Raw genomic sequence first — 144,179 nt, forward strand, 5'->3', positions numbered from 1 at the left:
GAGTGGAACTACTCTGGCCTTACCCATGATAAAGGAACAATGAACTGCGTTTGCTTTGTTCATCAGGCGAAGGTAAGATACTGTTCCGTAACCACTTTCACTAGCATCTCCAAAGTGGTGAAGCTGAGCTGAGACTGGATCTCCAAAGTTGAGTGGTGTGATGCATCTTTTGACTTTGAAGTCTCTCAGTAATTGCAAGTGGTGTAGCCAGCTCAACCACTGTTCCTTACATTCTTCAGGAATATTTTCGTCCCATCCTAGCCTTATTCCTGTTAATGTTTGCAAGATTTGCTTTGCAGGGAGGATCACAGGGGACAACATACCCAGCGGATCAAATATAGAGCTCACTACTGACAGAATACCTCTCCTGGTAAGTGGTTTATCCTGAGGAGTAAATTTGAAATGGAATGAGTCAGTTTCCGTGCACCACTGAACTCCGAGAGCTCTTTCAACAGGTAGGGTACTTTTATCCAGATCCAGATCCTTGATTTCCTTTGATCTACTTTCCTCAGGTATTGTTTGTAGTAGAGCTCTGCTGTTGCTTACCCATTTGTTTAACTTGAAACCACCCTTACTGCACAGGGTTTTAAGTTCGTGAGCGATTATCACTGCCTTCCTCTCGTCTTCCATTGATTTTAGGCAATCGTCCACATACAACTTTCTTAGCATCGAAGAGACAGCCTCTGGGCTAAAGTCATCCACATTGTCTCTTGCACACTGTTGTAGGGCAAAGTTGGCACAACTAGGCGAGGATGTTGCTCCAAAGATGTGTACAACCATTTGGTACTCTTCTAGCTCACTACTGAGATCTCCATCGGGCCACCACAAGAATGTGAGAAGATCTGAGTCTTCCTCTGGCACCTTGACCTGATGGAACATGGCTTCAATATCTGCCATGAATGCAATGTTCTTCTGCCGGAATCTTGTAAGGACACCAATAAGACTGTTGGTTAAATCTGGGCCTTGGAGAAGACGTGCATTCAGAGATGTGCCCTGGTAAGTTGCACCGCAATCAAAAACCACCCTCAGTTTACGCTTTTTTGGATGGTACACGCCGTGGTGTGGAATATACCAGCTCCTTTTGCTTTGATTTGCCTTGTCTTTTTGTTCAGGTGTCATTCTGATGGCAAAACCTTTATCAACAACATCCGCCATGAACTCTTTGTACTCCTTGTAGAATTTGTTGTTTTGTTGGAATTTTCTTTTTAGGTTCAAAGTTCTTTGTTCAGCAACACGTCTATTATTGGAAAATCAAGTCCTTTTTCCTTTAATGGCAGTCCAATACTGTAGTGTCCGTCTACTAACTTGACAGAATTAGAGACACTTTCCATGAACTTGTGATCCTCTCTTGACATTTCCAGACGCTCCTTGTGTTGATGTTCTGGAAAGTCCAGCTTCACTTGCTGCTTCAACAATTCCTCGATTTCCACAACAGAAATTCTGTTTGCTGTAACGACTGGCTTAATCCAACGAGTCGTATCTGACCTTCCTAGAGGTCCATTTATTGTCCAACCTAAAATGGTCTTAACAGCGTACGGGCCATTCCCTTGGCTGTTTATGACTTTGCATGGCTCTAGAGCTTTGGCACGTTGCAACCCAATTAGCAAGCCAACCTCTGCATCAATTTGTGGTATATTGACCTCTTTCAGGTATTCCCATTGTCCCACATCCTCCTGAGAGGGAATATTTGCCTTTCGTACTGGTATTTTGTTTTGTGAATAAACAGGTGGAAGTGCTACATACTGGTTACTTTCTAGACCACATATTTCAAGGTCACATGCAACAGATGTTTTAACTGACTCCTCTTTATTCATTGTTCGTAAGAGTATCTTCGTGTTGCGTCCAGTCACTTGAAGCTGCTGTAGAATGGACTCTGTGCAAAAGGTAGCCGTACTACCTGGGTCCAGAAAGGCGTATGTTGTTATGATGGTATTACCCTGTTTTGTTTTCACCTTCACAGGAACGATAGCCAGGGTGCCTTCAGGCTCACCGGCCCCAATATCCTCCTCCCGTGAATCATCTTTATCCATATCCACTAAAGCATTTGCAACAGTCTTTACCTTTCCTTTGCCCGACTCGATATTACTGAAATGCAACAGAGTGGGGTGTGTGAGATTGCACTCTTTGCAGGTATGTCTTTGTTTGCATCCTTTACTCATGTGGCCCTTTTCTAAACATCCAAAGCAAAGTCCTTTGCTTCTGAGGAATTCCAACTTCTCTTTGTGGGTGTTTTTGAGAATCTGATTGCAAGCAGAAAGATGGTGTTCTCCTTTACAGTAGATGCATCGGTTTGATTGGGATGCGTCACTGTGTCGGTTACAGTTTTCTTTCTGAGGTAATGGGGATACACTAGTGGCAAAACCACTTTTATATAACTCTGGAGATCTCGGTTTGAACCTTGCGCTGGGAGTAGCAGGAACGAATGTGTAGCTTGTCTTTGCTGATGTATTTGGAATTTCCTTTAAGTTTCCGAACACTGGATGAGAAAGGATTCTAGCATGATGGTCGACAAACTTCACTAGATCTTCAAACTTAACTCTTCTGTTGTTTCCATCTTGTATGTTACAAGCTTTAGCTCTCCAGTTTTCTCTAAGCTTATATGGGAGTTTAGAAAGAACAGCTCGCATGTTGATTGGGTGATCCATTTCCTCCATGTATTCCACACTATCCATTGTATTGAGACATCCATTCAGAAACACAGCAAAGGTTTTTAAAGCTTGTGGATCCTCAGGTTTAATAGATGGCCAATTGAGAGCCTTGTCGATGTAGGCTGTCGTGATAAGATATTCATCTCCATAATGATGCTTCAACAACCTTTTTGCTTCCGTGTATCCTTTGTCAGATTGCATATATTGGCAACTGCGCACAAGCTCTCTTGGTTGGCTAATAGTGCATTGCTCCAAGAAGTAAAGCCTGTCCTTACTGATTTCTGTTTTCTCTTCAATACCATGCTCAAATGCTCTTATGAAGGACCGATAGTCCAAAGGGTTTCCGTTGAAGGTAGGAATGCTGAGCGGGGGTAATGAAGAAAGTTTCTGCTGCTTTACCATTGTTTCTGTTATTATGGTCTGTTTTTCCATGATGCTTATTAAGCCGTTCATATTGCCCTCTCCCTTGCTAGAAGACGTGCTGGATGAAGTTGAACTTTCAGGACGTTGTGGTATGAATTGTGTTTCACTATTAACGGCATTTGCAGTTTTATTGATGTTTGGTGTATGCTTGTTAGCATTCAAATGAGCATTTTCTTGCTCTAATGCTGTACTCACAAACAGTGAGTGATCCAAATATTCATTCATTCTGTCTCCTGCTTGGTACATGCCTTCATGAGAATCCTCCATTCCTTTGATTACACTTAATTTTGCAGTGTTTGCTGCAATATCTGTTTCAAGTTCCAGCTGTTCCTTTCTTTCCTTCAAACCGGCTTCCTCCCTTTCCAGTGCTTGCTTCTGAGTCAGCCTAGCAGCTCGTGCTAACAATTCTGCATTTCTATTTTCCAACTTTATTTTAGCAGATGTGATAGAAGACCGAGAGGATCTCCTTGAACTTTGTGAATGAACACTCTTTACGTTTGAAATACTGTCCCGAGGTGCAACACTCGTATGTCCTTTTATTTGTGTCTGGACAACATTGGACACAGGAGCATCAGCGATCCAGTTTAAGACCTCCTGATTAAACTCTTCCAAGGCAGCTGCTTTGGGGTTATACCACTCATCCTGATCCATTTCTTTCTCCTCCTCAGTGGACATTAAAGCTTGAACAGAATCATTTAACTGTTCCATTTCTTTGTGTAGTTGTGTAAACTCACTTTCCCTTTTCGACTTAACCAGTTCCACATTGCAGACATTTTCCATTAATTGTCTGATTTCATTTATTTTCCTTGTCAATGCACCCAATTTTGCACTCCTTGATGATTTCAGTCGTTTGAGCCTTTCCATATACACACGTCACTTTCCAAGCTTTCCAAGTCTGCCATTTTTGTTCAAGACAACACGTTTATTCCTTTTGAATTTTACTTCATTGTTTGTGGACTTTCATTGTCTTGCCTTGAGTTGAGACGTTTCCAACAGTCTTTGAACGCTCCACAGCAGTGACGCGTTACAGATGTAGTTGGGGGAGGAGTGATTGTTGCCTTCAGTCATTCACGTTTCACAACACCGTCGTTCTAGGAAGTAGAATCCGTAGTAAAACGAAGGCGAGTATTTGACACGCTGTTATGAGTTCTTGTTTTCAAAACATACGTTTCCACGGACCAGCGCTCATCAAGCTGGGTTTTTTGACGAATAAAAGAGCCTTCTTTCCACCTTTCTTAAGCTCCTTTTGTTCTTTGGTTTTCGCGCCTGGCCGACGCGCTCACACATCACTCAGAGTCACCTTTCTTTTGGTATATTTATTTCCAAGTTATCCTTCTCTGCAGTGCAATGCAGCGGTCAAAAAACCGTGTGGCTTCACAACCAAACTAGAACACAGAGTATCATCAGCAGGACTCTTTTAACCAGCTGAGGCAATCGCAGCACCAATCAGCCGCTCCGCCCAGCCGTGGCTGCGGATCATGATCACTTGACACCAATCAATTATACTCCATTACATACATTAAATGATTAAATAATACAAATAATAAATCAACGTTTTGGCTCCTACACCTATCATGCTATATTTAAATGATATAGTGTATGACCATACCTATATAAGGTATATTTATACATTTTATTTTTCAAAATACCAAACAGATCATTTTGTAGCCATGCCGGTGAGAGTCACGTTAACATGCATGCTTGCTGTGATTACGAGTGTGGAATAAACATGTCATCTCAGAGCAATGCATGTGTTCAAGCGTATTATCAATTTGATCCAGAGACTGACCCTGAAGCAGCGGAGGTTTTGGTGGAGGTGCAAAGATCTCGGTTGCAGCAGGACGTTTCTGAATGGTTAGTTGACAAGCTGTTGTTCCTATTTATTTTACTCTGTTACGATGCTTGCTACTTATTCCGTTCATATTTTGGCTAATTAGCAAGAATGCTATGTGTACAGTTTATAACTTAGAGCTTGTAACGCAAAAACAGCGATACATATATATATTTATAAAGGGAGACATTCATATTTTCAGCATATATACAATGGCCTCATTGCGTTTATTAATAGTTTACAGCCCTTTTCTTCCAACATCGTGCAACAACCGTTGGAAAGTTCAATAACTTAAGGTGATAAAAAGTATAACTCCAACAACACCTCAGTTGTCAGCAGTGTGTGTAGTTTCATGTGTTTTTAAAAGCTCAGATATTGACTTCTTTCTACAGGTGTACATGTGCAAATTGCGCCACGATGCCTTCTGAACCGGAGAATGTGTGCTGCATGGCGATACCACAGGTAACATTTTTGATAGCTTCACTAAGTTGTCAGTTTAGAGAATGCATTTTTCACATGTCATTCAATATGTTTATCACACTAGGTGTCAAGACGGATGCAGGAACTTGAGGACTCTGTAACCTGTATGGTGGACCATCCTGGATTGGAGCCTGTGTGCCTGAATGTGTTCTCCCTGCAGAATGCATTGAATATTTACAGAGCTGAACATGGTGGACTACAGTTGAGGCAAATAGAGCAGTGAGTGGTTTGTTTCTTTTGACTGAAATTGTAAAACGAATGCTAATATTGTTCATGGAAATAAATACTGGTGTATATGGCTTTATGCAATCTTTCATTGTACATGTACTATTATATATATATATATATATATATATTATTACACAGCAATGGCATAACACACCCATGTGTACGACAAAAAAAGTCCACACACAACCTTATGCTTTTGAAATCAGAATATTCTTTACCCATCCAAACATGAATAATCACGACACATTTGATATCAACTCGGAACTTTATTGTCAAAATCAACGGTTCTTTGAACCCATAACAAAAACGAAATGTACTTGTATTTTGTATAAATGACACAATATATTTTTTTAATGATTGCAGGCGTCACAGGTATCTAGCCTACAGAAGCTTTGTGAGCTGGTGCTGGGGCTTCCTTGGACGCAGGATCAGAGTGGTGATTCCGGCCTGCGTTGTCCTCAGGATTCGCAGGGAGTTTCCTGATCCGCGAAATGTGTATGTTGGGTTCAGACGGCAGCCAAATTGAACCGTGTAGCATACCCGGAGATGACCTCCTCCCTGTCAGGTCGCTCATATTGGGAACACAGGTCCTCTGGGATGGGTATCTTCAGAAGCTCCTGTGTGAATGGTGCAGGGTCCACAAAGACTTGGTCGAATATGAGGTCCATCAAGTTGGCCACGTAGCCTGTGCAATATTAATAAAAGCACAACAAAAAATGTGGTTTAGATATGCATGTAAAAAACTGAAAGTTCTTTCTAATTTTTTTATTTTATATTTGTAAATAGTTGTATAATAAATATTTTAAACACTTACGGAATGTGGGGTCAGTCTTTACTGGTTTTGCTCTGCATTCTCCCTTCCTGGCCTTTGGGAACTGCAGTTTATATAGAGGGTTTCCAGTGGATGTAGTGGCTTGTGCACGCTCAGAGTTTTCATTGTAGTGCAGGGCTGCCAGGTACAGTCTTTCATTTCCGCCATGAGGGGAAAAAAAGTAAATAATAGCAAAGAATGTACAAATTGTCACTAATTAGTAAGTAACTATGGTTTATTTTACCTGCACAACATTCCAAGAAATGGAAACACAACATTCTTTGGAGCAAAGCGCAGGATGACGGCATGGAATGACTCCAAAGATTAAGTCTGGTGGTGTGGGCTGAGTTTGGCCACAGCTTTCAAAATCCTCTTGGTTGAGAGAATTGTCTCCAGCTTGTGAAAGGCCGGCGTTCCTAAGAATTTGAAAATCAAAGTCATATTTGAATTGTCATGCTTTATAGATTGTGTCTGACAACATCCTGTATTCAATAGTTGTCCCTTACAAATATTTATAGAGGAGTAATGTAATATGGTTTATGAACAACATACCTGCAGCCATCCATTGGTATTGCACAATGCGCAGTGGATGAAGGCACTTAGGGAACCATTTGGCCACTCTCTCAGGCCCGGTGGTGGAGGTTGCTACAGTCCAGTATATGTGGTTTATTATACTCTTCACCCACCCTCGAAGTTTTTTGCAGTCCTTCTTTTTTGCAGCCTTCTCCAGTTGATTAGAAATCCCTAATAAATACATTTAACATGTAGTTAATATACATACAAGTTTACTCAAAATATTATTATATTATTATTATAGAAATTAACATAAATAAAAATACCTTTTTCTATGTGCCACACATCAAAGAATTGGGTGATGCTGCTTTCCCTTAGGAATTTCTGAATTTGCAGATGTCTGTCCGTGACAATACAGTCCAGAGTCACACCACGTTCCTTTAACAACTCCAGACTCCTTTTCAGGCCCTCTAACTTCATGTGGTAGCTTCCACCAACCTCATTGCTCTGTTATGACACATACAAATAACCATTGATACACACATTTTAAATATAACGTGCAAACAGTGTTAAAGAAAAAAACATTGATATTTCATTTCACCCCACTTACCTGAACCAACTGGAGGTCAACGACTTTGTTGTTCTTCAGGTCCATCATAGTGTAGCTTCCGAACTTTGCATAGTGGCCTGTGAAAATATGTTTTACAGTAATTACTTTTCTCTGCGGATGGTGAATTTGTATTTTTGCTTGTAGTGTTTAGCATATGTTTTTCAGGAACCATTAATTGAATAAATCACACATAGTGAAACCCCTTTCTGAAATGTAAAATGTGAATTATATAAAAAATACATACCTGGAGAGTCAGCCCTCATATCACCACCAACTATCACTTTCTCCTCTGCATGGAGCTTCTGTAGCATGCCTTCCTGTGATTTTTGCCAGTAAGAAACAATCGCTGGCTCAATGAACATCCTGGCATGCCTTCGGAAGGTGTTGTATTTGCATAGCTGCATATTCATTGTTTGAAGACCTAATGGTTGAAAGAAAACCGCAAGAACACATTTTAATCTCAAAGATCACCTGTAGATTTGTTGACGAGTCGATGAGGAGAACCTGGAAAGTGCAAATGAAAGAAAGATGCTCTGTTGACATATGTTGCAACTGATAGCTGCAGGTTTCCAACTGGAGTACTCCCAAGAACAGGCTGGCTATTCCAGTTTCTTGTAAACTGACAATGGGGGCACAGCTGCTGCACTGATATGAATGTACCGATCCTTCTGGTTTGTACATTACACACACGCTTGCACACAGGACATGATTCAAAAAGCTCCATGAGGCAGGTCTCATACACGATGTATGTGTTGATCGTCTGGGGGGGGTTTTGTTCTTGACCACTAAAACAAAAAAATAGAAGTTAATATCCATCACACAGATTGTTGCTTTAGAGATCTTTGGTGTTTCCCTATTATCAATGTTTGAATTATATACAGCAAAAAATACAATACATAGACAAACTCACACATAGTGATATTTCAGTAACTTACGACATGGCTGTTGTTTCTGTAGCATTTGTTATGGATTCTGCTGGATCATAAGTTGCATCCTGGTCTTCGGAAAACACCAAAGAAGAGCTTCCCTCAAATGGATCTTCGTATTCCTCTTCAAGATCCACACGGGGCCTCTTTGGTGGTCTCTTTAAGGGGGTGGATGTTAAAAAGGGCACTGGCACTTCCAACGGAAGTGTTTCGACACCAACGCTTCTGCAGGGAATTTTAGCCTGGACAGCTGTAACATAATTGTATTTGACATTAAAAACAAAACAAAAGATAAAACAAAAATATTTTTACAACAATTAGAAGCACACAAATTAAAGGCTACAACATCAGAATGTCAAGATGTATCCAAAGAACATTTGAAAAACGTGCTTCTAACCTGTACTTCGATGTGAACCAAGAGTCCTCGAGGATAGCTGTGTACGAACAGTACGGTACTTGGGTGGGTCAGTCTGACATGCAGAATCTGTCATCACAGGTAATCTGCTGGTAGCATGTGAGGTGCTGGCCTGTAAAGAAGAAAACAAAATCATCTCAATTTAGTATTCAGGATGAGAAAATACTATTTGGATAAATATCGTCTGAAATCCCAAAAGATGGGGGCTAAAACTCTCTATTTAGCAAAGCTCTTTGCTTAGCCTTTTCCAATCTGAGTTAGTTTTGAACCGTAACGTGCATGCTGTGTTTCTGACTCAATACAGATGATGTGTTGGAGAGGGGCTGAGCTCAGTAGACTGACTGTAATGAGTGCTAGCCACTAATTAGCCTGTTGCTAGGTAAGGCCTCGTCAACAACAACAGACCAACGAGGCTTTAGTTTTGTTTTACTCATGGTGTGTGTCCCCCCTCACATACATACACACAGTGTTGTATCCTAACACATCCCCATTTATATTCATGTGCGTAAACAAGTAAACATACAAAAGCTTTTACATATAACGCTGGAAAAAACGGCATGTCTCATTAGCGTAGCGTAGCTTAGCTTACAGATCTGATCGTTCTTACAGACTACAATCACAAAAGCTTTTACATATAACGCTGGAAAAAACGGCACTTACCTACAGAAGTCTAGCCACAGATTATTTTCTTTTTCCACTGATGGCATTGCGTCCCCTGTCCCGAGTCTTGCAGCCAACAACAGCACAAAGTTTAACTCGCTTAGACATCCTGACAAGAGCAGACAAAAACACAGATGTGACTGGAGTTGATTTAGCCTGCCGATAGCCTATATGCGAATGAGAGGTTTGGCAATGCACGTGGCCGTGGCTCATTCCCCTGATAGGTGGAGAGTTGACCAATAAGCGGAGCACGTCTCTTTGTGACGTAGGAAAGTGTTGAAATCTGGATCCGTTTTTTTCAGATCCGTTTCAGCCACTTTTTTAGAGATTTGGCGAAGGAGGAAAATAGAGAGGGTTGTGTTTTCTGACACTTGGTGAGTTCCCTGGAACACCGGGGACACATATTCATGTATAAAAGACGTCCAAAGGTGCATTTTGCATGATAGGTCCCCTTTAACAATTGTATGTTTTGAGCTGTACTGTACTGTACCCAATATACAAGCTGTTAATAAACTTTTCAATCAATCAATCAATCAACCGCAATTACGGCAGAATAAAAAAAAGCCCAAAATATATAATTTTCACTCCGAGTGGGAGGATGATTATTTGTGTATCTATTACAATTCAAAGTCCATCTGTCTCATCTGCAATGCGAGCGTGGCTTTATCGAAGAAGGGTAATTTAGGAGCGGCATTTCAAAACAGTGCACAAACGCTACGAGACGGAATTCCCTCCTAATTCTGCCCTACGCTCCAAAAGGGGAGGGGCCTGAAAGGACAGCTAAATGCACAGCAGTCCATTTTCACCAGGCCCAACAACAAGAGCAAGGCTGCTACCATAGCATCTTATCGTGTCAGTCACGTTCTTGAGAAACACATGAAGTCTTTCAAAGACGGCGAAGTTGTGAAATAAGCATTCCTGGAGGCTGCGACGCGCTTTTGGGGGACAGTAAAAATAACATTTCAACAGGTTTTTGATATAATAAAAACTCAAGTTAGATAACGTTATTAATCAGCTGTAAGTTTTTGTTTATTTGAACTTATTCATTATAATTATTGTACAAAATAGTATAAGAATGCAAACTTAAATTGATTATAGTCTATTATCAATTCAGGTTAAGAAACTAGTGTTGCTTGCATCCTATTAAAGGCATTTCTTTTTATACTCTACTAAAAATGCAACAAAAAAAGGGTTTGATTCTATTAATGTTGTCTTTTTTATTGCACTTTGGCAGCAGATTCCTGTGTAGCTTCAGATCTGAGTTGTCTTATTAGTAAGCCTAATTTATACTTTTGTAGCAACACTATTTGTATATAATGGCAAAGAAAGGGTTCAGAGTATTTTCTTTTGTTCCTGTGTCATATGTGGCAGCACTGTTCAATGTTTCTTGAAAACATTACCCACTGTAGTGACGTGTGAATAAACTCCAACTCTGTATCAACAACACTGTTGTGTAACTTCAGTTAAATACTTGTATGTGTGTAGATTAGAAAGAGGTAAGATAAAGGATCTGCAGTATTTTATGGAGTATTAATCGTACGAAGGTCAGTTTTATACGAAGTAGAAGTGTGTATTTACCTGGCAGTAGGCTGTCAGTAACTACGCCTCTCTATTTGGACTGGTAGATCTCGGCAGACTGGCAACTTTAAAAGTAGCTATCGGTTCAAAAAAGGTTGGGCACCCCTGCTGTAAATATTGACAAATAAATCCAGGAAAATGGCACAAAAGAAAACTGGTAGTGGCCTGGCTGGGTGTATATTTCCCGGCCTGACTTATTGTCCCAGTCCGGCCCTGGGTCACAGACATAAGACCAGCTGTTAAATAAAGCTCTTCTGATCTTAGCTGTCGTGTGGGTATATATTAATGCTGCCCATTGGGCACAAGCAATTTTCACCCATTTATTAATTATATTTTTTAAATTTGAGTGTTTCCTAGACAAGAAAGCTATCCTTACTTCAATAAAGATATTTGTTATGTAATTCTTTAAATGAATCACCTAACTCCAACCTCCTGCAGCAGAGATTGGCTCCTTGCTGACCAATGAGGAAGGCTGGACAGCAGGACAGCTCTCCTCACTGAGGATATAAACCAGGTCTGCAGGTGAAGGCTATCATCGACAGAATCACACAGCAACCATGATGTCTCTGGTCTTCATTCTGCTCATCGGAGCTGCCTGTGAGTGTGAAGCTCCTATCGAGCCGATTGCCTTCCTTTCTGTTGACAGTCTGTGGGCCTTTATCCCAAAACTTAGTGCAGAATAACCAGAGCATGTGCCTAAAGCCAAGGTTTTTAATTAGAGAACATCTGATTGATCTCTAACCACCCGAAGTTCTCAAATTAACAATGCACACTTGTTCTACATTAAAATAGATGTTTATTGTAACTTTTTTTAAATAGTAGTATCAAACAAGTAACTTGATGCTGATGTGTGTTTTCTCAGTTGCCACGGAGGAGGACAAGATCGTCGGAGGGAAGGAGTGCACTCCCCACTCCCAGCCCCATCAGGTGTCTCTGAACTCTGGCTACCACTTCTGTGGAGGCTCCCTGGTCAACGAGAACTGGGTGGTGTCTGCCGCTCACTGCTACAAGTCGTAAGCACATTCCTCATGTTTTCCAGGGTCATAGGATTGATTTACTAACCCGTGGGGCATGCACATTATTATTTGATGATCAGTTATCTGTATTTTGTTACTAATCCAGTCATTTCCATTTGCTTTTAGCCGTGTGGAGGTTCTGTTGGGAGAGCACAACCTTATAGTCACTGAGGGAAACGAGCAGTTTATCATCTCCTCCCGTGTCATCCGTCACCCCAACTATAACTCCTACTACATGGACAATGACATCATGCTGATCAAGCTGAGCACGCCTGCTACCCTTAACCGGTACGTGAAGCCAGTGCCTCTGCCCAGAAGCTGTGCCTCCGCTGACACCTGGTGCACCGTCTCCGGCTGGGGAAGCACCCAGAGTTCCAGTGAGTAACACCCGCATTTTAACAGCTGGAGTTACACTTTATTTTTGTGTCATTTGTGCTATTCTAACCCTGTTTTACTAAATTACAGCTGCTGACGGCAACAAGCTGCAGTGCCTGAACATCCCCATCCTGTCCGACAGGGACTGTGATAACTCTTACCCCGGCATGATCACTGATGCCATGTTCTGCGCTGGATACCTGGAGGGAGGCAAGGACTCCTGCCAGGTGTGTAACAAAACAACTATGCAGGATTCTTTTTCCTATAACAATGCACCTTAGTTGCATATACAGAAAATGTGCACATTCCTTCACAAATTAATTCTCTCTCAGGGAGACTCTGGTGGACCCGTCGTGTGCAACGGAGAGCTGCAGGGTGTTGTGTCCTGGGGCTACGGATGTGCTGAGAGAAACCAACCCGGTGTCTACGCCAAGGTAAACCAAACATATCTCTACAATAGAAGACATGAAACCTACATTTCACACTTTGCATGCTAGACTAAAATATTTGTTGATTGCTGACTTCCTAATAAACCTCACTGTGTCTCCATTCACAGGTCTGCCTCTTCAACTATTGGCTGGAGACCACCATGGCCAGCTATTAAGTCTGATCCTGCGGTCACCATCTCACTCTGCTGCCTTTCTTTCATCATCCTCTCCACTGTTGTTGTTGTTGTTGTTGTTGTTGAGTTTTGAATAATGTGCAATCTGAGTAAATAAAGTCCTACACCTTGACTTTCAAATAATGATTCCCTCCGTTTTTTTCCTGTGTTTGTACTCATCATATCTTCATTACATACTCATTCTTTCATGAAGGTGTGAACCTATTTCCTGCTCCTCAGTATAACATACAATCAATTGCTCCTTATTTTGCATCCATAATGTTGGTGTAGCACTTTTGTCATTACAAAGATATGTTACACAATGTGTAATAGTTTTTTTTATCAACACCAATAAATATGTGTGCAGTGCAACAAATAAACAGGAAATATGATAAAGAACACCGATCAGTTGATGTATAGAATATATAAAAAGTAAATCCCATTAGATACAACTTTTTATTAAATAATGTGACTTTTAAGATAGAGTTGAATGCAATATCTTAAGTAGTACCTGGTAATAACCCCTTCAAAATGATGTTTTCTGGGATACAGTCAGCAGTGTTGTTGGAGATTCTGCAAAATTTAACATTCATCATGTGTCATTTCCTTTTCAGTGTACCAGGCCCATTTACACCACCCATTATGACTTTCTCGCTCCCAGTGTCTGTTTCTCTGAAATGGCTTATAGCTTTATGGTTGGTTCAACCCGGTATCACGGCAAGATGATTTACCATGCTGGGGGACGTTAAGATGTCACGATTTCGTCCCTTCAAACGTGACAGTTACAGGGTATTGTTAACGTGGCCCAAATACCTGGAAATGCCAAGCAAATGCTACCACGACGGTCGGTTGTAATTCTCAATATGAATATAATAATGATTTATTTTTTAATAGTCACACTCGATTTCGCCGATTTTCTTGTTGCCCCAGCTAGTCGACATCTCTTTTAGCAGAAACAAAGGCTACATTAATGTATTAAATCGATGTTAATCCATGTGTGCGGTTGTGGAATTAACGGACGTGACGTTGTGCAATTGCGTTGCCAGGCAACAACTTGGCTTCATGTTAATTTACAAACTCTTCAACTAGAACCGTAGTTATATTTAAAAACATTTTAGAAGGCCTCATGAATTACTTTAATGTAAATTAAAATTTAAATGTGAAGGACTGTGTGTATAACAAAATACATCCGTCAAAAACAATACCCGAAACAGACGTAGGCAAGATCCTTAGCTCGGTGATTGGATGGTTTAGCCGCAATGCACGTTGGGATATGGTGTTTATGCGATGAGAAATCCGAAAACATTTAAACATTTTTAAATAATACTTTATTCCGAATGTGCTTGATTTTCTCTTTGAAAGTCATCACATAACGGCATTGTAATACACGGTTCGGCTGCATTAAATATTACATATCTGCCGTAGTTCTCTATTTATAGAGCCCTGATGAGAAGACTTCTAGACAAACAGGAAGAACTGCCGCCAACACTGAAAACATGACGAGGATCATAAATATATCAGCAATTAAACAACATCTTAGATTTATTTTCACACAATACGTCTCCTTGCAGTATCAACACTAATTCGGCTGATTTTTATATTTGATCCAATTGGTAGATAGGCTGTATTTACACCATAACAGTGCACAGCTGATAGAAAGGGACACCTGATGGTTAAAGCACATTATTGGATTTTATTATTTGTATTATTAGATATTAATAGGAGGATGTGCAAAACAGACAAACTAACAAGGCTTTATTTAAACATTAAAGAATACTTTAGGTTAAGGTCTTCTTTTGAATAAGAAGAAAGCTTTGGGGGTAGATAAATATTAAGCCTGACAAAGTACCTAACGTCTTATATCGCTCTGCTGCAATGTTAACTATGTTGAAGCACTTATTTTAACTGATATTATACATATGTATTATACTCTTATAAGATGTATGTAGATAATATAAGAAATGTGCAGAATATGACAGTTTAATGGTGGAGGCACATATTGATAGATGTCTTGTAATGCACTGTTGAGGAACCTGCGACCCAAGTTTTTCATTCATTGCATAACTACACCGTAGTTGTGTATAATATGAAATGTCAATAAACCTTAGCTTAGAAAATCTTGAAATCTTGAAAGGGATGTGCAAAATAATCATTATATACAGTCTTTAATTAACTATTAGTAGAGAATAACGAGTAATGAATATACTTTATAGGGATCCTATTAATATCTAATAATAAAATAATAAAATGCAATAACATGCTTTAACCACTAGGTGTCCCTTTCTATCAGCTGTGCACTGTTATGGTGTAAATACAGCCTATCTACCAATTGGACCAAATATAAAAGTCAGCCGAATTAGTGTTGATACTACAAGGAGACGTATTGTGTGAAAAATAAATCTAAGATGTTGTTTAATGGCTGATATATTTATGATCCACGTCACGTTTCCAGTTTTGGTGGCAGTTCTTCCTGTTTGTCTAGAAGTCTTCTCATCAGGGCTCTATAAGTAGAGAACTACGGCAGATATGTAATATTTAATGCAGCCGAACCGTGTATTACAATGCCGTTATGTGATGACTTTCAAAGAGAAAAGCAAGCACACTCGGAATAAAGTATTATTTAAAAAAAAAAATTGTTTTCGGATTTCACATTGCAAAAACACAACGTGCATTGCGGCTAAACCATCCAATCACCGAGCTGAGGATCTTGCCTACGTCTGTTTCCGGTATTGTTTTTGACGGATGTATTTTGTTATACACACAGTCCTTCAAATTTAAATTAAAATTTACATTGAAGTATATCGTGAGGCCTTCTAAAATGTTTTTAAATATAACTACGGTTCTAGTTGAAGAGTTTGTAAATTAACATGAAGCCAAGTTGTTGCCTGGCAACGCAATCGCACAACGTCACGTCCGTTAATTCCACAACCACACACATGGATTAACATCGATTTAATACATTAATGTAGCCTTTGTTTCTGCTAAAAGAGATGTCGACCAGCTGGGGCAACAAGAAAATCGGCGAAATCGAGTGTGACTATTAAAAAATAAATCATTATTATATTAATATTGAGAATAACAACCGACCGATGTGGTACAGCATTTGCTTGGCATTTCCGGGTATTTGGGCCATGTTAACAATACCGTGTAACTGTCATGTTTGAAGGGACGAAATCGTGACATCTTCACGTCTCCCAGCATGGTAAATCATCACATGTTCAAGTCTTGCCGTGATACAGGGTTGGGTTGGTTAAGTAGTGGTGCTATAGCTGCTCTTGCTCTGCAATGTGTAAAACAACGTAATCTACAGCAAACCCCTGCACCCCTCTCTGTTGTTGCATTGCTGCAGCTGCTGACGGCAACAGGCTGCAGTGTGTTGCCATCCCCATCCTCTCTTATGAAGACTGTAATAACTCCTACCCCGGCATGATCGACAACACCATGTTTTGTGCCGGATACCTGGAGGGAGGCAAGGACTCCTGTCAGGTGTGTATCTCTGATTGACGAAAAAAATTAACTCTCTAAAATGACATCAATCAGGGAGACTCTGGTGGTCCTGTGGTGTGTGACGGTGACCTGCAGGTTGTTGTGTCCTGGGGCTACGGGTGTGCAGAGAAGGACCACCCTGGTGTCCACTCCAAGGTAACTTCCCTGCATCTCCTAAAAATAGAGAAATATCACACTCCTTAAGTTCGTCATGTTTCACTGCAACGAACTGACTGATATATTTTTATTTTCAGGTGTGTGTGCAGACTGAGTGGCTGCACAACACAATGGCTACCTATTAACTCCACCATCCAACCTCCACATCAGACACACATATACTGTCTGTCCTAATGCTAACTGTCTTTGCTGGATTTATAGTGAAATAAATAAATTGATTGAAATTAATCATTGTTTTGTCTTTGCAATATTTTGTTCCTTTAATTTAAATGGTATTTCTAGTTGATGCAATTTGAACTTTGCCATAACTTGTATACGAAATTACAAATGTCATTAAATATTAAGATAATATTTTTTTTTGTTATCATATCCATTGATATAAAGGACACAGGCTGCCAAAGAAATAAAGTGAATAAAAGATTCTTCTTAATTAATAATAATTTCTTCATCCCTTGTATCATAATTTAAACGTAGCTTGCAGATGCTGAGAAACACACAGCTGTGAGATACAGTGAGCACACATCTAAATATAGAGGGGACCTGTTTACCTGTGCAATGTGACCGAGAAACACAAGCCAACTTTAAGAGGTGGATTCAAACCTTTACAAAAGTTATGAGTTGCAAACAAATATTTTTAGGCAAAATAAAAGAAGGAGCAGAAACACTCACTGTGAGAAATGACTCCATAGCAACCTAATTTAAATGATTTATGTTTTTATTCAGAGATGAGTTTGACAAAGTGGTGCTATATCAAGCATCCTGTACGGCTTCATACCAATAAATACTTTTCTAGGGCTAAATCCTTTATTTGGCATCCAAACCATAATTATATTATGTATTTATAGCTTATAGATAAGTGAAGTGGATTAAAAAACTGCATTTTACCCTCAACTTCTGTGTCATCCTGACAGTCAAGACAAAAGCGATTCCTAGCAATACATTGGTCTGTGAGTGTTGAATCTTATGTCAAATGTGGCATATAAAAATATGTGGTAATAATGTCGTTTTTTACAATAACTTTACAAGATCACTCCCTGCGTTTCAAAAACCGACGCTTGGTCAGGGTCCTTTGGCCTAACCACCCAAAACAACAAAAAACAGGTTCAACTATTACATTGTGTAGATATTAGAGATCGTATAAGAATGATTTGGACTTGTATTGTCATAAAGTAATAAATAAATAATAAAAGGACCCAATATTATCCATACTTTCCCCTTTTACTTTTCACAATTTTCTAACAAGAAAGCTATCCTTACTTCAATAAAGATATTTGTTATGTAATTCTTTAAATGAATCACCTAACTCCAACCTCCTGCAGCAGAGATTGGCTCCTTGCTGACCAATGAGGAAGGCCGGACAGCAGGGCAGCTCTCCTGACTGAGGATATAAACCAGGTCTGCAGGTGAAGGCTATCATCGACAGAATCACACAGCAACCATGAGGTCTCTGGTCTTCGTTCTGCTCATCGGAGCTGCCTGTGAGTGTGAAGCTCTTATCCAGCCGATTGCCTTCCTCTCTGCTGACAGTCTGTGGGCCTTTATCCCAAAACTTAGTTCAGAATAACCAGAGCACGTGCCTAAAGCCAAGGATTTTAATTTGAACAACTGATCGATCTTTAACCACCCAAAGTTCTCAAATGAACAATGCGCAGTTGTTCTACATTCAAATAGATGTCTGTTATATTGTAATTTTTTTTAAAGAGTAGTATCAAACAACTAACTTGATGCTGATGTGTGTTTTCTCAGTTGCCACGGAGGAGGACAAGATCGTCGGAGGGAAGGAGTGCACTCCCAACTCCCAGCCCCATCAGGTGTCTCTGAACTCTGGCTACCACTTCTGTGGAGGCTCCCTGGTCAACGAGAACTGGGTGGTGTCTGCCGCTCACTGCTACAAGTCGTAAGCACATTCCTCATGTTTTCCAGGGTCATAGGATTGATTTACTAACCCGTGGGGCATGCACATTATTATTTGATGAACAGTTGTCTGTATTTTGTTACTAATCCAGTCATTTCCATTTGCTTTTAGCCGTGTGGAGGTTCGTATGGGAGAGCACCACATCAGGGTCACCGAGGGAAACGAGCAGTTCATCAGCTCCTCCCGTGTCATCCGTCACCCCAACTACAACGCCTACAACATCGACAATGACATCATGCTGATCAAGCTGAGCAAGCCCGCTACCCTCAACAAGTACGTGAAGCCTGTGGCTCTGCCCAGCAGCTGTGCCCCCGCTGGCACCATGTGCACCGTCTCCGGCTGGGGAAGCACCCAGAGCTCCAGTGAGTAACACCTGCATTTTAACAGCTAGAGTTACACTTTATTTTTGTGTTATTTGTGCTATTCTAAACCTGTTTTACTAAATTACAGCTGCTGACGGCAACAAGCTGCAGTGCCTGAACATCCCCATCCTGTCCGACAGGGACTGTGATAACTCTTACCCCGGCATGATCACTGATGCCATGTTCTGCGCTGGATACCTGGAGGGAGGCAAGGACTCCTGCCAGGTGTGTAACAAAACAACTCTGCAGGATTCCTTTTCCTATAACAATGCACCTTAGTTGCATATACAGAAAATGTGTACATTCCTTCACAAATTAATTCTCTCTCAGGGAGACTCTGGTGGACCCGTCGTGTGCAACGGAGAGCTGCAGGGTGTTGTGTCCTGGGGCTACGGATGTGCTGAGAGGGACTACCCCGGTGTCTATGCTAAGGTAAACCAAAAATATCCCTACAATAGAAGACATGAAACCTACATTTCACACTTTGCATGCTAGACTAAAATATTTGTTGATTGCTGACTTCCTAACAAACCTCACTGTGTCTCCATTCACAGGTCTGCCTCTTCAACGATTGGCTGGAGACCACCATGGCCAGCTATTAAGTCTGATCCTGCTATCGCCATCTTACTCTGCTGCGTTTCTTCCATCATCCTCTCCACTATTGTTGTTGTTGTGGTTGAGTTTTGAATAATGTGCAATCTGAGTAAATAAAGTCCTACACCTTGACTTTCAAATAATGATTCCCTTCGTTGTTTGCCTTTGTTTGCCTCATCATATCTTCACTCATTCTTCCATGAAGGTGTGAACTATTTCCTACTCCTCAGTATAAAATACAATCAACTGCTCCTTATTTTGTACACATCCATAATGTTGGTGTAGCACTCAATTACATTACAAAGATATGCTACACAATGTGTTGAATGTAAAACATTAGAATGTAATTGTTTTTATTTATAAACACCAATACATATGTGTGCAGTGCAGCAAAGTCCCTAACAAATAAACAGGAAATATGATAAAGAACACACCGATCAGTTGATTTATAGAATGTATCAAATGTAAATCCCAAGATACAACTTTTTATTAAATAATGTGACTTTTAAGATAGAGTTGAATGCAATATCTTAAAGGTCCCCTATTATACTGTTTTTCATCAATATATTATTGTCTCAGATATTTACAAAACATGTCTCTGAAGTGTTTTGCTCCAAATACCAAACAGATCATGCATTGTAGTGTCCCATAATCCCCTCTGTTTCAGCCCTGTTTCAAAAGTGCTGATTCTCTGTCTGTTACTTTGGATGAAAATAAGGAGCAACTCCCCACGTGCCTCTGAGAGATATTTGGTTAAAAAGAACACAATGGTGAAATCCTGAATGTACTCTTCCAATATGAGAGTAACATGATAACAAAGGTATCCCAACTCTAGCTGTGTACATGACAGGAAGTATGATTACCTAGAAGAGCATCAGGACTGTTTTAGGCATATGTGTCACGATCTGTCTGCGTTGTGTTTTGTCTTGTTTAGATCAGTCTTTGGTTTCATGTCTGTAGTAGCGTCCCAATGGCCTTATTTTTGCCGGAGGACCGAGGAGCGAGGAGCGATAATGGAGGAGCTATAATCGAGGAACCACCAGACCATCCTTCGATGAAATCCTCAGATACTCGCCCCGCCCCCTTACTGTGTATCGCTCACGGATTGGACGATGCAGCGCATGCACTGATCTGATGCTTCTTGACATGAGAGCAGTTTCCCAGCGGAGTGAAGAAAACACATGAAACTTACGAGAGTCACTCCTCAGTCTATACTGTGTTTTGTTTCAATTAATGTATCATTTAGTTACAAATATGTGATATATCTGAACAACAAAGTGGTCAAAAATCATTTTATTCATCTTTTGGAAACATTTTCATGATCGCTTTTTTCGTTTTACATTTTCATGTATTGTCATTTCCATTCAGTCAGTCATTAAGTGCTATTAAAATGTTAATGTGCTACATATCCAAACAAACAAACAAAGTGTGCAATCCAATGAATGTTAATCTAACTGGGTTTTGATAGATAACATATCTCTTTTTCTTCTCTCAATTATTTTATTTCTATTGTGCACTCTAATCAATATTAATCCAACTAATGTTCGTTTATACATTTTAAGAATGGCGTTTATCTTTTTTGAGAATGAGTTCTTACTTAATTTAATTTATTTGGTCTACAACAGATGATACAAATGTTTGTGTCAGTAAATGTGTACTAACAGAGGCGGGGGTGTGTGTGGAAATAACGGGGACAGAGCTGGCTGCTGTCAGACGATCAGCTGTGCAGCGTCATCACAAACGGACGTCGCTTCACGTGACGCCCCAGAGGAAAGGACGTCCCATTGCTCTTAAAACTAATTTCCCTGCTTCTCGTGGTTTCCTTGCGTCTCTCCAAGCTTCCCTGGTGGGAGGGACTAGTCACAGGGAAACGACGCAAGTGAGGGACGCAAGGAATCCATTTAACCGAAGTGAGAAGGACCCTGTGTGTTCCCTCCTACCTGTTCCCTCCTACCTGTTTTCCTGATTGTGTTCACCTAGTGCCCCTGTGTTTTCTCCTCCCTCCTCACCTGTCTCTTGTTTCCTTGATTAGTCCTGTGTGTATTTTAGTTCTGGTTTTTCTGTCTGTCTTTGTTAGATCCTTGTTGTTGTTTGACTGTGTTCACAGGGAAGAGTTCTGTTTGTTTCATTTAGCCTTGAAATAAAGGTATTTTCGGTTAAATCTGCATTTGGGTCCTGCCTGCTTCACTCAACCCTGACAGAAGGATCTAACCAACCCAGCAGATCCATTTGAGCTGGAATTACTAAGTTTTTCCTTTTCTTTGGCTTGCTGCTCTGATAGGTGGAGGGGAGCGTCCGGTGTTCAGCAGAGAGAGGCTGCTCTGGCAGAGGCGCACCAGATGGCTATTGACAAACCATGCTTAGTTTAGTTCTTACCTGACTGGATTTTGGACTTCCTTTCGACATGTGATGCCCGGCATGCTCGCCCCCTGCCTCCCAATTTCCAACCTGACACCATATGTCTCGGTGTGTTCCGTCTGGAGTCAACCCCTGCTTTATCCCCATGTCCTGCTCCTGTCCAGGAGCCGTTCTCGGGTACTCGTCTGGCTTTTGGAGGTCCATGGAGCCTCCAAAAGGCTCCTAAGAGAAGGAGTCGCAAGTCCAGGCTAGCAGCCCGAGCCCCAGAAGCCATGCTTTGGGCTCCAGTACAGGCCCCAGCAGCCATGGTTCCAGCCCCAGTTCTGGCCCCAGCAGCCATGGTTCCAGCCCCAGTTCTGGTCCCAGCAGCCATGGTTCCGGCCCCAGTTCTGGCCCCAACAGCCATAGTTCCGGCCCCAACAGCCATTGGTTCCAGCCCCAGCAACCATGGTTCCAGCCCCAGCAGCCATGGTTCAGGCTCCAGAACCGGCCCACAAAGTCATGGATCCGTGCACCAGTACCGGCCCACACAGCCATGCTTCCGTGCTCCATTTCCTGGCTCACCAACCCAGTCTCACAAAAAAACGTGTAATAACTACGTTGGTCCACAACGTATGACGTAGTATTTCTACAAAAACGCCTCTGAAATTGTAAGATCCCTACGTTTTTTTTCACCATTCATTCCAATGGCTGGCGTCTATGTCACGTCATCTTCAAATTTCTCCCTGCAGAAAAAAAAAAACATGGCCGAACTTCGTTTTATTCTCGGTGTAAAATGCCTATTTTAAAGTTAGTTTGGCCATTAAAATGCGTTTTGATGTCATTTGATGCGAGAAATATGAGTTGTTATTTCAGATTATGTGTGCAGTGGATGCACATGATCTTTAGTTTGCTAGTTATTACGAAGATTACTTCAGGAAATGGTGTCTATACAACGTTTTCATTGTCACCAAGGTGGTTGCTAGGGATGCTGATATCGATATTATTTCTGTTATGTTGTGTAACTGTTTAATGGTGTTATCTTTATTGCTACCCCCTTCCCCGTCAATGTATAGTGTTGGTCCACAGCGCAAACGTATTAGTTTAACAAAATCCGCATCTAAAATTGTGGCATATACGTTATTTTCCCCTGTGCAATTCTCCATTTACTCAACAATAACACATAATTATCCTTGTGTTTATTTATTTGTTTGATTAATAAACACAAGTTGGAGTCCGTCAGGACCGAGGGTCGGAGCAGCTCATTTGCTTTACAGAATATTACACCCGGAAGTAAGTATTCTCTCCGCTTCGCTTGACAAACCCCGTGATAGTCGTCAAGCTCTGTGATTGGAGAGTGTGCCGAGCGTCGAACATTACTTGAAATGGGATGGAACCACGGCAGACTGTCCAAAACTGGATTTTAACGGGTCCACCCCGTACCCCCCTCCCCCACCCCGTCCCCAGAACTACACATGCTGGCTATTGTGTTTCGCAACATGCTCTATGGCACTCCTCTACTGGAAGACGTTTTCGTATTTCCCATAATAAGAAGTGGCCCGTATTAAACTGTGTAAATCCCTGGAGGTTTAGGGGATAGGAAACACTCAAATGTAAAACATATAATTAATAAATGGGTGAAAATTGCTTGTGCCCATAATGGGCAGCATCAATAAATACCCACATGACAGCTAAGGTCAGAAGGGCTTTATTTAACAGCTGGTCTTATGTCTGTGACCCCTCCTGTTGTTAATTGATGAGCCTGAAATATGCACTTGTCAAGGTTCAGAGGAACATTTTGCAAATATGGCAGTAGCCATCGATCATCTTAAGATAAGATATACTTTATTGATCCCAAGTTGGAAACATTTGCGTTACATCAGCATGTGTAACAGTTGTAAATATGCAGTGGTGTTTATTTGTACAGTAAATCATTTAGTATAATCACACAAATTCTGTGTTTTATATTTAATAATTCTGTGTTCTTTATTTTTTGATTGTTCAATACCTGACAAGGCCAGAGATGAAAAACTTTGCTCGCAGGTTCCTCAACAGTGCATTACAAGACATCTTTCAATATGTGTGTACCTCCACCATTAAACCGTCGTATTCTGCACATTTCTTATACTATCTACATACATCTTATATAAGAGTATAATACATATGTATAATATCAGTTAAAATAAGTGCTTCAACATAGTTAACATTGCTGGAGGTATACACAAAGTTTTTCGTTCATTGCATAACTACACCGTTTGTGTATATTATATGTCAATAAACCTTAGAAAATCTTGAAATCTTGAAAGGGATGTGCAAAATAGTCATTATATACAGTCTTTAATTAACTATTAGTAGAGAATAACGAGTAATGAATAATACGTTAGGGTTAAGATCTAATAATAAAAGTCCCTTTCTATCAGCTGTGCACCGTTATGGTGTAAATACAGCCTATCTACCAATTGGATCAAATATAAAAGTCAGCCGAATTAGTGTTGATACTACAAGGAGACGTATTGTGTGAAAATAAATGTAAGATGTTGTTTAATGGCTGATATATTTATGATCCACGTCACGTTTTCAGTGTTGGCGAGAGTTCCTCATGTTTGTCTAGAAGTCTTCTCATCAGGGCTCTATAAATAGAGAACTACGGCAGATATGTAATATGTAATGCAGCCGAACCGTGTATTACAATGCCGTTATGTGATGACCTCCAAAGAGAAAACAAACACACTCGGAATAAAGTGTTTTCGGTCTGTTTCCGGTATTTGTTTATGACGATGTGATGTGAGATGTGAGACTGGAATTGCACAGGGGAAAATAACGTATCTATGCCACCATTTTAGATGCGGATTTTGTTAAACTAATACGTTTGCGCTGTGGACCAACACTATACATTGACGGGGAAGGGGGTAGCAATAAAGATTACACCATTAAACTGTTACACAACGTAACAGAAATAATATCGATAGCAGCGTCCCTAGCAACCACCTTGGTAACAATGAAAACGTTGTATCGACACAATTTCCTGAAGTAATCTTCGAAATAACTAGCAAACTAAAGATCATGTACATCCACTGCACACATCATCTGAAATAACAACTCATATTTCTCGCATCAAATGACATCAAAACGCATTTTAATGGCCAAACTAACTTTAAAATAGGCATTTTACACAGAGAATAAAACGAAGTTCGGCCATGTTTTGTTTTTCTGCAGGGAGAAATGTGAAAATCACGTGACATACATGCCAGCCATTGGAATGACCCAGCAGCCATGGTTTCGGCTCCAGTACTGGCTCTCCCGCCGACTACTCTTCTGCCGGGGGTCCTGCCAACCAGTGGTGTAGGCTACGTGATACGCTGGTATACGCCGTATACCCACTAGAAAATGCCAGTGATTTCCGTATACCCTCTTAAAATGAGCGATGATACGTAACAACATCATTTTGTGACTGCGCTTTCACGCTTTCGCCTCTTCTGTGTTAATACTTTTGGATATCTGGGGCTTCCGTCGCCTGTGGCCTGTTGCTAAGCAACAGCAACATACTTTGTTCGGCTCTGACAAACCCCACGTTTCTCTAACGTTATCAGAATTGGATCCGTCCACCATTCAAGTTCGCGGAGCGCTAAACAGGAAGCAAACATGAAACGAAAACAGACAATATTTCAATGTTTTCCGAAGTTTTCCCCTATTACCACTACAGAAGAAGAGCCAGGTCAGGCGGCTGTCCTAAAGGTGACAGAGAACGAGCCCGGCGCTACCGCAAATTTACCTGGTAAGTGAAATTAGCATGGTTATCATTAACGTAACTGTAGCTAACTAGCTAACTTGATCAACGTTAGTGTGGTGGATCAATGGAAGAGAAAGGGAGCGAGATACTGCGTGTGTGTGTGTGTGTGTGTGTAGCTATGTGTGTGTGTGTGTGTGTGTGTGTGTGTGTGTGTGTGTGTGTGTGTGTGTGTGTGTGTGTATGTGCAGTCTTAAACAGAACACAATGTTTATATTATCTCCTTGTTTCGGACACAGATGAGAGCTCCTGGCCAGCCTTGTGGACTGAAAGTCAGGCTATGGAATTTAAGAACAGGCATCCTTGGTTAGAGTGGAGGGACATAAAGTTAGGTAAATGTCAGCACACATGCAAAGGAAAGCTGATCTAAACAACAGAAATTCATAAAGTCAATGACTATGCAAATGAGAGTTAATTCATGGTCATGTTAAAAGTGCATTTAAAACATTTGCACCATTACATTACTATATGTTAGTTATCAGTAGTTGTCAAATAATTAGCTATTGAAAAGTGGAAAATGTTTCTCCATGTATCTGCTTTTCATGCATTTGTTAGCCATGATGTCAATATTGTAAGCAGTTTATTAAATACTTTTGAGTAAATCTTGGCTCTTTTCTGCAGATGTAATTGGTAAAAACGTGTATTATGCTAATTAGTCATGGTTTTGTTTATTTCCAGGTTGTGCTCTTTGCAGCGCAACACAATCAACAGGTGTCCTCACAGAACAACGAGTGTCTATGTCTGAGGAGTGGGTGCACTTTAAGATCCAGTCCTCTGATTCAAGCAGATCAACATCTCTGGCCTCTTTGAGAAACAAGATTAGACGACATGAGACATCCAGAGCACACAAAATAGCCCAGGAACTCACGGAGAAGGGTGGACAGGATTTAGTTGGAAATTTGGTGAGAGCTGTGTCAGAGACTGTGTTTGCAGAGACAGATTCTGTATTCAGAACAGCATACTATCTTGCGAAGATGAACCAACATTTTACTAACCATGATAGTCTCATTGAGCTTCAGGAAACAAATGGTGCCAACATGGGCACTAGTCTGCACTCACGGTACAGTTCCACAAAAATTGTAGAACACATAGCAAAAGAGATGCAGAAAAAAGTAGTTCACAGTATTGTGACGTCTTCTAGCAAGTTGTCTGTTCTCATTGACGAGGCTACATCTATCAGCCACAAATCTGCAATGATTGTCAACTTGAAAGCCTCAGTGGATGGAGCTACTCCTGAATTTTTGTTCCTGGAGCTGGTTGAGCTGGAGAGCCAAAGGGCAAAGGATATAGAAGAAGCTCTGCTGAACTGTTTGGACACTGCAGGCTTCACTGAAGAGTGGCCTCAAAAGAACTGGGTCTCATTTGTTTCTGATGGAGCCAGTGTCATGTTAGGCAAGAACTCTGGTGTGGCAACCAGGCTGACAGCAAGGTACCCTAACCTCTTCACATGGCACTGCATGAACCACCGTTTGGAACTGGCTGTATCTGATGCTGTGGATGAGGTTCAGGCAGTCAACCACTTCAAAGTGTTCCTAGAGAAGATCCACAATCTCTACAGTCAGTCCAATAAAAATTCACGAGAGCTTCTGGAAGCAGCACAAGAAGTGGGCTCGCAAGTCCTGAAAATTGGCAGAGTTTTAAGTATGCGATGGGTGGCCAGCAGTTTCCGTTATGTAAAGGCTGTGTGGACATCATATGAAGCACTCAATAGACACTTTGAAAATGCTGCAGGCGACCAAACAAGAAGCAGCAAAGAGAGACAAACGTATAGAGGCCTGGCACGTCGAATGCAAAGCAAGGAATTCCTGTATGACCTCGGACTCATGTTTGATGCACTGTCTGAACTTGCAATCTTGTCTCAGCAACTCCAGGCCCATTCTGTCACACTCTTGAGAGCAGACCATCTTCTAAAGCGCACCATCAGAGTGCTGGCATCATTCAAAGATACCCAAGGAGAGAAATTAGAGGAGGCACTGACTGCACAAGCTTTGGGACATTTAGGATCTGTTCCCTTGGAGTCAAATGCAAAGCTCACACCAATCAATGCAAAACAATTCCTACAAAGTCTGATCAACAACTTGGAGAAGCGCCTCTCATTTGATGGTGAAATGCTTCATGATCTCAGTGTTCTGGATACAGGCAACTGGCCATCAACCCCTGGCATACGGCATGGTGAGGCACAAGTGAAACGACTCTGCAGGCGGTTCAATCTTGGTGAAGAGCAAGCAGTTAATGGTATGAGAGATTTCCTTGAGCACCCAGACAGTGAGCCTGAAAGCTTAAAGCCACTCATACAATGCATGAAGACCATCCCTTGCAGCACTGCTGAGTGTGAAAGGGGCTTCAGTCTCATGAACAATATATGCACAGACAAGAGATCGACACTGTTGTTGTCAAATGTAAGTAATTTGATGATGATCAGCATCAATGGGCCCCCTGTAACACTTTTTGAGCCAAGGAAGTACGTCACAACATGGCTGAGAAGCCATCGCTCTGCCACACAAGCAAGGAGGCAATGCACACCTCAGATGCCTGAGTACAAACATATCTGGAAAGCTCTGTAGACTACCAGACTATGTCTAGAAGTGTTCCATCCTTTTTTCAGGGCTTGTGGACTAACACAGTGAACCCAGTATGGACATGTTGAGTGCTTTTTCAACCCTCATTTATTGAGGTGAAGCTTATTTGTTAATTTGTTTCTTGTTTGAAGCTAATTTGTCTTGTAGCACTTCAAGGATGTTTGCTTGTTCATTTAAGCTGATACAGTATAGTTTGACAAGGATTTATGGAAGATAATAGGGCTGAACAAGTTTGAATAAATATCTAATGCATTGAAAAATATGTTTAAAATGATTATTGTGTGATATTTGTGCAGATCTATGCGAATGTGTGGGCCAGGACATCTGTAGCATGATCATATTTATTGTATATTACTTGAAAATTGCAGTAGGCCATATTGAGATTTTGATACAAATGTCGATTAATTGTTCAACCCTAGAAGATAAGTGGGCTTTTTCCATCATTGTTCGTTCTTTTATTTTTTATTGTTAATGTCACTGGCAGTTAAAAGTCACATAAAAATGCTTATAATACATTGACATGTTGATAACACATAACCAGTCTCAAGACGATGCATTAGTGCAGGGATCACCAACTACATTTGTCCAAGGGCCAAAATGTATCCAATAGACACTATCGCGGGCCAGCGATTTCCATATAGTCCACAATGCTAGTGGAGCACGCTCAGCTACTGCGGACCTTTAATTTATGATCTGAAACGATGTAATAACTTTTAAAACTGATTCCAGTCACTTGCCCCATGCATTCAGCAGCAGCAGGCCATTCACTTTGATTTGATCGTTATGAAATGTCATAATTTCGACAATAAAGAAATGCTACATAAACGTTATCTTGCACATTTTATCCAACCATCTCCGTTTCTAACTTTCAATATATTTTAAAAGAGATCTCTCTCTCATCTGCGTGCGGGGGCGGGGCCTCACAGACACTCTGCATCATCTCTCTCTCGCTCACAGACATGCAGCGCTGTGCAGTGTGCACAGTTCTGCCGGTAATGAATATTACATTTTGTGAGGAAACTTTTCCACCAATAATTCCAATAAGTATTCCAAAATGTATTCACTTCAGGTTTACGAAAGTAACTGTAATCAGATTACTCGTTTTTCAAATGTAACGCCAGCTGAATACAGTTAGCCTACTTGATTTTTATATTCTGCGTAACGCCGTTACATGTATTCCGTTACAACCAGTCTATGGTTACAACCCAACCCTGCTTCTAGGCTACTGTCCCGCAGCTCCTGCCTCTCTGGCCTTGTCTCAGGTCGACTATTTTCATTTCCTCGCTCCTCGGTCTTCGGTCTCACCGGAAGTTGATTTGTCTGCGCCATCTTGAGTACCGTCCCATGGCTCTTATTTCTGCCGGAGGACCAAGGATCGAGGAGCGATAATGGAGGAGCGATAATCGAGGAACCACCAGACCATCCTCCGATGAAATCCTCAGACACTCGCCCCGCCCCCTTACTGTGTATCGCTCACTGATTGGACGATGCAGTGCATGCACTGATCTCATGCTTCTTGACATGAGTCTAGAGCCGTTTCCCAGCGGAGTGAAGAAAATAAATGAAACTTACGAGAGTCACTCCTCAGTTTATACTGTGTTTTGTTTCAATTCATGTTTCATTTAGTTACAAATATGTGATATATCTGAACAACAAAGTGGTCAAAAATCATTTTATTCATTTATTGGAAACATTTTCACGATCGCTTTTTTCGTTTTATATGTTCATTTATATTCATTTCCATTCAGTCAGTCATTAAGTGCTATTAAAATGTTAATGTGCTACATATCCACATACAAACAAAGTGTGCAATCCAATGAATGTTAATCTAACTGGGTTTTGATAGATAATATATCTCTTTTTCTTCTCTCAATTATTTTATTTCTATTGTGCACTCTAATCAATATTAATCAAACTATTGTTCGTTTATACATTTTAAGAATGGCGTTTATCTTTTTTGAGAATGAGTTCTTATTTGATTTTATTTATTGGGGTCTACAACAGATGATACAAATGTTTGTGTCAGTAAATGTGTAGGCGGGGGTGTTTGTGAAAATAACGGGGACAGAGCTGCTGTCGACGAACAGCTGTGCGGCGTCATCACAAACGGACGTCGCTTCACGTGACGCTCCGGAGGAAAGGACGTCCCATTGCTCTTAAAACTCATTTCCCTGCTTCTCGTGGTTTCCTTGCGTCCCTCCATGCTTCCCTGGTGGGAGGGACTAGTCACAGGGAAACGACGCAAGTGAGGAAAGCAAGGATTTCTATGACCCAGGTCGTCGCACGCATCTCTGCTTGTCTAGCTGACATCTCTCAGTGGATGTCTGCTCATCACCTCAAGCTCAACCTTGACAAGACTGAGCTGCTCTTCCTTCCGGGAAAAGATTGTCCCACTCTTGACCTAACAATCAACATCGGCACCTCAGTTGTTTCCCCGACTCAGACTGCAAGGAATCTGGGTGTGACCCTAGATAACAACCTGTCCTTCACTGCAAACATCGCTGCTACAACCCGTTGCTGCAGATACACGCTTTACAACATCAGGAAGATACGTCCCCAGCTGACACAGAAAGCGACTCAGGTAATGGTCCAGGCTCTCGTCATCTCACGCCTAGACTACTGCAACTCCCTCCTGGCTGGTCTACCTGCATGTGCCATCCGACCTCTGCAGCTCATCCAGAATGCAGCGGCTCGTCTGGTCTTCAACCTTCCTAAATGTTCCCACACCACACCGCTCCTCCGCTCCCTTCACTGGCTTCCGATAACTGCTAGAATCCACTTCAAGACACTGGTACTTGCGTACCATGCTGCGAATGGATCTGGCCCTTCCTACATCCAGGACATGGTTAAACCGTACACCCCAGCGCGTGCACTCCGCTCTGCATCAACCAAACGGCTCGCTGCACCCTCGCTGCGAAGGGGACCCAAGTTCCCATCAGCAAAAACACGTGGGTTTGCTATCCTGGCTCCAAAATGGTGGAATGAGCTCCCCATTGACATCAGGACAGCAGATAGCTTACACACCTTCCGGCGCAGACTGAAAACTCATCTCTTTCGACTCCACTTCGAGCGATAGAACTATTAACAAAGCACTTATATACTAATAAAGGGCTAGCTTATCTAAAGCCAGTTGAGTAGCACTTGAAATGTTTTTGCTCTATGAAGCCTGATGTACCTATATGATTCTGTTTTCTTCAAGTTTGTATTTTGTTGGTCGAATGCACTTATTGTAAGTCGCTTTGGATAAAAGCGTCAGCTAAATGCAATGTAATTTCATTTAACCGACCTGAGACGGGGCCTCTGTTGGACTCCGTCGCAGCGGGGCTACTGCTGCAGAGCCAGTGTTGCCAACTCCATAGTAAGGAAAGTAGCTATTGGCTGTCCGGAAAGTCGCCATAAGTCGCTAAATGACGTCATTGCCTAATTTGCATATCATGTAATGGCGGCTGTAGGAGAGAGTACGTACAAAAAACGTTCCCAACCCTTTAAGGATCAAATTCTGGACTTCTCCAGGAAAGCATCATGATGTTTAGCTTGTCACAGAGATGTTTAGCTTGTCACAGAGAGGCACACACACAGTGGACGAGGTGATTGAGTGACTGAGGCTGTGTGAGTCAAAGCAAAGCAAAGGCAGTTATTTATTAGAGTGTGAAAGTGAGTGAAGAAACATTTACATTTTACATTTAAATCCCGCTCAAAACCAGGACGGCTTGGCAGTTGGCGCATGCGCAATTCATTTGCAGTCTCGACGCGGGGGAGTGTGGTTGTCTCCTCTCTGTTCTGACTGCAGCAGCAGCTCTGCTGCGGCCAGGCAACTGTCAGTCTGAGCGCCTGTGAGTACTATGTGAGGGAGGCGGGGCTCACGGCAGCACCCGCGGCTCGTTAACTGCAGAACAATGTGAGTCTCCAAACACCAGAAAAGTCCCTAATAACACCATTATAAATCGTTAGATTAGTCGTTAGTCGCTTTTGACACAAATAAGTAGCCGGAGGGTTTGGAAAGCCGCCAAATTTAACGAGAAAATCGCCAAGTTGGCAACACTGTGCGGAGCTCACAAATCAGACTCTTCACAACGAAGGGTCACTTCTTCTTGAAGGCAGGGAAGGTTTCGCAGTCTGCAGTCTGCTGCCTCTCTGTTGGACTCCTGTACTGCACCTTACTCACGACGTTGTAAAAAAAAAAAATGGGTGGGAGGCGAACGCAGTAACCACTCAGCCAACGCCACAGTCACCCCCGTCGTGCGGGCCGGATGAGAATGTCTGGCGGGCCGGATGTGGCCAGTTGGTGGTCACTGCATTAGTGAGTGTGATGGTGTTCATGAGGTGTTGCTTCGAGACAGGTGTCGCTCCGCGATGTGTCGCTCTAGGATGGATGAATATAATTATTACAGTATACCCACTACAAAAAAGTAGACTACACCACTGCTGCCAACGCTATGTCCTGTCCCGTTGGGGGTCCCGCCGACTTCTCTTCTGCCGGAGGTCCTGCCAACCCTGTGTCCTGTGCCGTTGGAGGCCCCGCCGACTACTCTTCTGCCGGGGGTCCTGCCAACCCTATGTCCTGTGCCGTTGGAGGTTCCACTGGGGGTCCTGCCAACCCTATGTCCCGTTGGGGGTCCCGCCGACTACTCTTCTGCCGGGGGTCCTGCCAACCCTATGTCCTGTCCCGTTGGGGTTCCCGCCGACAACTCTTCTGCCGGGGGTTCTGCCAACCCTATGTCCTGTGCCGTTGGAGGTTCTGCTGGGGTTCCTGCCAACTCCATGTCCTGTCCCGTTGGGGGTCTCGCCGACTGCTCTTCTGCCGGGGGTCCTGCCAACCCTATGCCCTGTCCCGTTGGGGGTCCCGCCGACTGCTCTTCTGCCGGGGGTCCTGCCAACCCTTGGCCTGTGCCGTTAGAGGCCCCGCCGACTACTCTTCTGCCGGGGGTCCTGCCAACTCCATGTCCTGTTCTGTTGGGGGTTCCGTTGACGCCTGCTCCGCCGGGTTTCCTGCCAACACCGTGTCCTGTCCTGTTTCGGGTCCCATCAACACCAGCCCTTGCTCCGTCGTGGGTCCCACTGACACCAGCCCAGGTTCCGTCCAGGGTCTCGTCTACGTCTGACCTGCCAGGGGTTCCACCTGCTCCTGCCCATCTTCGAGCCCGGCCCCCTGAGTGCCGCGGTCTTCGCCCTCGAGCCCGGCCCCCTGACTTTCCCGGCCGCGGTCCTCGCCCTCGGGCCCGGCCCCCTGACTCTTCCAGCCGCTGCCTTCGCCCTCATGCCCGGCCCCCTGAGTTCGCCCGCTGTAGCCTTCGCCCCTTTTTGAACTCTTCCTTGACCCTGGGCCGTCCGCCCGAGACCCCCACCATGGACTCTGCCTTGCCCCCGGGCCGTCCGCCCGAGACCCCCACCATGGACTCTGCCTTTCCCTCGGGCCGTCCGCCCGAGTCCCCCTTCTCGGCTTCTGCCTTGCCCCCGGGCCGTCCGCCTGAGACCCCCACCACGAACTCTGCCTTGCCCCCGGGCCGTTCACCCGAGTCCCCCTTCTCGGCTTCTGCTGTTCCCCCGGGCCGTCCGCCCGAGTCCCCCTTCTCGGCTTCTGTTTTGCCGCGGGATGTCCGTCTGTAACAGAAAACATCTGAACTTATATTTATTCTTTGTTTCACGTTCATTCATGTATTCATTCTTCTATTTCTATTATTCATGATGCATGTTTTTAAATATTATATTAATTATGAACATGATAATGTATACTTTTAATCATGTTGTGAATATTTAAATGTTTTATAGTCTGTCAGTAAACGGTGGCAGATTTAAATAAAAAACGCAGTTCTTAACTTGAGAACGTGATGAAATAGAGCTGTGTTGTGGCACTGCTTTTACGTTAAATAAACTATTAAAGCATTAACAGAGATTAATAGATTTTGACTATAGCTGAAGACAAATATCAGATGCATGTACAACCAGAGCTCATGGTGACTTCACACGTTCACATCCCGTTATTGTTTGTCCATCGTTGGTACTGAAGTCTCCTCTCACCTGTGCAGGGCTCCTCTGAAGGAGCGTCTGGCTCCGCCCCTCTCCACCTGAACTCTGACCTCAGTCTTCATCAGGACCGTCTTCCTCTTCTTCATCCTCTGTTTCCTGGAGACCAAAGCTACCTGAAACTACAGACACTCCAACTGACTCCAACTGACTCCATCTGACTCCAACTGACTCCACCTGACTCCACCTGACTCCATCTGACTCCACCTGACTCCATGGCCGTGTCTCAATTCAGGGGCTGCACCCTTCGGAGGCTGCATTTGTAGACCACATACGTCACTTCTACCGAAAGAAGGGTGTCCCAATTTTTAAAAAAGACGAGAGTCCTCCGAATGTGGCCCACAAATGCGGCCTACTTTTCCCCAATTTGAAGGATACATCTGATGAATCCTCCGCGGCCTAGCATATCCCAGGATATAATGTGCGCTTGTGACGAGTTACGTTTTTTCAGAAAATTGCGTCAACCGTCCCAACCGAGGCAGTAGCGTGATTTTGTTTTGAAATGTGAGTAAATTGTTTCATCCCACTCAAATACTTAACGACACACAAATTAAACCCAAAGGTATAGCTTTTCATCTGCTTACAATTGCTTTTTGTTTTAGGGAGCAAAGAACAGACGGAGCTCTTTATAAAGCTGAGGGGGGGAAATGACACCCTCTTCACAGGGGCCAAACATACGGCCATCCTTGGATGGAGGTAAGGCACAATATACCAATTGTATCATTCCTACTCTTATCAATTATCCCTCATTTTATAAAAACCCCTCCCAAGAAAACAACAACTAAATGCAGCAATACCCAATGTTTCTTCATTGTATTTTTCTCTAGTGATGTCTCAGCCTTTTGAGCATTAATTCAATGTTTTATTAATTATTTGTGTGTGTCTTGCAATGTCAGTTTTTCCAAATTTAGCATTTTTGAGTTATTGTTATTCATAATAGTTAATTTCTTCTTCTATTATTTCTGTGAGTAGGAAGATTTTGGAAGAAATGGGCCTGCAGGGGAAGGTGACTCCCTTGCAAGCGAAGAAAAAGTGGGACAACCTTAAGAAGTATAACGTATGTGTGTGTGTGTGTGTGTGTGTGTGTGTGTGTGTGTGTGTGTGTGTGTGTGTGTGTGTGTGTGTGTGTGTGTGTGTGTGTGTCAAATTAATAAACACATTTGCCGATATTAGTTTAGCTGCTGCTGTTCTTTTACTGCCATGATTGTTTTACTCTGCTTTAGGATTGCAAGTACCCAGGGTCAGGAGAGGGAGTCAGTGGGAAACCCACCGCTGCATCTAGGCCATGGTTTGTCCAAATGGATGAGGTATTAGGATAGAGGCCCTCCATCAGACCTCCTGTCTGGCCGTGTGTCCTGGTCATGAAAGAACCTGTCCAGGACAGGGACGGTCAGATTCATCCTGCAGTACAGGGGTCTTGGCTATAAGAAAAGGTGGAGGAAAAAGGGCAATAGAGAATTCTGTGTAAATTGCTTATTCGTCAGTGTATATAATATGTTATATCTAAAATAATACATATTATTTGTAAAGCGTTTTAACACACTCAACACTTTAAAGAGTCAAAATTCACAAGACATCATTAAACCAACCCACTTTAAATACATAAAACACAACTTTATTGACAATAAAGCAGTGATATGTGATTTGAACATGGTGAGATGGGACCAATCATGTATTTTAGTGGGTTAGTTCCACATTATATATAATATATTAGATACATAGCTGAGGTTATTCCACATTATGAATCTTATTAATGGCATTTTAAACATGTATTAAATGTCAAAATGAAATGGAACTACAGTTAGCATACTTGACTATAGTTTTCTGAAGCCAATATTAACAATAAATTACAGGGTTTAAGCTATATTTTTCTTACCTGGAAATGGTCTCCTCTTAATCTAAAGTACAGTACTCGCCTGTACTTTGTTCTTTGAACCACATGTTCCATGAACATAATTAATAGCAGCAAAGTCACTTCTCTGGCAAGTTCGTTCTCCATCCTTTCTGTCTTCAAAAGAACTTCAAAATAATTCTGTCTTCAAAAGAACTGGTTGCTAGGCAACAGATGCGGCAAAATATAGGGGCAGGTGACGTAAAGACGTAGACTGTCTCATTTTGCAGGCTGCTCGCTCCAGCCTACGCGGTCTACGTCGGCCGCATCCTGCGTCGACTGCGTAGGCTGGGTCCTCGGAAGGATGCAGCGCCTGAATTGAGACACGGCCATCTGACTCCAACTGACTCCATCTGATCGACCGACCAACCGATCAATCGACCAACTGACCAACTGACCAACTGACCAACTGACCAACTGACCAACCGACCAGTGGCGGTTCTGCGGGGTGGTACGGGGTGGCAGCTGCCACCTCAGAAAAATGCCTTGCCACCCTAGTTGCCACCCTAAATGTAGGCAATTTATTTATTAATAATGTTTTTTTAAATGTTGGTGACATTTCTCCATAGTTCGTGTAAAACATTTTACTCAACAGTTTTGAATTAACTCCCCCGCTTTGTTTTGAAAGAAAAGTTGTGGCTCATCGGACATTTATGAGAGAACATTTCTAATGTCCGAATGCAAGTGAATGCAGCACAAGACGCGAGTCTTGTAACCCCTCCCCTGGCCCTGGCGCGAGCGTGGAAATATGAATGGTGGCGATTTCATTTGAACGGGACGTAGGTCGACATTTCAGAAGCCTCTATGTACAGAGCATAGCCCATAACAGATGAAAGTGCTTTAGAGTATGCTCAGCAGTGTGTAGTTGGGTGGTCAGACCATCTAGTATTATGAATGAAGTGTGTTCTATTTGGTGCAAAAGTTTGCATTTGGAAAGTGTTTATGTAGTTTTGAGTGCAGTTCTTCATTTAGCAGGAGAAATGAGGAATTGTGCACTTTGGGTGTGTAGTTTTGTGAATTGTGTTTAGTGTTCTGAGAAACTGAGCAATTAAAAAAGAAATGTGTGTTAGCAATCGAGAAAAACTGTAATATACTTTTGTTAGCTTATCTTTTCAAAACCAAGGGTTGCCACTTAATTTGCCCTCAAGCTAATGCAATTTTGTGAAAGGTTTCTGTTTATTGACATTAGCTGCTCTTGTTTGACTGTGGTTTATATTTGTTTTTTGTTGGAAATGTCACCCCTGAATTGAAATCCAGTACTCATAAAACAGTATATCTACATTGGGAGCAGATAGACAATAAGAAACACACTGTTGCATCAAAAAATGTTCAATGTTTTATTGATTGAGCCTTGACATCTCACATCTCACATGTTGTTTTCTTTCTCCCTCGGCTTCTCCTTGTGTCTCACTCTCAGCCTCTCTTCCGCTGCCTCTCTCTTCGACACTTCCCACCGCCGCCTCCTGTCTCCTTCAATTTCAATCTCCCTCTGATTTCCCCACTCCTGTAGTTCTGTGATGGGAGATCACAGTCTAGGAGTATGTGGAGAGAATATCGTTGATCCAGGGCGTCAGAGAGCAGACTTTGGTGTAAACGCCCGGGTAGTTGGGTTGAGCGCAGCCCTGGCCCCAGGACACGACACCCTGCAGCTCTCCGTTACACACCAGAGGACCACCAGAGTCACCCTGAGCAGGAGAGAGACATCACTTTATTCCCTCCACCTCATTCAATATAACCTCATTGTATGTGCTGTGTAATTGTTTGAAAATACCTGACAAGAATCCTTTCCTCCCTCCAGGTATCCAGCGCACACCATGCGGTCAGTGATCATGCCGGGGTAGGAGCCATCGCAGTCCTTGTGAGAAAGGATGGGGATTTCCACACACTGGAGGTAAAATGGGTTGAACACTGCAGATAAGAGCGAGACAACATGATTAGGAGGGACACAAAAAACACCCCAATTCAGCCTTATATCATGTGTTAAAATGCACCGTGGTATTAGTGACTCCAGACTATCAGAAACATGCATTTATTGATTGTACTGTATATAGCATCACTTTTTTCCAGCTTGATTTATCAAATTACATGTTTTCTGTAAATATGTGTACCGTAATGGCCAACATCACCATCTATTAGATTTAAATAAGTGCTATCATACTACAGTAACCATAACTAGCTATGACATGTTTGGCTTTGGATTTTGAATATATAGTAATTTCATGCAGTATGTAGCCATCAAGTGCATTGCCAACATTAAACTGGCTTCACTCGCTTTTTAGGATGGTTCCTAACTGAGGGAAAGGATCCAGCAGCCATTATAAAAGCTTGTCGAATCCTTTTGAACGGTAGGGAAATGTGCTTTAATGTTTCCTCTCATCATAGGGTGAGCTACAATATTCTGTTTGCCATCAAGCAAACTGTATACATCACGTTTGCTCTCAAATACATTCTTATGAGACAATCTTAAGCATTAGATGATTGCCAACTGTTATCTTTTTTCATCGTGTCTTTGTGCCTGATATATTTTCTATTTCATAAAAGTTTGAGAGTTTTTTGTGACAGTAGATATGGTTGTTGGTTGCAGGTGAGGAAGTCCACTTTAAGTACGTTTTAGTTAATAACAGCAGTTCAGAAACTACTGTTTATTAATACTTAATGGTTTGTTAAAGGCTTTTTTCTTATAATACGTATTAAATCAATGGAAGGCCATGAGTGCAATATTTTACCCTTTTTTTTCTTCTAGTAATGTCAACCACAGCAAAGACAAACAATAGGATCACAAAAGAATGAAAATGATTGTACCATGACATATTGATGACCTTTAATGGGACGATCAGGCACACCTCACCTTGATCAGTGTAGATGTTTCCCCATCCGGACACCATGCACATGTCCCCGGCTGCAGGGCAGGCTTTGGGCAGAGCGACAGGCTTCACGTACTGGTTCACGGTGACGGGGTGCGCCAGCTTCATCAGCATGATGTCGTAGTCCAGGGTCTGGTAGTCGTAGCTCTGATGCCAGTAGATGGCGTCCACGGACATGAACTGCTCCGTGCCCTCGTTCATCCAGATGTGGTTGTCACCCAAAATGGCAATCAGTGAGTAAGGGCTTTAGCCCAGAAGACACACAGAACAACATTAGCATAGTTTCTTTAACACACAGAACATACAAACAAATGTGTATATGTTAATATAAATACTTCCTGCAACGGTCAGACTGTACAGTCACTCAATTATACGGACTCTAACACACTGCTCTGCAATAACACTTATATGCAATATTTACTATTGTACGCCACCTCACTACCTCAGACTATTTCACTACTGTTAAAGGGATGATTGTGCTATGTGCAATATACACTCTTTTTACATTTTACACACTATAAATGTTGTCCATTGCTGCTACCTATTTACTACTATTACTTTTTTATAATGCTGCTACGTATTTTTGTTCCATGGATGTTTACTCATTTGATATCCTTTTATTAACGCCTCTCTATTTAATATGTTACTCTACTAATCCTATGTTTGCCTTTTGTCTGCACAGTCCCTTTGCCCTAACACTGTACATCTCCCCGCTGTGGGACGAATAAAGGATGTCTGATTCTGACAACACCGACTTTTGCCAGCAGTGGGCAGCAGAGACGATCCACTGGTCGTTGATGAGGGAGCCGCCGCAGAAGTGGTAGCCGAGATTGATAGACACCTGCCAGGGCTGAGAGTGGGCTGTACACTGGAATCCACCCACAATCTTGTCATCCATAGGTGCTGCAGCTGTGGTGTTTAGCAATAACAATAATCCATATATTTATCAAAGTGAATAGTCTTACTTATTCTAAAATGGTTGTGCAGATGTGCTTTACCTGCAGCGCCCAGGAGTGCGAGAACAATCAGGCCAATCATCATTACTCAAGCCTTCCTGCGACCAGACTGGAGGTGAAAGATCTGTCACTCACTCAATTTATACCTAAACTCCTCTGCATCTGTCAATAATGTCCCTCCTACTCCACTCCTCCATACCTCCACCCAATTCTACCCACCTCCCCCCCTGGTTTTTCCTCCCACCCAAATCCCTGAAAAATAACCGTATCTTCTTATGTGCCACGTTCATCTGTTCAGTTAATAAGTGAGCCACATCTTGCATAGTTTTGGCCTTGCAGACTGCTGCTTTCCATACTCTATTTTTGACAGATCATTTTCTGCACCTACCTCCTATATAAATGGGGCTATTTTTGAGTAGGTGGTGTGTAACATTTATTTCATAATGGTGGAACATAAGAGCAGAGATCAGCATTGTTAAACACTTTTTTGTTCACGTGCCACATTCATCGCAATTTTATTTTGTGGCCTTGACGAGTAAAACCATTGCATGATAAATAACAACACCTCCAAATGCTTCCCCTTATTTTAGTGAAGGCCTAAAGAAGTGCATTAGCATTCTGAAAATGGTCAAAAATAAATGCCTTTGCAAAACAGATGATAAACAGCCTGAGGTTATACTGTTGGGGCAATTTCAACAATATGTGTCTGTTTTTCCATATTCAGTCTGTCCAGTTACCATCATTGCATGTGCATTACAATTTACAGCTCAACGACGTGGATCTACAAAAGCACAAAATGTTTAAGCTTAAAGGGTGTTGTTGATGCTGTCTGACACAGAAACAGAAAAACAGGTTGTTTTAGGTTTCAGCGACAACAGATGATTTATTTCTCACCTCTCTGGCTTTTACCCAAGGACATATTTGTTCCTGCTATATGGGCCAAGAGCTAAAAGACGGTTATATAACAGTTTTCACTGTTTGATATTGTAGCCTGCCAAAAATGAGTGACCCATGAGGAACCAAAAGCAGGTGTTTCATGTTTGGAGACCTTGGTCCACATTTTAAATAAGGGGCACAGATGATATAACCACAGAGTGTTGCGCTACGATTGGGCCGAAGTGGGCAAACACAAAATGAGGAGTGTGATAAGAAAGTGTATTTGGGTTCAAAGTGAGTGCCAAGACTGTGAGGACACAGATAGGGTCCAGAGAAATAGGGAGGAGAGGAAAGGAGAGGAGGAGACGGGGGGGCGGTCAGGTGAGGTGAGGGGATGGGACGAGCACAGCGGGGCTGCTGGGATATAAATTTGAGCCGAGGTGTGTGTGGAGGTGTCTTCTGAGCATTCACCTGACACCATGACACTGCTGGCTCTGCTGCTGCTGATCGGAGCTGCTGGTAAATACACAGTAATACACATATTCACAAAGATACACACACAAACAGTAAACAGTACATAGAAAACATACTGTAGTGTAAGATATTTAAGAAATAAGATGAATGGTTGTGGTTGAAGATAACTTTAAAACACAAATGTATCTCTTTCTCTGTTTGTGTGTGTGTGTGTGTGTGTGTGTGTGTGTGTGTGTGTGTGTGTGTGTGTGTGTGTGTGTGTGTGTGTGTGTGTGTGTGTGTGTGTGTGTGTGTGTGTGTGTGTGTGTGTGTGCTGCAGCTGCAGTTCCCCGTGAAGATGGCAGGATCATTGGCGGTTATGAGTGTTCGCCTCACTCTCGTCCATACATGGCCTCCCTCAACTACGGGTACCACTTCTGTGGAGGGGTGCTGATCAACAACCAGTGGGTGCTCTCTGTGGCCCACTGTTGGTACAAGTAAGTAAACATTGATGGGAAAAATATTACTTTCACATATTGTACATTTTTTGTACAGCTTATTTTGCTCGACATGTATGCATTCCTTTTCTTTATGAACAAAAATATAGTGTAGTCTTTGGAAAATTGAGAGATGAAGTTATGATATAAGTTAAGATATGAAAGAACAGAATATTGAACGCTTTCACTGCTTCCACATATTTCTATAACATTGGACCTCCTCTCTCAGTCCCTATTCCATGCAGATCATTCTGGGCGATCACAACTTGCGAGTGTTTGAGGGAACAGAGCAGCTCATGAAGACCAACACCATCATCTGGCATCCTAGGTGAGGGAAACATTTAAAAATCCCCCCCTTCTTCTCTTTGAATACCCTAAATCGCATCTGAGCCATTCATCCGGTCAGTGCAGAGGAACAGCTGGTGTCTAAAGCGTGTTTTGTATTTTCTGTATGCAGCTATGACTACCAGACTCTGGATTTCGACATCATGTTGATCAAGCTGTACCATCCAGTGGAGGTGACGGAGGCGGTCGCCCCCATCCCGTTGCCCACAGGGTGTCCCTATGGGGGGCTTTCCTGCTCTGTGTCCGGCTGGGGTAACACCAAGCTTGGAGGAGAGGGTGGGTTGATTATTATGTGTTGTATTGTACAGCTTAACAACAGACTTAAAGGTCACCTATTATGCAAAATCCACTTGTTCATGTATTTTCTATATCAACATGTCTGTGTAAAGAGATTCTGAAAGTTTCAGGAAAAAAGATTCTCTCACTTGTTGTCCTGATCCATTTATATAAAAACCTGTCTGAAAATGAGCTGATCAGATTTTGGCCACTTTATAATAATAATACATTTAATTTCAAAGCGCTTTTTCAGGTGCTCAAAGACGCTTTACAGCCGATTTGTTTGGCTTGTGTAACCATTAGCCAATCACCAACCAAGGTAACCCCACCCCCCCCCCTTATCACCTGAATCTCCTCCTAGAGCACCATTGTGTTCTTTGTAACCAAATGTCTCTCAGAGGGGCGTGGGGAGGGGCTCCTTATTTTCATCTAAAGTAACAGACAGAGAATCAGCACTTTTGAAACAGGGCTGAAACAGAGGGGATTATGGGATGCTGCAATGATCTGTTGTGTATTTCCAGCCAAAAACTTCAGAGACATGTTTTGTATATATCTGAGACCTGTAATATATTGATGGAAAACAGTATAATAGGGGAGCTTTAATGAGACCATCCCAGTGAACAGAGTGAACCATTCAAACCATTGATTTCCCCAGGTCAAAGCTGGACAGCAAGGGTTAACAGTGTTTTTCTTTCCATTCAATCCTCCACTGGGGGTGTCAAAGTTGACCTTTTAAGCTTAACTGAGTCTGGCAAGAGTCTGTATTTCTTTCTCACTGTCAAAAAGTCCATGAAAAGCTCAAACGCAGCAGTGAATTTATTGTTAAAAACAAAAAAACAAGTCAAAGTCTGATAAAGCCTTTCTTGTGCGTCATTGTTGTATCTTGTGATCAATAATTGTATTTCAACATCATAGGAGTAGGTTTAACTGGTTTTACTTTGGTAACATCTGCCGGGACTTCGTCGTGGGAACATGTACAACAGGCTCTTTTAATACCAAGAGTGAGTTTGCCCCCTGCTGGACAAATGCAATAATATGTAATAATAACAAGGTAAGATACCACAGTCATTGACCTCCGTTGTTTTCCAGAAACTTCACTGAACCACATTGTGCTTTATAGATTTTTAGATCCCTCTACATACATCATCCAACTGATACTAATAGAGCCAGATGTGTATCAATCAACAACACAAAATAGTCCCCAATAAATGTATTCTTGATTGTGTTACGTGTACAAAAAAACAAACAACTTCAGCTTCCTGATATGGTATATATTTCTGACCTGTTATATAGGTTATATTTATTGGGATCAATTACAAATATTTAAATGCGATTAATCAAATTACTTCCATAATGAACTTGCGACTAATTGCAATTTTTTAAATCTGTTTTAAAAGTACCTACAGTATAGGCCTAAGGGAAGTTTTTAATACTCTTATCAACATGGGAGTTTACAAATATGATGGTTTTATACACAACGTACAGTATTTTTATTATTATAGCAACAAACCAAAACAAATGCACATTTAATTTAAGGTAATCTGCCTGCAAGCTGTTACCTTCAAACTAAACGTGTGTAAAAGTGCATTTACTCAAGTACGTAAGTACAATCTTGAAGTACTTTTTACATTTAAATGTTATTTGAAAGGGGACCTATCATGCAAAATGCACTTTTTGATGTCTTTTATACATAAAGATGTGTCCCCGGTGTGTCAGGGAACTCACGCAGCGTCAGAAAATAAAACCCTTTCTCTTTTCCTCCGTACCCAAATCTCTAAAAACGGGCTGATTCTGGAGCTGATCCAGATTTGCGGCCGATATGACGTAATATCTGCGGCGGACGTTGCTATCAGAAAAAACGCCCGACTGTTTTGGACGTAATATGGTCGGTGTTTACATTAGCATCGCTAACACTCAGAGCTAACCTGTAATCATTTTTATTTTTTATTTTATACAGGTGAAAATCTCATCGAGACACAGGGTGTCATTCTCAAGAGAGACCTGTTTATACCCAGAATCAGCACTTTTGGAACAGGAGGAGAAATAGAGGGATATGAGGCATGGCTAGAATGTGTGATCTGTTTGGTTTTTTGACCAAAACACCTTCATAGACATGTTTTTTATATATTTGTATATATCTGAGACCTATGCTATTGCCTAAAAATAGCATGATACCTTTAAAATTCTACTTCACTACATTTAAAAATCTGACAGCCTTTTCCTTAAAAATTGTTTTTTTTAGGAGTTTTCTATGACGTCCTCTGTTGTGTGTGTTACAGTGTACATGCCCACCCTCCTGCAGTGTTTGAACGTGCCCATAGTGGACCAGCAGGTCTGTGAGAACGCCTATCCCGGCATGATCTCCTCCAGGATGGTGTGTGCCGGATACATGGAGGGAGGCAAAGACGCATGCAACGTGAGTCTTACAGTCACTTCTTCTCAGCTGTGTGTGTGTGGAAGAATCACATGCTCACACACTCTTTGTTTCATCCCCAGGGTGACTCCGGCAGCCCTCTGGTGTGTGAGGGAGAGGTGCACGGCCTGGTGTCATGGGGTCAGGGATGTGCCGAGCCAAACTACCCCGGGGTCTACGTCAAACTGTGTGAGTTCCACTCCTGGTTTGAAGAGGTCCAGGCAGCCAATCTCTAAATAAATGACCACTTTATTTTCTTCACTTCTCCAACTGGTTCACAGCCCTGGTTTTTATTGTTCTGTCTTCTCTCTGGTGCCAATCAAGACTCTTAACACACATGTGCCAGAATGTTGAAAACTAAATAAAATCACTTGCTATTCACTTGTCTGTTCATAATGTGAAAACATACACCAATCACTTATATGCTCAAGTCTGTGTTAGGTATAGGTTTATGTATTTGATTTAATACCATTTAAGACAGTCTGATGGTGCTATATTGCTTTGATATACAGTAGAGCAGTGGTTCCACTGGTGGTACGCCAGCTCCCGCTAGTGGTAAGCGGAGGAATCTGACATATACAAAATCATTTTTTATTTAATTTTTTACATTTTATTTAAGCTTTATTTAACCAGATGAAAACAATGAGACAAAATCTCATTTTCAATGCTGACCTGGCCAAGAAGGCGGCAACGTTACACGTTCTTACACATAACACAGACATATAAAATACAGAGAACACAACTAAGTAAACAAAAAGACGAAAAGCAGTCCCTACATTGTGCACATTTGGGACAGTAAGGTACAATACTTGTTTCTGCGAGAGCAGCTGGTGGTAAGGACCTCAGACAACTTCAATTTAAAACAGGCTATAGGGAAAAGTGCCATCAGTTTGAGGCTTGATTGAATAACATTAATTACAAAATAAATGAAGGAATGAAAATAAACTTGAGATAATTGAAACTGTGGTTTAAATAAGTTCTAATAGGTTATTGTTGTTTTTAGATTTTAAAAATGTATTTCTGGCGTTGCTAATAGAGTGCCACAGTGACGCGTCCTAAACCCCGGAATTTTTCGAATCATAAATCTATCCATTAGATTTATGATTAGAACATTATAAAAGTAGGGTAGAGATGTGGAGATTATCCGACTGAACAAAACGTGATCTGTGTGTCAACCACAGACCTTATTTCGAGCTATTTTCCAAAATCCTATGGAGAAATTGCATTACTTTCTTGTCGAGGGAACCGGAAGAAGCTTACTTTTTAGGATGCGTCACTGTGGCCAAGCCCACCTTAACCTGCCATCAGGCCCTGGGGCTGATAGTTTTTGTAGGCCCCCTATTTAAACAACAAATCAAAGTCATTTATAGCCTCGGCAGGCTCTGTGATCGCACTTCTCCACTCTGCTCTACGCGCGCCTGGTCCTCTCCTCCAGATGAGTGACGTACAGAACTCATCTGTCCTTCCTCCTCATCCTGGCCTACAGGTTTAAAATAACCTGTAAGCTTTGGCATGTTTTGTAATAGGAGGCGTGTGGCGCAGTGGATAGAGCCTTGGTGTTGGGATCAGAGGTTCAAACCCCACTGCAGTCAGCATGTCGTTGTGTCCCTGGGCAAGACACTTCACCCCAAATTGATCCTGTGGGTATTGTCCACAGTATTTAGTATGTAAGTCGCTTTGGATAAAAGCGTCTAACAAGTGACATGTAATGTAATAGCTGCTTGTCTCGAAACTCCTTTTCCCTCAACAATTTCCTTTTCCGAGCGCCACTCTCAAACTTTTTCTTCTCAAACTTTTTCTCCTAAACAACCTTCATCTGTCACTCAATCAGTCGCAATTTGATTACGTCACATGTGAAACATATTCTCATTCTGATTGGCTGTTAAGTGGTGCCCACTGACTGTTTCGGAGTCATCATCTTTGAGAAAAATCTCTGGAATCCATCGATCTGATTGATTAGCGGAGCAAATGATCAAAATACTACGGAGGGAAGATATTTTCGTTTGGATTACTGGTCTGGGGGAAGCTCATACTGTGTGTATAGTATACGTGTGTGTTTGTGTATTTTTGAAAAAAAAATTTTCTTGAAAATCTTGAAAACCCCGGCTGTTGTTATGCCTGCTGTGACGTCAAGTTACTCCGTTCTCCGCTTGTAATAATGCCGTTACAAGCTTCAAAGTTGTATTTATCATCTGAATTTGCCGAAACAAGTTTAATATTCTGAAAGCCAAGACTTTGTTTATTTGAAATCAGATGAAAACAAACTGTAACGGACCCTGCCGTGTTATCTATGATTACTATACGCCTTACATTCATAATTTCAGCGGAGGGAAGGGAACAGCAGAACAGCAGAGTGGCGAGGGAGAGCTGTCATCTTCCCTTTGCAAGCTTCACAAATGTATTTATCGTGTGATTTTGGAAATAAAAGTTTCATATTCTGAAAGCCAAGACTTTGTTTTATTAAATTTTTTAAAAAACATCCGAAATAAAAAACTTTTTTTTTATTGGCTCATGATAGGCCCCCGATCTCCGTAGGCCCCTGGGCTTCAGCCCAGGTCAGCCCGTGCATTAAGGCGGCCCTGACTGTGGCACTCTATAACGACTATACTACCCACGAACGATTAACAAACGTTGCAAGCAAGCTAAAGAAAGAAGAAAGCTGAATGATGTTGTGAGAGAGGTACAGAGGAGAATATTACCAGCGAAAGTGAATGAGGAGGAAGACAGTCATCAATCGAGCACAAGCGCAGGTTCCGCCAGCCACGCAACAGTGATATGCACAGCCACAACGCTGTGATGGAGGAGAGAAGTGACTGAAGTGGAAGAAGGCATTTGCTCAAAGAATGGAGAGAAGGCTGCGACCGAGGTCAAAAGCTGAAAAAGCACACACTTGTCCTTAATTGTTATCTTTTTTCTTTTCTTTTTTACTTTGCCACCACATAAATGGCAATAGTGTAGAGCCAATGAATGGGAGTCGGAGGCGGGGTGTTCAGTATAGAACTCCACACTTTATTATCTTGAAACATCAGACAGGTAATACCTTAGCTGTTACAGCCCGTCCACAGTACAGCGTCGACAGCGTCGACAGCTTCAATCTGCCCAATCACTTTGAATGGGGTGACGTCACGTTGCCTCGCTTTTTCGCCGAACTGAATTGTGGGTAGCATAGCGGTCCGTCTCCGCCTACTCCGGCGTCAGAAGTTGAATGTTCAACTTCTGACGCCGGAGTAGCCAGCGCCAGCCAATCAAATCCCGTTTCGGGAAATCTGACAGCTCAAGCCGTAGCAAATCAAACCGCGTCTAAGCTGGGAGAGATATCCCGCCGTTCATTTCTATATTTCAAAAAAAGATGGAGGAGAAACTAATTATTATTATTATATTATTTTTCTGTCTGTCTTTGTTAGATCCTTGTTGTTGTTTGACTGTGTTCACAGGGAAGAGTTCTGTTTGTTTCATTTAGCCTTGAAATAAAGGTATTTTCGGTTAAATCTGCATTTGGGTCCTGCCTGCTTCACTCAACCCTGACAGAAGGATCTAACCAAGGATGGGCCCAGCAGATCCATTTGAGCTGGAATTATTAAGTTTTTCATTTTCTTTGGCTTGCTGCTCTGATAGGTGGAGGGGAGCGTCCGGTGTTCAGCAGAGAGAGGCTGCTCTGGCAGAGGCGCACCAGATGGCTAATGAGAAACCATGCTTAGTTTAGTTCTTACCTGACTGGATTTTGGACTTCCTTTCGACATGTGATTCCCGGCATGCTCGCCCCCTGCCTCCCAATTTCCAACCTGACACCATACGTCTCGGTGTGTTCCGTCTGGAGTCAACCCCTGCTTTATCCCCATGTCCTGCTCCTGTCCAGGAGCCGTTCTCGGGTACTCGTCTGGCTTTTGGAGGTCCACGGAGCTTCCAAAAGGCTCCTAAGAGAAGGAGTCGCAAGTCCAGGCTAGCAGCCCGAGCCCCAGAAGCCATGCTTTGGGCTCCAGTACAGGCCCCAGCAGCCATGGTTCCAGCCCCAGTTCTGGCCCCAGCAGCCATGGTTCCAGCCCCAGTTCTGGTCCCAGCAGCCATGGTTCCGGCCCCAGTTCTGGCCCCAACAGCCATAGTTCCGGCCCCAACAGCCATGGTTCCAGCCCCAGCAACCATGGTTCCAGCCCCAGTTCTGGCCCCAGCAGCCATGGTTCAGGCTCCAGAACCGGCCCACAAAGTCATGGATCCGTGCACCAGTACCGGCCCACACAGCCATGCTTCCGTGCTCCATTTCCTGGCTCACCAACCCAGTCTCACAAAAAAACGTGTAATAACTACATTGGTCCACAACGTATAACGTAGTATTTCTACAAAAACGCCTCTGAAATTGTAAGATCCCTACGTTTTTTTTTCACCATTCATTCCAATGGCTGGCGTCTATGTCACGTGATCTTCAAATTTCTCCCTGCAGAAAAAAAAAACATGGCCAAACTTCGTTTTATTCTCGGTGTAAAATGCCTATTTTAAAGTTAGTTTGGCCATTAAAATGCGTTTTGATATCATTTGATGCGAGAAATATGAGTTGTTATTTCAGATTATGTGTGCAGTGGATGCACATGATCTTTAGTTTGCTAGTTATTACGAAGATTACTTCAGGAAATTGTGTCGATACAACATTTTTATTGTCACCAAGGTGGTTGCTAGGGATGCTGCTATCGATATTATTTCTGTTATGTTGTGTAACTGTTTAATGGTGTTATCTTTATTGCTACCGCCTTCCCCGTCAATGTATAGTGTTGGTCCACAGCGCAAACGTATTAGTTTAACAAAATCCGCATCTAAAATTGTGGCATATACGTTATTTTCCCCTGTTCAATTCTCCATTTACTCAACAATAACACATAATTATCCTTGTGTTTATTTATTTGTTTGATTAATAAACACAAGTTGGAGTCCGTCAGGACCGAGGGTCGGAGCAGCTCATTTGCTTTACAGAATATTACACCCGGAAGTAAGTATTCTCTCCGCTTCGCTTGACAAACCCTGTGATAGTCGTCAAGCTCTGTGATTGGAGAGTGTGCCGAGCGTCGAACAGCACTTGAAATGGGATGGAACCACGGCAGACTGTCCAAAACTGGATTTGAACGGGTCCACCCCGTACCCCCCTCCTCCACCCCGTCCCCAGAACTACACATGCTGGCTATTGTGTTTCGCAACATGCTCTATGGCACTCCTCTACTGGAAGACGTTTTCGTATTTCCCATAATAAGAAGTGGCCCGTATTAAACTGTGTACATCCCTGGAGGTTTAGGGGATAGGAAACACTCAAATGTAAAACATATAATTAATACATGGGTGAAAATTGCTTGTGCCCATAATGGGCAGCATCAATAAATACCCACATGACAGCTTAGGTCAGAAGGGCTTTATTTAACAGCTGGTCTTATGTCTGTGACCCCTCCTGTTGTTAATTGATGAGCCTGAAATATGCACTTGTCAAGGTTCAGAGGCACATTTTGCAAATATGGCAGTAGCCATCGATCATCTTAAGATAAGATATACTTTATTGATCCCAAGTTGGAAACATTTGCGTTACATCAGCATGTGTAACAGTTGTAAATATGCAGTGGTGTTTATTTGTACAGTAAATCATTTAGTATAATCACACAAATTCTGTGTTTTATATTTAATAATTCTGTGTTCTTTATTTATTGATTGTTCAATACCTGACAAGGCCGGAGATGAAAAACTTTGCTCGCAGGTTCCTCAACAGTGCATTACAAGACATCTATCAATATGTGTGTACCTCCATCATTAAACCGTCGTATTCTGCACATTTCTTATACTATCTACATACATCTTATATAAGAGTATAATACATATGTATAATATCAGTTAAAATAAGTGCTTCAACATAGTTAACATTGCTGGAGGTATACACAAAGTTTTTCATTCATTGCATAACTACACCGTTTGTGTATGATATGATATGTCAATAAACCTTAGAAAATCTTGAAATCTTGAAAGGGATGTGCAAAATAGTCATTATATACAGTCTTTAATTAACTATTAGTAGAGAATAACGAGTAATGAATAATACGTTAGGGATCCTATTAAGATCTAATAATAAAAATGATGAAATTCAATAACATGCTTTAACCACTAGGTGTCCCTTTCTATCAGCTGTGCACCTTTATGGTGTAAATACAGCCTATCTACCAATTGGATCAAATATAAAAGTCAGCCGAATTAGTGTTGATACTGCAAGGAGACGTATTGTGTGAAAAGAAATGTAAGATGTTGTTTAATGGCTGATATATTTATGATCCATGTCACGTTTTCAGTGTTGGTGAGAGTTCCTCATGTTTGTCTAGAATTCTTCTCATCAGGGCTCTATAAATAGAGAACTACGGCAGATATGTAATATTTAATGCAGCCGAACCGTGTATTACAATGCCGTTATGTGATGACCTCCAAAGAGAAAACAAACACACTCGGAATAAAGTGTTTTCGGTCTGTTTCCGGTATTTGTTTATGACGATGTGATGTGAGATGTGAGACTGGAATTGCACAGGGGAAAATAACGTAGGCCTATCTATGCCACCATTTTAGATGCGGATTTTGTTAAACTAATACGTTTGCGCTGTGGACCAACACTATACATTGACGGGGAAGGGGGTAGCAATAAAGATTACACCATTAAACTGTTACACAACATAACAGAAATAATATCGATAGCAGCGTCCCTAGCAACCACCTTGGTAACAATGAAAACGTTGTATCGACACAATTTCCTGAAGTAATCTTCGTAATAACTAGCAAACTAAAGATCATGTACATCCACTGCACACATAATCTGAAATAACAACTCATATTTCTCGTATCAAATGACATCAAAACTTATTTTAATGGCCAAACTAACTATGAAATAGGCATTTTACACCGAGAATAAAACGAAGTTCGGCCATGTTTTTTTTTTCTGCAGGGAGAAATGTGAAGATCACGTGACATACATGCCAGCCATTGGAATGACCCAGCAGCCATGGTTTCGGCTCCAGTACTGGCTCTCCCGCCGACTACTCTTCTGCCGGGGGTCCTGCCAACACTATGTCCTGTCCCGTTGGGGGTCCCGCCGACTTCTCTTCTGCCGGAGGTCCTGCCAACCCTGTGTCCTGTGCCGTTGGAGGCCCCGCCGACTACTCTTCTGCCGGGGGTCCTGCCAACCCTATGTCCTATGCCGTTGGAGGTTCCACTGGGGGTCCTGCCAACCCTATGTCCTGTCCCGTTGGGGGTCCCGCCGACTACTCTTCTGCCGGGGGTCCTGCCAACCCTATGTCCTGTCCCGTTGGGGTTCCCGCCGACAACTCTTCTGCCGGGGGTTCTGCCAACCCTATGTCCTGTGCCGTTGGAGGTTCTGCTGGGGGTCCTGCCAACCCTATGCCCTGTCCCGTTGGGGGTCCCGCCGACTGCTCTTCTGCCGGGGGTCCTGCCAACCCTTGGCCTGTGCCGTTAGAGGCCCCGCCGACTACTCTTCTGCCGGGGGTCCTGCCAACTCCATGTCCTGTTCTGTTGGGGGTTCCGTTGACGCCTGCTCCGCCGGGTTTCCTGCCAACACCGTGTCCTGTCCTGTTTCGGGTCCCATCGACACCAGCCCTTGCTCCGTCGTGGGTCCCACTGACACCAGCCCAGGTTCCGTCCAGGGTCTCGTCTACGTCTGACCCGCTAGGGGTTCCACCTGCTCCTGCCCATCCTCGAGCCCGGCCCCCTGAGTGCCGCGGTCTTCGCCCTCGAGCCGCCCCGGCCCCCTGACTCTTCCAGCCGCTGCCTTCGCTCTCATGCCCGGCCCCCTGAGTTCGCCCGCTGTGGCCTTCGCCCCTTTTTGAACTCTGCCTTGACCCCGGACTGTCCGCCCGAGACCCCCACCATGGACTCTGCCTTGCCCCCGGGCCGTCCGCCCGAGACCCCCACCATGGACTCTGCCTTTCCCTCGGGCCGTCCGCCCGAGTCCCCCTTCTCGGCTTCTGCCTTGCCCCCGGGCCGTCCGCCTGAGACCCCCACCACGAACTCTGCCTTGCCCCCGGGCCGTTCACCCGAGTCCCCCTTCTCGGCTTCTGCTGTTCCCCCGGGCCGTCCGCCCGAGTCCCCTTCTCGGCTTCTGTTTTGCCGCGGGATGTCCGTCTGTAACAGAAAAAATCTGAACTTATATTTATTCTTTGTTTCACGTTCATTCATGTATTCATTCTTCTATTTCTATTATTCATGATGCATGTTTTTAAATATTTAAATATTTATATTAATTATGAACATGATAATGTATACTTTTAATTATGTTGTGAATATTTAAATGTTTTATAGTCTGTCAGTAAACGGTGGCAGATTTAAATAAAAAACACAGTTCTTAACTTGAGAACGTGATGAAATAGAGCTGTGTTGTGGCACTGCTTTTACGTTAAATAAACTATTAAAGCATTAACAGAGATTAATAGATTTTGACTATAGCTGAAGACAAATATCAGATGCATGTACAACCAGAGCTCATGGTGACTTCACACGTTCACATCCCGTTATTGTTTGTCCATCGTTGGTACTGAAGTCTCCTCTCACCTGTGCAGGGCTCCTCTGAAGGAGCGTCTGACTCCGCCCCTCTCCACCTGAACTCTGATCTCAGTCTTCATCAGGACCGTCTTCCTCTTCTTCATCCTCTGTTTCCTGGAGACCAAAGCTACCTGAAACTACAGACACTCCAACTGACTCCAACTGACTCCATCTGACTCCATCTGACTCCAACTGACTCCACCTGACTCCACCTGACTCCATCTGACTCCATCTGACTCCACCTGACTCCATGGCCGTGTCTCAATTCAGGGCCTGCATCCTTCGGAGGCTGCATTTGTAGACCACATACGTCACTTCTGCCGAAAGAAGGGTGTCCCAATTTTAAAAAAAGACGAGAGTCCTCCGAATGTGGCCCACAAATGCGGCCTACTTTTCCCCAATTTGAAGGATACATCTGATGAATCCTCCGCGGCCTAGCATATCCCAGGATATAATGTGCGCTTGTGACGTTTTTTCAGAAAATTGCGTCAACCGTCCCAACCGAGGCAGTAGCGTGATTTTGTTTTGAAATGTGAGTAAAGTGTTTCATCCCACTCAAATACTTAACGACACAAAAATTAAACCCAAAGGTATAGCTTTTCATCTGCTTACAATTGCTTTTTGTTTTAGGGAGCAAAGAACAGACGGAGCTCTTTATAAAGCTGAGGGGGGGAAATGACACCCTCTTCACAGGGGCCAAAAATACGGCCATCCTTGGATGGAGGTAAGGCACAATATACCAATTGTATCATTCCTACTCTTATCAATTATCCCTCATTTTATAAAAACCCCTCCCAAGAAAACAACAACTAAATGCAGCAATACCCAATGTTTCTTCATTGTATTTTTCTCTAGTGATGTCTCAGCCTTTTGAGCATTAATTCAATATTTTATTAATTATTTGTGTGTGTCTTGCAATGTCAGTTTTTCCAAATTTAGCATTTTTGAGTTATTGTTATTCATAATAGTTCATTTCTTCTTCTATTATTTCTGTGAGTAGGAAGATTTTGGAAGAAATGGGCCTGCAGGGGAAGGTGACTCCCTTGCAAGCGAAGAAAAAGTGGGACAACCTTAAGAAGTATAACGTATGTGTGTGTGTGTGTGTGTGTGTGTGTGTGTGTGTGTGTGTGTGTGTGTGTGTGTGTGTGTGTGTGTGTCAAATTAATAAACACATTTGCCGATATTAGTTTAGCTGCTGCTGTTCTTTTACTGCCATGATTGTTTTACTCTGCCTTAGGATTGCAAGTACCCAGGGTCAGGAGAGGGAGTCAGTGGGAAACCCACCGCTGCATCTAGGCCATGGTTTGTCCAAATGGATGAGGTATTAGGATAGAGGCCCTCCATCAGACCTCCTGTCTGGCCGTGTGTCCTGGTCATGAAAGAACCTGTCCAGGACAGGGACGGTCAGATTCATCCTGCAGTACAGGGGTCTTGGCTATAAGAAAAGGTGGAGGAAAAAGGGCAATAGAGAATTCTGTGTAAATTGCTTATTCGTCAGTGTATATAATATGTTATATCTAAAATAATACATATTATTTGTAAAGCGTTTTAACACACTCAACACTTTAAAGAGTCAAAATTCACAAGACATCATTAAACCAACCCACTTTAAATACATAAAACACAACTTTATTGACAATAAAGCAGTGATATGTGATTTGAACATGGTGAGATGGGACCAATCATGTATTTTAGTGGATTAGTTCCACATTATATATAATATATTATATAGCTGAGGTTATTCCACATTATGAATCTTATTAATGGCATTTTAAACATGTATTAAATGTCAAAATGAAATGGAACTACAGTTAGCATACTTGACTATAGTTTTCTGAAGCCAATATTAACAATAAATTACAGGGTTTAAGCTATATTTTTCTTACCTGGAAATGGTCTCCTCTTAATCTAAAGTACAGTACTCGCCTGTACTTTGTTCTTTGAACCACATGTTCCATGAACATAATTAATAGCAGCAAAGTCACTTCTCTGGCAAGTTCATTCTCCATCCTTTCTGTCTTCAAAAGAACTTCAAAATAATTCTGTCTTCAAAATAACTGGTTGCTAGGCAACATAGGCGGCAAAATATAGGGGCTGGTGACGTAAAGACGTAGACTGTCTCATTTTGCAGGCCGCTCGCTCCAGCCTACGCGGTCTACGTCGGCCGCATCCTGCGTCGACTGCGTAGGCTGGGTCCTCGGAAGGATGCAGCGCCTGAATTGAGACACGGCCATCTGACTCCAACTGACTCCATCTGATCGACCGACCAACCGATCAACCGACCAACTGACCAACTGACCAACTGACCAACTGACCAACTGACCAACTGACCAACTGACCAACCGACCAGTGGCGGTTCTGCGGGGTGGTACGGGGTGGCAGCTGCCACCTCAGAAAAATGCCTTGCCACCCTAGTTGCCACCCTAAATGTAGGCAATTTATTTATTAATAATGTTTTTTTAAATGTTGGTGACATTTCTCCATAGTTCGTGTAAAACATTTTACTCAACAGTTTTGAATTAACTCCCCCGCTTTGTTTTGAAAGAAAAGTTGTGGCTCATCGGACATTTATGAGAGAACATTTCTAATGTCCGAATGCAAGTGAATGCAGCACAAGACGCGAGTCTTGTAACCCCTCCCCTGGCCCTGGCGCGAGCGTGGAAATATGAATGGTGGCGATTTCATTTGAACGGGACGTAGGTCGACATTTCAGAAACCTCTATGTACAGAGCATAGCCCATAACAGATGAAAGTGCTTTAGAGTATGCTCAGCAGTGTGTAGTTGGGTGGTCAGACCATCTAGTATTATGAATGAAGTGTGTTATATTTGGTGCAAAAGTTTGCATTTGGAAAGTGTTTATGTAGTTTTGAGTGCAGTTCTTCATTTAGCAGGAGAAATGAGGAATTGTGCACTTTGGGTGTGTAGTTTTGTGAATTGTGTTTAGTGTTCTGAGAAACTGAGCAATTAAAAAATAAATGTGTGTTAGCAATCGAGAAAAACTGTAATATACTTTTGTTAGCTTATCTTTTCAAAACCAAGGGTTGCCACTTCATTTGCCCTCAAGCTAATGCAATTTTGTGAAAGGTTTCTGTTTATTGACATTAGCTGCTCTTGTTTGACTGTGGTTTATATATTGTTTTTTGTTGGAAATGTCACCCCTGAATTGAAATCCAGTACTCATAAAACAGTATATCTACACTGGGAGCAGATAGACAATAAGAAACACACTGTTGCATCAAAAAATGTTCAATGTTTTATTGATTGAGCCTTGACATCTCACATCTCACATGTTGTTTTCTTTCTCCCTCGGCTTCTCCTTGTGTCTCACTCTCAGCCTCTCTTCCGCTGCCTCTCTCTTCGACACTTCCCACCGCCGCCTCCTGTCTCCTTCAATTTCAATCTCCCTCTGATTTCCCCACTCCTTTAGTTCTGTGATGGGAGATCACAGCCTAGGAGTATGTGGAGAGAATATCGTTGATCCAGGGCGTCAGAGAGCAGACTTTGGTGTAAACGCCCGGGTAGTTGGGTTGAGCGCAGCCCTGGCCCCAGGACACGACACCCTGCAGCTCTCCGTTACACACCAGAGGACCACCAGAGTCACCCTGAGCAGGAGAGAGACATCACTTTATTCCCTCCACCTCATTCAATATAACCTCATTGTATGTGCTGTGTAATTGTTTGAAAATACCTGACAAGAATCCTTTCCTCCCTCCAGGTATCCAGCGCACACCATGCGGTCAGTGATCATGCCGGGGTAGGAGCCATCGCAGTCCTTGTGAGAAAGGATGGGGATTTCCACACACTGGAGGTAAAATGGGTTGAACACTGCAGATAAGAGCGAGACAAAATGATTAGGAGGGACACAAAAAACACCCCAATTCAGCCTTATATCATGTGTTAAAATGCACCGTGGTATTAGTGACTCCAGACTATCAGAAACATGCATTTATTGATTGTACTGTATATAGCATCACTTTTTTCCAGCTTGGTTTATCAAATTACATGTTTTCTGTAAATATGTGTACCGTAATGGCCAACATCACCATCTATTAGATTTAAATAAGTGCTATCATACTACAGTAACCATAACTAGCTATGACATGTTTGGCTTTGGATTTTGAATATATAGTAATTTCATGCAGTATGTAGCCATCAAGTGCATTGCCAACATTATACTGGCTTCACTCGCTTTTTAGGATGGTTCCTAACTGAGGGAAAGGATCCAGCAGCCATTATAAAAGCTTGTCGAATCCTTTTGAACGGTAGGGAAATGTGCTTTAATGTTTCCTCTCATCATAGGGTGAGCTACAATATTCTGTTTGCCATCAAGCAAACTGTATACATCACGTTTGCTCTCAAATACATTCTTATGAGACAATCTTAAGCATTAGATGATTGCCAACTGTTATCTTTTTTCATCGTGTCTTTGTGCCTGATATATTTTCTATTTCATAAAAGTTTGAGAGTTTTTTGTGACAGTAGATATGGTTGTTGGTTGCAGGTGAGGAAGTCCACTTTAAGTACGTTTTAGTTAATAACAGCAGTTCAGAAACTACTGTTTATTAATACTTAATGGTTTGTTAAAGGCTTTTTTCTTATAATACGTATTAAATCAATGGAAGGCCATGAGTGCAATATTTTACCCTTTTTTTTTCTTCTAGTAATGTCAACCACAGCAAAGACAAACAATAGGATCACAAAAGAATGAAAATGATTGTACCATGACATATTGATGACCTTTAATGGGACGATCAGGCACACCTCACCTTGATCAGTGTAGATGTTTCCCCATCCGGACACCATGCACATGTCCCCGGCTGCAGGGCAGGCTTTGGGCAGAGCGACGGGCTTCACGTACTGGTTCACGGTGACGGGGTGCGCCAGCTTCATCAGCATGATGTCGTAGTCCAGGGTCTGGTAGTCGTAGCTCTGATGCCAGTAGATGGCGTCCACGGACATGAACTGCTCCGTGCCCTCGTTCATCCAGATGTGGTTGTCACCCAAAATGGCAATCAGTGAGTAAGGGCTTTAGCCCAGAAGACACACAGAACAACATTAGCATAGTTTCTTTAACACACAGAACATACAAACAAATGTGTATATGTTAATATAAATACTTCCTGCAACGGTCAGACTGTACAGTCACTCAATTATACGGACTCTAACACACTGCTCTGCAATAACACTTATATGCAATATTTACTATTGTACGCCACCTCACTACCTCAGACTATTTCACTACTGTTAAAGGGATGATTGTGCTATGTGCAATATACACTCTTTTTACATTTTACACACTATAAATGTTGTCCATTGCTGCTACCTATTTACTACTATTACTTTTTTATAATGCTGCTACGTATTTTTGTTCCATGGATGTTTACTCATTTGATATCCTTTTATTAACGCCTCTCTATTTAATATGTTACTCTACTAATCCTATGTTTGCCTTTTGTCTGCACAGTCCCTTTGCCCTAACACTGTACATCTCCCCGCTGTGGGACGAATAAAGGATGTCTGATTCTGACAACACCGACTTTTGCCAGCAGTGGGCAGCAGAGACGATCCACTGGTCGTTGATGAGGGAGCCGCCGCAGAAGTGGTAGCCGAGATTGATAGACACCTGCCAGGGCTGAGAGTGGGCTGTACACTGGAATCCACCCACAATCTTGTCATCCATAGGTGCTGCAGCTGTGGTGTTAAGCAATAACAATAATCCATATATTTATCAAAGTGAATAGTCTTACTTATTCTAAAATGGTTGTGCAGATGTGCTTTACCTGCAGCGCCCAGGAGTGCGAGAACAATCAGGCCAATTATCATTACTCAAGCCTTCCTGCGACCAGACTGGAGGTGAAAGATCTGTCACTCACTCAATTTATACCTAAACTCCTCTGCATCTGTCAATAATCTCCCTCCTACTCCACTCCTCCATACCTCCACCCAATTCTACCCACCTCCCCCCCTGGTTTTTCCTCCCACCCAAATCCCTGAAAAATAACCGTATCTTCTTATGTGCCACGTTCATCTGTTCAGTTAATAAGTGAGCCACATCTTGCATAGTTTTGGCCTTGCAGACTGCTGCTTTCCATACTCTATTTTTGACAGATCATTTTCTGCACCTACCTCCTATATAAATGGGGCTATTTTTGTGTAGGTGGTGTGTAATATTTATTTCATAATGGTGGAACATAAGAGCAGAGATCAGCATTGTTAAACACTTTTTTGTTCACGTGCCACATTCATCGCAATTTTATTTTGTGGCCTTGACGAGTAAAACCATTGCATGATAAATAACAACACCTCCAAATGCTTCCCCTTATTTTAGTGAAGGCCTAAAGAAGTGCATTAGCATTCTGAAAATGGTCAAAAATAAATGCCTTTGCAAAACAGATGATAAACAGCCTGAGGTTATACTGTTGGGGCAATTTCAACAATATGTGTCTGTTTTTCCATATTCAGTCTGTCCAGTTACCATCATTGCATGTGCATTACAATTTACAGCTCAACAACGTGGATCTACAAAAGCACAAAATGTTTAAGCTTAAAGGGTGTTGTTGATGCTGTCTGACACAGAAACAGAAAAACAGGTTGTTTTAGGTTTCAGCGACAACAGATGATTTATTTCTCACCTCTCTGGCTTTTACCCAAGGACATATTTGTTCCTGCTATATGGGCCAAGAGCTAAAAGACGGTTATATAACAGTTTTCACTGTTTGATATTGTAGCCTGCCAAAAATGAGTGACCCATGAGGAACTAAAAGCAGGTGTTTCATGTTTGGAGACCTTGGTCCACATTTTAAATAAGGGGCACAGATGATATAACCACAGAGTGTTGCGCTACGATTGGGCCGAAGTGGGCAAACACAAAATGAGGAGTGTGATAAGAAAGTGTATTTGGGTTGAAAGTGAGTGCCAAGACTGTGAGGAAACAGATAGGGTCCAGAGAAATAGGGAGGAGAGGAAAGGAGAGGAGGAGACGGGGGGGGCGGTCAGGTGAGGTGAGGGGATGGGACGAGCACAGCGGGGCTGCTGGGATATAAATTTGAGCCGAGGTGTGTGTGGAGGTGTCTTCTGAGCATTCACCTGACACCATGACACTGCTGGCTCTGCTGCTGCTGATCGGAGCTGCTGGTAAATACACAGTAATACACACATTCACAAAGATACACACACAAACAGTAAACAGTACATAGAAAACATACTGTAGTGTAAGATATTTAAGAAATAAGATGAATGGTTGTGGTTGAAGATAACTTTAAAACACAAATGTATCTCTTTCTCTGTTTGTGTGTGTGTGTGTGTGTGTGTGTGTGTGTGTGTGTGTGTGTGTGTGTGTGTGTGTGTGTGTGTGTGTGTGTGTGTGTGTGTGTGTGTGTGTGTGTGTGTGTGTGTGTGTGTGTGTGTGTGTGTGTGTGTGTGTGTGTAACAGCTGCAGTTCCCCGTGAAGATGGCAGGATCATTGGCGGTGATGAGTGTTCGCCTCACTCTCGTCCATACATGGCCTCCCTCAACTACGGGTACCACTTCTGTGGAGGGGTGCTGATCAACAACCAGTGGGTGCTCTCTGTGGCCCACTGTTGGTACAAGTAAGTAAACATTGATGGGAAAAATATTACTTTCACATATTGTACATGTTGATGTGAAACCAATTTTTTGTATAGCTTATTTTGCTCGACATGTATGCATTCCTTTTCTTTATGAACAAAAATATAGTGTAGTCTTTGGAAAATTGAGAGATGAAGTTATGATATAAGTTAAGATATGAAAGAACAGAATATTGAACGCTTTCACTGCTTCCACATATTTCTATAACATTGGACCTCCTCTCTCAGTCCCTATTCCATGCAGATCATTCTGGGCGATCACAACTTGCGAGTGTTTGAGGGAACAGAGCAGCTCATGAAGACCAACACCATCATCTGGCATCCTAGGTGAGGGAAACATTTAAAAATCCCCCCCTTCTTCTCTTTGAATACCCTAAATCGCATCTGAGCCATTCATCCGGTCAGTGCAGAGGAACAGCTGGTGTCTAAAGCGTGTTTTGTATTTTCTGTATGCAGCTATGACTACCAGACTCTGGATTTCGACATCATGTTGATCAAGCTGTACCATCCAGTGGAGGTGACGGAGGCGGTCGCCCCCATCCCGTTGCCCACAGGGTGTCCCTATGGGGGGCTTTCCTGCTCTGTGTCCGGCTGGGGTAACACCAAGCTTGGAGGAGAGGGTGGGTTGATTATTATGTGTTGTATTGTACAGCTTAACAACAGACTTAAAGGTCACCTATTATGCAAAATCCACTTGTTCATGTATTTTCTATATCAACATGTCTGTGTAAAGAGATTCTGAAAGTTTCAGGAAAAAATATTCTCTCACTTGTTGTCCTGATCCATTTATATAAAAACCTGTCTGAAAATGAGCTGATCAGATTTTGGCCACTTTATAATAATAATACATTTAATTTCAAAGCGCTTTTTCAGGTGCTCAAAGACGCTTTACAGCCGATTTGTTTGGCTTGTGTAACCATTAGCCAATCACCAACCAAGGTAACCCCCCCCCCCCTTATCACCTGAATCTCCTCCTAGAGCACCATTGTGTTCTTTGTAACCAAATGTCTCTCAGAGGGGCGTGGGGAGTGGCTCCTTATTTTCATCTAAAGTAACAGACAGAGAATCAGCACTTTTGAAACAGGGCTGAAACAGAGGGGATTATGGGATGCTGCAATGATCTGTTGTGTATTTCCAGCCAAAAACTTCAGAGACATGTTTTGTATATATCTGAGACCTGTAATATATTGATGGAAAACAGTATAATAGGGGAGCTTTAATGAGACCATCCCAGTGAACAGAGTGAACCATTCAAACCATTGATTTCCCCAGGTCAAAGCTGGACAGCAAGGGTTAACAGTGTTTTTCTTTCCATTCAATCCTCCACTGGGTGTCAAAGTTGACCTTTTAAGCTTAACTGAGTCTGGCAAGAGTCTGTATTTCTTTCTCACTGTCAAAAAGTCCATGAAAAGCTCAAACGCAGCAGTGAATTTATTGTTAAAAACAAAAAAACAAGTCAAAGTCTGATAAAGCCTTTCTTGTGCGTCATTGTTGTATCTTGTGATCAATAATTGTATTTCAACATCATAGGAGTAGGTTTAACTGGTTTTACTTTGGTAACATCTGCCGGGACTTCCTCGTGGGAACATGTACAACAGGCTCTTTTAATACCAAGAGTGAGTTTTCCCCCTGCTGGACAAATGCAATAACATGTAATAATAACAAGGTAAGATACCACAGTGATTGACCTCCGTTGTTTTCCAGAAACTTCACTGAACCACATTGTGCTTTATAGATTTTTAGATCCCTCTACATACATCATCCAACTGATACTAATAGAGCTAGATGTGTATCAATCAACAACACAAAATAGTCCCCAATAAATGTATTCTTGATTGTGTTACGTGTACAAAAAAACAAACAACTTCAGCTTCCTGATATGGTATATATTTCTGACCTGTTATATAGGTTATATTTATTGGGATCAATTACAAATATTTAAATGCGATTAATCAAATTACTTCCATAATTAACTTGCGACTAATTGCAATTTTTTTAATCTGTTTTAAAAGTACCTACAGTATAGGCCTAAGGGAAGTTTTTAATACTCTTATCAACGTGGGAGTTTACAAATATGATGGTTTTATACACAACGTACAGTATTTTTATTATTATAGCAACAAACCAAAACAAATGCACATTTAATTTAAGGTAATCTGCCTGCAAGCTGTTACCTTCAAACTAAACGTGTGTAAAAGTGCATTTACTCAAGTACGTAAGTACAATCTTGAAGTACTTTTTACATTTAAATGTTATTTGAAAGGGGATCTATCATGCAAAATGCACTTTTTGATGTCTTTTATACATAAAGATGTGTCCCCGGTGTGTCAGGGAACTCACGCAGCGTCAGAAAATAAAACCCTTTCTCTTTTCCTCCGTACCCAAATCTCTAAAAACGGGCTGATTCTGGAGCTGATCCAGATTTGCGGCCGATATGACGTAATATCTGCGGCGGACGTTGCTATCAGAAAAAACGCCCGACTGTTTTGGACGTAATATGGTCGGTGTTTACATTAGCATCGCTAACACTCAGAGCTAACCTGTAATCATTTTTATTTTTTATTTTATACAGGTGAAAATCTCATCGAGACACAGGGTGTCATTCTCAAGAGAGACCTGTTTATACCCAGAATCAGCACTTTTGGAACAGGAGGAGAAATAGAGGGATATGAGGCATGGCTAGAATGTGTGATCTGTTTGGTTTTTTGACCAAAACACTTCATAGACATGTTTTTTATATATTTGTATATATCTGAGACCTATGCTATTGCCTAAAAATAGCATGATACCTTTAAAATTCTACTTCACTACATTTAAAAATCTGACAGCCTTTTCCTTAAAAATTGTTTTTTTTAGGAGTTTTCTATGACGTCCTCTGTTGTGTGTGTTACAGTGTACATGCCCACCCTCCTGCAGTGTTTGAACGTGCCCATAGTGGACCAGCAGGTCTGTGAGAACGCCTATCCTGGCATGATCTCCTCCAGGATGGTGTGTGCCGGATACATGGAGGGAGGCAAAGACGCATGCAACGTGAGTCTTACAGTCACTTCTTCTCAGCTGTGTGTGTGTGGAAGAATCACATGCTCACACACTCTTTGTTTCATCCCCAGGGTGACTCCGGCAGCCCTCTGGTGTGTGAAGGAGAGGTGCACGGCCTGGTGTCATGGGGTCAGGGATGTGCCGAGCCAAACTACCCCGGGGTCTACGTCAAACTGTGTGAGTTCCACTCCTGGTTTGAAGAGGTCCAGGCAGCCAATCCCTAAATAAATGACCACTTTATTTTCTTCACTTCTCCAACTGGTTCACAGCCCTGGTTTTTATTGTTCTGTCTTCTCTCTGGTGCCAATCAAGACTCTTAACACACATGTGCCAGAATGTTGAAAACTAAATAAAATCACTTGCTATTCACTTGTCTGTTCATAATGTGAAAACATACACCAATCACTTATATGCTCAAGTCTGTGTTAGGTATAGGTTTATGTATTTGATTTAATACCATTTAAGACAGTCTGATGGTGCTATATTGCTTTGATATACAGTAGAGCAGTGGTTCCACTGGTGGTACGCCAGCTCCCGCTAGTGGTAAGCGGAGGAATCTGACATATACAAAATCATTTTTTATTTTATTTTTTACATTTTATTTAAGCTTTATTTAACCAGATGAAAACAATGAGACAAAATCTCATTTTCAATGCTGACCTGGCCAAGAAGGCGGCAACGTTACACGTTCTTACACATAACACAGACATATAAAATACAGAGAACACAACTAAGTAAACAAAAAGACGAAAAGCAGTCCCTACATTGTGCACATTTGGGACAGTAAGGTACAATACTTGTTTCTGCGAGAGCAGCTGGTGGTAAGGACCTCAGACAACTTCAATTTAAAACAGGCTATAGGGACAAGTGCCATCCGTTTGAGGCTTGATTGAATAACATTAATTACAAAATAAATGAAGGAATGAAAATAAGCTTGAGATAATTGAAACTGTGGTTTAAATAAGTTCTAATAGGTTATTGTTGTTTTTAGATTTTAAAAATGTATTTCTGGCATTGCTAATAGAGTGCCACAGTGACACGTCCTAAAACCCGGAATTTTTCGAATCATAAATCTATCGATTAGATTTATGATTAGAAAATTATAAAAGTAGGGTAGACATGTGGAGATTATCCGACTGAATAAAACGTGATCTGTCTCTTAAATGTGTGTCAACCACAGACCTTATTTCGAGCTATTTTCCAAAATCCTATGGAGAAATTGCATTGCTTTTTTGTCGAGGGAACCGGAAGAAGCTTACTTCCGGGTTTTAGGATGCGTCACTGTGGCACTCTATAACGAACGATTAACAAACGTTGCAAGCAAGCTAAAGAAAGAAGAAAGCTGAATGATGTTGTGAGAGAGGTACAGAGGAGAATATTACCAGCGAAAGTGAATGAGGAGGAGGACAGTCATCAATCGAGCACAAGCGCAGGCTCCGCAACAGTGATATGCACAGCCGCTGTGATGGAGGAGAGAAGTGACTCAGGAAGAAGGCATTTGCTCAAAGAATGGAGAGAAGGCTGCGACCGAGGTCAAAAGCTGAAAAAGCACACACTTGTCCTTAATTGTTATCTTTTTTATTTTATTTTTTACTTTGCCACCACATAAATGGCAATAGTGTATAGCCGATGAATGGGAGTCGGAGGCGGGGTGTTCAGTATAGAACTCCACACTTTATTATCTTGAAACATCAGACAGGTAATACCTTAGCTGTTACTGCATGTGAAGCTAGCATGAATGAACAACCAACCCGGTGCCCTCGCTAACGGGTCCGTGTTTTAACACACACCAAACACACAGTGAATTATGTCCTCACACGTGACACCCAAGCCCCCAGGAAGTGCGCCAGACTCAGATGAAAATATTCGTGCTGGCCAAACGGCGGTACTACACTTCCGTTTGGTTGCCAGGCCCGGAAACACTTTTCCCCATTGACTTACATGGGGAAAGAGTGGTCTGTAACTCGTTGGATAATTTTTTTTAAACTAAATAAACTACCCAGTATGAACACTTGTATAGCCCTTATTAAAAACATTCGTTCCTCAAGTTGTAAAAATTAGCTAATAACGTTATTCTGAGAGTTATTTCCCTCTGCATTATGAACGCGCATCTAACCCACGGGACCGCGCCGCCCGGCACGTTCAAGTTACGTATCCCGACCAATCAGAGCACACTGTGCTCCCAGGGAGGGTGGGGCTGGAGCTATTGGAGCTACAACGAGCCGTTAAAGGCAGAGAGTGAAATTCAGTGAAAACACGTAGTTTACAGAGATGCTGTATGAGAAACCAATGTGAGTTGCGTTTATCTTTACCCATGGATGCACAATAAGAACGGATCCATATCGTCTTACTGCCATCCTACGGAGCTGTAATAATGGATATATTGCACATGTTTGCTGTAATTCATTATCATACTACATGGGCTGTATGATTAAATCTTGTACCGTAAATGTTGTATTAAATAAAGTTAATATTACCGACATTATTAACGTCCCTGTAGCTTCGTATTGCACTAAGAAGCTTATTGCACTGTATATAAATATATATATATACAGTGCAATAATAATTGCATGCTAAATGAAGCTCTGTTGGATATCACTAGATCCTGTTACAGCGTAATATAAGTACATAACGATTGATGTGTACATTAGCATCATTACTAGCTAGCTGCTAACTGCCGCCTCGTTCATATCAAATCCATGATAACAACAATCCATTACCATGCTGTCATGAACGCACGGTGCTATTACGTGTACGCAAATTGACGTGCTTGATGTGAACGAGCATTTTGGTTAAAGTTGCGCATGCTCTATGAGTGCACATACGGGTACTTCTCAGGCATGCTGGGTAATCTGTGACGTTTCACTCTCAAAAGTTGGGCCATTTTATCATCATGCGCTAATGAGCAGCTCTCATAGGAATGAATGAGGCCCCGCCTCCCACGCTGTATCCAGTTCTTATTATACATCCATGGTGACACCACTATGGAGAGGCGAAGTCACGCCCATCTACTTCCGGACCATGGAACCCCGGAAGCGAAACATTTACATTGAATTCAATGGAGAGAGAACACGTATCTTTTGATCCCGTTTGAATTGTGCCACGAACTACACATATGATGTTTGTCAATCTTAAACAATCATTTCCATGTTCAAAAAGTCACATTTTGTCGTAAAACTGCTGAAATATAAGACTATGAAAAATACGCTACTACAAAGACAAATCCCAAATCCCATTCTGGGTCGCGTAAGTGATGGCACAGGCATGCTCGGTGATTTATAATAAGACTCGTAATTAAAGCGAAGAAGAAGAAGATCTCATAACTGATTTATTCCCTCCAATAAATGATAGATCGCTAAAAATAAATTCACTTTTACAAGATGCCTTTGTACCAGGTTGTAGTCATAAAAGTGATCATACCACTTGCTCCTTCTATCGATTCCCGTCTGATGAAAGGACCAGGAGTCGCTGGATCAGACATATCAGGTAATATCATAGGTAATATACATGTTGTGCATGGAACATAGTCAAGTTAGCTACATAGCTAGTAGCGACGAGTAGCGAGCACGTTAGTTAGCATTACATTACTTAGCCTTGTCATTTTTAGTAGCCTTACCATGAAGTTATTATTTTATTACATGAAGTAAACCAAAATGTTAAACAGTAACCAAACATGATGGAAAGTATTTCGTGAAACATTTGAAGAGTAGCCTACTGCGCCCTCCACCGGGTGCTAAGGAAGCAGTTCAGGGAGAGTCGAAGGCAGGCATGGAGCTTTGCATGTCATTCTTCTGGACGTGTTTCATTGTGATGACAATCTGTTTGTTGTAAAGACAGTCGTTGTGTGCTTATTGAGAGAAAATTGTTAGAAGAGATAATTATTCAAAGTGTTGTTACTTTAAAGTGTTGTTACTGACCTTTTTCTCTTTTATTTTCTTTACCTCACCTGTAACTGCTGAGACGTTGAGGAACATGCACACTGACCTGCTCTGGCAACCTGATTTCCACTGTACGTAATAGTATTTGGTTGTGGTATATTATTTATATACATCAAAGGCACAATGCACCCCCCAGAGACACACATGTATTGAGTGTGATATTTTGCTAGGTCATGTGAAATCATCTTTACATACTAGAAAACTGTAGGAGCGGCAACTTGTTTTGAAATTGAATTTGTAATATCCGATAATAAAGTTGATCTGTTTTCTTTATTCTTCTCTCTTCCCAGCTCCATCCATCACCATTCTCTGTTCCTGCAGGTCCTGCTTGCTAATCAATGCTCATATGTTTTTACACAATTACAAATAAAGTCATTGTATTGTATGACATGAAGTTGTGCTTCATTCGGAGTCAATAATAAATTCATTCTGCCTTCAACTGCACAATGATTGTGGACTGCACCGACATCCATGTAGCTGCCCCCCAGTAAGATGAACCAAGCAAAGAGGGTCACCATCATGCCCAAGGACATCCAGCTGGCCCGCCGCATCCGCGGAGAGAGGGCTTAGACTGACCTGAGACCAGCACACCCAAACACAACGGCTCTTTTAAGAGCCACCTACATTTTCAAAGAGTTGCAATCCTACGTTATTATAATGATTAAACTGGTTCATGTATCACTTAGTTTACTGAACCGTGATGAATGAAAGAAATGAGTGAGGTAGTGGTTTACTGAAGTTACAAAGACATTAATATATGAGTAACAGGTCAGTGTAAACACAAGCTTCTGTCAATTATGGATCATTCAAACTATTTATATAAAAATATGTAATAAAGTTCTAAAACAAGTATTCGGTATATTCCTTGATAGCTTTTGGAGAAGGTTGTTTTTAAGTTTACTAAAATCTATCGTTTCAACTGTTTCTCTTTATAAAAGGGGAACAGGTGAGTAGAGCATCATTTAGTTTCTTATTCTGTCAGTAAATTATCCAAATGAATGTTTTTCATTATTTTAGTCAACCCTAAACAAATTGATTGTACCTTTTAATAATGACCTTACATGGTCGCCAAAGTTAAATTAACTTCAGAAAATCAAATCTGTTCTGAGAAAAAACTAATAAATGTTTAAAGATAGGAACTTGCCATCCCACTGAAAAACAGTCCGTAGAGATTTTAAGGCGTAGTTGTAGTTCAGTCCAACGTTTCATTTGGATTCATTTGACAACAGTCAACTATTTTCATAAAGAATATATATATTTTTCAAAGTCAACTTTATTGTCAATCTTACTCAGTTTGAGAGATCAAAAAGACGTTTAAATAAAATTATACAATTTACAGATATGTATACAAATATATATATCCTATATACACCATCATGTATAATGATGGTGTATGATGTAGAAGGAAGTGTGGTAGATAACGAGTAAATATAGAGTTACATACAGATCCATGTTACAGCAAAAGATGGAATAACTAAGAAGCACGCAGTATAATAATAATTACATGCAACAATTAAATAACTGCTCAGCATCTCCACCACAATCCCAATCTGCTGTGTCCTGTTTTCCTCCCCTCTGCATAACACCCCATCACACATACCAAACACAACGCAGAGTCCGAGGGTGTTAAGAGTATGTTTATTTAAATGTCCTCCTCTCTACTGGCCAACACAGGGAGCATATGCTGGGTGTATAATTTTTCCAGGAGGAGGAGATTTCCATGCCATGCAGGGTCTTTGGGGATGGGGATGATGATCGCCTCCTTCATGGTCCACACAACAAAGTAGCAGAGACTCCGGTCTGTGATATGCAGCTGCCCTTGGACTGGTGCCAGTATGGGTGATTCTCCTTGAGAATATATGACCCACCCTCCTCACGAAGACAGAAGGATGGTAACTGGACTGCCTCCGCGATGGTCATGTTCCTCTGGCTGTGTGGACACTTCACCTCCAGCAGGGCAGATGGCTGCACAAGTCCATCGGGTGATGCTCCCAAAACACCCGACTCACTCACAAAGAGACCAGACTCGATTCTAACACTGTCACTTGATAGGCCTTCACCCCTTCGGCCTCGTTTACAACCCCCCAGTTGACAGTTGGCGATGTCTCTGGCCAGTGGGTTGTATGTCTCCTCTCGCTGTTGGTAAATATTGCCAATGCTGCAGCGTGGCTGCATTTGTACATCTCCTGTGCACAATCACAGACAGCGCTCTGCATCGCGCCATCGTCTCCCATGCAGATCTGTAAAAATAAAGTAAGTACCATTTGTTAGCATGCTATAATAGATTGAATGAGCAATAATACAAGGATGGTCCGGATCTGGGGGTGGGAGGGTTTATTTTTCCATAGTTTTGTCCTCTTGTCTGTTGTTATTGTTTGTTTTTTCTGTATTTTTTGTAATTTGTGTTGTATTGGTTGTGATTGTACATTGTATTTTTCTAAATGTGTATGAATACATTTTTGAAAAACATTTGATCAACAATAAAAAAGGATTTGGTCAGGATCTAGACTCAGTGTGTAGTTTATTAATTAATCAATGCTCTCTACATTAGGAAAACACATACCAGTGTACCAGAGGGAGTCACACACAGCTGTGCCTAGATAACCAAAATCCTTGAATCTACACACAGCAAATAAACTCAAATGACACAACGAGAAAAAGGAGATCACACATACAGTATAGTCGATATAAAACTGGCCGCTTCAATCTGAAGAGCAACTCAAACAAAACACGGGAGTGTACCTTGTTCTTGTGAACACTAATGTTATCCACAGCATACACAGAGACCACGAAGTTCTTAAGGAGAAAACTAGTTGCTAAAACAAAACACGTTAGTGTACCTTGTTAGCTAATGTTAGCTAGCTGACATTAACGTTACACATTGCACTCATATTACTCACCGAAACCTTGTAAAGCCGGTCCCGCATGCTGGCTCTTACAGAACCGACTAACTCCCCTTTCATATAGGTACAGCTCTCAACGTGCCCAGACTTGTAGTGATTTTCACCTCGTAAAATACTTTTATTCTCATTCTGAAAGAATGTGGTGAAATGTGCTAACGTGACGGCCATCTTTATGTTGGTGACGCGTATTGTGCGAGACGAGAGACCTGTAGTTCACTGAGCGGTTTCACACGAAAAAATGGGTAACTTCACAGTTTTACGACACATTTTTATTTTTTTGACTTGCAAAATGTTCTTTTAAATTGACAAACATCATATGTGTCATTCGTGGCACAATTCAAACGGGATCAAAAGATAACCTTTCTCTCTCCATTGACTTCAATGTATAATTTTCCGCTTCCGGGGTCCCATGGAGGCTCCCGGAAGGGGAGGGACTTCGCCTCTCTATACAAACATCAGCAGACTGAAGATGAGCTATTAGCAACCTGATCTCTAGTGATGTTACGTATTGCGCCGAGGCTTCGGAGCGTGTGTCGAGTAATCCCTGAAGCTTTTTGTGAAGCATGTATCGAGGCGTGTATCGTTTTGGGCCAGTGACGTCACCGATGACAAACGGCCGTGTCTCAATTCAGGGGTTGCATCCTTCAAAGGGTGCATTCGTAGACCGCTTATGTCACTTCCGCCGAAAGAAGGCTGTCCCAATTTTAAAAAAAGACGAGACTCCTCTGAATGCGGCCCACGAATGCAGCCTACTTTTCCCCAATTTGAAGGATACATCTGATGTACACTCCGCGGCCTACCATATCCCAGGGTGCAATGCGCGCAGGGAAGAGGGCGGTTTTTTCAAATGAAATGGCTTCCGGTGTCCCCAGCAGAATGGATTTAAAAGCAGCAGCGAGCGGAGGAATCACTAATAAATGTGAGTATTGGGTTTTAACTTACTTTAAATTAACTAACGTCACACACGTCAAACCCAAGGTGCATTAAAACGTACATTTTCGTTAAATAATATGGATACATATGTGACGCTAACTAGCTAGCTGGACGTACTGCACTGTTGTTTACACTTCTTTTTAATTAAATTCAGAAGTTTACTAAAGTCATACAGAGATCTTGGCTCTGTTATAGATAAGTTATACTTTATATTACATAAATAGACCAAAGAGAAAACATTTAGACCGGTATAGCCTACAGTACGGTGGGATTTATAAAATGCTACCCTGACGTGTAGCTGCTGTTAGCTTTATTTATTTCTCTGACATGTTCCAATGTTTTACTGTTTATTGAACTTTGGGACAAAATTACAACCTTTTTATTCAGCTCATGCTGCTTTGAGGTACGGCAAAAAAAAGCCTATTTTCAATATTTCCACCAGATTTGATCATCTTTTATTTAGGTTAAAGTGTATTTAATTTATCCTAATCCCATAATAATAAGACAATCACAAATAGACAGCAGCCTTTAGCTTAATGTTAGTTTGTGCTGTCAAAGGGGTGCACGTGTGACTGTCATGTCATCTCTTTAGTTTTTTAAAAACCAGAACAGTACATCATTTTAAATTATCCTTTAGGGATTGTTTGTCTGAAATGCTTAGTTACATTTTGCAATAATACTTTGCAACCCTGTGTTTAATATGATTAATTCACTTTTTTATTTTTCTCTGTAATTAGGACAATTCTGGAGAAATGGATCTGCTGGAGAAGGACTCCTAACCCCAGCGGATCATCAGGACAGAGCTCCATCCACCTGGACCCCCCGAGGTGCTGAAGAAAGCAAAACGGCGATCTGGAGCATCCTCCACCCAGACCTCTGCTTACTGCGGTCCTACAGACTTGTGTCTTAATTTCAGAATTTGATTTTGTGTGTGTCTTTTCTTTTAATAGATATTTAACGATTATAGCTTGAGTCTGTCTTCCCCAAACAGCTGCTTCTATATACTTGCTGCACATATAATACAAATAAACAACTTGATAAACACACTTTTGCTGATAATTGTGTTACTGCTGGTGATGTTAAAGTACATGAGTGATATCCTCTGTCTGAATGATGAACGTTATAATAATAGAAGACATGAAGCTGCAGAGAGAGAGGATGGATATATTCTTACCTCTACTTTGTGATAAGATGAAAATACAATATTACATTGTAATTGTTAAACACATTGTTTATTTCACTTACTGAGGTTTTAACCATTATTTACAACATGTGTACATAATCAGTGGAATAATAGGATATCTCTAGGTCATTAAACTGTCTTCAGTTTAATTGTATTAATACAAGAAATAGGTCATAGAAAATGTTTAGTGTATTTCAGCAGAGCGGGGGGGGCACGGTGCTGCTGGACCTGGAGGTGCTGACCTGGGGTCAGTGCATCATCTGGGCAGGTTTAGGGGAAGAAGGAGAATATAAACTGTTATAATCACAGCTATTAAGATTAGAACACTAATATTGTTAAGAATCAATCAACATGCTTTTGTTCATTTAAAAAACATATTGTTTTATTGGTACAGAAAAATTAAGACTTATTTTAAATATGAAATAATATGATTAAATTACATCAGCTATATATAATTTATTTGTTAACTTACTAATGTAACATTACTGGGGGCTAAAGGAACAGCTTCATCTTATTTACCTGGCCATGGTCCTCTTTAATTCATCGCCGACGATGATCTCCAAAAAATGTAAAAGTAAAGATTCTGGATCCTTTTCAGCTGAGTTAGCTTGTAAGCTAATTTGCTAGCAGGCTGCTGGAGCAGCGCAACCGAACAGCGCGTATCACGTGACGTAAATACGAAGCTCTCCGTAGGCTAGACCGTCTCATTTTGTAGGCCACTCGGTCCAGCCTACCCGGTCTACGTGGGCTGGGTCCTCCGTGGACCGCGTAGGCTGCGTACTGCACAGTGCTTTACTTGTCTGGTAGAGAGTAGCACATGAATGCTGGGTCCGTGTACTTTTTGTCAGTTTGATTTTTCGTTTAAACCAAAAGCCAAAAAACGGAAATACCAGCCTTTTTCCGTTTTTTATTTAAAACGAAAAAACGGGAAACCAAAGCCGTTTTCCCGTTTATGTTGTCTGAATCCAAAGACGGATAAGGAGAAAACCTAATAATAAAAAGTCTGTACGGTCAGGGTCAGTGTATATTTTGGTCATTGGATTTTCTTTTCACAAATGGATATTCAAAAACAAAAAACGACTGGATATTTGATTTTCGTTTTTTTAGAAAACAGAAACAAAAAACCCCTCGTTTTTTCATATTCTAGTACCGGAAGTTGTCTTTCAAAATAAGAGCGCAGATGAGGACGGCCAATCCGTGTATCTACGGTCCATTTGTTTTCACAACGAAAACAGCCAAGACACATATTGAGCCCAGATAATGAATGTTATTGAGGGCTGGAAATATAATAGGCCTGTGTCTAAAATGGACAACATTTCAACTATACAGCGATTCTGCACTGCGGTCACTCAGCCGTCTCTCGAGTTTGTTATTATTTTTTGTGCCAATTCGTGAGATCGATCCTGTTGGACTCATTAGCCTACTAGTGAAACTACTCCCACAACAAGTACTATGAAGTACTTACTGTGTACTTTTTGAGTAATCCTCTGTCAATGTCCCCTCCCGCAACCCTGTCTCCTAAAAATTACGTTCCCACAGAACTAAACTGCATTCTCAATTACGTTTAGCGATAAACTTATTTTCTCCCACGTTACGTTCGTTATGAACGTATCTCAAATACGTTTATTTTTTACATATCTTCTAGAAACATATTTTCTCCCACGTAACGTTTCTTGTGAACGTATCTTAAATACTTTTATTTTCTACATATCTTTGCCATTTATTGTCTTGCTTATAATAATGATAATAGTCATTTGTAAATATCATTTTAGAGCACACATTTGAAATCAGTAGGCGAGGCTGTAATTTTGCCAGCTGTTACTCTCATGAGGAGGCAGAAAATAATAGTTTTAACATGCCAAAAAGCTGCTGTGTCGTTTATTGCACCTCAAACATTAAAACAAATCCAGAGTTACGTGTTTCTGTACTTCCTCTAAGAAGAAAGGACAGTAACAGAAGATCTCTGTGAAGCCAGATGTGGTGGTGTTAATGCGATATTATATCCGAAAAAAAATTCCGTTTAGGATGGCCGAAGACACTACACTACCCATAATCCCCAGCTATCCTTTGGCACTACAGTCCCGTTGACAAACCCCGTGATTAATCTTCAAGCTCTGGGATTGGATGCTGGAGTGGCAGTGCGCCAAGGTTACACTGAGCATCTTATATACTTAACTGTATAATGGCTATTTTGCACATCCCTTTCAAGATTTCAAGATTTTATAAGGTTTATTGACATATACACACAACTACGGTGTAGTTATGCAATAAATGAAAAACTTGGGTCACAGGTTCCTCAACAGCGCATTACAAGACATCTATCAATATGTGTGTACCTCCACCATTAAACTGTCAAATTCTGCACATTTCTTATACTATCTACATACATAAGAGTATAATTAATGTGTATAATATCAGTTAAAATAAGTGCTTCAACATAGTTAACATTGCAGGAAAGCAATATATTAGACGTTAAGCACTTTGTCAGGCTTAATATTTATCTGTAGCTTTTTTCTTATTTGAAAGAAGACCTTAACCTAAAGTATTCTTTAATGTGTTAATAAAGGTTAACTAATTTGTCTGTTTTGCACATCCTCATATTAATATCTTTGTACATCCAGCACTAAACTGTTTTATTGTAGAGATGACTTAAAGTATCTTCATTTTTTATATTCTATATTTCTATCATTGACCTTCTACTAATTCTGAAAGTATATACTCTTAATATTGTTTTCATCAAATAACATTATTCAACAAAAATAACATTATTCAACAAAAATAATTCAATAACGTGCTTTAACCACTAGGCGGTGCAGACAAGGTACACACAGCATACTAATTATAACTTTGTATTATTAGTGTAGGACACTTATGTATGTATAACATCTGAAGATGTGTAGTTTTATTCATGTTTTTACATAATTTTACAGGACATTGCTATACTATTTTTCATGTTTTACTTCTAACATTAATATCTGATTTGTAAAACATCACAGACAGAAAGGCATATCCGTCATTTAATGGTAAGCTATTGAAATTGTGATTCCATAGATGTGTCTCCCATCGCCCAAATCCCCTGACTATTCGCTCAACTCAGTATTTACATTCTTATGTTCAAAGAAAATCAGTAATATCTTTAAAAATTACAAGTCCTTTTCTATCAGCTGTGCACCGTTATGGTGTAAATACAGCCTATCTACCAATTGGATCAAATATAAAAGTCAGCCGAATTAGTGTTGATACTGCAAGGAGACGTATTGTGTGAAAATAAATGCAAGATGTTGTTTAATTGTTGATATATTTATGATCCAAGTTACATATTCAGTTTTGGCGGTAGTTCTCCTGTTTGTCCAGAATTCTTCTCATCAGGGCTCTATACATAAAGAACTACGTCAGATATGTAATATGTAATGCAGCCGAACCGTGTATTTGTATTACAATGCCGTTATGTGATGACTTTCAAAGAGAAAAGCAAGAACACTCGGAATAAAGTATTTTTTTTTTTTTAAATGTTTTCGGATATCATATCGCATTAACATCATATCCCAACATGCATTGTGGCTAAAACATCCAATCAACGAGCTTCAAGCTGAGGATCTTGGGTAATCTGTTCAGTGGGTTTGTGGTGTGTATTGCTCGAAATGTCCCTTATACTGTAGGCCTACGTCTGTTTCCAGTGACTTTATTTACGGCTAAAAAGCATGCTAAAAAGCCCAAGATTATAGAATTAAACGAATAAATAAAAACAAGGATAATTGTGTGTTATTGTTGAGTAAATAACAGTGTGTTATTTAGAAAATAATAACAAATTAGATTTCAGTATTTTGAGGCTCTAAACCCATTTATTTTCCTCACAGACGGGAAAAAAAGTCCGACATTATACGATTTAAAATAAAAACAAATAAATAAAAGATAAAACACTGGCATGTAATTTACGTTAGAATAAATAGAATGGTTTTGAATAATTGATGAGTAAAATCTACGTCACTTTACAGCCCGCCCACTTTTGGGGAAACCAACGCTGTCATTTGAACGGCGATCAAGCCTGAAGCCACAGAGATCTTCTGTTACTGTCCTTTCTTCTTAGAGGAAGCACACAAGCACACACACACACACACACACACACACACACACACACACACACACACACACACACACACACACACACACACACACACACACACACACACACACACACACACACACACACACACACACACCACACACACACACACACACACAACACACACACACACACACACACACACACACACACACACACACACACCACACACACACACACACACAAAACCAACTGCACTTTTAAGAGCCTCTCTCTCTCACTGTCTCTTTCTATCACTCTCTCACTTTCTCTTGTTATCACTCTCTCACTTTCACTTTTAATCACTCTCCTGTCTTTCTCTCACTCTTCATTTTGTGTATTGTTTGTATTATTTGTATGCCATGTCCCTCAACCCTGAAGTGAGGGTCTTTGAGGATCCCAATGAGGCCACAGTGCACATGGCATCATTGATTAGCGAGGCTCATCTCCATGAGGCCAGGGTGAGGCTTTTCATGATAAGCAAATACCCAAGTCTGTAATATAATCATTGTTATTGCTTTTTATTGATGTAATGTAAAGGGACAGTTAGTCCTTTTTATGCAACCGTTAAAGAATTGCTCAAATATAAGTGCTGCTGTCTTATGTTGTATTACAACTTTGTTGTTGATCTCAACCTCTGAACAAATATAGACTGCCATGGCCACGGAAACCCCTGCCATCCCTCCGGAAAAGAAAAGAAAAAGCAGGAAGTGACCTCTTTCTAATCCAGTGGTCACACGCAGACGTGAGAGACAACGGGAAACACAACGCCCCGCATCAGGTTAGTTCTTTACTATATCATGATTTCTAAGTCTAAGAATAAAGATTATTTTGGTGTACACAGTATGAAATTATATAATTTTAAAGATACCTCGACAAATCTGACAAAACATTTTCAAATTAAATCAAGATATTTTAAGAGCCTGTGACTGATAATCCTTGCTTGTGTTGTATTTTTTTTAAATATGCACCTCAATTTGGATAAAAGTATGCCAAATGTAAATTGTCATTGTGATGCTGTGGTAATATGTTCTTAGTTTCATTACCTGCAGTCCTTACAGAGCATTTTCATATTACAATTAATTGGTGTAATTTTAGATTGATTGAAGGGTTAAGCAAAAATGACTGTCTCTGCAGCTTCACAAGCGAGAGAAGACAATCCTGTGCATGAGGAAGGCCTTCAGCTAGAACATCAAGAGTTTGGTAGTCTTGGTGAGTATATTGATTATAACAGCAGTTGACTGGCACGACAGTTTTTCCCAATGTTTCCATTTGTATACTCATCTAGTTAATCATAATAAAGTATTGACTGTTTCATGACAAGTGAATGCGTACAGTATTTGGTATAAGTATCACTTGCTAATATTGCTTTGGATGCATATGATGATTCATAGCATGTTGCTATTATTAGTCTGCATATATTTTTCCAACTCAAAAGTGGTTCGGTATACTACCTTCATATCCATCATACCAGTTTTAGGGTGGCGGCTTAACAGCTGTTTTATTTTTTAGAAACTCATCTCCAAGAGTTAAGGGACACCCTAACTGCAGTCCAGGTTCCGGAGGCAACAAACGGAACGGTTTCTGCCTGGGCACAAAGGCAGCCTCTCACAGATGTGAGAATGAAAACGGCTAGGCCAATGCTTTTTAATGCAAAACTCTCAGCTGAGAGAATAGCCATTCAGAAGTGCCACAGATGCTGTGCAAAAGAAGCGGCTATTAGGTGCCTGGACTGTGTTCCACTGGACATAGAGTTCCTCTGTGCAACCTGTGACATGGAGGCCCACAAGAGGAATATCTTCCATGACAGAGAGGCTGTGTTCAATGGATTTCTGGAGCCCATTCCCCCTACAGCTGCTGTGGTGGTGGATGAAAATGGCCAGCCTCAATTTTGTGAACAAAGTATGTAAAGGTTAACATTACATTACATTACAATGTCCCATTATAGTGTAGTTCCCATAATTAGGTGCGAATGGGAAGTGTACATAGCTGATTGAAAAAAGTATGATTGGTTTTGACTAGGGCTGCAAGATATGTGGAAATTATGCAACATTTTATTGAATATCTTGATAATCTGGAGAATTAAGGAAAAACTGTAAATACACCCTTCCTAATTTATTTTCTATATTGCAGTATGTCAACTGCCTGTTCCTACTCCAAGGTCAATCTGTGAATGCTCTGATGACGTCACAGTTACTCCTTGGAAGCATATTTCTGTGGTCACCATCAACGGTATGTTGTTCTGAAAGCCCTTCTTTTTGTACAAGAAGTACTGAGGTTAAAGACCTGCTTTTGTATCGGTACTGGCCAGCTAGCACCAGCTGCCAGACGCTTTACAAATATGATGTGTTCACCTCATTCGAGCACATGAAGGTGACAGCACCAGCCATGTCCAGGCAGGCATTTCTGAAAATGTTGGAGCACAGATCTGTTCAAGCTGGACGGGTAAATCTGCCTGAATCACACGGAAACATACAAAAAACAATATCATATTACTGTATACCATATCATTAATTGTTGGCATTGCTTTCAAAACAATTACTAATTCACTTTTTTTAAATCAATATACAGACAGGTAGTATCTGTGCTGATACATTTCAGTGAAGCTTCTTCGAGTTTTGCTTCTGTCAGTACAAACAAGAGGATATGTGCCAGGTCCATCACTTTGTTTGTCCAGCATGTTCTCCAGACATGTTGGCTGTCTGCTGTGATGGAAACCGCAAGCATTACCGCTTTTCCAAGTCAAAAGGGTAGGTATAGGTATTAATGAAAATGATAAAGAACACACCGCTAATACAAATAGTATCCCTTGGGGTTGTGTTTGAGTAGCCATAACAGACATTAAAACAAATCATAGTAATGTAGTGATTTTTATTATTGACTTGTATGTTAACTTATCATGGACAGGACTGAGGAGCCGCCAATCTATGAGGGCTTGTTCCTGGCCAAGGACGAGGAAGTCGCAACATTTGTTGACCTTGTCAGAGGCAACATGAAAAGTGTGCGGTTTTTTTCTTATTATGATAGTTGCAGTTACACCTATGGTGTTCTTTTTTATATATGTCAAAACTTGTGTGTAATAAACTGACTTCATAGGGAAATGACAGTGCCGTCTGTGGTACTGCCAAATTCACCGCTGGCAGAGAGATGTCAAAAAGTCTGGTGCCCAGATAGACGAGGAGGGCATTCAAGTGGCAGTTTGCAGGTATGTATTTGTAAGTGTGTCTGTGTATATGTGTTTGGTTCTTGAGTCTGGTCTCATTATTTCAGTTTTAATAGCAATCCAAGTCTAAGTCTTTGTAAGAATTGGAAGCATTAAACACTTTTGATTGTGGAGCGGAATTGATCCATCATTTGTAGCATCCAAGTGATATTTTTTTGTTATAGCCACCTAGATGACAGAGATGAGTGCTTAAGCCAGGCCTTGCTGTGTCAGTTTATTATTAACAACTAGATTTTCTTCTGATGAATCAGACATGGGTTTCTCTTTAGAGGACTGAACCACTTCCGTGGAGAAATATACGCGTACCCAATGTTTCTCCAAAAAGAGATGTCCAAGAAGGCAAATGTTGACTTCTTCTGTATGGATGTAACCCTCACTGTCATATTGCACATCCACAACAATGTTTAAAATGGCCTATGCCTCAGTCATTTTAGATGATATTGATATTGTTGTCATGTCAATTAAAAGTTTATCTTTGTAACGCTCAATCACAAAATGCTGCTCCTGCTTCTTAGGTACTGGCCATACCTTAACAAAATAGCCGAGGGATTACCAGAGCTTCTGCCGTTGACAGAAATGAGGCAATTTCTTAGCGTGATGCATGCTAAAGCCCATACAGCAAAATGTGAGGTACATAACATCTTTAATGCAAAGGACTTTTAAATGTTGTGCATGGCATGCCTTATTGGATATCAAAAACTTCTAAAGAAATGCTACATAACACTACTTGCGCTGTGTTGCAGGTGAGATGGGGTGGCAGAAGTCAGGACGGGGCAGGAAACACAGTGGGAGAGGAAGTAGAGCAGGTATGTTGTTAATGGCATTATTGTAACTGTATGGATGAAGAAGTCTTAATAGAAAGCAGTACAAATATGTATGTGTCATTTCAGTGACAAGCCTGTTGATTAGTTTAAAGCATATCCTTTATGTCTGAGTTCAAATGAAAGATAGGCAGCTCATATGTTCAGCAACAATAAATGCATGCACATTGTAGGAAGTCAGTACACAAGTTTTCTCTTAAACCATCCAGTTCAAGATCTATGATGTAGGTAATATTGTTATGTAATGGTGACCGAACATTAATTGTAACATTCATTATAGGTGAACAGCTTTCTCTCCAGGGCAGCTCTGGTCACAAAATACATGACAAAAGCAGGTTGGTATTAACACTACACACTGTGATAAGGCAGCCCTGATAGTATTTTACAGAGAGTTTCCTCCGTAAAAACATTATTGGTGTATTACTTTACTGTAATTACCAGTTCAACAACCTTTTAACGATTGGGTTTAGTCATGTCTATCAGGTTTCTCACTCAGTATTGCCTTTTTGATGTGAATACTTACTTTTGTTTGTGGATATATTTTTGTCTTTTTTAGGAAGAGTGAACATGCTCACTCAACAGGCCATGGGTTGGAACAGAAGGAAGAGGGACAACCTTCATCAAGTTTTAGCACACATATATGTCAAAGTAAGGGCAAATTACAATTGTCTTCTCATCTGACATTACATATTTATGAAGGATGTCTGCAATGTAACCTCATGGCTATATACATTATGTTCTCCCTTATCCACACTTCCTCTTGCAAGTCAGATGGTGTCATGGAATTTGTCAACTGTTCTTCTGAAGGTCTTGTACTGAAAACTGGTGTTCTTTGCATTATGGTGTTGCATGGCGCTTTTGCTCTGACATTTTCTTTTTTTTGTAAAGATCACAGAGAGGGCAAAGGTGGAAGCTGCCAGCTTCAGCGACTTCAGAAAGGAGCACAACCTTGATCAGGAGACCATACAGCAGTGGGTGTATGATGTCAGGCAATGGGCGGTCACAGGTAAGACATACCACAGGTTTTCCATATATACATCTGTTAATTACTGTAAGTTTAGACATACAATATAAGTTGGCTATATGTTGAAAGTGAGACTGTCACTGATTGTATCTCTTCTCCAATTGTTTTTTTGCAACTATTTAGAGAGAGAGTCTACGCCCCAGGGTGTACTGAAGGGCTGAGGGTGGATATTGAGAACATCACCGTCACTCTTTTGCGCAGGAAGCAAGATCTGTATCGTCAGCATGGTTTGTTGTCAAACGTAGTTATTGAAATTACACTTCAAAAACAACAAAAACATTCTGGCACCATGACAGTTTTGTTTACGTTTCACTTTGCAGACAGCAACCAGGCAAGGCAAATAAAGAGGAAGAGAATGAGAGAGCTGAAGAAGAAGCTTCGCGAAAAAGTTGTGCAATACAACACCGGAGTGCAGGAAGAACATATTGACGAGGAGTTGGCTTGCAGTCTGACAGAGGGCTACATCCTACCATGGGAGAGGCATGCAAATGGTAGGATAATTGCTAGTTTGGCGTGTTGTTTTTTTAGTCCATACCAAAATATGACAGTTTATCGTGGGGCAGAAAAAGCAATGGTGATACCTGCAAATATATAATATTTGTTATTAGTTTACATTATAGAGAACCAATGCTATCGCTACAAAGATTTGTGTCTCAGAAATGAAAATCATTCTGTAATAATATAATTTATGAATAAATATTCCTTGTCCACTACTCCATTCCTTTCCTCAACCTAAAGGCAACACCTTCAGGTTGAAGAGGTCTGTCTTTTACCAGGTAATGCTGGTCAGACGTTTGGAGGAGGAGCAGAGCATCCTGGTGAAAGAGATGTCGCAGCACATCATGTTCCTTCTGAAGGAAGTGCAAGAAGTAGAAGCACTGAGAGGACAGACTTTGGAGGGCATCAAAACCAGCAGTATGTCTGAGATCTTAACATTTGAATATTTTCATCCACTCAACACATTGCATGCCTTACATAAGTAGAACACATCTGTCACTGTGTCAGGCCGAAGTGAAATAGTAAATTACTGAAACTATTCATTATCAAGATCATAATCGATTATTTTCTGTCTATTGACTAATTGTCAAGCACTATATCAAACATTAATCAACATATCCCATTTGGCACCCAATATATAGTAACATCCTTCAGTTTAAGATGGATTTACCTATTTTGTAGTGTTTTTACATATGCAGCATTGTACAATGCAAAGAGATTTGCAATTGTCATGGTTTGTTTACATTGAGCCCTTTTTCTGTGTGGTTATTCCTCTACAGATTTCGGTGACCTGACAGAAGATGCTGCACATGGGCTCAAGAGTGTCCTCAGTCGGAGGTGGCACTTCCTCAAAAGCCAACACAAACAGGCTGTACATGCGTACAGCGGTGTAGCCGCTTTGGAATGCCATGATCTTCAATTACAGCAGGACATTGAGGAGTCGGATGACAATGACTACACTAGCCCTGAGTCTGAGGAAGAAGACCTGTAAAGGTTTCTGCCAAGCAACACAGAGGCACTGGAGAGCTCTTTCACAAGCGACCTGTCACATCCACACGCTGGCGCACGCCATAATAACGACAAAAAACACATTTAAAACACACTTAAAGCCATACAAAATAAAGACATTATAAAACACTATATATGAGAACAATATGAAACTATGCACTTGTTTCGCCCGACTGAGTTCATAATAATGTGAAAATGTGTTTATATTTTGTACTTCCGTTTATTTAAAAGCGCTTTGACTTGCTGATGTGTATGAAAATAAATTGCCTTGCCTTTATATTAAACTGCCTCTTATTACTCAAACAAGTGCTATACAATGGTTGTTTTCTTGACACTGCATTTTGTCATTCGTTGATTATGAACTATTAATGTGAATACATTGTAAATAGAGTTCATACAATAACAATTATTTATTAGTAACGTGCATAATGCAGGGTAAATACCAACACATTCTCACTCCCAACTCGTGCTTCTAATTTTGTATTATTTTCTAAACCACACTGTTATTTACTCAACAATAACACAATTATTCTTGTGTTTATTCATTTGTTTTGTAACCGCGGCCGCACACGGCCTAAAGTTTAGCTGTTCTACTGATCAAAGTTGCCCTCTGACTCAACTTGATCAAACAGCAAAAACTCCACAGATTCAATTGAAAGAAACCCCGATACAGTTCAACCCGGAGAGACGTGATGTAAGAATTACATATTTATTGTTTACACGTCATATGAATGAAATGATTGCCATGATAGTACAACAGGAGAATGTAATGGTGTTTGGCGATTAGGCCCCCCGGTTTGCAGGATAATCATTCAGGAGGGAAAGCACCGCTCCGATGAAATCCCCAGGGTCTAGACACTGGTGGTGGTGATGAGTAGGTGAGACCAGTCTGAAGGAGGAAGGTTTAGCTTTGTCCTGAAGGAGACGGGAGGCGAGAGGGGTGGAGGCGGGTTGCGTGTGATCATCTGCAATGACAACTGACAGGGAGGAAGAGCAGGTATTTAAGGCATTTAGCATGTGCAGCGATTGGCTGCTGAGGCGTGACGCCCTCATATTTAATGAGGGGGGAAGGGAGCCATAGAGTGACGTGTGAGTGACTCGAGTTAGGTCTTCCTTATTGAACTTGCGCTAAAGCTTTCATTTGGCAGTCAACAAAAAGGCCTAAGACAAGGATTTTCTCCCAAGAGTATGACATTTATTATCAAATAGACACATTTACAAACAATATTTTAACCAGTAAAAACAACAACAAATTATTAGGAATTAATCTACTATGCTATTTAAAATGGTATCCAGCATATAAAAACCGACTAAATGAGCTCAGACAGTTACTGTTGGGAGGGGGAAACAAGCAGGTCAAATCTGAATACTACTCACCGCCACTCACACGTGCCCTGTACAGACACAGCAACTGAAAAGAAAGTGATAAATTAAGAAAAGTGCAAAATTAACTAAACACACACACACACTTAAGGGGCAGTGAAGTGCACGTGAGGGCCCAACACCGCTGAATCCCAACTCCCAAGGCTGCCGCTCACGTCAGGGGTGCTGGATCCCTCAACAAAAGACACAAAGCACAATAGTACATCAATTCATTGAGATAGTAAAAACACTAATACTCTTGGGAGATTAGGAATTGAAGCAACAATGTAAACAAAAGCATCAAAACGAACTATAACAAACCAAAATAAGGGAAACAGAACGGTAAAACAAAACAGCAGTGGCGGACAATCTATAAAAGAACAAAGCACATGTTACAGAAATGCTGCCATGATCATAGTCTTTGTAAAAAAACATGATCGTGCATACCTTATGTCCCTCGGACGGCGCAGCCCCTCACACACACAATACCGCCGGTCTTATCACCGTCACGTAGTGATGTTACGTATTGCGCCGAGGCTTCGGAGCGTGTGTCGAGTAATCCCCGAAGCTTTTTGTGAAGCATGTATCGAGGCTTGTATCGTTTTGGGCCAGTGACGTCATCGATGACAAACTAAGCCTCGCTGCCTGTCGATACCACGTGACTGCTTCACGAAGCGATTCAGATCGGTTGAACCGTTGAACCACAACGCTCATAATACCCATGGATGTATAATAAGAACCATATTACCCCTCCTGTACCCGGGCCCGCTGGTGACACGATGGAATTAAAAGAGCTCAAAACCTCACCTATATAGAGGTCGGAACATGTCATAAGTATAAATAGATACAAGCATAAATAAATGTAGGAAAAAAAACATGAATGAATAAATACAGGAATAAATATGTTACAGTATTTTCAGGGAGATTCAGCGAGTGTGCTGTGGCTCAGCTGGAAAGCAGTTGACTCACGATCGCAGGGTCTCTGGTTCAACGACTCGTCAATATGTGTTTTTTGTTGTTTATAAAAGCTACAGCTAAATGAGATAATGTAGTTAATAAATGTATTATTTGATATGGTTTAGCATTTCTCAGGCTACAACATGGTTACGTTTATGAATATTATTAAGGAATACAAATCCCTATTTGTAATGTTTACCAGCCTCCTTAGGCTTTTCAATCACAATCATTCAACTGGAATAAAAACAATATTGTTAACATGAAAATATGATTTAATGTTCGTTGTTTAGAGTTATTCTAAGGCGTTACTCATTGGGAACTCGGTATGAGATAGAGCACACTGTTGAGATGTCCAATCTGCCTGTTTTACACACTTTGACCAACAGGGGGTTTGTGTTCAAATGAAGCCCATGATGAAGCCTCATGAGATGAACCCTTTTGCGAACCAATTGGCTGGAAAGCTTCAAAGCTTCATAAGGCTTCATCTCGCCATCACTACCGTCACGGGCAAAGCTACAGTCTGCTGGAGTAATATGTAAAAGTTAAACACCCAGAGCCTAACATGCCACTAACTCGATAATTGTGGAGACTTACCGGAAACGTCTCGGTCGAACGGGAAAGAACTATTGGGTATCAGCTGTATACATATTGTTTACTAAGTGAAGGGAATGCGGAAGTGGGCGGTACCTCTGTGGCGCAATTCTACGGTGGCCGAAAAGTGTTTTACCTCTATGGTCGGCTACAGTTTGATTGTATAATGTCGGACTTTTGGAGTCCGTCAGGACCGAGGGTCGGAGCAGCTCATAGTAGTTGCTTTAGAGAATTTTACACCCGGAAGTAAGTATTCTCTCTTCTTTGTTTGACAAACCCCGTGATAGTCCTCAAGCTCTGTGATTGGATGTTGGAGTGGCAGTGCGCCGAGCGTCCAACAGCACTTTGAAATGGAATGGAACCACGGCAGACTATCCAAAACTGGAGTCGGACGGGTCCACCCCCTCCCCCACCCCGTCACCAGAACTACACTTGCTGGCTATTGTGTGTTTCGCACATAGGTTTCGCATGATCTATGGCACGTCTCTACTGGGAATTGTAGTTTTAAAAGACGTTTTCGTATTTCCCATAATAAGAAGTTGCCAGTATTAAACTGTGTACACCCCTAGAGGTTTAGGGGATACGAAACACAGTGGTGTAATTACATTTAAAACATATAATTAATAAATGGGTGAAAATTGCTTGTGCCCATAATGGGCAGCATTAGTATACCCACATGACAGCTAAGGTCAGAAGAGCTTTATTTAACAGCTGGTCTTATGTCTGTGACCCCACCTGTTGTCCATTGATAAGCCTTGAAACATGCACTTGTCAAGGTTCAGAGGCACATTTTGCAAATATGGCAGTAGACATCGATCATTTTAAGATAAGATAAGATACTTTATTGATCCCAAGCAGGGCCATTTTGTCGTTACAGCAGCATGTGTAACAGTTGGAAATATGCAGTGGTGTTTATTTGGAAATCATTTAGTATAATCACACAAATTCTGTTTTATATTTAATAATTCTCTGTTCCTCATTTATTGGATGTTCAATACCTGACAAGGTCGGAGATTAAAAAGGTCAGAGATTAAAAACTTGGGTCACAGGTTCCTCAACAGTGCATTACAAGACATCTATCGATATGTGTGTATACCTCCACCATTAAACTGTCATATTCTGCACATTTCTTATACTATCTAGATACATCTTATAAGAGTATAATACATATGTATAATATCAGTTCAAATAAGTGCTTCAACTTAGTTAACATTGCAGGTTAATGTGTGTATGTATGTACTCTTAATATTTGTATGTTTCATCAAATATAACATAATTCAACAAACAAATTCAATAACGTGCTTTAACCACTAGGTGGTACGGGTTAAAAAAAACTGTCAACTTTAAAGTGTTAACAAGACAAATTATACTGCTGTTTCTAGTTTAGTTTATGATGGATGTATTTTGTTATCGACACATATATTGTTTTGATATTTGTGACACCAATCTTCGAAAAAGTGTGTTTGGTATCTGAAATAAATTAGGGTTATGCAGGTAGCGGAGAGTGGACCGGCTCCGTTTCCACGGCAACGGTGGCTGAGGATCATGGGTAATCTAGCCTTCCGCTGTCCAAAAAGACCACACAAAAACGAGTAAAAAACCTTTGAAGCCCCTGTACTGGTATTTAGAAGTTATCTACTGGCACTTCAGCATAGCTTAGTTAACTGGGGAAAGAATAATAACACTAAATTCCTCCCATCAAGAGCTCCCCATCAAACACCGCATTGACTTTAAAATATTACTTTTCACTTTCAAAGCCCTCAACAACCTTGCCCCCACAGATGTTAGCTGAAGCTAACCTACTGCAGCCCATCAGGACAAAGCTCCGGACCTAGGGTGACAGGGCCTTCGCAGCAGCCTCCCCCACTCCCTCTCCAGCCACGTCAGATCCGCCAACACTCTCACATCATTCAAACAATCTCTCAAAACTCACCTTTTCACTCTTGCCTTCAACTCCTAATCAACTAACCCCTTTCCCTTATTCCACCTAGCTTAGCACTTTCTACTTTTGTTGTTATTTTTGTTTTACTTGCTTGTAAGCGCTTTGAGGACCAGGAGAAGCACTTTATAAATGTAATGTATTATTACATTAAAATAGCCTACAAACAGTGTATTCTCAAAGGATTGAAGCATTGGCTACTTATTTCTTGATATGTTGTGCATTAAGCATTCTGTTATTAATGTTTTCAATAATGTACTATCATCTCAAGGACCCCTTGTGGTCTGCTTCTGTGTATTTCTATCAGGAGAGATTTCATTTTCTTTAAAGAACATTTATTGACACATGCCATACGTTAAATGTTAAGTCTTTGCCGATTAGACCCCGATCCTGAAATGGTATATCTAAAGGGGGAAATGCAGCCGTGAGAATATAGGGAACCCCTCCGGGGTCTAGCCACTGGTGGTGATGCTGAAGATCTGGATTTGATGAGGAGATGGGATGAAGAGGGGATGTGATGAGGTCTTTGGATTAGCTCTCCTGGCACTGGATGTGATGAAAGGAGGTGGATGGGGAGGAGGCGGGCGGCAGCATGAATACCTGAAATCACAGCTGACTGCCATTTTAAAGTTTGGCTGCAGCACAGTGATTGGCTGCTGGAAAATGAGGTGAATGTAATATGTTAAAGAGAACGCCTGTGATGAGCTGATTATATGCAGCTGCGGAGTGAATGTATATATATATATACCCCGTCTTCCTGAAAGAATTTGCGCTGAGCTTCATTTTACATCAATATGCAATTCACCTGTGAAATTAATTGCCAGTGGCCATAAAACAATGCATACAGGGATCCTTCAAGTAAAAAAAATGTTAAGTCTGTTGCAGTTGTTAAAACTGTTGCACTTTATTAATTCCATACAAACACCAAAACATTTATTGTTTTGTTTGGCAATGGGATTTGCATGGGGTGGGAATCAGGCTGCTTGCCAGGATGGAGGCCAGGACATACCACTGAGAAATAAATAAAATAAAGGGAGGGTGAAGAATACTTAGTGAGCGGTAATACACATTAAATTGATTTTCATTAGGCTACTGTAACATTTGTATACTGTTTTATAAACGTTTGAAGACAAGTGCAGTGTTGTATGAAGTATTTGGGTATTCCACTGTATGGATGCAGCGATTAACCAATGTCACTTTTAACAGTTCAGCTACACTGAGTGTTTTAGTTTTCACTCTCTAAACAACTATATTATGGTACGTTAATGTTCATTACAGCAACCGTTGCTCATTGAAAAATATGGAAAACGGGTTAATCGTGTTAACAAAGGTAAATAGGCACAGCAGCTGAAAATGCCAAAATGTTGTGGAAAAATCCTATAAAACCTCTAATTATAAGTACACATTCATCCATCCTTAGTGTAATAATTGTAAAACCCAAAGGTGATGTTTCCTCAGACTATTATCATAGCATCAAAATGTAAAATCATTGCATCCCTAGAGCCTTACAGCACAACATTTCAAGTGAATAATAACTCCTCCAACAGGCACATTGTATTCTAAGATAAGGGATAAAATAGCATTTGATAGATAACAAACAGTCTATAGATCCCCTTGAGGAAATTATATCATGATGCGTTTGTTACGTTACAATTTTATCTGCCCAATAATAGGGTACCGATATATTTCCCTTTGTTGTAGTTTACGGTTTCACCACTTGATTGTCATTACTGTTGTTAATTTGCACTATCTGTAGATGAATGTCTAATCATAATTCTTTGTCCTAGTTCCTTTACATTTCTGTTGTTGTTTGGTGATTATTTACTAATACTTTAGTAAGTGTGGACTTAACGCCAGAGTAGCTAACGTGAACCTGGTGTCTCTGTGATGTAAACAAATATTGACACAGCTTTAATTAAATAAACTACCTAGTTTCAATTTATCGTTTAGTGTGGACTTTGCACATTTAAAATAACTTGTGTATAGCTGGTGCTACAGACAGCAGAACTTTTTGCATTTTTCTTTAACAAATGCCAGCTGAGATAATGGCATGCCAACAATTACCACAAATGTTAACAGCACACATAGATGTAATTGTACAAAAGCCAATTAACATACCAAATGGTGCAGGGCTCCCAGTCATAAAGGTGCTCCGTCCCCCCCTGTGGTAGGCAGACAAAGACATTGTACATCTGTATGTTATTTGAACTTTGTACTTTCACAAGTACTTATAATATATGTATTGTTCAAATAGTTTGCATATATTTAAAAAATAGTCATGAAAAAAGACATCTGACCGACTAGAGGGATTTACAGGATGTTTACACAAATAGCTTAATATTGTGAATTGGACAACAGCATTTCTTCAAGGTAAGATAAAGTAATTGCTATACAAATTCATAAAAGTTATCCAACAGCAAACACTGTCATCCAGGTAATCATTATCCTACCTTTCGGTTCCTTGTCTTTATTATGGTGCGGACAGGGAACACCTCGAGATGGTTGTGAGAGCAATCTGTAATTGTATGGAATACATTATTTTCACAAATGTGCAGAACAGGTAAAGTACGTTTTGTATAGGGCTCATCTCAGAATGCACACACATTTCCACTGTGTGACATAAGAACATTTAGTGTTTCCTACTGAGAAATCACAGAAGTTTAAGAGTCTACACATGCTTTTATTCGAAATCTTAGCTTCTCTGCCATTCCTTCGGGATGTTGCTGTGTCTGCTAATGGACTGATTACATCTTAGATTGCTTGCTACTGAGTGGATATGTTTTAGTCTTATATTCATTACACTAGTACTTGGGCTCTGTAGCACTATATTACATTAAGCAAGGATGTGCAAGCTTTCTATTAAATTATAAAGTATAGAAAGGTTTTAATGAATGTGACTTCAGCTTATCAGACAACATACATACAGGTTACTCTATTGTGTCTTTGTTTTAACTCCAAAATGTGCATGTGTGCGAAACATAAATATAGCATCCATGCATAACATTTGAAGGCAAATATGAGTCCGGCCTTTAATAAATCAATGTTTGGAACGTCTACAAAAATCGCAACATTAACTTACTGATGCTTATGTGGCATCTAAATGTGAGTAGAATACAAGCTAAACATACCTTTCATTGTTTTGGTTCTTTTACGTGGCTGCCGCATTGGTGGGATTTGGTGTGATGGTTCCAGCATAATTTGAACCTGGTGTGATAGTGGGTGGGTGCTAGGAGCCTGGTTTGGTGGTGGGTGGGTGATGGGAGCCTGGTTTGGTGGTGGGTGGGTGCTGGGAGCCTGGTTTGGTGGTGGGTGGGTGATGGGAGCCTGGTTTGGTGGTGGGTGGGTGATGGGAGCCTGGTTTGGTGGTGGGTGGGTGATGGGAGCCTGGTTTGGTGGTGGGTGGGTGATGGGAGCCTGGTTTGGTGGTTGGTGGGTACTTGGAGCCTGGTGTGGTGGTGGGTGGGTACTTGGAGCCTGGTGTGGTGGTGGGTGGATGCTTGCAGCCTGGTGTGGTGGTGGGTGGGTGCTTGGAGCCTGGTTTGGTGGTGGGTAGGTGCTCAGAGTCTGGTTTGGTGGTTGGTGGGTACTTGGAGCCTGGTGTGGTGGTGAGTGGGTGCTTGGAGCCTGGTTTGATGGTTGGTGGGTACTTGGAGCCTGGTGTGGTGGTGGGGTGGGTGCTTGGAGCCTGGTTTGGTGGTGGGTGGGTGCTTGGAGCCTGGTGTGGGTGGTGGGTGGGTACTTGGAGCCTGGTGTGGTGGTGGGTGGATGCTTGCAGCCTGGTGTGGTGGTGGGTGGGTGCTTGGAGCCTGGTTTGGTGGTGGGTAGGTGCTCGGAGTCTGGTTTGGTGGTTGGTGGGTACTTGGAGCCTGGTGTGGTGGTGGGTGGGTGCTTGGAGCCTGGTTTGGTGGTGGGTGGGTGCTTGGAGCCTGGTGTGGTGGTGGGTGCTCGGAGCCTGGTTTGGTGGTGGGTGGGTGCTTGGAGCCTGGTGTGGTGGTGGGTGGGTGCTCGGAGCCTGGTTTGGTGGTGGGTGGGTGATGGGAATCTGGTTTGGTGGTGGGTGGGTGATGGGAGCCTGGTTTGGTGGTGGGTGGGTGATGGGAATCTGGTTTGGTGGTGGGTGGGTGATGGGAGCCTGGTTTGGTGGTGGGTGGGTGATGGGAGTCTGGTTTGGTGGTTGGTGGGTACTTGGAGCCTGGCTGTTTCCTGTGGTTGATGGTTATGGGTGATGGGTGATGGATCACATGGCACCAAATTTAAGATGTAGCTTCCATCGGGCAGTTGGTTGGGTGGGTCTTGGGGTGGTGTTGGTGTGTCAGGGTGCTCCTCTTGGTCTGGGTTGAGCCGTGTCCAACCTACAAAGGGTTTGTAGTACAAATCTGTTTAAAAGCCCACATATTTATTTATTTATTATGTATAATACCATAAATGTTGCATTGGTTAGTTATCTGTTCATATATAATATATTTATACATATCCACATCTGTTTATACACCCTTTTCATTCATGCCTCCCCATATTAGTATTTCATTTTACTTTCTGTTTTATCTTATTCTATTTTATATGTATATATTTGACTTATTCCTGCATGTAAGTTTTGCACCTACGTTGTTGGACTAGTTTCTTCTTGCACTATTTTATTTCTTCTTGTACTATTTGTATGCTGCATTGTTGGAGGAGCCTGGGAGTTAAGATTGTCATTGCCAACAACTACGCTGTAGCTGTGCATACGACAATAACACCTTTGAACATTGAATGTTCGAAAACAGGAACATGGAATACACACACATACATTATAAAATATGAAATTAGGCCAATGTGAAAAACATGCAAACAAAGGCAACCCTAATCAACGTAAACTGTACAAAAAAAGATTGATTCAGTATGATGTCACCCACAGGTATCTGCTTGGCATCAGGGCAGAGGAGCCAGAGAAGCTGAGGGTTGTCCACAGAGCCACTGCTCAGCGCAATTTATTTGAAGAAGATACAATTTTTTCTGACTATATGACTGTGACTCTGATTGTGGTGGAGGAGGTCCCAGAACACTTGTCCCCTCTTAATTCTTACATGCAGGGGGTCCTAGCAGTGCCAGTGGTCCACCATGCAGCATTACGAGTATCATACAGTAATTAAATGTTTACAGCAATCACTGATCGCTTCAATATTTGCAAAAGTCAATGGTATCCCCCACACTGGGTTATCATTGGAAAATGGAAGTTTGATAAGTGAACAAAATGTATTTATTACATTTTTGGCCAGCAATATAATTAGGACTCATATGTGAGATTGTGTGAGAGCTGTCACTGGCTTTACTTCTAGACTTTGCTATCCAAATGTGTAGGTGGGAAAGATGTGCTGGGTGAGGTCACTTGAGAAGACGTGTGTGGGGGCCGCAGTGTCTTCAGTGCGCTCTTTGTGCACCACAGAACGCATTGGAGACACAGTCTGGTACTTGCATCTGTTCTGCTATTGTTTACTGCTATTTCATGTTATCTTGGATTTTTGTCATCAGCTGTGGTGCGCTCCACAACTGACCATGAGTGTCAGTACTATACTGTTTCGACCATCTCCTCTGCGCTCCGATGGGAAATGTGATGGCGAGACGGTGCTGATGAAATACAAAGTGGAATTTGATTTGAGATTTGAGTTGGCTTACTTCTTTTACAATTGATAGATGCTTATGGAATTAGTTATGGCTCACAAGCATATGCACAAATAACACTGATGGTTTCAATGTAGGATCTTTAAGAAACGTGTGATAGTAACTGAAATTAAATATGTGAGAGGCTTTATTATATGTATAATGATGCTTATAACATGTATTTCTACAATCTGGCTTCAATTCACCATCTTACCATCTGCATAGACAGTTTCCCCTGTCACCATAATCTTCTGTACATTTTTTTCAATATATAGATTACAACTTTTGCATGGGAAGTGGCATACACCTCTTTCAAGCCCTGTTTTGTGCATACATAACAGTTATAAATGAGACCCCAGCTCTTTAAAATTACTCTCTTTGTTGCTTTGAAATAAACAGGACAAATCAACACCACACATTGTATAACAGATAGTCAATATATGCATGAGTGACTCGTGCAGATGGTTATTAATTAAATGCAATCTCACCTGCAACCATCAGCTTGTAGATGGCATGTCTTGGCTGATGTGCTAAGCTGGGCATGCATGGGCATCAAAACCTTCGTTTTAGATGTCCGTGGCACCCGCTTGGTAGGGGGATACACCAGCAGCAGCAGGGGCTTCAAGCCAAGGGCATGTCACTTTTCCAGCTGGAAAAATAATTGTTGAGAGGTCGAGAGATTAATTAGATAAATACACAAAACTTTTGTTTACATTTGAATGTATCTGCAAGCTTGCCCTGAAGTAGCATCAAAATAAATCATCTACACTAATATCCTGGCATCATAATAAAAACAATGATTTGTTGGATACATTTGGGATTTTTAACTTATAAGACACTTCCTAAACTTCCTACACATAATAGTTAATTATGTTTGAAAATCATTAATCATGAATTATATTCTCATTAATGATACAATTAATAATGTGGATGTGAAGCAATACCAGTTAATTTATAATCCTCTGTCAAAGTAATAAAACTACTTTTCACACTTTTGGTGAATGAGATAATTCTGTAAACTACATACCAGAAGGGCGGCGTCATCAAGAACATGGGACTTGATTCTGTTTTTAGTCATGGATGACAACCACTGCTTCTGCTGGCTTTGGAATTTGTCCATTTTCTTTTTGAGTCTCACATTTTTTGGCTGTGGATGTTCACATAGTGGGCAGATTTTATTTCCACAGTAAATCTTTTCACTACAGTTTGGGCAGGTCTTTTTTTGTGACCCTCCAGCCATTTGTAGGAGTGAGAGAGTGATTAAAAGAGAAAGTGAGAGAGTGATTAAAAGAGAAAGTGAGAGAGTGATTAAAAGAGAAAGTGAGAGAGTGATAGAAAGAGAGACAGTGAGAGAGAGAGAGTGGCTCTTAAAAGTGCCGTTGGTTTTATATGTGTGTGTGTGTGTGTGGATATGTGTGTGTTGGTGATATTAAGTGTTGTAATGAAGCTGTAAAACAGGAAAAATAAAAACATGATTAGGATTATTTAGAATAACAGTAACATCTGTGTAATACTCTATGCCAGTGGTTCCCAAACGGTGTGCCGTGGCACACTGGTGTGCCGTGAGGCAAGTCCGGGTGTGTTGTGGGATTTTGTGACAACCATACGTTATTATTGCAATATACAACTACACAAAAATAATTATTTTTTAATTTACTATATCAGTACTTTGTAGGTTTATATGTACGTAATCTGCGCGACTTGTGCGTCCACATCTCCACGTGCAGTGCTGCATAAACATGGCTGAGTCAGCGATAACTTTCGAGGGGTGGAGGTATGCCCATTATTTTGAGTTCGTCCGAAGATTAGACAGGAATGTGACGGTGAGGTGCAAACTGTGTCCAGGCCAGAAGCTGTTATCCACTGCTGGAAACACCACGTGGTCAAACCTCAACAAACACCTGCAAAGAACACATGCTAAGGTGAAGCTACCGCACGCACACGCTATTTGTTGTTTGTTTATATCACGTAGTCTGTTCTTCTTCTCTGTCTTCCGGTTCTATTTCGTATAAGGCTTCACCCTCTAAGGCTATCGCTATTGGGTAATCCCACTGCACGTGTGTAGCACCGACAGACTTAATCCACGCCCACCTACGGACTCACTTCCGTATAAATAGGAAGTAGTCCCTACAATCTGCTCCCACTTTTCTTCAGCACTCCATTGCAGAAGCACTGTACAGGCACAAGCTCTTTTCAGAGCTGTTTACTAGAAAGCAAACATTTCCCCCTGGCCCCATCCTCCCTCTCCTCCGGACGGGGGAGACAGGGCGGGGCTCTGTGTTAGCCGACATATGAGTTACGACCGGCTGTGGCTGGCTCGCTCCAGGGAGGAAGCGGCTTTACACAGACAATACAGGTGAGTCCTGCCGGGGATTGGAGCACGCAAACGCGGCTCTCACTCCCCAGGTGTCATGCACTCATTGTGTCCGCCTCCCTCTGGCCCACAGACAGCGGAGAGCGAACGCTCTCGCGGCTGCGGCCGGGGATGATTGGCTAGTCCAGGAGTCCTACTCTGTGGACCAAGCCCTTGATTATTGGATCCGAGTGGCGGGCAGCAGTCAGGCGACTCCTTCCCCTCCATGCCTCCACACACCGTTCATTCCTCAAGCGGGTTTGAGCGTGAACGCGCCTCAATGTCCGGTTTACGAGCCTTCTCCTAAACGGCGACATGATGAGAGCCGCTGTGCAATACAGCGTGTGGAGGTGCAAGAGCCGGCTGTAACCTGTCAGTCAGCAGGCAGCAGAGCTCGTGGCGCAAGCCAGCTGTATTTAACCAGGCGGTTATTAGACAGCAGGGCTTGACGTTTAAACCTGATGCTCCTAACCTGTCGGTTAGCGGCAGCAGGGCTCATGGCGCAAGCCAGCTGTATTTAACCAGGCGGTTATTAGACAGCAGGGCTTGACGTTTAAACCTGATGCTCCTAACCTGTCGGTTAGCAGGCAGCACAGTTGTTTTCCTCTGTCCCAGATGTGCCTACTACACACGGTCGTAATGAGCCCAGGGCTGTTATTACGCACTGTGTGAATAGCACTGCACACACCTCCGCTCATTCCTCAGCAGGTTTGAGTGTGAACGCGCCTCAATGTCCAGTTTACGAGCCTTCTCCTAAACAGAGACAGGATGAGAGCCGGTGTGAGATGCAGCGTGTGGAGGCCCCCTCGCAGCTTTTCGGTCCGGGCCCCTCTTGGGCTGCTTCACGGGCAACGGCGGCGAGGGCTCTGACGTGGCTCGTCACCATGACAACCACAGCACATCCAGAGCATGTCGCGTGCTCTCAGAATATTACTCAGAGTGGCGACATGTGTGTTTGATGGACAGATGAATAATAATAAGCAGCAAGGCCCACCGGGTAAGCCGGCTGCCCCTAACCTGTCGGTTATAGGCAGCATGGCTCGCTGCATAAATCAGCTGTCTTTAAAACCTATTGGTTTTTAGGCAGCTCGGTTTTTCTCCTCTGTCCCAAACCTACCTCCTACACACGGTCGTAGTGAGCCCACAAGTGCCATTATTACATTGAGGACAGCACTGCACACAGCTCCGCTCATCCCTTAGGGGTGTTGAGCGTGAACGCACCTCGGTGTCCAGTTTAACACTGTAAGCAATTGTTGTTATTTTACAGCCAATTTTCAACACTAATCTACTGGCTGCCCCCTAACCAGAATGTTACTGTGAATTATTTAATTTTTTACAGTAATGAGCTGAAATTGTTCAACAGTATGAATACTGTATAATTTCAGTGTATTGCTGGCGTCTCTGCTGCCAGTATTTTACTGTTAATTGAAAAAGTACAGCAGTATACTGTATTTTAACTTATCGGTTAATAAAACAGCAGGGCTTACTATTCAATCCGTCTACCTTTAAACTTCTTCTCCTAAACGGCGACATATTGAGAGCCTGTGTGAAATGCAGCGTGTGGAGGGCTCTGGCGTGGTTTGCCACCAACCACAGCACATCCAGAGAATTTACACCCGGCGCTATTAGAGTACTGTATGGTACTCAGGGTGGCGGCGCGTGTGTCTGATGGACAGATGGATGAGCAGGCGGATGAGCAGAGGATAGTCTCTGCAGTTCGCCTCTCCCCCCCGCAGTTCTACGGGATACAGGGAACCCTGTCATCCCGGGAACAGTGTCTCGCGCTCCGTGCAGAGCGGCAGGAACTCTTGTTAAAAGAAAGCTTTTTTCCAGGGTTCCTCATGGGGAAGAAAATCAGGGTTTTTTACTCCCGGTATTTTCTGGTCCCGAAGGAGACGGGGCGGGGGGAATGAGACCCATCCTCGATCTGTCAGTGTCCAACAAGGGAATGGCCTTTTCCCATGCTGACGATCAAACAGGGCTGGAGTGTGTTCACCAGGGAGACTGGTTCACATCCATAATCCTGAAAGATGCATTCCTCCACGTAACCATCATCCCGAAACACAGCAATTTCCTGCGTTTCTCATTCCTGGCTCCACGCACTTTTTTAAAGTGGGTGGAGACGGTTGGAGCAGCTACTCAGAATGGGGATGAGAGTGTTATTTTACCTGGACGACCGGCTGTGGCTGGCTCGCTCCAGGGAGGAAGCGGTTTTTCAGACGATACAGCTAGTATCTCATCCGTCAAACCTGGGTTTCATTATCAACTGGAAGAAAAGCTGTCCTCGTCCCTCCCAGGTTATCTTTTTAACTGGGAGTGGAATTGAACTCAGCCCGCATGAGAGCGCGACTCTCACAGCGGAGAGGGGAGAAAGTGACAGCTTTCACGTGGTGATTCCCCTGGGTCTCCTTCATAGGAGACTCCAGAGGTGGTTTATTCGCCTGTGCATCGACCCCGTGCGTCAGAGGAGACGCATGGTGTACATTCCTCCTTCCGTGGTTTTGGATTTGACCTACTGGAAAAATCTCCACGTCCTGTCAGTGGGGGTGCCCCTGAGCAGAGTGACATCACACACCGCAGTGTTCACAGACGCATCTCTCGCAGGCTGAGGAACGTGCATGTCGCAGGCAGTGGGGGGACAGTGGCTGGCTCACATGTCTCTCCATATAAACGTGCTGGAATTACTCTCCGTATGGAAAGTGTTCCAGCACTTCGTCCCGTTGCTGTACAATTGATTGATTGATTGATTGAACATTTTATTAACAGATTGCAGAATGGGTACAATACAGTACAGCTCAAAACACACAATTGTTAAGGGGATGCAGACCAGAAAAAGACTTTCGTCTTGTTTACATCAGGGTCCCCCATTTAATTCATCATAACATATATGACATACATGACATACAGATAGACAGTACTGTTACATCTAGACATTTATGACATACCAGATCTACAAATATACAGTACTGTTTGAGTATAAAAAGAGTCTAAAAAAAGAGTATATACATTGAGGGGGGGTGGGAAACTGTATATTGTAGGGGGTTGGGTTTGGACATTTACAGGGGCCAGTTTCGAATTGCAGTCTCCCGTAGGTGCTTTTTTAGAGAGGTTTTGAAGGTGGGTAGTGATTCACATTCCTTTACAGCTGTGGGTAGGGCGTTCCACATTGTTGTGGCATAATTGCGAAACGTGTTTCGTCCCTTGTTTGAGCCAAATCTGGGTTTCACATGATTTGTGGAGCTCCCTCTGGTGTTGTGGTCGTGGTATTCACTGACCTTTGGGAAGTATTTTGACATGTACATGGGTACCTTAGTGGTGTAGTGTATCTTGTAGACCAGACCCATTGCAAGTTGCTGTACTCTGTCGTCTACTCTAAGCCATCCTAGGTTGTCAAAGTGGGCAGGGGTGCGGTGGGTTCTAGTAGTAAGGTCAAGCAGTAGTCTGACCAGTTTGTTTAGTGATGTTTGTAATTTTGTTTTTAGCGCCTTGGAGGTGCTATGGTACCATGAGGTGCAAGCATAGTCGTAGTACCCTTGAATGAGTGCTCCTGCCAGAGTCTTCAGGGTATTCTTGTTTACCAGAGAGGAGATCCGGTACAAGAATCTAGTTCGTTGGTTGACTTTTTTGATTACATTGGATGCCATTTTGTCACAGGAGAGATTTGCCTCTAGTATGGAACCTAGGTATGTAATTTCATCTTTCCTTGTGACAATATTGTCACCCACTGTAACTGAGAAGCCGTCGGTCTTGCTGAGTTTGTTTTTTGAACCAAAGAGAATGGACTCTGTTTTACCCAGGTGTAATGATAATTTATTATCGGCGAGCCAGGTGCAGATTCTGCCGAGTTCCGAGCTGAGGGTTTTTTCAACCTGCAACCCGTTCCTGTCAGAGACCAGCAGGGCTGAGTCGTCCGCGAACAGGAACAAGTTGCAGTCACATGCTGATGACATGTCATTTGCATAAATTAGGAACAGTAACGGTCCTAGTATGCTTCCTTGTGGAACACCACAGCTCACTGGGAGGGGGGGGGACAGAGTACCGTTTACCTCCACCATCTGTTCTCTCCCCTCCAGGTAGGATTGCATCCAGCTCACCGACAGACTATCAAAACCAATTGCTTTTAGCTTGTCAATGAGAATGGAGTGATTGACAGTGTCGAAGGCCTTTTGTAGGTCCAGCATGACCATGCCGCAGTATTTGCCTGCGTCCACCTCTTGTTTGATGTGGTCGTTCAAATAGAGAAGGCATGTGTCAGTGGAGTGGATTTTCTGAAGCCAGATTGGAATTCGTAAATTAGATTTTTATCCGCGAGGTACTTTTCGACCTGTTCGTATACTATTTTTTCCATGATTTTCGAGATGGAGGTAAGAATAGAAACAGGGCGGTAGTTGCCTGGGTCCAATGTGCTGCCCTTTTTGTGCAAGGGGGGTTACTCTCGCAATTTTGAAGTCTTTGGGTACGTGTCCCTGTTTTATGGAGAGGTTTATTATGTGTGTGATGACTGGGGTGATGGCAGCTGCTGAGTCATACATAAATGTGTGTGTCATCTGCATAGCTATGGTAACTTATTTTGTTGTTCTTCATTATCTGAGCCAGTGGTAGCATGTAGATGTTAAAGAGAAGAGGCCCCAAGATGGAGCCTTGAGGAACCCCACATGTCATATTTGTCAACTCAGATGTGTATTTACCTATAGAAACAAAGTTGTTTCTGTCCTTTAAGTAGGATTCAAACCAATTCAGAACTGTTTCCGAAAGTCCCACCCAGTTTTCCAGTCGGTCTAGTAATATGCTGTGGTCAACAGTGTCAAACGCAGCACTGAGATCTAATAATACTAACACTGAAGTTCTGCCACTGTCTGTGTTTAAGTGGATGTCATTAAAGACCTTTACAAGAGCAGTCTCAGTGCTGTGGTTTGACGAAAGCCTGACTGGAACACATCAAAACAGTTATTTAAATGCAAGAAATTACTCAACTGTTGAAAAACTACTTTTTCAATGATTTTACCTAGAAATGGCAGGTTTGATATGGGCCTGTAATTGTTCATTACTGAAGCATCTAGATTATTCTTTTTTAAGAGCGGTTTAATGACTGCAGTTTTCAGGGCCTGTGGAAAAATACCTGAGTGAAGAGATTTGTTTACTATATGAAGTAGATCTGAGGCCATGCAAGGCAAAACATTTTTGAAAAATCCTGTTGGAATAATATCAAGGCAGCAGGAGGAGGATTTGAGAAGTTGAATAATGTCCTCTAGGTTTTTATCATTAATCTGATGGAAATGTGTCATGGTGTTTGAATTGATGTTAAGTGGAGATAGGGACAACACATTTGCTGTTCCTGATGCAGAGGCACTGACTGCTTGTCTGATTTTCTGAATTTTGTCAGTGAAAAAGGAGGCAAAATCATTGCACGCCCTGGTGGATAGAAATTCAGAGGCTACTGACACTGGGGGGTTAGTTAGTCTGTCGACGGTAGCAAACAAGGCACGTGCGTTGTTTTTGTTTTTGGTAATGATGTCAGAGAAGAATGATTGTCGTGCGTTTTTCAATTCCAAATTATAAAGGCCAAGTCTCTCTTTATAGATTTCAAAGTGAACCTGGAGATTTGTTTTTCGCCACCTGCGTTCAGCTTTTCGACATTCTCTTTTTTCTGTTTTCACGGTCATGGCCTTTCTCCATGGAGATATTTTCTTGCCAGACACTTCCTTTACCTTAGTTGGAGCAATGGCATCTATAACATTTTTAATTTTTGAATTAAAATGATCTACTAGCTCATTTACTGAGATGTTGGCAGGGGCAAGTGTGGAAGAGAAATTCTGAGTAAACATTTCCCTAGTATTTTCAGTTAAATATCGCTTTGTGGTTACCTCTTTTAAAACTTCAAACATCGCAAAATAAACTGGTCAGACTACTGCTTGACCTTTCATCTATCAATTATGCCACATCAAGGTGGAACGCTCTTCCCACAACTGTAAAGGAAAATAAAACTATACTTACCTTCAAAACCTCTCTTAAAGAGCACCTTCGGGGGAGAGCATTGCAAAACTGGCCCCGGTAACCGGTAATGGTACAAATCTCAACCTGTCGTTCAATGGACAGCTTCCCCCCACCCCCCCATCTATGTATATACTCGCATTTTAGACTCTGTTACTAACTGTATATCTGTAGACTTGGTATGTCTTAAATGTCCGGTTAGGATGTATTAGAACGAAATCTAAAATGAAAATTGCAAATAAGCAATCTGTATGTAAAAAACCACCTGTATGTAAATTGTAAATAAGCCATCTGTATGTCAAATATGTCTTAAATGACATGATGAATTGGAAATGGAGGACCCTGATGTAAACAAGACGAAAGTCTTTCTCTGGTCTGCATCCCCTTAACAATTGTATGTTTTGAGCTGTACTGTACTGTACCCAATATACAAGCTGTTAATAAACTTTTCAATCAATCAATCAATCACAATCTATAGACCACCGGAACAGAGTGACTTTTATGATACATGAGATGGATGTTTGGCTGATGTGGGGGATGTAGAGACAATTATTATTGGAGACTGGGACACGGATATGCAACGTAAAGACACGTCCGTCTTCAAGTCCTTCAGTAGGATTTGTGATCTGCACGGCCTCAGCCAGCTAATCACCCAACCCACCCGGGTATGTGAAACAACACAAACTACCATTGATCTCATTCTGACCTCTGACAGGTCCAGGATCTCCAGTAAAGGGGTTATAGCATGCGGGTTAAGTGATCATTATATGATATTCTGTACCCGCAAAAAGCTAAAACAAAGGGCCGGCTGTCACAAAACAGTCATATCTAGAGACCTCAAAAACTACTCTAGCGAGGCCTTTAACCTAGAACTGGAGAGCCTGGACTGGTCAGATGAGCTCAGTGGTACACAAGTTGAAGAAACATGGCTTGGTTTCAAAAACAAATTCTCTGCAATACTCAATGATTTGGCTCCCCCTAAGAACAATTAGGATAACAAATTGCGCTGAGCCGTGGATGCACTCCGGCATACTGACCGCCATGAAAACCAGAGACAAAAAATGCTCTGAGTTTCATAAAAGTCAGTCAATGCTTTCCAAAAGCACGAGCAGTGAACTCCAGGCCCACGTGACTGAACTAAAAATTGAAAGAAACAGACTAAGAAATGACGTAAGCTCCATGATCAAAACTGCCAAAAAGAGTTTCATCAATGTCAAAACTGAGGAAAACAAAAATAAACCCCGTGAACTTTGGAAATTACTCAATAACCAGCTTGGCTGCAGTAAAAAACTCAAAACGAGATTTTCGAACTTAAACATAAAGACAGATAACAGGCTCATCACAGACAAACTGGATGTGGCCAAGTACTTGAACATTTTTTTCACAAACATAGCCACAACTCTTGTAAATAAATTACCCTCCCACTCAGGGCTTTTTGGAGTAGATCACATCATGACCTACTACAAAAACCTAGGGGTACGCAAAGATGATTTCAGTCTAGCAAGGGTAACAACAGCAGAGGTACTCATTAAACTGAGCGCCCTCCAACCTAACAAGGCCACTGGCCACGACAATATCCCCTCCAAATTCCTCAGAGACACAGCAACCGCCATCTCACCAGTCATAGCTCACATAATTAACCTCTCCATAAAACAGGGAAAAGTACCCAAAGACTTCAAAATTGCAAGAGTAACCCCCCTGCACAAAAAGGGCAGCAAATTGGACCCAGGCAACTACCGCCCTGTTTCTATACTTACCTCCATCTCGAAAGTCATAGAAAAAATAGTATATGAACAGGTCGAAAAGCACCTCGCGGAAAAGAAACTAATCTATGAATTTCAATCTGGCTTTAGAACATCCCACTCCACTGACACATGCCTTCTTTATTTGAGCGACCACATCAAACAAGAGGTGGACGAGGGCAAGTACTGCGGCATGGTGATGCTGGACCTACAAAAGGCTTTCGACACTGTCAATCACCCCATTCTGATTGACAAGCTAAAAGCAATTGGTTTTGATAAACTATCGGTGAGCTGGATGCAGTCCTACCTGGAGGGGAGAGAACAGATGGTGGAGGTAAACGGTACTCTGTCTCCCCCCCCTCCCAGTGAGCTGTGGTGTTCCACAAGGAAGCATATTGGGTCCGTTACTGTTCCTAATTTATGTAAATGACATGTCATCAGCATGTGACTGCAACCTGTTCCTGTTTCGCGGACGACTCAGCCCTGCTGGTCTCTGACAGGAACAGGTTGCAGGTTGAAAAAACCCTCAGCTCCGAGCTCGGCAGAATCTGCACCTGGCTCGCCGATAATAAATTATCATTACACCTGGGTAAAACAGAGTCCATTCTCTTCGGTTCGAAACATAATCTCAGCAAATCCGACGACTTCTCAGTTGCAGTGGGTGACATTATTGTCACAAGTAAGAAGGAAATTACATACCTAGGATCTATTCTTGAGGCAAACCTCTCCTGTGACAAAATGGCATCCAATGTAATAAAAAAAGTCAATCAAAGAACTAGATTCCTATACCGGATCTCCTCTCTGGTAAACAAAAACATCCTGAAAACTCTGGCAGGAGCACTCATTCAAGGGTACTATGACTATGCTTGCACGTCATGGTACCATAGCACCTCCAAGGCGCTAAAAATAAAACTTCAAACATCGCAAAATAAACTGGTCAGACTACTGCTTGACCTTTCATCTAGAACCCACCTCACCTCTGCCCACTTTGACAACCTAGGATGGCTTAGAGTAGACGACAGAGTACAGCAACTTGCAATGGGCCTGGTCTACAAGATCCACTACACCTCTATGGTACCCATGTACATGTCAAAATTCTTCCCAAAGGTCAAGGAATACCATGATCATAACACCAGAGGGAGCTCCACAAATCATGTGAAACCCAGATTTGGCACAAAAAAGGGGGAATATACATTTCGCAATTATGCCACATCAAGGTGGAACGCTCTTCCCACAACTGTAAAGGAAAGTAAAACTATACTTACCTTCAAAACCTCTCTTAAAGAGCACCTTCGGGGAGAGCATTGCAAAACTGGCCCCGGTAATGGTACAAATCTCAACCTGTCGTACAATGGACAGCTTCCCCCCCCCATCTATGTATATACTCGCATTTTAGACTCTGTTACCTAACTGTATATCTGTAGACTTGGTATGTCTAAAATGTCCGGTTAGGATGTATTAGAACGAAATCTAAAATGAAAATTGTAAATAAGCAATCTGTATGTAAAAAACCACCTGTATGTAAATTGTAAATAAGCCATCTGTATGTCAAATATGTCTTATATGTCTTAAATGACATGATGAATTGGAAATGGGGGACCCTGATGTAAACAAGACGAAAGTCTTTCTCTGGTCTGCATCCCCTTAACAATTGTATGTTTTGAGCTGTACTGTACTGTACCCAATATACAAGCTGTTAATAAACTTTTCAATCAATCAATCAATAGGTGGGCGTGGATTAAGTCTGTCAGTGCTGCACACGTGCAGTGGGATTACCCAATAGCGATAGCCTTAGAGGGCTGCGCCTATACTCGTAGAAGCTGGGTTACAGTACGTAACCCCAGTTGTTGCCTGTTTTGAATGACAAATACACACTACCGCCGCCTGCTGGTAAGGAAAGTTATTGCCACTCACGCATGCGCAGTTCGTACGTGCTCGGCGAGTAAAGTAACGAGTTACTTTATGTAGATAGTAACAAAGTAGTGTAATATATTACTTTTTTTAAAGTAATATGTAATATATTACATTTTTTTAGTAACGACCCCATCTCTGGAGTTGCCGTTCTCTACTCTGATTTACATGAAGAACAACAAGAGGTCACGGCTCTCTGTTGAACAGGACTTGCGAGTGGCCCTCTCCTCAGTGCCACCAAGGATTTAAAAATGCTGCGCGCCCCGACAGGCACATGTATCTCACTAATTTTTAAGTCGGCAAGATATTTACAATAGCACCTGTTTCAATGCTGATTGCTGAAATGTTACATTTATAATTTGTAGTTCAGGACCATGGACAATGCAGCTTCCTTGCATTGACAGTTCTCTGTGCTGAATTTCTGCTGAGTTTCCTTTGCCTCATTTTTAATGTTGTGACCTGTCTGGTTTAAATGAGTGTGTTGCTGCTTTGATGAAGCCTAATTTGATAAAGTTTCAAATTCATTTCTGAAATATTTCGTTAATAAATATGTAATGAGTAATATAGTTGTCTTTGTCACATTTTATTTGGCATTAGTAAATAATTATGCACATTTACAGATATTTTACATGATATGAGTGATAACACGTGTTATAAGGGCTATGTTGCACAATAGGTGTGCCTTGAGATTTTTACTTGTCCTTTGGTGTGCCTTGGGCACAAAAAGTTTGGGAACCACTGCTCTATACCATGCTTACATGGACTTGTATGTTTTATTTCATATCTAACATAAGTGAGAGAAGAAAGAGATGGGGAAGTGAGAAGAGAAAGAGATGGAGAAGTGAGAGAAGAAATAGATGGGAAAGTGAGAAGAGAAAGATGGGGATGTGAGGAAAGAGGGAGATGAGGATGAGAGGGAGATGAGAAAGAGAGAGGGATGAGGAAGAGAGAATAGAGAGAGATGTGTAAGAGAGAATAGAGAGAAGAGGGAAGAGAGGGATAGGAAAGAGAGAAGAGATATTTGCGAGTTGCATACTGATACTGAGTCTTCTCGATTAATAGCTTATAGACGATACCATGTTTAACTAGACTCCTACGTTGTTATTACATATGTGACATATGTAAGAAAAGGGAAGGGAGAGTCAATTATATTGAGTAATTGATTTCATATTGGAACATTTATTTCAAATGTATTTCTGATAAACTAATCTTTTATCAAATGGTAAATGGTGAATTAATATAACATTTAGAATAATTGAGAAGGGGTTATATCCACAGGGATGAGCTCACCTTTAACTTAAAATAACTTTTCTCTGCTTTGGACTGATGAGTATATGATTATTGCATGTTAAATGACTAACACAAACCTTACATTTATAATGTGCATGTGTCAGGAAGGCTCCCAAATAATTCTGAGGGGCCTATCCTATTTTTGTAATTGAATGATAATGTGCTAATCCATTACCTTGAGTTGTCTTCACTCAGGAAAACATCCCTATCAAGTGTTAACCCAATAACTAGGACAGCTCTGAAGGCCAAGGGTCAGAGAGAGAGGATCACACTCTCCGGCTGCAGAGAGCACCCCCAGCCACGTGCAAGGAGGCACGAGGTCGTTCGAGATGAGAGGATTCTAATCTTCAACTTTCTGATGAGATGGGATGCTTCTTCATCTTTCTGCTCGGTGGGCTCAAGCAGACAGCCCGGCAGGACGAGCGAGGGCTTCAGAGGCTTCATACAAGGTTCCTTGTTTCTTGGAGGAGTTTGATGTCTTCGTAACCTCTCCCATCACGGGGGGGCATCTGGATGTGCCACTTGGAATAGGCAGTTGCACTGCTCTCAAGCAGATAGCAGAAGGAATGCAGGCAGATGAGTCTCCATTTCACTGGGGGATCAACTACAGTGCTCACTGAATGAGCCACACAAAAGCAGAGCAATTGGGGGGTTGAAATATGGCGCTCTGATGAAGAAGAGTTTTGAGCCAATCAGCACCTCAGTGCTAATCTATACAGTATCAGGATACCTTTACACACCAGACATTCTGTGTCATAAAGAGAGGAGGAGAACGAGTCAGCAGGACATGTTTTTCCAGCCCTCGTACAAAGATAACATTTAATTGAATGACCAGATGTACAATTAATGATTGTTTTTATATTTCCGATGAACAGACATGTGTTAAATAGTGGTGATAAATATATTTTGTCAGATCAGATTACACTTTCACACTAAATAAAATAAATTAATTTGTTATTTTCAGATTATAAAGGTATTGAACAATAAGATATTTCTAATATTATAACTAGGGCCGGGACTTTAACGCGTTAATTAAGATTAATTAATTACACAAAAATTAACGCGTTAAAAAAATTAACGCATTTTAATCGCACTTATTTTTGCACCGCGGAACGTTTCTCACTGGATGAGTTTCAGGCGTACCGATTATACTGGAGCACCAACTAACGTTCATGACTTCAGACAACAACAAACCACAGTGAACAACAGTGGGAAATGTTGTTTTAAAAAACGGACGGATGGAAGCGTCGATAAGAGCACGGTTGTGTGCAAATTATGCAAAAAGGAATTCGCATATCACCGCAGCACATCAAGCCTCAAGTATCACCTCAATGCAAAACATATAGCAGCTAGCGTGGAAGCTAGCGTGGACGTTAGCCTCTTTTATCGCGTTCACACCAAAAAGAGCCGGAACTAAAATTAGTTCATGAGAACCTTTTTACCCGTACAAAAGTCCCTGCAAGAGAGCAGAGAGCTGCTAGAGAGCAGGGACTTTAGTACCGGCTCTCTTGTGAGAAAAGAGCTATATTTCTGATTGGCTGGGCGGATTGCAAACCACGCCCCGTAAAACTCCCAAAAAGTTTTGTGAAGCCGCCATTTTATTATCCTCGCATTAGCATTATTAGCATTAGCATTAGCCCAGCGCAGAAACGCAGAGAGACTAACTTATGGCAACACAAAATAAAACATGGGAGCGGTGGAGATGAGGAGGTGTCGGCGTTCTGGCGATTTACTCGGAAGGCTGCTGGGACTCCCAGCAGCTTCTACTGAAGCCAGTCCCTAACTCCGGGGACTTCCGGCCGGGGACTTTGGGCGGCAGTATACGCCGGGAAGTGGTTTGCGGCCTGCCAGTAAACCCAAAGAAGAAGAACAAGTGACGGCAGCGGCTTCATTTGCCTAATCCACCCCCAGGTTCAAAGAGTTCTCATGAACTAAGTTCTCATGAACCTTTGTGGGAAAAGTACTGCGGTGTGAATGCGCCTAATGGTATACTAAAATCCATGTGAAAAAAATTGCTTCTCACTGTTCTCAGGTCAAATATTTATATGTGATTAAAAATGCGATTAATTTCGATTAATTAATTACAAAGCCTCTAATTAATTAGATTCATTTTTTTAATCGAGTCCCGGCCCTAATTATAACAGATAATGTTACTATCCTTAATTGTCCAGAAATCAGGCTTAACAACACTACTCTTCAACGTATTACCCATGCACAGACAGACCTAAAATGATGGTTCAAGTTTTAAATGTTTAAACCTTCCTTTCCAGGTTTTTACAAAAGTCTTTGAATATTTGCCTAACTTTTCCTTTTCAGATTGTTAAACATTTTGAGAATTGTTTAATTTTCCCTTCAGATTTTGAAATGACACAATGATTGATAGTTGAAGTAATGTAATTATGTTATCATGCCATAGTCTTTTGATTTAATATGTAATGAAGTAAACGTAAAGTAATCCTAAATTGAAGACACTGCAATTTAGCAGATTACAGATTGATCAAATCACAACTGTGAAGTGTATACCTTAGCTGGATCTCTTATGGTCCTGAGTTTAAAATGCTTTTAACTAGTGATTGCCTTGAAGTAAATCCTTAAACTGCAAGCTGGTTTTGATTTTATAGTTTGATAAGTGAGATCAACTAATGGTTAATTGTTAAAACGTATTATTTTGAAATATATGTTTTTGCTATTATGCGTCTGTGTTTTATGTGTGTTCATTATTGTGCTTTTGACAATAGATGATCCAAACATTGATGAGAGATGATTTTCTATTGTGATTGTCTGTATCAATCATTGTGGTTGAATGTTTCAGTCTTATTCTACTTTGTGATGTAATTGATGTACGGTGAGACCACATTCAAATCTGAAGACACCTATTGATTTAGGTATTGACCAAATTATTATTAGACTAATGTTTTCAGGTTATCAAAGATGATCTCAGCCCTCCCTTCCTCTGACTCGTTCCATCTCCTACCTCCAAACTCTGCTGCAGAAACTCTCCTCTCTCTCATCCTCTCTGGACTCTCTCTGTCCTCTCACATCTCGGCAGGCTCGTCAGTCCCCTCCTGCTCCCTGGCTAAATGACGCACTGCATGCTAATAGAACCGTCCTTCGGGCAGCAGAGCGGAAACGGTGGAAATCCAAACACCATGACGACCTCCTAACCTATCAGGCTCTCCTCTCCTCTTTCTCTGCTTCGATCTCTCAGGCAAAAAGCACTTTCTTTCAAGATAAGATCCAATCTTCCTATTCCAATCCCAAAAAACTATTTTCCATCTTCTCCACCCTCTTGGACCCTCCCAAAGCCCCTTCCCCCTCCTCCCTTCTGTCAAGCGACTTTGTTAACCACTTTGAAAAAAAGGTTGATGATATTCGCTCTTCTTTTTCTGACTCACCTTTACTCACCACTGGGTCACCAGACCCTCCTTTCACCAACACACTGACCTCCTTTTCCCCTCTCTCTCCAAGTGAGGTTATTACCCTCATTACCTCTGCCCGCCCTACCACCTGTCCTCTGGACCCTATCCCTTCAAACCAGTGACGTGCGGTGAGGTTCATGGCTGGTGAGTCAGATTAACAGTAGCAACAAGAACCTGTAGGCTCACTTGCGCCCCCTTCAGTGCAGCAGAGGTTATGGCTGCCTCCCCTGGTGCTTTTTTCATTGCCGTTGTATGATGAGACCAGCGAGCCTAAATATCATATATACGTGAAATAAGTTATTTAGAGACTATGGATGGCGAGGATAAATGTAATAAAGGGATCTACAAACATTATATTGGTGACATACAGTGAGATGGTGCAGGCATGCGCTTAGGGCCCGCTTTCCAGACAGTTTCTGTGTGGTGACGCATTCTGAGGTGAGGCAGATCTCATCTGTGCCTCACCTCACCCCACAGTAACTGGCTTGGGCGCGCTCACAAAATAAGTGCCAGCGCTAAATTAGTGCCCGCTCTCCAGCCAGTTACTGTGGGCTTACGAGAGGCAGAGCTCGTCCCTGCCTCACTTCTCATCGCTACCCGTAGTTGTAGCGGAGCTCGTCAAATTTGCTGATTTTAACTATAAAAAGCGATTGGAATCATACAGAAATCACATTTACAACACAGATCAGTGGAGACATTTTATTATTATTACTATTTACTTTTTCTTTAGTTGTTTTTCCATTACATTGGAGTATGACAGGTGAGGCTCTGCCTCCCCTGCCTCCCCTGACTGCACGTCGCTGCTTCAAACCTCCTTCAGACTATCGCTCCTGATATTCTACCGTTTCACACCCATTTCATCAACACTTCTCTAACTTCTGGTCACTTTCCAAACAGTCTCAAGGAGGCAAGAGTAAACCCTCTCCTAAAAAAACTCACTCTCAACCTGTCTGATGTTATAAATTACAGGCCTGTCTCTCTCCTCCCGTTCCTGTCTAAAACACTTGAACGCGCTGTCTTTAAACAACTCTCCTGTTATCTCCATCAGAACAACCTTCTGGATCCGCACCAGTCTGGTTTCAAGGCAGGTCACTTCACAAAAACTGCCCTCCTTGCTGTCACTGAGGAACTGCACACTGCTAAAGCAGCCTCCCTCTCCTCTGTCATCATCCTTTTGGACCTGTCTGCTGCATTCGACACGGTGAATCATCAGATCCTCCTTCGCACTCTCCAAGAACTTGGAGTTTCAGGCTCTGCACTTTCCCTCATCACCTCATACCTCAAAGACCGCACCTACAGGTTTACTTGGAGAGGGTCGGAGTCCGACCCTTGTCAATTAACTACAGGGGTCCCTCAGGGCTCTGTTCTTGGTCCCCTCCTCTTCTCCTTGTACACAAACTCGCTCGGATCTGTCATTAGCCCGCATGGTTTTTCATACCACTGCTATGCTGACGACACCCAATTAATCCTGTCCTTTCTCCACTCAGAGACCCAGGTCGTCGCAAGCATCTCTGCTTGTCTAGCTGACATCTCTCAGTGGATGAGAATGAGAGCACCACAGACCGTGGAAGCTTTTAAAAAAGGCCTCAAAACCCATCTCTTCAAAAGAGCCTTTGCCTAGACCTTTTTATCACCCTTTTATTTTTTTTATTGCTTTTTATTAATTCTACCGTGTTATGTAATGTTTATTTATACTGTTCATGCTCACTACTTGTAGCACTTCGGGATTTGAAATCAAATATGAAGTGCTTTATAAATGGAACCCATTATTATTATGTCTGCTCATCACCTCAAGCTCAACCTTGACAAGACTGAACTGCTTTTCCTTCCGGGAAAAGATTGTCCCACTCTTGACCTAACAATCAACATCGGCACCTCTGTTGTTTCCCCCGACTCAGACTGCAAGGAATCTGGGTGTGATCCTAGATAACAACCTGTCCTTGAATGCAAACATAGCTGCTACAACCCGCTGCTGCAGATACACGCTTTATAACATCAGGAGGATACGTCCCCTTCTGGTCCAGGCTCTCGTCATCTCACGCCTATACTACTGCAACTCCCTCCTGGCTGGTCTACCTGCATGTGCCATCCGAGCTCTGCAGCTCATCCAGAATGCAGCGGCTCGTCTGGTCTTCAACCTTCCTAAATTCTCCCACACCACGCCGCTCCTCCGCTCCCTCCACTGGCTTCCGGTAACTGCTAGAATCCACTTCAAGACAATGGTACTTGCGTACCATGCTGCCAATGGATCTGGCCCTTCCTACATCCAGGACATGGTTAAACCGTACACCCCAGCACGTGCACTCTGCACTGCATCAGCGAAATAGCTCGCTGCACCCTCACTGCGAGGGGGACCGAAGTTCCCATCAGCAAAAACACGTGGGTTTGCTATCCTGGCTCCAAAATGGTGGAATGAGCTCCCCATTGAAATCAGGACAGCAGAAAGCTTACACACCTTCCGGCGCAGATTGAAAACTCATCTCTTTCGACTCCACTTCGAGCGATATAATTACTAACAAAGCACTTATATACTAATAAAGGACTGGCTTATCTAAAGCCAGTTGAGTAGCACTTGAAATGTTTTGGCTCTATGAAACCTGATGTACTTATATGATTCTGTTTTCTTCAAGTTTGTATTTTGTTGGTCGAACGCACCTATTGTAAGTCGCTTTGGATAAAAGTGTCAGCTAAATGCAATGTAATGTAATGTGTATGTTTTCACATTATAGACATGAACAGACAAGTGAATACCAAGTGATTTTATTTCGTTTTCAAAATTCTGGCACATGTGTGTTAAGAGTCTTTATTGGCACCAGAGAGATGACTGAAAAATAAAAACCAGGGCTGTGAACCAGTGGGAGAAGTGAAGAAAATAAACTGGTAATTTCTTTAGGGATTTGCTGCCAGGACCTCTTCAAACCAGGAGTGGAACTCACACAGTTTGACGTAGACCCCGGGGTAGTTTGGCTCGGCACATCCCTGACCCCATGTCACCAGGCCGTGCACCTCTCCGTCACACACCAGAGGGCTGCCAGAGTCACCCTCTTGCTGCTGTTGCAGCTGTTGCCGCTGTTGCAGCTGTTGCAGCTGTGGCAGCAAAAATCAATGCAGGGGTTGCAGGGGTTGCCGCTGTTGCAGCTGTTGCTGCAAAAATCAATGCAGGTGTTGCCGCTGTTGCAGGTGTTGCAGCTGTGGCAGCAAAAATCAATGCAGGTGTTGCAGCTGTTGCAGGGGTTGCCGCTGTTGCAGCAAAATTCAATGCAGCTGTTGCAGGGGTTGCCGCTGTTGCCGCTGTTGCAGCAAAATTAAATGCAGGTGTTGCCGCTGTTGCAGGTGTTGCAGCTGTGGCAGCAAAAATCAATGCAGGTGTTGCAGCTGTTGCAGGGGTTGCCGCTGTTGCAGCAAAATTCAATGCAGCTGTTGCAGGGGTTGCCGCTGTTGCAGCTGTTGCTGCAAAAATCAATGCAGGTGTTGCCGCTGTTGCAGGGGTTGCCGCTGTTGCGGCAAAATTCAATGCAGCTGTTGCAGGGGTTGCCGCTGTTGCAGGGGTTGCCGCTGTTGCAGCAAAATTCAATGCAGCTGTTGCAGGGGTTGCCGCTGTTGCAGGTGTTGCCGCAAAATTCAATGCAGCTGTTGCAGGGGTTGCCGCTGTTGCAGCTGTTGCAGCTGTTGCAGCAAAAATCAATGCAGGTGTGTTGCCGCTGTTGCAGGGGTTGCCGCTGTTGCGGCAAAATTCAATGCAGCTGTTGCAGGGGTTGCCGCTGTTGCCGCTGTTGCAGCAAAATTAATGCAGGTGTTGCCGCTGTTGCAGGTGTTGCAGCTGTGGCAGCAAAAATCAATGCAGGTGTTGCAGCTGTTGCAGGGGTTGCCGCTTGTTGCAGCAAAATTCAATGCAGCTGTTGCAGGGGTTGCCGCTGTTGCAGCTGTTGCTGCAAAAATCAATGCAGGTGTTGCCGCTGTTTGCAGGGGTTTGCCGCTTGTTGCGGCAAAATTCAATGCAGCTGTTTGCAGGGGTTGCCGCTGTTGCAGGGGTTGCCGCTGTTTGCAGCAAAATTCAATGCAGCTGTTGCAGGGGTTGCCGCTGTTGCAGGTGTTGCCGCAAAATTCAATGCAGCTGTTGCAGGGGTTGCCGCTGTTGCAGCTGTTGCAGCTGTTGCTGCAAAAATCAATGCAGGTGTTGCCGCTGTTGCAGGGGTTGCCGCTGTTGCGGCAAAATTCAATGCAGCTGTTGCAGGGGTTGCCGCTGTTGCCGCTGTTGCAGCAAAATTAAATGCAGGTGTTGCCGCTGTTGCAGGTGTTGCAGCTGTGGCAGCAAAAATCAATGCAGGTGTTGCAGCTGTTGCAGGGGTTGCCGCTGTTGCAGCAAAATTCAATGCAGCTGTTGCAGGGGTTGCCGCTGTTGCAGCTGTTGCTGCAAAAATCAATGCAGGTGTTGCCGCTGTTGCAGGGGTTGCCGCTGTTGCGGCAAAATTCAATGCAGCTGTTGCAGGGGTTGCCGCTGTTGCAGGGGTTGCCGCTGTTGCAGCAAAATTCAATGCAGCTGTTGCAGGGGTTGCCGCTGTTGCAGGTGTTGCCGCAAAATTCAATGCAGCTGTTGCAGGGGTTGCCGCTGTTGCAGCTGTTGCAGCTGTTGCTGCAAAAATCAATGCAGGTGTTGCCGCTGTTGCAGGGGTTGCCGCTGTTGCGGCAAAATTCAATGCAGCTGTTGCAGGGGTTGCCGCTGTTGCAGGGGTTGCTGCTGTTGCAGCAAAATTCAATGCAGCTGTTGCAGGGGTTGCCGCTGTTGCAGCTGTTGCTGCAAAAATCAATGCAGGTGTTGCCGCTGTTGCAGGGGTTGCCGCTGTTGCGGCAAAATTCAATGCAGCTGTTGCAGGGGTTGCCGCTGTTGCAGGGGTTGCCGCTGTTGCAGCAAAATTCAATGCAGCTGTTGCAGGGGTTGCCGCTGTTGCAGGTGTTGCCACAAAATTCAATGCAGCTGTTGCAGGGGTTGCCGCTGTTGCAGCTGTTGCAGCTGTTGCTGCAAAAATCAATGCAGGTGTTGCCGCTGTTGCAGGGGTTGCCGCTGTTGCGGCAAAATTCAATGCAGCTGTTGCAGGGGTTGCCGCTGTTGCAGGGGTTGCCGCTGTTGCAGCAAAATTCAATGCAGCTGTTGCAGGGGTTGCTGCTGTTGCAGCTGTTGCTGCAAAATTCAATGCAGGTGTTGCAGCTGTTGCAGGGGTTGCCGCTGTTGCAGCAAAATTCAATGCAGCTGTTGCAGGGGTTGCCGCTGTTGCAGCTGTTGCTGCAAAAATCAATGCAGGTGTTGCCGCTGTTGCAGGGGTTGCCGCTGTTGCGGCAAAATTCAATGCAGCTGTTGCAGGGGTTGCCGCTGTTGCAGGGGTTGCCGCTGTTGCAGCAAGATTCAATGCAGCTGTTGCAGGGGTTGCTGCTGTTGCAGCTGTTGCTGCAAAAATCAATGCAGGTGTTGCCGCTGTTGCAGGTGTTGCCGCTGTTGCAGCAAAATGCAATGCAGGTGTTGCAGCTGTTGCAGGGGTTGCCGCTGTTGCAGCAAAATTCAATGCAGCTGTTGCAGGGGTTGCCGCTGTTGCCGCTGTTGCAGCAAAATTAAATGCAGGTGTTGCCGCTGTTGCAGGTGTTGCAGCTGTGGCAGCAAAAATCAATGCAGGTGTTGCAGCTGTTGCAGGGGTTGCCGCTGTTGCAGCAAAATTCAATGCAGCTGTTGCAGGGGTTGCCGCTGTTGCAGCTGTTGCTGCAAAAATCAATGCAGGTGTTGCCGCTGTTGCAGGGGTTGCCGCTGTTGCGGCAAAATTCAATGCAGCTGTTGCAGGGGTTGCCGCTGTTGCAGGGGTTGCCGCTGTGGCGGCAAAATTCAATGCAGCTGTTGCAGGGGTTGCCGCTGTTGCAGGGGTTGCCGCTGTTGCAGCAAAATTCAATGCAGCTGTTGCAGGGGTTGCCGCTGTTGCAGCTGTTGCAGCTGTTGCTGCAAAAATCAATGCAGGTGTTGCCGCTGTTGCAGGGGTTGCCGCTGTTGCGGCAAAATTCAATGCAGCTGTTGCAGGGGTTGCCGCTGTTGCAGGGGTTGCCGCTGTTGCAGCAAAATTCAATGCAGCTGTTGCAGGGGTTGCTGCTGTTGCAGCTGTTGCTGCAAAAATCAATGCAGGTGTTGCCGCTGTTGCAGGTGTTGCCGCTGTTGCAGCAAAATTCAATGCAGGTGTTGCAGCTGTTGCAGGGGTTGCCGCTGTTGCAGCAAAATTCAATGCAGCTGTTGCAGGGGTTGCCGCTGTTGCAGGGGTTGCCGCTGTTGCAGCAAAATTCAATGCAGCTGTTGCAGGGGTTGCTGCTGTTGCAGCTGTTGCTGCAAAAATCAATGCAGGTGTTGCCGCTGTTGCAGGTGTTGCCGCTGTTGCAGCAAAATTCAATGCAGGTGTTGCAGCTGTTGCAGGGGTTGCCGCTGTTGCAGCAAAATTCAATGCAGCTGTTGCAGGGGTTGCTGCTGTTGCCGCTGTTGCAGCAAAATTAAATGCAGGTGTTGCCGCTGTTGCAGGTGTTGCAGCTGTGGCAGCAAAAATCAATGCAGGTGTTGCAGCTGTTGCAGGGGTTGCCGCTGTTGCAGCAAAATTCAATGCAGGGGTTGCAGGGGTTGCCGCTGTTGCAGCTGTAGCAGCAAAAATCAATGCAGGTGTTGCAGGGGTTGCCGCTGTTGCAGCTGTAGCAGCAAAAATCAATGCAGGTGTTGCAGGGGTTGCCGCTGTTGCAGCTGTTGCTGCAAAAACCAATGCAGGTGTTGCAGCTGTTGCAGGTGTTGCAGCTGTGGCAGCAAAAATACATGCAGGTGTTGCAGCTGTTGCAGGGGTTGCCGCTGTTGCAGCAAAATGCAATGCAGGTGTTGCAGCTGTTGCAGGTGTTGCAGCTGTTGCAGCTGGTGCTGCTGTTACAGCTGTTTCACACACACACAAACAGAGAAAGAGATAGATTTGTGTTTTAAAGTTATCCTCAACCACAACCATTCATCTTTTTTATTCAATATCTTACAATACAGTATGTTTTCTATACTGTTTACTGTTTGTTTGTGTGTGTATCTTTGTGAATGTGTGTATTATAGTGTTAATTGCGTTGACTAAAACTATGACGAAATATGTACTCCAACAACTTTTTTTTCCATGACTAAGACGAGACGATGACGAGACGGTACCGACGTCAGTAAACAATAACTGTAACGAAATCTACATGCAATATCGTTGACGAAAAGTGACGAGACGACAATGTAGTTTACTAACAAAAACGTTGCCAAAATCTCTCTTTACTTTCGTAGGGAGGAGGAGACGAAATATTATCAAAGATAACGTTACATCTGATAGTCAGTTTTTCTCCCAGCAGTTAAATTGCCGGTGCTGCGGCTGGTCAGCAGTTGTGTGTAGTGATGGTAATTCCGTCTCTTTTTAGTGAGCCGGAACATTTGGCTCGGCTCACTAAGAAGAGCCGGCTCTTTCGGCTCCCAAACGGCTCTTCATTTGAGCACATATACATTTTAGAATGTAATCAAATTTAGCCCTGTTTTGACAAATGATTTATATGTGTACACATATATTAATTAAATTATTCAATACATTCTTTGTAATGAAGTATTCAAAAGTAAAAATTACATTTTAATATAAATGATTTGCTGTGGCCAATTGTTTTCATTGCATTTATAGACCCTTGTAACTCTCTGATACCACCGAATGAATGCACTGACTTGCTTGTAGAACCACGCTACACAAAGCAGATAGCAACACCTATAAAAACTTTAGCATAGACATTTAAAAAAAGGACAGCTACTGTATCGACATTTTTAAATTGTATTTAAAGAAAAAGCCAGCAGGGATCTATTTCAGTATTAACTAAAAAGTCAGCAACAGCTGATATCAAATCTTTGCTGAGCCTAAAGATAGTCATAAATAAATAACATAGTGAAAATAAATATATTGCAATACTCAAAACAGCAGCATCCAACCGTCTCTAATCATAACAAAATAAATAATAATAAATAAATGTATTGCAATGTGCAAAACAGCAGCATCCAACCGTCTCTAATCCTTGGATATGACATCTCACTGCATACATGCAGAACCCGTAGCGCGGAGATCATCATATCATGCTGTCTAATATCCCCCCCACCCCTCAGCGCAAGTGAGTGAAGAGTTGTGTACAGACCCGACGGGTAATAATGGATTATGACCGAAATGTTACGATCCTGTCCTTCAAAATGACTGAAAATGAAAAAGTCTAACGCCACCACTGCTTGGGAGAAAGAAACAAGGCAATTTTTGGGCCCATTATTGCTACAATGAGGCGGAGAAAAAAAGTGAATGCATTGTTTTATCAGAAGGGAAGCATTGTGGCCATAACACAGCTCGTAAAAGCACCACAAACCTGACCAGATAATCTCTGCAAAGCTGCATTCTTAATCATTCAACCTGTGTTTTTCATCAAATAAGGATAAAATATAATCTTATTGGGAAATAAGTTTGACTAAAATGACAAATTGTTGGTTTTGGCTGGACTAGTTTGACTGAAGTTTTCTATATAATCTGATGACTAAAAAAGACTCAAATGTCAACAGTTTTCATTAACAAAAAGTAGACTAAAATGCTCAGACTTTTAAATCTTCGACTAAATCTTGACTAAAATAGTTACTGTTTTCTTTGACTAAAATAAGACTAAAATGCTCAGAATTTTAGTCGACTAAAACTTGACTAAATAAAAACAGAATGAAGGTGACTAAATATGACTAAAACTAACAAGGACATTTGATACAGGACTAAGAGTAAGACTAAATAATAAAATAGCTGACAAAATGAACACTATTGTATTACTGTGTATTTACCAGCAGCTCCGATCAGCAGCAGCAGAGCCAGGAGTTTCATGGTGTCAGGTGAATGTTCAGAAGACTCCTGGACACACACCTCGGCTCAAATTTATATCCCAGCAGCCCCACAGTGCTCGTCCCCCTCACCTGACCGCCCCCCCCCCGCCTCCTCCTCTTCTCTCCCCCCTATTTCTCTTGACCCAATCTGTGTCCTCACAGTCTTGGCACTCAGTTTCAAACCAAATGTACTTTCTTATCACACTCCTCATTTTGTGTTTGCCCACTTCGGCCCAATCGTAGCGCAACACCCCGTGGTTATATCATCTGTGCACCTTATTTAAAATGTGGACCAAGGTCTTACGGCTGGAGGGCAAGGTACGCAGGACCCAAATGCAGAAAATAGGTTTGAAAGCAGGAATCCTTTATTTCCAGAACTAGGCCAGGCAAACAAAGTCAAAACTAAGGCAAGGCAAACCATAAAGTCACTCAGAACGTAAACCCTTCCAACAACGTTAAGAATCTCACCATGACAGATAGAAAAAACAGAACTGAAATGCACACAACACTAATCACATGAACAAGACACAGGTGGGGAGGGAGGAGAAAACGCAGGGGCATTTTAACACATGATATAAGGCTGAATTGGGGTGTTTTTTGTGTCCCTCCTAATCATTTTATCTCGCTCTTATCTGCAGTGTTCAACCCATTGTACCTCCAGTGTGTGGAAGTCCCCATCCTTTCTCACAAGGACTGCGATGGCTCCTACCCCGGCCTGATCACTGACCGCATGGTGTGCGCTGGATACCTGGAGGGAGGCATGGATGCTTGTCAGGTATTTTCAAACAATTACACGGCACATACAATGAGGTTATATTGAACGAGGTGAAGGGAATAAAGTGATGTCTCTCTCCTGCTCAGGGTGACTCTGGTGGTCCTCTGGTGTGTAACGGAGATCTGTAGGGTGTCGTGTCCTGGGGCCAGGGCTAAGCTCAACCCAACTACCCGGGCGTTTCAGGGGTGACATTTCCATAAAAAAAGATATATAAACCACAGTCAAACAGCTAATGTCAATAAACAGAAACGTTTCACAACATTGCATTAGCTTGAGGGCAAATTAAGTGGCAACCCTTGGTTTTGAAAAGATAAGCTAACAAAAGTCTATTAAATGTTCATTATCTCAATTTGTTTTAAAGATTTTCCTAACGAGTTTGTAGTTTAAAAACACATTTTTAATATACAGCAAGATGTACCTTCAGTAATCTATGGTCCCATTTACAGTACAATAAAGGACGTGCATGGCTTTCTCTCCTTATACCTTAATCCCTTTTACACTGTTGTATTTAGTTAATTAAGGTGTATTGTAAAATGTCTTGTTTCAGTGTTGGGTTATACTTAGCTTCAGCCTCTCGTGTCATATCTGCTTCCAAAAAAACGACATGTCAATAGTCCAAATGCCAAACTCAAGGCTTATTCTACAATCCACTAACTTCACAGAGATTATGTCCAATTCGTATCTAAAGTGTATTGTGCTTTTCCTTAAACACACATTGCCAAACAATCTCTCAATAAGATTTCCATCAAAATAAGACACACAAACTGTAGCTTTTACCAGTTAACCTCTGCATAGATACGGGCTATCTGAGAACAATTGTCAACTACAAACATTGACATTAGTTCAAAGACCACTGTTTTGCTCAAAATGAGATTAAGTACCTGATAAGAAAATGATTTATGACCCCCATAAACCTTAGTCCCACCTCCCTTTGATGTGGCACCTGTCACTCTGACATCTCTGACCTTTGACCATCTTATCTTTTATGACTTGTTTGTTTATTGTTTTATTGCCCCCTCATAAAGGATGTTGCTCAATAGTGGGTGATAAGACTTTATTGCCCCTTTGATTCGAAAACCTGTCATAGTGTCCTTAGTAGGTCATTATAGTCAACGATGAAACCATTATAGTCAATGATGATAGTATGACTTGTTTAGCTGTTTATTGTTTTATTGCCCTCCTCATAAAGGACGTTGCTTAATAGGGGGTGATGAGACTATTGCCCCTTTGTTGTGACACCTGTTGTAGTATCCCCCTAGTAAGCCATTATAGTCAATGATGATAATATGACTTGTTTCGGTCACCTGTTGTGGTTGTAATGCCCTCTATAAGGATGTTGCTCAATTAGGGGTGATAAGACCCACCCTGCTGCACCTACGTCAGAGCCCTAAACCCTCACAAACCTCCTCACACACCCCCCTCACACTACCCCCCTCCCACCCTGCTGCACTTATGAACACAGAGGGGAGTCTTTGAGTTTTTACCTGCAACTATGTCTCTGAAAGGTGTCCACAGTGTTGTTTTAAAAAAATAAGTAATCTTTTCAGATAATCTAGTTCCTTTCTCACAGTAAGGATAATAATAATTGACAGAGAGGCTGTACAAATCTAAGAAATGGGGCTCAGAGCCTCAGAATACTGAAATCTGTATTTTTTAAAATCTTTTTTTCCTTCTAATTTGTTATTATTTTCTATATAACACACTGTTATTTACTCACCAATAACACACAATTATCCTTGTTTTTATTTATTTGTTTGATTCCATAATCTTGGGCTTTTTTGGCGTCCGTCAGGAACTGAATTTCAAAATAAAAATAACCGGAAACAGACGTAGGACATTTCGAGCATCATTGCAATACACAGCCACTGAACTGATTACCCAAGATCCTCAGCTATGGTTTAAGCTCGCTGATTGGATGTTTTAGCCGCAATGCATGTAGGGATATGGTGTTAATGCAATTATGAAATCCGAAAAACCTTTTTTTTTAGTGTTTTTCACGATTCTTGTGTTATGTCACGTTTTTAGTTTTGTATGTCTTGTTATGGGTGTTTTGCTGTTCTCCCTGTCATGTTTTCCTCCTTGTATATTGTCTGGTCCTTCTCCCTGTGTTTTCCTCCCTGTTGTTAGTTTCCCTGGTGTGTCTAATTGTCTGATTGTGTTCACCTGTACCCCTTGTGTGTCTCCTGTGCTCATCATCACAAGCCCCACCCCTGATTGTTTTCACCTGTGTCTTGTTGTCATGTGTTTAAATTCCCCTGTCTCCCAGTGTTCAGTGTCAGTTTGTCTTGTCTCTTGCCATGGTCAGGTCTATGCTCTCTGTGCTCTTGAAAAGTTTTGTTCCTCACTACGTGAGCGATTTTCCTTTTGTTCTCATTTGTTGTCATCTCATCCTGAGATTAGTTAGTGACCATTTTTTGTTCATCTTGCTGTTTTTTGGAAAAATAAAGTATCTTACCAATACTTTACCTCTGTCTCCCGGGTAGTGCAATTGGGTCCTACCTCCTGAGTGCCTGAGTTCTTAACAGAACGAACTGACCTCTTAACAGATCTGTTAAGAATCAGAATTAGCTTAGAAAATATATTACTTTACAATAGCATCTAAAACAGGCAGCTATAGGGGCTAGAGGAAGTATTTTCTCTCAATAAAACAGATAAGATTATATTTTGTAGCAACATGACAGAGAACGATAGGAGGGGGGATTCATTTCTTTACAAGTCCCAGTTCACCCCTTTACTCTTATCAATGTGTTTGAGATAACTATGAGGGTTTCCCGTTGGTTCCAGAAATAACGTTAACGTAGATTTTGCAATATGGTTTGTTGAGCTGGAGTTGATTATTGAAGCTTACTGGTTAACGTTCATCATATTAAACGAACAAACCCAAATCTTGTTGTTTTTATTAATATTATTACCAATACTTACTTAGCATTTTATTGTCAGTACACCGGAGAAACCGACTTGTGGCAGCAGAACGTGAACATGTAACTTAATGCCTGCATTTAAGGATGAAAAATGGCTCAGTCAATGCTTTAGGGACAAGGAAATGATTTGTTTAAATATTAGATATGACGTTATGTGTTAAAGATGTTTGTCTTTTACCCTAACGTGTGTGTTACAAATGAATGTGAATATGGCATAGGACAAATATATAATTTGAATGTCTCATGAAAAGAGATTCCAAAATAACAGTAAAATAAAAAGGACCCCAACTATACAATAATACACAATCCAACTGATAAGATACAGTAAGGGCTGTGATATCCAGCACTTTGTATCAGGATAACAAACAAATTATGACATGACGTTTGCATGTAAAAAAGTCTGTGACCAACACATGTTACTTTACATATATATATACTTTTTTGCCCCACTGTATGTATATACTGTATATCTGTTTGTTTAAAGTTTCCAGGTGATGCAGACAGACCAGAGGATGCTGAACACGAGAGACAGACCTATATTCCTAAAAGCAGTGAACTTCATCATGGAGTCAAAGGTACAAAGACCCCTTTCATACTGTACAAATAATCGAGAGACGTTCTGGTTTAAATAGATAAAGTAACAACTATAATACACTGATATACATTCCATTAAACATTACTAAATACTGACATCAGAGAAGTTGAGTGTTCCTTGCTTGTAAAAAGTTACTTTCGATTTTACTAAGCAACATGATTTTTTTGTCAGCTTTCACATTTCAATGTATTGAAGGCAATTATTATGTTATATTGTGAGAATAGCTACCATTTGTCTCTACATAATGTCTGTAAAAGACATGGTAAAAGTGGTTCTTGCAGTGAGACAACCGAACAGCATGATACTACATTTACACTAAGTTCTGATAACAGTTGAATATTATTTTAATAATAACATATATTTTAATGTTGATTAACTGCAGACTGTTCATTCATAATCTGATGATCTTTGTCGTACAAGGTGATGAATTTAAAAAACACATTAAAATAAAAGATATATTAGTTCTACAGCCGCTTAATAAACAAACCTCTTTCATAAATAACACACTTGCTCTGCAATAATTAGGTTTTATGTTTCTTGTCATTTCTGTTAGGAAAGGACATACCTGAAGGACACAACTGCCACACCGTTTTCTCCGAGGAGCAAGAAGAAAATGAAAAGCTGATATGAGATTAAAGACCAATACAGGACATTCACTTAGAAACTACACTTTTATTGTGAACACAAGGATCTGCACACTGAATAGTGTGTAGTCAAACAGGACCATCATTTGTTTGTGAAAGTTGTATGAACAGTATGGGCTCACTTATGCAGTTTGGTGGTTTTCTTCATCAGGCCTGGTCCTCCTCCCAGAGAAAGACCGCTCCACCTCAGTCTTCTCCGGCCAAACCCACAGACAGGACATCCATCACACTGAGGTTCCTCCCAAAGTCTCTGCAGCTCTCTGGATACCACGCTGTCTCAATTGATCCACACTGTGAATATGAGAGGGGAACATTTGTGTAATAAATGCTTGTGTTATAAGTGGCTCAGTTTATTTTAATTTTAAATAAACAATACTATTACTGTATTTTAATGACGGAAAGTTTAATTTAAAAGAAGAGGCCCCAAAAATAAAGATTGATATACCAATAAATGTAGTTTATTATTTATTGTTTCAAGTAGATATAACTGGTACTTAAGAGTTTAAATACAGTCTGGTTGCAGAGGAGGCACACAGGTAAGTATTATTAAAAGTATAAATTAAGTGACAGCAAAAAATCAATAACTAAAATCAAGCAAAAATGCGAATCTTTGCTGGATCCACAGTTGAATTTACCACATATTATATATTTTAGAAACCTGAAGGCATTTATAGATTTGTATGCAAGTATTATCCCATCCATCCATCCATCCATCTTCTCCCGCTTATCCGTGGTCGGGTCGCGGGGGTAGCAGTTCCAGCAGAGAGCCCCAAACTTTCTTTTCCCTGGCCACATCAACCAGCTCAGACTGGGGGATCCCAAGGCGCTCCCAGGCCAGCGAAGACATATAATCCCTCGACCTGGTCCTAGGTCTACCCCTTGGTCTCTTCCCAGCTGGACGTGCCTGGAACACCTCCCTAGGGAGGCGCCCAGGTGGCATCCTAACTAGGTGCCCGAACCACCTCAACTGGCTCCTTTCGACGCGAAGGAGGAGCGGTTCAACTCTGAGTCCCTCCCGGATGACCGAACTTCTCACCTTATCCCTAAGGGAGACACCAGCCACCCTGCAGAGAAAACCCATCTCGGCCGCTTGTTTCCGCGATCTCGTTCTTTCGGTCATGACCCATCCTTCATGACCATAGGTGAGGGTAGGAACGAAAATGGCCCGGTAGACAGAGAGCTTTGCCTTCTGGCTCAGCTCCCTTTTCATCACAACGGTGCGGTAAAGTGATTGCAGTACCGCTCCCGCTGCTCCGATTCTCCGGCCCATCTCACGCTCCATTGTTCCCTCACTCGAGAACAAGACCCCAAGATACTTGAACTCCTTCACTTGGGGTAAGGACTCATTCCCTATTTGGAGTGGACAGTCCATCGGTTTCCTGCTGAGAACCATGGCCTCAGATTTGGAGGTGCTGATCCTCATCCCAGCCGCTTCACACTCGGTTGCGAACCGATCCAGTGAGTGCTGAAGGTTGCAGACTGATCAAGCCATTAGAACCACATCATCTGCAAAAAGCAGTGGTGCAATCCTTAGTCCACCGAACTGCAGACCCCCTCCCCCATGACTACGCCTCGAAATCCGATCAATGTATATTACAAACAGGATTGGTGACAAAGCGCAGCCCTGGCGGAGGCCAACCCTCACCGGAAATGGGTCCGACTTACTGCCGAGGATCCGGACACAGCTCTCAATTTGGGAGTACAGAGATTGGATGGCCCTGAGTAGAGACCCCCTCACCCCATACTCCCGCAGCACCTCCCACAGTAACTCCCTGGGAACTCGGTCATACGCCTTCTCCAAGTCTACAAAACACATGTAAACCGGATAAGCGTACTCCCAAGTACCCCCTGATCAGCGCAAAAACTATTTGTTACGGAAAAAATGCCTATATAAAGAGGTACAGCACAGTGCTGCACCATCATTGTCTGATTTATTAAAACAACAACATTGTAACTGAGAAACACTTAAATGCTACATTTCAAATGTTTACAATCAATCACTAAATTCATGGCAAACCAATTTTAACATCATGCAATAACACTAAGACGACATTAGTTGCATTGAACTGATCTTTTTAATAAGTTGTACTTACAATCTAGTGAGAAACATGGGCTTATGCTTCACTGAGGATCTTTGTCATTCTGACAGGGAGGCAACCTTCAGTTATTACACTTCGCGTTTTGAAATATGTGTAACTCTGTTAATATAAAACCCACAATGCTCAAACTTCCTTACTTTTTCTAAAATTGGTATATTTATTTATTTTGGGGCGTGGGGAATGAAGAGAAAAAAATATAAGAGCATTTTATGAGCATGGGATTTTGACCCCTCATATAAACATTATGCATAATGCTGCGCTATACTCTGCGGCCACACGCCGTTGCCAAGCAATGCTTATTGTTTAGGTGTCCTTTGATAAGCAGGCAGTCATATCATTAACTAGAACTAGCTAGATCTGATCGATTTGGACATAAAAGCGAGTGAAGTCTAACCGGACGCGAGAGAGAGATCAGAGATCAGATCAGCTGCTGCTGACGGAGAACACGCAGCTCTGCATGATCACAGCTCCGCCGCTGTGACGGACCGTTGAGTGGAACAAAATTAAATACACTGAGTTAGACCTAACACACTTAGCTAGTTTATCTACTCTGGAACTAGCTAAACTAGTTATAAATATATTTATTCTTTACTGTCGGGTCACTTATTACAGGTTCAGCGAGCTGCACGAGACTGACGGGCTGTCAGGAGAGGGAGAGGAAAAAAGAGCACCCCGTTTATTTTCCCATTTTATTATCCAGAATTACTGTAAACCTTTGAATAAAGTAGTTAATCTACTATTAGTAGTTTGTTTAAATGCATTACTTATGTTGTTTTTTTCATTAACATAAAATAAATCTCACGTACCCCCTGCAGTACTCCAACGTACCCCTAGGGGTCCGCGTACCCCCATTTGAGAACCACTGCCTTAGAGTAAACTTTCCCGGGGAGGCTGAGTAGTGTGATGCCTCTGTAATTGGCACACACCCTCTGACCCCCCTTTTTTAAAAGGGGAACCACCACCCCGGTCTGCCACTCCTTCGGTACTGTTTCCGACTCCCACGCATCGTTGATGAGACGTGTCAACCATGACAGTCCCTCAACACCCAGAGCCTTCAGCATTTCTGGGCGGATCTCATCCACCCCGGGGCTTTGCCACTGTGGAGTTGTTTAACGACCTCAGTGACCTCCCCCCGGGAGATTGGTGTTGATCCCCCGTCATACTCCAGCTCTGCCTCTAACATAGAGGGCGGAGTTGTCGGGTTCAGAAGTTCCTCAAAGTGTTCCTTCCAACGCCCTAACACTCCATCAGTTGAGGTCAACAACGTCCCATCCTTACTGTACACAGCTTGGATGGTTCCCTGCTTCCCCCTCCTGAGGTGTCGGACAGTTTTCCAGAACAACTTTGGTGCCGCCCGAAAGTCCTTTTCCATGTCTTCTCCGAACTTCTCCCACACCCGCTGCTTTGACTCGGCCACGGATGAGGCTGCTGCCCTTCGGGCCTGTTGGTACCTTGCAACTGCCTCGGGAGTCCCCCGGGAAAACAAATCCCTGAAGGCCTCCTTCTTCAGTCGGACGGCTTCCCTGACCACCGGTGTCCACCAGGAGGTTCGAGTATTATCCCAAAAACTCAATAATTTTGATTATTAATGAACGTTTTGCTGAATAGTTTCATGTTCGTAGTAACGTAAAAAGTGCAGACCAGGAGCAACAAACATAGGTTAGCATTATTTGGATCAGGCTTGAGTACATTGGTTACTCCCAGTGACGTGCGGTGAGGTTCGTGGCTGGTGAGGCACTGACTCTTTCAGAGTCAGATTTACAAATATTATATTTTCACCTTAATCGAAATATTCGGTTATTTTCAAAAGCTTTTTTAGTCTGATGCTTCGATTCATTTTAAACAGACCGTTCAACAAAAGGATACCCAACATGTAAATATTGGATTGTTCTTTCCTAGTAAGATCCCATTTTCATTACAATTGTGGTCTTGAAGATGAAGTCCATGCTATCCTTCTGGACAATAATCTCTATTACTTTTTTGTAAAAGTCCTCCTTATCTTCCTGTAGTTTCAAAAGTCTTGTTTGTTGTTTGCGTCTACCGTCTCTGCGTAGAATAACAGTAGCAACAAGAACCTGTGGGCTCACGTGCACTCCCTTAAGTGCGGCAGAGGTTGTGGCTGCCTCCCCTGGTGCTTTTTTCATTGCCGTTGTATGATGAGACCAGCGAGCCTAAATATCATATATACGTGAAATAAGTTATTTAGAGACTATGGATGCCGAGGATAAATGTAATAAAGGGATCTACAAACATTACATTGGTGACATACAGTGAGATGGTGAAGGCATGCGCTTAGGGCCCGCTTTCCAGCCAGTTTCTGTGTGGTGACGCATTCTGAGGTGAGGCAGATCTCATCTGGGCCTCACCTTACCCCACAGTAACTGGCTTGGGCGCGCTCACAAAATAAGTGCCCGCGTTAAATTAGTGCCCGCGTTCCAGCAAGTTAATGTGGGCTTACGAGAGGCAGAGCTCGTCCCTGCCTCACTTCTCATCGCTACCCGTAGTTGTAGCGGAGCTCTGCAAATTTGCTGATTTTGACTATAACAAGCGATTGGAATCATACATAAATCACATTTACAACACAGATCAGTGGAGACATTTTATTATTATTACTATTTACTTTTTCTTTAGTTGTTTTTCCGTTACATTGGAGTATGACAGGTGAGGCTCTGCCTCCCCTGCCTCCCCTGACTGCACGTCGCTGGTTACTCCTATATTTACTTAGCCTACTGTTAACTAACTAATGCTGACATATCTGTTGGCTAGAAGTACACAGCTTAATCAACCATTGCAATCAATCATTGCAATCAATCATTGCATCAATCGGCCATTGTCCTCTCAGCCTGACATATCAATCACTTCAATAAATGGCAAAACAAAAAAGAAAAGGTTCTGGCTCAATTTAGGTTTAGTTAGCTTGTTAGCTTATTGCAGCTGTGCATGTTGCTAGCGGGTTGCTAGGCCAACTCACGAGCTGCGCCAGGTGATGTAAACAAGAACACCTCCATAGACCAGACCGTCTCAGTTTGTAGACTGCTCGGTTCAGGGTCCAGCCTACGGCTGCGGTGCTGTTTCTCTATAAATCCATGCTGAATTGGACCTTCTGTTTCATTCTTCTTCTTTAATGGCGACTTCCAAATAGAGTAGACGAGAATTATCGCCACCTACTGTATCAAGGCAGCATTGTTCTTTGTTACTTCCGTTTCATTACAATGCTCCATTACAGCAAGAATCCCCCTCACACACATAGGTGAAACACATGCACATTCCCTACTGATAATCTTTCGGTAAAATGTTTTGCAGAGTATGTGCGTGAGGTTAATTTTCAGTTGTGTGTGTGTGAGGTGTTCAGTAGTGAATGTGAGAGTATTTCAGTAGTGTGTGTGCAAGGCCAGATGTTTTAAGTAGTGTGTGTGCAAGGCCAGATGTGTTCAGTAGTGTGTGTGTGTGTGTGTGTGTGTGTGTGTGTGTGTGTGTGTGTGTGTGTGTGTGTGTGTGTGTGTGTGTGTGTGTGTGTGTGTGTGTGTGTGTGTGTGTGTGTGTGTGTGTGTGTGTGTGAGGTGTTCAGTAGTGAATGTAAGAAGATTTCAATAGTGTGTGTGTGAGCTTAATTTTCATTAGTATGTGTGTGAGGTTTAATTTTCAGTTGTGTGTGTGTGTGAGGTGTTCAGTAGTGAATGTGAGAGTATGTCAGTAGTGTGTGTGCAAGGCCAGATGTTTTCAGTAGTGTGTGCACGAGGTTAGTTTGAATGTTGGCCTCCACGGCCCCTCATATAAATGATTTGTTTTAAATAAACTAGCAAAGATTACCCTTTTAACCCCAAATTAACACAAACAAGGTCAAAGTATTATTACCTATACCTATACAACTTCAAAAGACATACCTAAATTTGATATAACCTTATATTACCACAAAAGAGTCAATACGTAATATTAACACACTATTAAAGCACATTACCTTATAGAGGGCATTACAACCACAACATGTGACCTAAACAAGTCATACTATCATCATTAACTATAATGGCTTACTAGGAGATACTACAACAGGTGTCACATCAAAGGGGCAATAGTCTTATCACCCCCTATTGAGCAACATCCTTATAGAGGGCATTACAACCACAACAGGTTACCGAAACAAGTCATACTATCATCAATGACTATAATGGCTTACTAGGGGATACTACAACATGTGCCACATCAAAGGGATTTGGAGGTGGGACTAAGGTTAATGGGGGTCATAAATCACTCTCTTATCAGGTACTTAATCTCATTTTGAGCAAAACAGTGGTCTTTCAACTAATGTCAATGTTTGTAGTTGACAAGACTTCTCAAATAGCCCGTATCTATGCAGAGGTTAACTGGTAAAAGCTACAGTTTGTGTGTCTTATTTTGATGGAAATCTTATTGAGAGATTGCTTGGCAATGTGTGTTTAAGGAAAAGCACAATACACTTTAGATAAGAATTGGACATATTCACTGTGAAGTCAGTGGATTGCAGAATAAGCCTTGAGTTTGGCATTTGGACTATTGACATGTCATTTTTTTGGAAGCAGATATGACACGAGAGGCTGAAGCTAAGTATAACCCAACACTGAAACCAGACATTTTACAATACACCTTAATTAACTAAATACAACAGTGTAAAAGGGATATGCTTAAGCTTAATCAACCATATTTAACTGGCCATTGTCCTCTCAGCCTGAAATGTCAATCACTTCAATAAATGGTAAAACAAAAAAGAAAAGGTTCTGGCTCAATTTCGGTTTAATTAGCTTGTAGCTTATTGCAGCTGTGCATGTTGCTAGCGGGTTGCTAGAACACCTCACGAGCTGCGCCAGGTGATGTAAACAAGAACACCTCCATAGACCAGACCGTCTCAGTTTGTAGACTGCTCGGTTCAGGTTCCAGCCTACGGCTGCGGTCAGTGGCGGCTGCTGTAAAATATTTTAGGTGGGGCTGTGGAAATGGTGACCAAACAATACTAGGGAGTTCCGGGGGAATGCCACCCCCGGTAAAAAAAATTGAGAAATGACCCCTTAAATTCTGACTTCTGGTGATGTTAGACGGGGGGGGGGGGGGGGGGGGGGGGAGGACAATTTGAGGCTTAAAAATATGGGAAGACTGATCAATACCTCCATAATCTTCTGTGTGGTTAGCTATGAATCTTCCAAAACTTCGAAATATCTTGTCCTGGACATAGTTTCTACAGTATAAACTGTGCAACAGTACAGTAGGCCCACACAAACTGCAGAACAACGGGGCTTTGGGAACACTCAAATTATTTAATTCCCATTTAACCTTTAAGGGGCTTTTTTTCCCCCGTTTTTTTTCTCAGGTATGGATGGGTATCGTTTGAAATGTATCGATTCCGATTCAGATTCCGGTTCTGCTTATCAATTCCGGTTCTTATCGATTCCTCGTTTAGATTCCAAAATTGTAAAAGAAAAAGGTCAAACGTTTAGATTACAAAAATATCTTTATTCTTTTAAGCTTTAACTGACATTTTTAGAAATAAAAAATATACATGCAATACAAATGTATTGCACAATAGCTGTGCTTTATTTTCACTGAGCTATGCCTGTGGCAAGCTATTAACAGGCATCACTGTGCCTTGTCTTTTTCTTTTTTAGTGTAGTGGAGCCTCACTTTAGAGCGTTTACCGCGATCCATCTTTGGTGTTATGAAATGACTGAGCTCGTGAACTGTCTACGGGAGGGCAGGGGGAGCCTCGCTGCGGGGCAACTGTGGACCTCTGTCACCTGTCAGCGCAACTTACATGATGCCGTTTAAAAGCACGACCGGCCGTTCTGTGATTCTCCAGAACACACAGATGGCCAGTCCGCCGTCACCCGTTTAGGAACCGTTAAGCACCGACATTGTGTATTTTGTATGGGTACCCGATACCCGGCATTTTCTTATCGGTTCTCATCCGGAACCGAGTTTCGGTTCCCAACCCTAGTCTCAGGGCTTGTTAAAATGTAATAGACTATTCATGTGTCATACTCATTTAACAGGAAGAAACTCAGCTAACTGATGATATGAACAATTTTTACCGAAATAAAACACAAGTCTCACAAGAAGCTAACCTTTTGCTAAATGAGCCCTGAGCGAAAAAAAACTAACGCACTCTAGGTATAAATCGATCGATATACTGATCGGATATGCACAAACAAGCTTATGCTAACAAGCTGAGATTCCACAGATTCTAGAAATATAAGTATCATCACTGAGTGATTAGAACTCGCGACAGGGGAAGCAAATACAGACATCACACGACATAGCTTTAGGTAGCTTTTGCTGTTATTCTGATCAAAAGTTGTGTTCAATGGCATTAAAACGAGAAAAAACGCGGCTAAAGGTTAATCCATAGGTTAATCCAATGTGTCTGTCACTTTGAAAAAAATTATTGATGATCAATAATTCAATTTTTATGTCAAAAACTGAGTTTTCATATTAGCTGCTAATGATAGCTTCCAGTGTGTATGAGAGCTCCCTGTTTTGTCTCCTTGGATAAGAGTCAAAACAACTCACAGACTGCCTTGGGCCGGGCGCTGAAATTGTAGCCCTTGGACCATCAGATCTGACGACGCTGATTGGCTGAAATTATGTTTCGGCGGCATAGTACTTTTCAGGTAGCAACAGTCAGCACTTGGTTGGCTGCTGCTGCACTCAGGGCTCTTTTCTTACCGCCCAGACGAGAGAGGGTAATGATACACGGGCAAAGATTTCTGCGGCCAGGCAGGAAACACATGACTTATCAGTTACTTTAGACATCGTAACACAATTTTAAACGAGATTTTATTGTAGATTATAAGTAGTATTACACATGCCGCTTTCGTCATATTAGTATGCATGAAAAGTGACAGGTGGCACGCCCCCAAGTATGCAAATGAGCTAAGTCCCGCCTCCCATTGTTTGAGATCCTTTGATGTGAGGGGGTACAATTATGTTAATGAGCTAAGTCCCGCCTCCCTTTTGTTCGAGATCCTTTGATGTGAGGGGTGAGGTGTTATAACAGGTACAGATGAAGCACTCCAGATCAGACTCAGATGGGTGTGTCCCAGTCAAAAACCCAGCGGATGCCAGTGGCTGGGGGTGTTGCCAAATTGCTAGAGGGCGTTGCCCAATTTCCCCATTTGTTCAATTACAGGATTTAACCATAAGATGGCGCTTCATTCACAAAATACACAAAGACAACTGGGTGTTGTTGAACTTAGTCTGTTTGCAATGATACAAATAATAATAATGAGAAACTATGAAATAAGAAATAAATAAAACTAAAATGTAATTATCATATCATATATTATAATGTATTGTATTATTAAGTAATATCATACATTAACCCCATTATAGCAGATGCCACATTGAATGGATGAACACATTTATGCATCAATAATTACAACAGAGTATTTCTAAATACAAGTTGTAAAAATACTTATATGTATTTAATATTAACCCTTTGGAGTCGACCGTCACGCCGGCGTGATCAGATCACATGACCTGTTCAAGCCGGTGCCGCATAAAAACAACAGTCCGGACAACATTGCCGTGTGTTTCTGTCGAAAGTACTGGCTTGAAACTATATCCCAGTCTTTGTTTCATGCAAAAAGACCCAGTAAACACGGAGATACGATGATATAAAGTTAATACATTTCAAAAGTATGAAAAATGGAAGCACATATTTTAATATCTTCCCCGTATTTGATCATTTTACGAAACGGAAAATACTGGAAACTGTAGATCCTGCTCAACAGGATGTATATGTGTATTTCTGTCGAAAGTACTGGCTTGAAACTATATGCCAGTCTTTGTTTCATGCAAAAATACCCAATAAACACGGACATACGATGATATCAAGTTAATACAGATATATTTCAGAAGTATGAATAATGGAAGCACATATTTTAATATCTTCGCCATATTTTATCATTTTACGAAACGGAAAATACTGGAAACTGTAGATTCTGCTCAACAGGATGTATATGTGTATTTCTGTCGCAAGTACTGGCTTGAAACTATATGCCAGTCTTTGTTTCATGCAAAAAGACCCAATAAACACGGACATACGATGATATCAAGTTAATACAGATATATTTCAGAAGTATGAATAATGGAAGCACATATTTTAATATCTTCGCCGTATTTTATCATTTTACGAAACGGAAAATACTGGAAACTGTAGATTCTGCTCAACAGGATGTATTTACCAGGGAGGGGGTGAGGTAATCATGGAAAACGGAGTGATACGAAACGAGACGAAAAGAGACGAAGAGGGACGGCGGGAGACTGCGATTGAAGTAAAGTGACAGACAAACATTGAGAATTTAGATATAGTTAGATAGATTTAGAGTTTTGAAGATTCAACTATGATGAAGAGAACTCTGAACGTGAGTCAAGCTTTAAGCTTGTTTTTTGACATGGAGGAGGACGAACCTGTGATGTTGCCCTCTGTGTCGTATTGACAGAAACCGCTTTGAAGCGTGGCACAGATAAAGACAGAAAAAACTGATTTTTGTACATAATGTGTATATATATATTTGTATTATATTTATAATACAACTTTTGCCTTATCAGAATGAAATCCCATGCTACCTCAATCAAACTTTCACATTATCATAGTGACATCCCATGTATATATTTCCAGCTTTTAAATGGTTTCGTTGTGTATGTTTGCGGTACTGCAGTCACTTTACCGCACCGTTGTGACGAAAAGGGAGCTGAGCCAGAAGGCAAAGCTCTCTGTCTACCGGGCCATTTTCGTTCCTACCCTCACCTATGGTCATGAAGGATGGGTCATGACCGAAAGAACGAGATCGCGGATACAACCGGCCGAGATGGGTTTTCTCCGCAGGGTGGCTGGTGTCTCCCTTGGGGATAAGGTGAGAAGTTCGGTCATCAGGGAGGGACTCGGAGTTGAGCCGCTCCTCCTTCGCGTCGAAAGGAGCCAGTTGAGGTGGTTCGGGCACCTAGTTAGGATGCCACCTGGGCGCCTCCCTAGGGAGGTGTTCCAGGCACGTCCAGCTGGGAAGAGACCAAGGGGTAGACCTAGGACCAGGTGGAGGGATTATATCTCTTTGCTGGCCTGGGAGCGCCTTGGGATCCCCCAGTCAGAGCTGGTTGATGTCGCCAGTGAAAATAAAGTTTGGGGCTCTCTGCTGGAACTGCTACCCCCGCGACCCGACCACGGATAAGCGGGAGAAGATGGATGGATGGATGGATGGATGGATGGAATGTACGAGCAGAGAGCAGCATTGTTAAACACTTTTTTGTTCACGAGCCACATTCATCCCGATTTTATTTCAGGTGGCGTGGACGAGTAAAACCATTGCATGATAAATAACAACACCTCCAAATGTTATTTTAGCGTAGAGAAATGCATTAACATTCTGAAAATTGTCAAAATAAATGCATTTGCAAAACAGATGATAAACAGCCTGAGGTTATAGGTGCAATTTCAACCAACTATATATATATATATATATATATATATAGTATCCACACTGACTGTCTGACGCCGAAAAACTTGTCCACACCTCTGTCTCCTCCAGGCTGGACTACTACAATGCACTCCTCATCAGGATCCCTAAGAAAACCATCCAGAAGCTCCAGAACATCCAGAACAGCACTGCTAGGATCCTGATGAGGGTGCGCAAATATGATCATATCACCTGTTAACTGTGATGGTTATTCTCGCGTCCAGGAAAGAGAAGCTTAAAAAGGAGACTAAATGGAGTCTCTGAGATGTTTTCAAATTGGTACTTTAATTAATAAAAAGCGTGGTAAAGTCACAAACAGGATATTGTCCGACAGAAAAGCAGCTGTCTCTGGCCCTCGCTAGCAGAGAAAAGAGGCCGAACCGCTCAGGTGCTGCTGTTATATAGCTTCTGCAGGCTCCTCCCTGCGGGCCGGCCCTCCACATCTTAATGTCCGTTGTTACGTTTAAACAGAGGATTCAGCCATTGTACATTCAATATATACTTAAACACGCCTCTTCTCCTCATATTGTCTTTCATCACTTTTCCTTTAACACATTCTAAACGTTGTAGTTAATATTCTAAAAAATACAGAAAATACTTCACGGCTGGTTTGGTTTCTGGTCATTCCGGATGTTGTCACATCTTACCCATGTCTGTAAACAATAACTTTATTCAAAGAAACTATACCTTCATTTAATATTCAGCAATAATAATACTTCTATAGTTGCAGTGTTAAAATCAGTAGGTTTCGGTGTGCATCACTCCATGTCATTTCGCTACTAAATTAACCTCTATAAGAAATGGTAAACTAGCCACATGCTAACCGGAGATGAAGGATTTTCAGAATAAAAGCTTAACTGGTTGTGCACAATAATTTTCTGGTTTTTCAGTATAAAACAGCATTTAAACTGAAGGTACATTTAAGGTACATTATGCCATCAAAACATTGATTTTAATTTCTAACAGTCCCTCCTTACACACCTAAAAGGTGTGTATAATACTGAAATCAATGAGTTCTTCATCTGAACTCTGCATAGTACATAATTCATATCAAAAACATACAATCAAAATGGAATAGTGCGAATATCCTCAATTTTACAAAAATACAAAAATACTTTGACTGTGTTCAAACATAAAAGTTTTCCCTTGTGCATAACTTCTAGTGTTAACATTCAATATGGTTCTTCAAAATAGCAGCAATGGCTTGGTATCAGAACATTTCTTCCTCCCTCCTTTCACAGAAACCGTTCTCATACCACGCTCAGTGTTAAGTCACTTGTTTTTACAAAGTGAAAAGAAACTACCCATTTTAGAATTGTAATGATTCGAAAATACATGAAATCTACCATATAGAACAGTGAAAAATAATAAAAATGAAATAAACTATCTTGTAATAGTATAAGTAAATTGAAATGGATTCACTCCATTTTAGCATTTTATTTTGCTCACTTCTTCACATGATTTCATCATTTAAATAATCACATCGGCTGGACATTCATTGAACAACCTCATCTCTGAACATCCATATCGTTTAACATCATTCAAACTAACTCATCATTTTCATCAACATCTGTATTGGGGTGGGCCGTCTTGTTCTACTAGCATTTGTAACTGTCTCCTCATGAGACATTTACCCTCCCTCCTTTCATACCATTTAAGGTATGAAAGTAATATGTTCTCTAGAAGAGGCCGCCGTGATCAATCGGTATTTTAGGACATGGAATGAGTGCTACATTTAGGCCTCCCCTGGTCGCCCCTATGCTATCCTTGTACCCTGGAGCCTAAACTCCCCCTGGGACTGGTCTCTTAGCCCTACTGGCTTTGGGTGGTCTGTTCTAATACAGTGATAAAGTCCCTGAAATGGTGTGAAAACCGGTGGAATATCAATAACTCATTATACTAATTTATTTTCATTTCTGGTCTACTTAAATAACTATGCTAACCCCCTTTAACAGTGTGTGGAACCTTGGGTGCTTTAACAAGGACTTTAAAAACAGAAGTCATTTCATTAATGGTTTGTAGTTCAATTCAGGAATTTTCACTCATGGCAGATATGTTTCTCCTTTTAAATAACATCTCTAAATGTCAGGTCATCACTGATTAAATGGATGAGCATTAGGAGGTGGTGGCACTTGTCTTTTAAAACTCATACTCTGGTGCCGTGCGCTCCCTCTGAAGCTGTAAGTAAGATTTAAAACATCTGCAGGGTGGGTTGAGCAACCCCTTCTCCCTGAACGATATTTGTTGTTGAAAATATGCACCATTAAAATGAGTGATCCAAGGCCCCGCATGTATTACTCCCAATTGTACTAGTTTTTTCAAAATTAAAATCTTCAATCGCTCTTTGCCTAGTGTCTTTTTAAAACTCTACATCTTGGACGACAAACAAATGTTGTTTCCACCTTAACAGTTCTCCTGTGGTAATATCCATGCTACAATGGAGAAATCAATACTCTAGATTGGAATACTTTCTTTGGCTTGGTTCCAGCTCTACCTTTAACATTTTCCATTCAAATAAAGATTTGCCTGCTATCTATATTGTAACAAATTAAATCTTCCCCAAATTCTCACATGAATAAGAATCTCTATAAGAATAATTTGTTTATTTTATGAAAAGATTGAATAATATGTTCTACCCTCAGTGTGTTTTTAGGATTATTTTCTAATAAGTGTGTTTATGTGTAAACTCACTCACTCCTGTGTTCCTTCTCTCCCCCTCTGGTCGTCAAGCCACGACCCCCTCACGTTCTTCTGGCCCATGCCAACTCCTCTGGTTCTGTCTCCTCCTCCATCCTGTCTTCTCCTCAGTCCATCCACACTTGGATCTTCCCGCTGTAATTCTTTCAGTGGCCCAACTGCTTTGCATTTCATCTCCTCCTTTTCAGTCTCTACGCTGTTGCATGGAGTGGTGTATTCTGGTCTCATGTCCCACACTCCGCTATTGTGCCAAATCTCGCGGCTCAGTTTGGAACTTCATGTCCTGTTTGAGGGACCGATGAGTTTGCCTCTTTGTCAGCATGCTGGTTTGGTTCTGGATGCCTCAGGTGGAGATGGTTCTGGATGCCTCAGGTGGAGATGGTTCTGGATGCTTCAGGTGGAGATGGTTCTGGATGCCTCAGGTCGTTGTTGGTTCAGCTCGGGTTGTCTGTCTTTAAACCGGAGGAGGAGGAGTCTCCTGTGGTGAGGTAATTTGTCTGAAGATGGGGTCGTAGCGTTCTGACAGGCAGAGAGAGAGAGAGAGATCTCGGGCAGCATTACCTATAGTTAATTCTAACACACTGAGGTAAAACATATCCAATCCTTTCCACTCTATTTTCCTAATCTTACTATCTGTCTTAGATGTTAAATGTCATCTAAACCCAATTAATGGCTACTAATGGTTGTGCCATATCCCTAAACATTGTTTCCACCCACTGTAACATGGCTACTCCAAATAACTCTTTCAGGAAACCATTTTCTTCTATAGATTAAAAATACCTACATGTTTCAAGCACCACATATTTCACACACTATAAAAGAACGTCCCCATATTTTCTCCATTACTTTAAATCTCACTGTTATTTAGAACATAAGTAACTTTTGTGACTGAACATATCTGCAATGTCGCCACAATCTGCTGGGGAATTTTGTTCATAGAGTTTGTACGTACAAAGCTGTACTTGTGGGTTAGTAGCCTGTTTCTACTGTAATCATTTTTCAATAATTGTGCTCAGGTCACCGGTCGGTTGTCCATAAACTTAACAGGGGTGTTTCTGGCACAGGCTAAAACATGGATCCAGTGTATTTTTAGATTCCCCTAATCTGTAAATTCCCATCACCTACATATCCCAATCACTTAAACCCATCTCATCATTTGATACAAGAACTGCATATATGGGGGGTGAATCATCTTGATTGTAATCGCCTCACCTTTGGGACCGAGTATTTCTAACTCCTCCTCTTGTTGCTCAGCTGATCTTTTGGCTCTGGGGATAAGTGAAACTCTCTGAAACACAGCTGGAGTTTTGTTAGTGATGTGGGCATTCTCTATGAGTGGACTAATGGATCCATGTCTTACTTGATATTGTACTCCCCATCCAACCAGAAAGGTGCCAAGTGTAATGAGCACAATCAACAATGCTATTCTGACTGGTATCCCTAGGGGACCCCACAAAAGCTTTGGCTTTGTTCTTGACATCATCTCTATTTTCTCCGTTGGTGTCAGTTACAGAATTTAAATAATGAGTCATATAATAACGTATACAAAAATTGGACTCTTTTTCAGATGTAAAACAAAAATAGGTTTTCACTTTAGTGTACTATCTATAAAAATCTAGAGACAATTCGTCTTTTGAGCTGTTTCTATCTTTATCTTATTTCTATTTATTGTTTTGTTCCAGCTCTGCCAAATCAGTCCTAACTCCCAATAATGTTCTGGAAGTTGCCAGTGAAGGGTGACAATGTGTGAGGTGGTGTCAATTTGCTCCTTTTTCTTTACCTTTAAACCGGAGCGCGTGTGAAGTTTGTTACAACTTCTCACTGTTCCGTCCACCGGGGATCAGCTCACTGTCTTTTGTAACTTTCACCCTCACCCAATCACCTGGCCGAACAGGAGTCTCTTCTGGTGTCTCGTCTTGTATCTCTGTAGCTTTCTTAGCCTGTGTAGACAAAACTTGGATTATATTACTCAGAGTTCTGACATATTCATTACTTTTATTCGTCTAATATCTAAAACTGGACCACTCCCTCCTTGGAGGAGGCCCAAGCTTTGGCACACCTTTTGTCGTTATGAGACCTATTATTAACTACATGTTATTATTTATTAACTACAACGTCACTGAAATCAACATATCTGTATAATCATGACACTCCCTCCTTTGAGCAGAACATGCTCAATTAATATTGCAATGATTACCCTATTCGGAACAGGACATGTAAAACCCATAACGTTGCACTAAATAAATATAACTTCTCCGTGTACCCATAAGGCGTACAAAATATTGTATGATGTATGGCTTTCTGATGGTATAAAAACATATTCACTCAAATCTGCCATTAGCACAAAAATGGTTTACATGTTGCAATAATGGCTTTTGTCCTGGTATTATGCATCATTGTTGCTGCGAAAAACAATACCCCTGGTGTCGCTAATGCGTCTCAATAATTCTAAGATTAGAGGATTGTTTGATACTGCTGAACAAAGATATAATAAAATAATATTTATCTAAACTAGAGGGAAACATACGAACCATTCTCACAGAGGGTGACATGCATGAAGGGCTGGTGGCCCTCGCTCAAAATGAGATAGTGCCTTACGCACTACATTATAAATCAGCAAAATTACTCAAGAATAAATAAATAAAAACTGATTCTTGAAACTGTTGTAAAAACCCTACAACTTCTTCATCCAAGCTCTCAATCAGTGTTATGTTATTTAATCTGCAGCTCATTGCCTTAAAACAGATACTTCAGACCGATTATAAAATTGTGTTTGAGAAAAATGTAATCTGACTCCATAAATCACAATTGTTTGACTAAAAAACTAAACTTCCACTAACAATAAATGAAGTTCCCCTTTAAACACAGCCCCGGTCTTCTGACGGGGTCTATCTATGTACTGGCTGGAAAATGTTGTGCCAGTCTCTGTCGCTCTGTCACTGTTCTCCCGCTAACAGTCACTCTCTAGTTCTGCTGGGTTCTTGTTGACTTCTTCACTGGTTTGAGACAAGCGACCCTATCAGACACCTCCCTTTGTAGCCAGACTGTCACCACAGCAGAATCGAGTTTCTGTTTTTAGGTCTCAACAGCTCCACGTCAGGTGTATCGCCGCCCCTTGAACTGCAGTCGGTGTAAACAGGAGGATTTGGTATGGATCCTCCGTCTTGGGCGGTACTAGGTTTCCGTCTTCATATTTTTGGTGGAAACCCCATCGTCTTGACCTCACTAGCTGTGTGGACACAATAGTTTTCTGTGTGGGGGAACAACATCACTTGTAATCTCTTTCCTTCTCATAATTACAAAAATAGTCTGCTAAATGTTCTATTCTGTGGATGCTTTATGTGTAAATGCTACTTTCGATTCTGTTTTTACATTAAACATTAAACCTCTCCCTTCTGTGGTGACATGTATGGCTCAATGTAGCTGGATTTCAAAATACCCTTGTGCTGAAGATGCATCACCTGGTGGTCTGGCCCTCTGAGCTTCCTCATTGTTGTGGTTGATACCAGGGTGTCAGTGGCATTTGGGTCATGTTTGGCAATGCTGTTCGTCTTTGACATCCCTGAGACCCCCTGCTCCTGTCGTAGTCATGGAAACCTCCCCCGGGGTAAATGCATGGAGGGCCGTTGTTTGGTGCATGTGGTGGGTATTTCATTTGTTGTTGTGGACAATCTCTAGCCCAATGTGTCAGCTGACCACATTTGGAGCATCCTTCACCTTGGAAACCTTGTCCTGTTGATCGATTACCTCCTTGGAAACGCCCTCCTTCTCTGCCACTTTGTCTTCCTCGGAAACCTCCTCCCCCTCTTTGTTGATTCTGCACCTGAATCTCTGGCACTTCCTGAGCTTGAATTGTTGGAGGTGTCTGACCTGCCTTCTCTGGTTCTATGGCCATCCCTGATGTAGCTGCCATTTGCCTTGCCGCTTTCTTGTTTTTATTAGCTTCGGTATCTTTCTCAGCTATTTGCATCTTCAAGAGTCTCAGTTGTAGTGCTTCCATTTCTGTCTTTTGTGTTTGTCTTTCTTCTGTGATTTCTTCTAATCGTATGTTCTCTTCCATCAGGTGTTTTGATTTACTGGTTAGCACTCTTACTTCATACTCCAATTCTTTGAGATGTTTGTCCGTGGAGACTCCATCCAACTGCAAGACTTCTCCTATAGAACCAACATTCGGGGAGGGAGGAGGGACTTCGGCCAGGCTGAGATACAGCTTTGGAGTTTGGATAACTGGAGCTATGTCTTCCCTCACTGCCAGATCTGCTACTTGGACCACATTTATGCTGTCTGCCAATAGGCTGGCATATTCCAGATGGAGTATCAGACTTGTAACTCTTATAAATCTTTCTTCAGCTTCTCTCCATATAGTTAGCTGTTGTAGGCATTGTTCGTGCTCATAGTCGAGTACTGCTCTTCTATGGGCTTTTGTTGGTCCAGGTTGATCATCTGCTGGAAACAGTCCTCTCGTTTGCCACTGTTCCCACAGTTTCTCAGCTTGGTTCCATGTCTTCTGTCTAAGTTTTGGAACTGTTGTAGCATCTGATCTGATTGTTACCCTTTCCTTGATATCTGCAGTTGTGCCTGGCTCTGCGTCTAACCTCAATTTAGTTTATTTTGGTGACATGTTCTCTAACTATTCGAATGAATATTATTAAGTTATCAAAGATTGAAATACTAATCCTCCGACTAGCACCTTCGTTCCTGATAAATAATATCCTATGTCATCGGAACTTAACTTTAAATCTGGGTAGGTTTTTTTTATTTTTTTTAGAATATATATATTTTTTTTATGATTTAAGTTTTTTGTAAAATATTAAAATCTGAAATGTTAAAATAAAAATTGTACAGTGTATCGTTTTGACTTTGAGATAAGAAAATCGAAGTCTTGTGAAAATCTAAATCTACTGTGTACAGTGCATACTGAAATGTATGGAACTATGTAAATGTCATAATTTGTGTTAGATTTAATCAATTGGTGTTTGAATATTCTACAGTCTAGTTTGAAAGTCTATGATGTAAAGTTTATCATATGTTAATTAGAAACCACTTTGTAATCAGTAGTGTCGGGTGGGGAAAAATGTAGGGG

General features: G+C 41.9%; 7 protein-coding genes and 2 long non-coding RNA genes across 9 annotated transcripts; 7 read left to right on the forward strand and 2 right to left on the reverse strand.

The window, feature by feature from the left end:
- Nucleotides 1-7,989: 7,989 nt before the first annotated feature.
- Nucleotides 7,990-9,143, reverse strand: LOC117549545. The gene is made up of 3 exons (XM_034221544.1): nt 8,868-9,143; nt 8,480-8,720; nt 7,990-8,329 (listed from the first exon to the last, which is right to left on the reverse strand). Exons 1-3 carry the CDS (start codon nt 9,019-9,021, stop codon nt 8,005-8,007), a joined length of 720 nt encoding a protein of 239 aa, XP_034077435.1. The 5' UTR covers nt 9,022-9,143; the 3' UTR covers nt 7,990-8,004.
- A 2,527-nt stretch (nt 9,144-11,670) lies between these two features.
- On the forward strand, nt 11,671-13,256 carry LOC117549543 (trypsin-1-like). Its single transcript, XM_034221543.1, has 6 exons — nt 11,671-11,720; nt 11,986-12,136; nt 12,266-12,516; nt 12,605-12,741; nt 12,847-12,948; nt 13,071-13,256. Exons 1-6 carry the CDS (start codon nt 11,681-11,683, stop codon nt 13,116-13,118), a joined length of 729 nt encoding a protein of 242 aa, XP_034077434.1. The 5' UTR covers nt 11,671-11,680; the 3' UTR covers nt 13,119-13,256.
- Nucleotides 13,257-16,314: 3,058 nt separating this feature from the next.
- Nucleotides 16,315-16,903, forward strand: LOC117549598 (trypsin-2-like). The gene is made up of 4 exons (XM_034221627.1): nt 16,315-16,360; nt 16,465-16,601; nt 16,656-16,757; nt 16,856-16,903. The coding sequence occupies exons 1-4, from the start codon at nt 16,315-16,317 to the stop codon at nt 16,901-16,903; spliced, it is 333 nt and encodes a 110-aa protein (XP_034077518.1).
- Nucleotides 16,904-18,204: 1,301 nt separating this feature from the next.
- On the forward strand, nt 18,205-19,795 carry LOC117549542 (trypsin-1-like). The gene is made up of 6 exons (XM_034221542.1): nt 18,205-18,256; nt 18,525-18,675; nt 18,805-19,055; nt 19,144-19,280; nt 19,386-19,487; nt 19,610-19,795. Exons 1-6 carry the CDS (start codon nt 18,217-18,219, stop codon nt 19,655-19,657), a joined length of 729 nt encoding a protein of 242 aa, XP_034077433.1. The 5' UTR covers nt 18,205-18,216; the 3' UTR covers nt 19,658-19,795.
- A 17,888-nt stretch (nt 19,796-37,683) lies between these two features.
- On the reverse strand, nt 37,684-59,316 carry LOC117549599 (transmembrane protease serine 9-like). The gene is made up of 13 exons (XM_034221629.1): nt 59,288-59,316; nt 59,045-59,198; nt 58,274-58,533; nt 57,196-57,332; nt 56,960-57,109; nt 54,856-54,941; nt 53,516-53,620; nt 40,852-40,868; nt 40,130-40,174; nt 39,887-40,040; nt 39,116-39,375; nt 38,039-38,175; nt 37,684-37,952 (listed from the first exon to the last, which is right to left on the reverse strand). The coding sequence occupies exons 2-13, from the start codon at nt 59,185-59,187 to the stop codon at nt 37,800-37,802; spliced, it is 1,647 nt and encodes a 548-aa protein (XP_034077520.1). The 5' UTR covers nt 59,188-59,198; nt 59,288-59,316; the 3' UTR covers nt 37,684-37,799.
- On the forward strand, nt 41,361-45,328 carry LOC117549541 (trypsin-like). Its single transcript, XM_034221541.1, has 6 exons — nt 41,361-41,482; nt 41,757-41,913; nt 42,143-42,241; nt 42,371-42,534; nt 44,814-44,950; nt 45,031-45,328. Exons 1-6 carry the CDS (start codon nt 41,443-41,445, stop codon nt 45,181-45,183), a joined length of 750 nt encoding a protein of 249 aa, XP_034077432.1. The 5' UTR covers nt 41,361-41,442; the 3' UTR covers nt 45,184-45,328.
- Nucleotides 59,317-60,519: 1,203 nt separating the features above from the next.
- Nucleotides 60,520-64,522, forward strand: LOC117549607 (trypsin-like). The gene is made up of 6 exons (XM_034221643.1): nt 60,520-60,641; nt 60,940-61,096; nt 61,343-61,441; nt 61,571-61,734; nt 64,008-64,144; nt 64,225-64,522. The coding sequence occupies exons 1-6, from the start codon at nt 60,602-60,604 to the stop codon at nt 64,375-64,377; spliced, it is 750 nt and encodes a 249-aa protein (XP_034077534.1). The 5' UTR covers nt 60,520-60,601; the 3' UTR covers nt 64,378-64,522.
- A 15,302-nt stretch (nt 64,523-79,824) lies between these two features.
- Nucleotides 79,825-80,370, forward strand: LOC117549608. Its single transcript, XR_004569504.1, has 3 exons — nt 79,825-79,962; nt 80,120-80,213; nt 80,309-80,370. It is a non-coding gene; the product is annotated as an uncharacterized LOC117549608 (long non-coding RNA).
- Nucleotides 80,371-120,557: 40,187 nt separating this feature from the next.
- Nucleotides 120,558-125,222, forward strand: LOC117549609. The gene is made up of 3 exons (XR_004569505.1): nt 120,558-120,661; nt 124,067-124,157; nt 124,731-125,222. It is a non-coding gene; the product is annotated as an uncharacterized LOC117549609 (long non-coding RNA).
- The last annotated feature ends 18,957 nt before the right edge of the window (nt 125,223-144,179 follow it).

This window comes from Gymnodraco acuticeps, unplaced genomic scaffold (genome assembly GCF_902827175.1).
Source record: "Gymnodraco acuticeps unplaced genomic scaffold, fGymAcu1.1, whole genome shotgun sequence".
NCBI classification, from domain to species: domain Eukaryota; kingdom Metazoa; phylum Chordata; class Actinopteri; order Perciformes; family Bathydraconidae; genus Gymnodraco; species Gymnodraco acuticeps.

Excerpts from the sequence above, each read along its gene's own strand:
- LOC117549607 (XM_034221643.1), top strand. The coding sequence starts at position 60,602 with ATGACACTGCTGGCTCTGCTGCTGCTGATCGGAGCTGCTG. Across the intron at positions 60,642-60,939 it reads GCTGCTGATCGGAGCTGCTG|CTGCAGTTCCCCGTGAAGAT; the intron begins GTAAATACACAG and ends TGTGTGTAACAG. Across the intron at positions 61,097-61,342 it reads GTGGCCCACTGTTGGTACAA|TCCCTATTCCATGCAGATCA; the intron begins GTAAGTAAACAT and ends CTCCTCTCTCAG.
- LOC117549598 (XM_034221627.1), top strand. The coding sequence starts at position 16,315 with ATGGTAAATCATCACATGTTCAAGTCTTGCCGTGATACAGGGTTGG. Across the intron at positions 16,361-16,464 it reads TTGCCGTGATACAGGGTTGG|CTGCTGACGGCAACAGGCTG; the intron begins GTTGGTTAAGTA and ends GCATTGCTGCAG. Across the intron at positions 16,602-16,655 it reads GAGGCAAGGACTCCTGTCAG|GGAGACTCTGGTGGTCCTGT; the intron begins GTGTGTATCTCT and ends GACATCAATCAG.
- LOC117549541 (XM_034221541.1), top strand. The coding sequence starts at position 41,443 with ATGACACTGCTGGCTCTGCTGCTGCTGATCGGAGCTGCTG. Across the intron at positions 42,535-44,813 it reads CACCAAGCTTGGAGGAGAGG|TGTACATGCCCACCCTCCTG; the intron begins GTGGGTTGATTA and ends TGTGTGTTACAG. Across the intron at positions 44,951-45,030 it reads GAGGCAAAGACGCATGCAAC|GGTGACTCCGGCAGCCCTCT; the intron begins GTGAGTCTTACA and ends TTTCATCCCCAG.
- LOC117549545 (XM_034221544.1), bottom strand. The coding sequence starts at position 9,021 with ATGATTTTGTTTTCTTCTTTACAGGCCAGCACCTCACATGCTACCAGC. Across the intron at positions 8,721-8,867 it reads TGGTTCACATCGAAGTACAG|CTGTCCAGGCTAAAATTCCC; the intron begins GTTAGAAGCACG and ends ATTATGTTACAG. Across the intron at positions 8,330-8,479 it reads ACAGAAACAACAGCCATGTC|TGGTCAAGAACAAAACCCCC; the intron begins GTAAGTTACTGA and ends TTTTTGTTTTAG.
- LOC117549542 (XM_034221542.1), top strand. The coding sequence starts at position 18,217 with ATGAGGTCTCTGGTCTTCGTTCTGCTCATCGGAGCTGCCT. Across the intron at positions 18,257-18,524 it reads TCTGCTCATCGGAGCTGCCT|TTGCCACGGAGGAGGACAAG; the intron begins GTGAGTGTGAAG and ends GTGTTTTCTCAG. Across the intron at positions 19,488-19,609 it reads ACCCCGGTGTCTATGCTAAG|GTCTGCCTCTTCAACGATTG; the intron begins GTAAACCAAAAA and ends CTCCATTCACAG.
- LOC117549599 (XM_034221629.1), bottom strand. The coding sequence starts at position 59,187 with ATGGATGACAAGATTGTGGGTGGATTCCAGTGTACAGCCCACTCTCAG. Across the intron at positions 38,176-39,115 it reads AAACATCTACACTGATCAAG|TGTTCAACCCATTTTACCTC; the intron begins GTGAGGTGTGCC and ends TCTTATCTGCAG. Across the intron at positions 37,953-38,038 it reads GAGGAAAGGATTCTTGTCAG|GGTGACTCTGGTGGTCCTCT; the intron begins GTATTTTCAAAC and ends TCTCCTGCTCAG.
- LOC117549543 (XM_034221543.1), top strand. The coding sequence starts at position 11,681 with ATGATGTCTCTGGTCTTCATTCTGCTCATCGGAGCTGCCT. Across the intron at positions 11,721-11,985 it reads TCTGCTCATCGGAGCTGCCT|TTGCCACGGAGGAGGACAAG; the intron begins GTGAGTGTGAAG and ends GTGTTTTCTCAG. Across the intron at positions 12,517-12,604 it reads GGGAAGCACCCAGAGTTCCA|CTGCTGACGGCAACAAGCTG; the intron begins GTGAGTAACACC and ends ACTAAATTACAG.